The 144,179-nt window shown below is 40.4% G+C and overlaps 2 protein-coding genes across 2 annotated transcripts; one reads left to right on the forward strand and one right to left on the reverse strand.

The window, feature by feature from the left end:
- The first annotated feature begins 445 nt into the window (after nucleotides 1-445).
- On the forward strand, nucleotides 446-5,055 carry STRIT1 (small transmembrane regulator of ion transport 1). The gene is made up of 2 exons (XM_072866813.1): nucleotides 446-458; nucleotides 4,961-5,055. Exons 1-2 carry the CDS (start codon nucleotides 446-448, stop codon nucleotides 5,053-5,055), a joined length of 108 nt encoding a protein of 35 aa, XP_072722914.1.
- Nucleotides 5,056-22,244: 17,189 nt separating this feature from the next.
- Nucleotides 22,245-75,287, reverse strand: MME (membrane metalloendopeptidase). Its single transcript, XM_072867232.1, has 23 exons — nucleotides 74,683-75,287; nucleotides 71,225-71,394; nucleotides 69,759-69,794; nucleotides 62,154-62,315; nucleotides 60,446-60,526; nucleotides 59,587-59,682; nucleotides 59,363-59,481; nucleotides 58,271-58,336; nucleotides 54,738-54,872; nucleotides 52,319-52,420; nucleotides 49,090-49,226; nucleotides 48,897-48,990; nucleotides 45,661-45,789; nucleotides 44,624-44,722; nucleotides 42,641-42,721; nucleotides 41,562-41,665; nucleotides 38,981-39,039; nucleotides 33,596-33,715; nucleotides 32,780-32,913; nucleotides 30,940-31,005; nucleotides 27,418-27,513; nucleotides 26,914-26,990; nucleotides 22,245-23,624 (listed from the first exon to the last, which is right to left on the reverse strand). Exons 2-23 carry the CDS (start codon nucleotides 71,382-71,384, stop codon nucleotides 23,525-23,527), a joined length of 2,253 nt encoding a protein of 750 aa, XP_072723333.1. The 5' UTR covers nucleotides 71,385-71,394; nucleotides 74,683-75,287; the 3' UTR covers nucleotides 22,245-23,524.
- Nucleotides 75,288-144,179: the final 68,892 nt, after the last annotated feature.

Raw genomic sequence — 144,179 nt, forward strand, 5'->3', positions numbered from 1 at the left:
CTAATAGGACTTGGCTTGTTTTTTTGATAGGAGAGGGACGAGAGAATACGGGTGAGACTTAAGAATGAACTGGATCCCTGCCATGCTCTAAATATGTGGATGCACATAACTATTAGGTGAACTTATCATCTGGTGTTTCACATGGCTGTAAAGCGACCATAAAGCAGTTTTCGCCCTTGCTTCTCTCTCTCCAAAAAAAATGACCCTTTTACTCAGCTTTCTCCGAAACAGATGTGGAGTTGCAGGAATAGGAAGAGGTAACCTCGAATCCCTCGAACCCCTGCCTTTTTAGACAATTGAATGCATATAGCCAACAACTGGCACCAGTGAGCAAGGCAGCTGCAGCACGTTCCAAATATTGCTCTATTTAAAGCATCCCAAGGCTCACAAGAACAACTGCAGAGGCAAACCTGAGAACTCGCCAATAAAACCAGCAGAGGGAGGAATGGCAGAACCAGGTAAGATGCACAGTTAAATGCGAGTGTAGCAATGTATTCTTAAAATTTATAAATCTGAGCAACGTAACGTGAAAATACTCAGCTATTTGTATTCTTGTATGATATGCTATATATTTTACTTTTCAGTAAGAAAGTGTCATCGTTTTAAAAGCTAATTCTATGAACAGCAGTGAGTTTAAAGAAGCTTGGGTTCCTCCCGTATTTCTGAATCCTGCTGGTTTTGTTTTCTTCAGCTTTTTTGTGGTTGTGATTTTAAGTTGACTAACATAATAAACAGAACTGTGTAAAATGAGTTATGTTTGACAGTGTTTTAAATATACTGTCTGTGTAGCTGAAATCTGAGTGTAATGCTAGGTGAACATATAATAATTTAGATTTTAACTCCACAAAGCCCAAATGGCAGAGCAAAATGAAATTTTAATAATGACCTTTTCATTATAAGCACATTTCCACTTTCTCCAAGGAGAAAAGGTATTTTATAAAAATGCATTTTATATTCATTGTCATTTTCTATTTACTTCACTGTAAGAGGTTTGGATGGTGAAACGACTATAAGTTTAAATATGGTGTTAGCTGTGCACACAGTTATTCAGGTAGTACTTTTCCTTGCAAAAGTAACTTTTAATACAGCTATCTTCATAGCTGTATTAAAAGTTTTTAAAGACTTTTATCTCCCTTTTTTTTGCACCATTACTACTGGTATCTAAGAAGGGTAGTGGAATTCTACTAAACTCAGATACAACAGGATACTGAATGCTGTTTCTTAATTTTAGTTTTCATTGATATCCACAGAAATTAGACTGATACTGGTATTCCACCAGGAATTAGTGCTTAACCGTATTTTGCATTGGTAGGATGTGTATTGTTATTTCTGTTTAAATATATTTTTTTAAAAAGTGTTTAAACATATTTTTAAAAATTAAAAAAAAAAAGAAAAAAGACAACGTGGCCATAATCACCCCGACGGATCTGGCTGCACCAGCCCCAGCCCCTGCACGGGGTGGCAGTGGGAGTCGCAACGCCTGGGCAGCTGGGCTTGGCTGCCTCCCGCCCGGCCCCGGCACGCCCTGCGCAGGGGGACAAACGCCTGCCCGGAGACGTCCGGGAGCAGATGGGAAATGGTTGGGCACCTTGCTGAAATGGGTAACTGCAGGGTTCGCGTAATTTTTAAATATGAAGCTGGCAAATGCCATCAACACAAAAGCCTGTTCACGTCAGTTCTGTGGTTAAATTAGATTTCGGAGCACCACAGTCTCTATTGGCGGTGCATAAGGAACATGGAAAGACTTGTCGGTCGGGGCTGGCAGCTGGGAGACATGGTGGAGACACGGTCCTCTGGGCATGCCCGCACATTCCCGCCCAGCCTGCTGGGCAGTGTGGTGTTCAAACTGCCATCCCAGTGACGGGGTAGTGGTTTGGTTGTGGGTGTGCATGTGGAGCCTATATGAGATAAAAGACAAAGAAAACTTAAGTGCAATTCCGAGGCATTTTGGAGTGGGGAACATAAGACTGCGAGTTTGAGCTTGACAGGCTCGGGCAGGGAAACATTCCCTTCTTCACCTGCCAAGCCTTTGCCTGTTTTTCCACCTAGTATCTCAGGGTGCCCTTGTCAGGGCAGTCGAGCCCAGACATTTTGGGGCGAAGGCAGTTCAGTGAGGCCACAGGCATTATTTTTCTCACGGTAGCTGGTAGGAGTTTTGGCCAACTACAGACGGCAAAACCAAGCCAACTTATGGTTCTGGATAAAAGGTAAACCCCAGAAAAAAAGAAGATAGCGATCAGATGAAGTTTATCAGTGTATTTAGGCTGTATTTACCTTGGAAGCCGGTGCTGCTGTATCCTGTAGTTGAGGGATCCTCGGCTTCACTGTGGCACTTGGGCATCCTGCGGTGGACAATTCCCAGGGCTTCCGACCTGCAGGAGTGCAGAGCTTGGGAGTCTGTTGATCACATGCAGAGGAACCCAGCTGTAGCACAGCAAAATGCTGTGTGTTTGCTGCGCCAACCAGCCTCTCTCTGTTTATTTTGAGATAAATTCATGTTTGAAGTAGAGAAAAATTACTATAATGGGGAAAAAAGAAAGTAATTTGTAGCTAGAATGCCAGTTTACATACACAGGTCACAGTAAGATTCCTTTATTCTCGCTGCCATCCAGAATTGGCCTTTTGATTTCAGCAGGCTCTGGCTCAAACCCCAGAAGCCAGGGTTTGTTTCCGTGGTCTGTTTGAAAGCAATACTTGTGACTGCAATAACCCATGTCTCTCATTATTCTGCTTTCATGCACGTTCATTTAAATGGTGATTATAATGAAACCTCATGTTTTAGGGTTTTAGCTGGCCACCTGCAGGTGTCAGTAAAGATTTCCTTCTTGCCAAAACACAGTTGCTCAGAAGTATTCTGTTCCTCTGCGGCTAGTCCCTCCCCGCTCCATCTCCACCTCAGGCTGGAAAGCAGACAAGGCCGATGCTCTCCTTCTGGCTGTTGGTGCGCACAGCCTTGCTCCGTGGCGAGGGTAATACTGATTCTCAGGTTTAGACTCAGGATAGTTTTCCCTTGGACCGAGTATTGGGACCTTGGAGTTTGTCACCTTCTTCTGAGGCCTTGCGAGTGGGTTCCCTGCTTGGACGTCTCGCCCACCAAGCCCGAGCCTTGTGCATATCTCGCACTTCAGTCTCTCCTGCTCACGGTATAAAATACAGTCTTCCAAGCAGTTGCTTTACTCTAACTCAAGTCTTGGGGTATCTGTCCTGTGGCATATAGGAGATCAGAGCAAATGACCTCATGGTCATTTCTGTTCGTAAACTATGAAACACAAGTACTCCCAATGGCTCCCATGAAACTCTATCCCTCGGAGCCAGCTGCTTGCTGCCTCATGACAAATGCTGGGCACAGCATTCCCGCTGATCCATCGGGACTTGCCTGCCTCTCTTATCTTACATCACAAGACACCGTATCCAGTAGAGACAATGGCAGCTCAGCAGAGCCCTGTCAAAACTCTTCCATGTACCCCAGCAGGACCCAGCCCTTTATGTGTAATAGGACCTTTAGAAAAAATGGCAAGTAAAGAGAAATGATTCCCAACAGACGTAGCTTTACCTTACGAAGCGTCAAAGGAATAACAGTCTTTAAATGAAACAGGTAAGGAACTCCCCTGTGGCAAAAGGATGCCCAGTTTCAGAGCAGGATTTTATCTTTTTGCTGTGTGGTTGCTTATCCGTTTTACATTTTTATGGCAGGACATGCAGATTTTCCATCCATATGTTCTCTCTTTCCCCCTCGGTAGATACACCATGCAATATCATGGTGAGCCATGTTTGTGTTGTGCATAGCTTTGAAAGAGCAATGTGGAAAACGTTAAATTATTGAGCATCCCTCTAAAGTCTGTCTTATTGATCTGAACTGTGTAAGGTGTTGTGAATAGTTTTACATTATTTATTAATCCCTTCAAAAACCTGGAAATCTTTTAACTGCAGAAAGATGTGCTTTAAAATGTTGTAATATATTGGTAAGTAATATGATCTCAGAGGTTGATACGCTGCTTTCTGGCAAGCTTCTGCTATTTGCAGGAAACTGATAGAAGGGTCTTTGAAATTCTGATGCTGTACAGAAATGTATTTATGTAAAGCGCTAGTCCTGCTTTCGGTGTGCTCCCTGTAGAACCGTCGCCTGCATTGGACTCCACATCTCCATCTAATTTTCAGCTTGTTCTAGTACCAGTGGGCAATACAGGCAAGACGGCACATTTTTGTGCCTGGCCCAACTCAGCCAGGCAGGTGGTACATTCACATTGGAAATTCTTACGTTATTTTCTTACTTGAAAGCGGGGAACACCCCTGCAGTAGATAATTATCATCAACCTTTGCTACCCCGTATTGCTGTAGTGACAGGATAGGAGAGGGCTACGTCGGGCACCATGCACAGAAAGCACAGAGATGAGCTGAGACCCTGACACACAGCCGCTGGCAAACATCCCTTTGGGGTGTGGGACTCGTACAGCATCCCCTCCTTGCAGCCCCAGGCACGTTACTCTGAAACAGGTGCAATGTTAAATAATCACTGTATTTTTGATTTACTGTTGCCAACCTAATGAGACTTCCAGAAGGTGATGTACGCACCAGGGATTGAATCCTGAATCTGCTGGGACAGCTTCTATCGATAAAATCCAGTACAGATGTTCTCCTGATGACCTATGGAGACCAAGGACAGAACCGTGCTTGTCTCCTCCCTGTGCCCTGCTTCTTTTGGAAGTGCTAAGCTTTGTACCTATCTGATTGCAGAGACCATAGCGTGGAAATCTCTTTGGGCTTTTGCTATGTATTCTCATTAGTAGGCCTGCCAAGATATGGTGACTCCATACTAAAAATAGCAATCATAGATAATGTGGCCCAAGCTCACAGGTATCTTTTTGCTCTGTGATAACTGTGGTTTTCACGTGTTTAATTTCGTGAATTCAGCGTCAATGTAATGTGGCCTTTCTGAAAAAGATAATCTTTTCTCTTTCAGCCCAACTCCCGCTTTCACGTCTCGTCGTACCTATACTCCTTGGAGTTGGCTGGATAGTGGGTTGTGCGCTAATGGTTTACATTGTCTTCTCTTGATGGAAGTGAGTGACTTGTACAGTATCATATACCATCCATGCTTTCTTTGGTTTGCACTGCCACCTTTTAAAATGTAATTTTCTTTGTTTTACAGGATAGAAGAATTTACAATTATGTTGATTAGAAGAACCTGGAAGTTAAATTGAAATTTCTAATGACTACAACATGTATAAAATGAGTTATTTTTAATATCAATACTGTAAACATGGTGTACACTTTTATCCACAACAAAAGTTTGAAATATTAGAGCATTAGGAAGAATCATCAAACCAATTTCCCAGTTTTCAAATGGTTTGTAATTGAGTGAGTAGTTTTTGGAGTCCAGTGGTAGGTCGGATACCTGTTCTGCAGCCCGCTTTGTTGTCGCCACCTTGAATTTAAGCAGTTTTGGAAACAGTATTCCCACAGCTAGTGATGCAATGGTGGACAAAAAAGTGAGTTACGCTCATTTGTCAGTTGTGCCAAGCTGGAGAAGAAGTATCTCAATGTGTTTGGGAAAGTTTTAAGAGAGTTAAGACAACTTTTAAAGTTTTGTAGTAAAAAATAAATTATTAAATTTAAAATATTGTGGTGGTATGCTCTCCCTGTCCCAAGATCTGAAGTGTTAGTGTCTAAATAAATTTGCTGAAACTACATTAACTTCCTTTTTTAAAAAAGCAAACAGAGTCATACAAGCATACTAACACATAAATCAAAAAAAGTCCTTTAGAAAATGAAAGGCAGACAGGGACAGTTACCTGGAAGCAATGCATCCTAAAATGTATGACTTGGACTTTCTGAATCCTAAAACATTTGGGTTTTATTTAATAGTATGTAGATAAACACCAAATTAACTCCTGGTCTCTTCTGTTTACATGATGTTCAGGGCCCAATTTTGTATTTTTCCATTAGCAAACAATCCAGTTCTTGTCAAATTAAATGCCGCTGGACTTGGTGGGCACTGAACTGGATCGAGACCATGTGGCATTCCAGCCCGGTTTTCTGGCATGCCAGCAGCCCCCCTCTGCTGGCACCAGCCAGAGTGCAACGCAGGGAGACTGGAGAACAAAGCTAAGAATTCAAAATGAAACTCACTAACTAGTCTGGAAAAAATGCAATGCAATAGGTGAAAATTCGATTTCTACACCTTGCAGGGACTGTTAAAAAGCACAAATAGAGGACAGGGAACTGCTGGCTGGATAGCGATTTTCAGAAAAGAGCCTGGGAGTTGCCGTGTGTTACAACCTGAATTCAGGTCAGCAATGTCGTAACGGTGGTGTGAAAAGTGAAACATTGTCCTGGGACAAATACCAGAAAAATGGCCCGAGAGATGCATGAAATCATCCCCCTGCTCTACCAGCAATGGTAAGGCCTCCCCAGCCTGCTGCAGTGGGCTTGGGCACCACAGGAACCACCTGTGGGGCGATGGGCAGGAGGAGGAGAGCTCTCCGGGGAGAGCAACAAGAGGGAACTGAGGTTTGTAACTTTTAACCAGTGAGAAAATGAGCACACTGGAGTGGTTCAGCCTAGAAAGGAGCAGACTGAAAAAAATGTAAATCTTGAATATATCAGACTTTTTGAAAGAGGAAGGGAATAATCTCTCCTTGGTGATACACAGGGCAAGAAGTAATGAAGAACTAGCAAGTGAGATTCAGGCTGTCCTTATGGTAAAGGCACAGAAGTACTGGAAGAAATTTTTAGGCATAATAATCAATATTATTGTTGATTACTAGAGGCCTTTGGGAACAGATGGACAAGCATTCCTCAGGCATGCTGCAGTACAGGTGATCCTGCCCTGGTGCCTGAGGGCAACTATTTGACATCTCCTCGTGCAAATGTCTCCATGACTGTAAGTACTCCCATGACATTCTGCGGGACTGTTTGCAGAGAATAATAGAATTGTCTAGGTTGGAAAAAATGTTTAAGATCATCGAGTCCAACTGTTAACCCAGCACTGCCAAGTCCACCACTAAACCATGTCCCTCAGTGCCACATCTACACGTCTTTTAAATACCTCCAGGGATGGTGACTCCACCACTTCCCTGGGCAGCCTGTTCCAATGCTTGACAACCCTTTCAGTGAAGAAATATTTCCTAATATCCAATCTAAACCTCTCCTGGCACAACTTGAGGCCATTTCCTCTTGTCCTATTGCTTGTTACTTGGGAGAAAAGACAGAACCAACTGATGGTAACAACAGCCCAGTACTACTTCCAACATTAGGCTTTGTGGCATACAAGGAAAAAACATTTTAATGCTGGCTGCAGCATCAGGAAAACTCTGTATAACTTAGGAGATGAGCTGCAGATCATGCACGCGGTGCGTAGGTAAAGTGCAAAGAAAGGCAGCAGTGCTTAGAGCAACGAGACTGACCAGGGAGGCTAATGTTCAAATGAATGCATTGCACGTCAGTCGTCTCCATCAAACTATGTACTACATAGCAAGCAGAAAGGGCTGAGCCTTCCGTCACGTTTAATTCTTTAACTTCATATGTTCTTAAAACCTCCTAGATGTTTCCTGACTCATTAAGAGGAGGAAGAGGCAACGTTTCTTTAGTTCGATCCAAGGGGCGGGTGGGCCGATTCTCAGAATTTCCCAGTTTTCGTGCTCTACTGTCAGCGTGCTCACGTGCAGCTACCGAGGCAGTTCAGGCTCACCTATCAAACAAGGGCAGAAGCCGAGAGGATCACAGGCCTTTAGGTGAGATAGGCTGTACCACACAAGCGCTGGCGGGTACTGCGTGACATACCAAAACATAGTATACTAAACTGTTTGCCTTGCAGTCATCTGAAGATACTGTAGTGTTGCCTGAATCAGCCTTGGTACGGTACTCTTACGCGTTTCTTTAGAAACTTGGCCTTACCTGACACATTGCTGAACATCAAACTTTTTAAATAGCTGCTACCAGCTAAGGAACTTCAAACTTTTTAGAAACAGGCAAGAGTTAATTTCTCGTGAGGCCTGGGGATTTATTTTTAGCCTTCTTATGGGGAAAATTTCTTGGAATCTATTGTTATGAAACAGAAACATGTATGTCCTTCAAAAAGAAAACATTAGACTTATTTAAGGTTGAGAGGTCTGCTGTGTGGCATAGCGTGTCTAGAATTGTGGCTCAGACTCACTGTGGCCTCCTGATTATCTTGCACTAGGGGTTTTGCCTTTTTTAATTATAATTGGAGATAACTGTATTCACCCGCTAGATAACGCGCCTTGAGACCTTCCAGTGACCTGGTCATTTAAATCAGAAATTATCATCAATGATCATTTGATCAGCAATGAGCATCTGAGCCACTGCATTTTCACAGACAGCTTTGACCTTTTGAGCTCAAAGATTTTTATACCATAACGTTTCAGTGCTCAGAAGACTAAATCATTAATAATTCAGTCCCCAGTTAAAGTAGAGAACTGATTGTGGGAGGCATGTCTTAAAGATCCTAGCAAGATGTATGTTTAAGGGAATGTGAAAAAAATCTTAATAACCCTTGATGGGGTTAGATAAAGAAACTATTTTTTTTTACTCCTGCTCACGCAATTTGTATAATTTTGAGAACGTGAGGAAGGCACATCAATCAGACATCCTGTCTCCATCTGTGGTCAGTGTCTGTTACCCTTTCGGAAGGGAAAAAATGCAGAAATATATTTGGGCACAGTGCAACCATGAAAATTCCTTTGCAACTCCAGCAGCTCTTAGCAGAAGTGCTGAAGTGTGACATTCAGTTTTGGGAATTGTCCTAACACCAAGTTACTTCGCCTGTGAATGAACCCAGGGCAAAGGGGCAATCCTGTTCCATCAAATGTCCTGAAAGAGGGGATGAACCCTGGGGTCTCTTGGAGAGCTGGAGATTCCCAGTCTCTGTGGCAGCTGCTGCTTCCATGCGAGGACCTCCAGCATCACCAACTGTCTTCTAGCCACCTCCAGATGAGAACATCCATTCTAACTCACTCGTACACGTAGACTGTGCAAGCTAAGAGGCTAGTTTAAGCATATACTTAAGCAGATACCTTATCTCATTTTAAGGACCAATGCCTCATTTTCTAAGACTGAGACCATCCAGACTGGTACTAGCTCTGACTGTCCAAACTCTAGACAACAGGGAGGCTCTTGAAGACAGAGGTAGGTGCACATGTAGTTCAATTCTCTGGAGTTTTTTAAAATCTCCCAGAAAACCCTGTGCTGAGAAATTAAGTGATGGCCATTATACGAAGTCCCAGTCTATGTCTTGTCTTATGAGCTCATTCTTCCCTCTCTGAGCAGACAAAGCAAATAGGGAGTTTCTTGCCCTGCACAACTTGTCAGCTGTATCTGGTTTGCATTACGCCAGCAGCATGATACAGAGCCAGCAGCAGCTCTCCCGCAGCTGCCTCGCAGCGTTGATCTGGGCTCTGACCCGTGCAGCTGCAGCGCACCCCACGGACAGCACCGCACGGGTGGGCGTGCGAGCTGCCTGGCCACGGACACTGCCGTGACAAGGAGGCACAGGGTGACTTCATAGTGGCCACTTAGGTATTTTTACATTTCAGGTTATTTACCAGGCACTGGCAAAAATAGTTCTGAAAGATCCAGTTGACCCAAGCAGCTTTTTAAAGTGTCTAACAACATTTGGCATCAAATGTTTCAAATGAAAATGTTACAGAGCTAAGATATAAACATTACAATATGTTTTAGCCTTACCTAATTTTTGAGAGCAGAAAGATCTGATTTGGCAGAGCAAAACAAAATAACTTTCTAGGTTGGCTTCAATAGTGTCAAGCTGACTTGCTATATACAAAGGAAAAGAAGCTCCTGCCAGTTTTGTAGAGTAATAAAAAGAGGATTATTCCAAGAAAAGATGCATCCCACACGCTCTTTGAAGTCCACTGACCACTCTCCAAAGTGGCCTTTTGCAACCACCTTCAGGACAACCCACTCCGGTGTCTTTTCATAATGAAACTATACAATGCACTGCTGAAGCTTCCCACGCTTGCAGGGGTGTATCGGGTAACAAAAGGCTTGGGGTTTTTTTTTCTTCTTGAAAAATAAAACGAGTGTCTGGGTGCTAAGTTTTTTCTCTCCAAGGGAGAGATGCTAGTGATTTAGGAGAAGAAGAAAACATGCACATTCAGATTTCTTCCAAAATTCAGGTGCATTGCTATCAAAGCGTGGCAATAGCTTCTGGTTTTCTGTCACCGTGCCAGTACGTAGAGCGCATTTGCGTTATGACGCTGCAGAGGACTCTGGCTTCATTACCGTATAATGCCATTGAGGTCTGAAGAGCTGTATCACATCACCTGAGATCCAGTTCTCGAGCAAAGGTGGCCTGCATGCATTCAGGGTGGGCACCTTTTTCAAGCCCCCTTTTAATTTCCATTGTTTTCTGCCAGATAGGATGATGTTTTCTGTGAGCTAAGATGATTTTTACTGATTATTATTCATCTTTTTATTTACAAAAGCTAAGTGGGAACATTTGGGTTCCTATTGCTCCAGAGAATGGCTGCCAAGTTTGCACCACAGCCTCTGCTTGGCTTTCCCTGTTAGCCATTGAACAGCTACTTCCATAAGATGATCAGGGATGAGTCTATCCGTCTGTCCTGGGATGCTGCACGTGGCTTCCTGGTAACTGTTCCAGTCTCTTGTTTATGTTCTTTTAATGCTTGTAATCCAGTTTAAGGGTATTGGTATACACAGGAGCATAACCGTGTTCCTCTCCACTGTGTACAGTGTGGAGCCGTTGTGAGAAAGCCTGCCCATAGACCAGAGTTTATCTTAAGGAGACCTTTCCACTCCAGACCTAAACCGAAGCCAGTGGCTCCAGGGCACTTTGCCCACCTCTTGTGCCTCTTCTGCCCCGAAGGCTAACACCAGCACAGAGACCCGTTCAACCTGCTCCCCACCAGCTCCTTGCTCTTACCCCTGCTGGCTCCAGGCCTAGCTCAGCTGTACCTTTCACACCAGGGTTTAACTGCATCAGTAGCTGTGGGCCCTGGCCTAACCCCATTAGTAAAGACAGACCCCTTTCCCCAGCAGCGTTAATGGAGGCTGCTTCCTTCCTCTTCATCTTCTCTCGGTTAAAGTGGAAAGTGAAAAACACAGTTGGTCCTGCCCGCTCCTCTCCGATACGGCAATCCCGAATCCAGGATCTCCCAGGAGGCTCCCTGGGCCTGCCCAACCGCAGTCCCAGCAGGCGTGCACAGCCCTCTGGGCTCACGCTCTGAACAGCCTCCCTCCGTGCCCTGCTGCTGGGCGGGGGGACAGCCGCCTGCTCACCCCAGCGTGGCGGCTGCGCTGCTGGGGCTGGGCCGGGAGGCCCTCCCTGCCCCACAGGGAGGCAGCTGGGAGGGGACCCTCCCAGGAAAAGAGGCAGGCTGTGGCGCTGCTGCCGCTTTAAGGTGCGCTGGGGCACTCGGGAACCTTCTGGAAGGGGGTGGAGCTGTGGAGGGGCACTGAGGGGTGGGGCCGGGGAACCTTCTGGAAGGGGTGGAGCTGTGGAGGGGCACTGAGGGGTGGGGCCGGGGAACCTTCTGGAAGGGGTGGAGCTGTGGAGGGGCACTGAGGGGTGGGGCCGGGGAACCTTCTGGAAGGGGTGGAGCTGTGGAGGGGCACTGAGGGGTGGGGCCGGGGAACCTTCTGGAAGGGGTGGAGCTGTGGAGGGGCACTGAGGGGTGGGGCCGGGGAACCTTCTGGAAGGGGTGGAGCTGTGGAGGGGCACTGAGGGGTGGGGCCGGGGAACCTTCTGGAAGGGGTGGAGCTGTGGAGGGGCACTGAGGGGTGGGGCCGGGGAACCTTCTGGAAGGGGTGGAGCTGTGGAGGGGCACTGAGGGGTGGGGCCGGGGAACCTTCTGGAAGGGGGTGGAGCTGTGGAGGGGCACTGAGGGGTGGGGCCGGGGAACCTTCTGGAAGGGGGTGGAGCTGTGGAGGGGCACTGAGGGGTGGGGCTGGGGAACCTTCTGGAAGGGGGTGGAGCTGTGGAGGGGCACTGAGGGGTGGGGCCGGGGAACCTTCTGGAATGGGGTGGAGCTGTGGAGGGGCACTGAGGGGTGGGGCCGGGGAACCTTCTGGAATGGGGTGGAGCTGTGGAGGGGCACTGAGGGGTGGGGCCGGGGAACCTTCTGGAATGGGGTGGAGCTGTGGAGGGGCACTGAGGGGTGGGGCTGGGGAACCTTCTGGAAGGGGGTGGAGCTGTGGAGGGGCACTGAGGGGCGGGGCCTGGCAGGGGTGTCCAGTGGCCCTGGCGGGGCTGGCTGGGGAAGGGTTCCATGTGTGGGGCTGATGGCATGGCGGGGCTGAGGTGGGGATCATCTCCCGCCTGCCCTCCCTCTCTCCCTCCCCGGCAGCCCAGGCATCGCAGGAGCAGCCTGGGATGCAGCTGTAGCTGCAGCACCTTGCTGCAGAGCGGGAGCCCACCCAGACTTGCTTTGAAGCTGCCTCTGGGTTGTGCTTCAGCGAGGGCTGGCCCAGGTGGGTGAGGCGGTGATGTGCTGGCTCAGACCGCCTGAAGCCCTGTTTAACCCGCGGCAGAGATGGGGCCAGCACAGGTAGGAGCAGCGCTGGTGCTGTGTTAATGCCGGACGTAGCTGGCTGACTCCTTAACCCTGTCTTGCAACAGGAGTGCATCAGATCTGTGGGGTGTGAAACTCAACTACTTCTAAGTACAACTGTAATGGTATTTCTTACTGTCTGTAGAAATCCAGGCCTAACTTAGATCCTAAGAACGGTTTGCAGACCCGTTCCTGGCTCCCATCTGAGAGTGGAGTGGAGGCTTTGCAGCCTTGTTCCTTTACTAGGGGTAGTAGCATGTGATTAATTACATTTGCTTTTGAAAATACTTTTCTTGTACAAAGCTGCAGAGAATATTGGTTCCTGTGTGAAAATAGAGGGCTTACAAGTTTTTCCCTTTTTGTGAGGGGCTTGTTTCTGTTCAAAGCAAACATTCCAAGTTAGGCAGCAAGATCGCATTTGTTTGTTGCAGTTTTTGCTTACTGATATTTAAGAATCTGACCCTGGGGAATCAGTGGTCTGTTCAGGTCAATTGATTTGCAGGGCGTTATTGTCTTCACCAGCTGTAGGAGCTGGAAGTGAATCTGTCCTCGCACTGATGAGGTCAAAGGGGCTGACCACTGTGTGCAGCTGCATGGGCATATCCCAGACGGGGTGCTTCATATTGCCAGTAGGCATCAGCGGGTCAGACTTAACAGCGGTCTCCTGCTCTTAACATCCATGGGGGATCTGAGTGTGGTGAGGAAGCAGCACTTACCAGAGAGGAGGATGAAGGACCCCTCTGAGGGGTGGGGCCCATCCGTCATCTCCAACCGTCTCTCCAAAGTCCTCAGTCTGTTCCCTTTGTCTAAGAAGAGGGTTGCGGCTCCTCACTCATTTGCAGAGAGGTCGGCTTGTACCCGTTTGCAGTCACAGCACGTTAATTAATATGCATCACTGTGTAACATTTTTACAGCAGCAGTGCTATGAGACCTTCCAGATCGCAGCCTCTCGAGCCTGGTGCTACGCAAGGAAGCGTAATCAGTGACCGTTTCGGTGCTGGTGATTTATGAGTTGAGGTGTAATGACAGGCTAGAGGGCAAATAGGGCTTGCACCCATGATAGCCTTTTCTGTTGTTACTTATGAAGTTGTGATTTAATTAATGATTGTAACCCCTTGTATATCCAGGTAGCTGTGGTCATTGGACATAGTCTTAACAGGATGAAGAGTTACTCTGCCAATATTATATGCCTGAAGTTGAACTATTTAAAACTGATTTAATAGCTTATTGATTTAATAATCAAATGGTAGCTACCGTATGAGTATCTTATTCTGGGTGGTAATGAAGGGAGAAGGTCACCAGAGAAGCTCAGTACTTGGATGAGATCCCCTCCTGGAGAACAACAGTTAACTAGAAGTAGGAACGTAGGGCTGACGAAGACAGCTGCGTTTACTGAGTCCAGTCCTGAAAGCTGTCCTCAACAAAGGTAGGAAGTTTGTCTTGTAAACAGGTGAAAATGTTTTGGTGAGTCTGTAGCCTTCTGTAGTTGCATCTGGTTGAAGATGCATGGGACAACTGGTTTATTTAGGGAAGAGCCTGGGAGTTACTGCCGGCTTCCTCACTGACACAAGCTCTTCCATAACAGCAGCTGTGAGTTATGCTTTCTGCCATCCATTTTGTCTGGGTTACCATAGCTCATCGTGGTGATTAATGATTTTGCCTCACTTCATTGCCTTGTGGCTGGACTACAGGCACGTAATTCACATGGGCATGAAGCCCAGCCCATAAGAAAGTCCAGCCTAGTGTAGGAGGTCTCAACACGAGCAGGACAACTGTCTTCTGCTCCTACGTTAGCTTCTCATAGAATACCAAATCAAGTTGCTGGTGTTAGTCCTTATGTTCAAGGCTCTAACTGAAACCGTACCAGAATATCTAAACAAATCTAGATGAAAAATGTAATTGACAAACCTATTTTTGAAGCACTGTGTAACTACCAGAAGGTGACCTGTGCAGGAGGAGGATCTTTCTCAGGACCTGGTTCAACTCTGGATCAAATTCTGACTTCTAAGGTCCAACAGAAAGCATATCATATAATTTTCTGTGTGCACATGAATATATATAGTAATGCTTGTGTATAGCTAAATGAAAGTGGATGCTGTATTGCACGTCTGCTATTGTAGTGAGGAGAACAATAGCAAGCTTATTCTCGTTTAGTATTCTGCTGGTGTATCATGGTCGAGATACAAGACTTGGAATAGGTATGGGACGTTTGGTAGCAATCAAGTGGAAATAGGTCAGAGTCTTCTCAGATAATTTTAAAACTTCATCAGTAAAATCCTCATATAAGGCATGAAGCCTTAGAACAATAAAATGGTCTACTTAGTAGCCTTAAATGTGTAATCTCACAAAGGATTATTCCAAATTATTATTTTCTTGTTTTCTGTTGTTCCCATTAGTGTAATATGTAATTGCTACGTGAAGGTCTGCATGGACAGTGGAGAACATACTGAATGGCACTGTTGTTGCCATCAGTGTAAAACAGCAGCTGTGAAGGGGAAGTCTGCATAGTGTCAGCATGAGAAATTTTGTCCCAGATGTACGATTGATAGATTCTGCTATGTTCGTAAGATTTTGGATGGTACCTGAAAAGGCTCTAAGGGAGTTGCGTTGTTTGGCAGTCAGCGCACATATTCCTTTCCTGGATACAGGAAACAGTTCCTTTACCAGAGGTAATCACATTAGGTGCAAAGCATACTAAATGTTTGTCATTACATAGCAGAGTCCCAGGCAACGCAACAGCCAGCTGAGCCCGCGTGAGGGAATGAATGTAATTTCATAAAAGAGGAGGCGAGTAGTACTCCAGGGCACAGATCCAGCCTTCTGCCCGTTACTGAGTCTGAGAGGCTGCTCTCAGCTCATTAGGACTCACTTCTATTAAACACTGATTTTATGAGGAATTTTTTTTTTCTGTCTTGAGTCACCACCATCACTTCCTCCCATATTTGGTTCTGGTATCTTGATGTGTGATGTGATGAGAACAGCTTGAGTTAATGCAGACCAAAGGAGACATCGAGACGCATGGAATCTGAATAATTTGTGAAAAATCTGCCTGCTGTCAAAACTCAGTATATATATATTTTTAAATGATCATTGTTGCAACTTTCATTTGTTTTCTGAACTATATAAAGTAATTCCAAATTCTGTTATGCTCACTCAGAGTGCAACTGACTCAATATGTGCATCTTTGATTCTTCTGGAGGATAATTTTTTCCAGTGTTTCCTGATAAAATAATTTTGGACCCTTTTTCTTAGGTTAGTGGGAGGATTTAATTCTCCGGTAACTTTTGAGATACTTCATTTCATCTCCCATGAATATTACAGCTTCAGAATTTATTTTTAAAGTATCTTTTTTTGTTTTTAGTTATTTTTCTGTACTTCTTTAGTACTGTAGACACTGTAAGTGGGTTGTGTTCCTGTAGCAGTCGTCTTTGTTACCTTTCTTACAAAGTCAGTAAGACCCATAAGTGTGACAGAACAATAAAATGACCCACTGATTTTAGTGAAACACCGGTAATTAGCCACGTGCACTGAGTTCAGATGTGTGTCTGTGTGAAATACAATTGTCCGTTTCTGCGTGGATGTAAAGTAATAATGATCCGGTGTATGGAGGGGCTTCACTTGGAGAGAACACATCCCAAAGCAGCTGGAAAGATTTTTGCCTCGTTGTGGAGTAAGAATTCCTTGATGGTTTAGCTAAGAAAATGAATACCGTACTTAGTCTGTCAGCAGCTGGTCAAGTAAGAAAAGCACTGGGGCATATCCAAAGGAAAATTAACAAATACTGTGATACGTTACAGTAACATCAAAGCTTTCCCTGTGTTGAATTAAAAAGTATGAAGTCCAGGAGAAGGGGGAAGGAAGAACAACGAGTTTGGACTCTGAATAAATCCCAGACAAAGAGCTCCCCAGTGCTAGGCTTTTCCTGGGAGGGCAGTCGGGCAGTGCAAAGGTTGCTGTTGTGCTGGGAAGGCTGAAGCATCCTCTGGTCAGTAGCTGAACTATGCAGTGGGGAAAAAAGTTAATCTCGGTTCCATGATAGCCTTAGTTAGTTTAATTTCTGGACATGTGTGCCTGATAAACCTTTCATCCTATGTCCTGTGGGTTTATTTGGTTATCGTCTTGCTTTCATCTGAATTCACCATGAGTGAAGGGTGACTCTTAAGGTAACGGACTAACATCAAGACACTCCATCCCTGTGGGAACTGAAATGAGGGTATGGTAACCTTTGAATCAGAATGTGTCCTCACTTAAACTGTGAACTAGCTTAGGATGTGGTGGTGCTGGAGTCTGGGAGGAGCAAAATACTTTACTGACCACAGTTAACCAGTAATCCTCTTTGAGGAAAGGAACTAAGGTACTGGGGATGGGCTCCAACTGTGTGTTGCTGCCTTCGTGCCTTGTTTTGCATCGGAAGGAGAGCTTGGGGTGCAGGCAGGGAATGAAGCGCAGCACACAGCCGGCTCTGAAGGATCAAGGGACAGGACTGAGTGCCAGACTGTCTCCGACTTCACTTCCAACGCAGTCTGGAGGACTTCAGTTTTCCAAAGTCTGCTTTGTGATTAAGCTTTTTTCTGTGATTTTTCTGTGATTTTCTGTGATTTCTGTGATTCTGTGATTTTTCTTTGTGATTAAGCACAATGTTGGGGAAAATCCTTTCTTGGGCAGTTATTACTCATTAGCCATTTGGGTAAAAAGCTCTCCTAACAATGTTATAGAAGGTGTGTGAATCCATTATGGCTCCTCTGGATGCAGTATGTGCCATATCTTATTTCTTTCTTGCTGTATTGTGATTTTCCACTGGGCATTACAAAAGATTGAGAAAACTCAGGTCTTTTATATTTTGGAGTTAATTTAAAGGCCCATGACTTAATATCTAAAACTGATGGGTTCAAAAAGGAAAAGAAAGTAAATGTAGCATACGTAGGAAAATAAGCAACACCTGGTTAAGAAGAAGTAGTGGTTAAGGAGTCACTTGTCCAGAAGAAGTCCCTAAGGGTCATTATCAGCAGCATCTTCACCGTTGGAGCTTTTCTGTGGGCTCCAAGTCCAGCCGTTGGTCAGTGGCTCGAGGGTCGCCCAGCACCTCCCGGGTGGTGTGGTCCTGTGCACACCTCGTAGGAGATCTGCCGTTGGCGTTGGTGAGCGTGTGGCCCCGAGTCCCTGGGCAGCAGAAGTGTTTGACTGAATCACAGCATCTCTACAGCACTTAGCTGAATTATTTAGTGATGGTTGTGTGTTATGTGTGTTTGGTAGCTGTTCCGTTAATGCATTGTTGATTGATTTACCAATGTCAGTATTTACGTGTATTTTATATACTCCCTAAAGTTTTGTCAGCCTGCTGCTATGGAAAGTCAAGTCAGCTGGAACAGTCAAAAGACATCTGGAGAACTACAGTGACTGACTTAGGTTTTACAGAAGCTGACAGTGATACTGTAAGTTGTTTATAATATTTTTTAGGTAAAATTGAGTGGGTTTTTTTTTCCAGAAGTACGAACAAATGCAGCTGTTCACCCATTGGATCCTGCTGTATCTTAGTCTCACTGTTTGTTAAACTTATTTTTGAGTTTAACTCTGTCCTTTCTTGCTCTGAAGTAGATCAGAGAAAGCTGTTAAATAACAGTATTTTTTTCATACCTGTAAATGGTTGGGTTTGTTTTTTTCTGTACATTTCATTGGTGTTAACAAGGGTACTGTGATAAAGCAAAAAGCTGAACTGGTATTTCAGCCAAAATGAAAAAAAGTGAAATGTATCGTGAGAAAGAGATCATGCTCCCTCCAGCTTTTCCCTTCACGTTTTGATGCTCTCCAGAGAACTTCAGAGCTTTTAGAAGGGCAGGCAGGATTTGACAACGGCAGCTGACCAAGCTTTTGGGGAAAGGGGGCTGTAATGACTCCTTAGGCGACCTCTTCTAGCCCCAAGATCGATGAGTGCAAATCCTGCTGGACTTGCACCAGCCTTCACACAGACAAATACTGGAAATGGCTCTGCAAAGCCAGCTGGCAAGTGAAGAGCAGTTATTTTAGATAATTAATTTAGATATTTTGTTTCATCCCTTTTTTCTCTGATGGTTAGGAAGCGAAGGTGATAGATGTAACCTATATCTGGGCAGTATTAACTGTTTACGCCAGGAGTGTTTGTACCATGGGACCTTAGGTTTTGGTTGACTAGTGCTTGCTCAGACATTTGTAACTGCAGGTCAATCTGCCAGTAATAGAGAGGAGCAGATGTTCCTGCTATAGTATAACTCATAAGATGTTGGATTTAAGAGTAGACCTACACAGCAGCAGGCTCCAAAACTGCTTTTTGTACCAAAGAAAAGAGTGCCAAAATTTGTAGGAATGTATTTAAAGGAAAATACAATGGAGGGAGAAGTTGGAGCTTAAACGGGCAGGAAATGAGGAAAAACACTGCAGATGGACTATGTGATTGTGTGGTTATTTGCAAGGAATTGATTTCTCTAAGAGAACACAGAAAGAAGGTGACTTAAGTGGCTGGAAGACAAAAACCAAGAATAAAGCTATCAAAGGTGAGGGAATTAGAGGAATCTAACAAGGAGGAGATAGCCCATATTATTCCACAAATCAAGATCAGTCTAAATTCTCATCAGGTAGTAACACATTTTTCTTTCTTTTAGGTATGGAATACTCTCCTCTTCCAGAAATTCCTTGCCTTCCATTGAGGTAATACTGATGGTTTTTTGCTCTTTATTGCTTTATTTGACTCTCTCTGGTTTTGAAACACGCACTGATGCACACTTTGTAGGGCACTAGTTACTTTTTTCTTACATATTGTCACAAATTCTTCATATCTCTGGTGTTCATGCCAACTTGATTCTAAGCATCCTTTCAGTAAAACAGAAACACATTTTCTTAGGCATTGTAGCCAAGGCAGGTAAAATTTACAGAAAATGCAAACACTTTGGCAACACAGTGTTTGTGCTAGTGATACCAGGTTTACTGTTTTTATAACTTTTGGCAGTAAATCTGGCAATTTACTTAATTTACACGTGCTTCATGGCAAGCTCATGAGAATGCTAGAAAGGACCAGTGACTTTGCACACAACTTGAACTCCTGCTGTGAAATCCTGAGGGTGTTAAATGTGGAACTGAAGAAGCAGTAAAATATGAACGCTGCACTGAGTGACATGTCCTTCAGTCTTGTTTGTTGTTTTTGAGACCTTTGGTAAATGCTTTCCATGGCATGTCTATAAATACTTCCCTGACATATTAACACTCCAACAGGAAGATCCTCACTGGCACTAATTAGTTTGCAAGCTGTGATGAAAGGTATATTCTGATTGTCACTGCTTGTTTAATGTCAGATACCTCACCTCTGAACGATCAGTGCTATGTTTCTTTCATGAAGACCTGAATTTCACTTTTGCATGAGTGAGGAAATCATAATTGCCACTGGTTAAAGTTTGGTTTCCAAGGCACACATTTTACATTTTAGTTTTCTGTTAAATGCTAATATAAGGCTTTCCTGCACTCAGCTGATGTGCCAAGTGACTTGTGGAGAAGCCTAAATTGATGAGAGGTGGTGTATGATGTGCCTAGCCCCAGGATTGGTATCAGGAGACACTGGGATTCAGATCTGTACTGCAGATGATTTCTCTGTTTTCTCTTGGTTCTGGAGTGTAGTCATTTCCTACTAGGCTTTATTTCGGTAGTCACAGCTACCCATACAGTTCTGATTCAGCGGCTTTAGCCAGGAGTAAAGCCAAGCCTTCATTGATTTCCCCACCTACTCCAAAGGGGGAATAAGGACATGAGCAGCCTCATTTGCACCTACAGGCTTGAGCCTGTGGTTAGTGTAGCCTGTACAGCTGTGGGAAAGAAGGAAGGAGTGGGTCTCTCAGGGGGGGTGTTTTTGGAAGCGATACAGGTGCATGGGCATATGCCAACATGACTTTTAACAAACAGTTTGGCTATTTAGGTTCCTACATTGACCAGGTCCTTTTTCTTTAAACCTTTCTCACTCACTCGTATCAAATCAAAGAGTGCTTGTAGGTTGTCTTCTAGATTTCCATTCACTTGATTTCCTGTAATGAAAGGGGGATATTTCTGGCCCTTTGTGCAGTCAGCAGTGACTGGTGACACTTTGCCTTTCTTCTGGTCACATGCGTTATGTCTGGTTTGTATTTCACACGCTTCTTTCCAAGCTCCTAGCTCATTGTTACAGCCGGATGGTCTGTAATAAAATAGATGGGAGGGGGAAGCAGCGATGACATGGGGGTTTTGGGAAGAGAGCCTTATAATTCATGAATGTAAAAGCTGAGTTCGATGACGTGTCTAAAGCCAGCTGTCAGATGTTTTGTTTCCTTCAAGAGCATCTGTTGCTGCTCTGGCCAGAGCGTTGCTGGGTACTTTCCACAAAGGTAGCTTTACTTCTTACTGTGACAGTGAAAGAAATGACCGTATCCTTGGTAGTATATATGAATTCACCTTCCCTGTTCCACCAGGAGCTAGCGTGACTCAAGATGCAACTATTTTTATGGGTGTATAGGTTGCTCAGAAGCGAAAAACCCTTCACTGTGTAGTATGCCCCCTGTTGAAAATCACAGGGAAGAATCTGTATCTCCAACAATAAATATGCTCTTCTAGTTTTTTGTCTGTCTAGCAGGCAAACGGAACATGAGGTGTATCAGAACAGCTTGCTGATGCACTAGTGAACAGACATTACAACTGATCTGCCTGTATTGACTTACTCTTTTTTTTTTGCTATTCTATTCACTAATTATTAGTGATTCTGTATTTATTGTTACATTTAATATTATTTATTCTGTATTTAGTGATCCACTGGTTTATTTAGTTTCTGAATTTCTTTTCTATCCTTGATCAGTGTTACCATGTCTAGCTGTAAAATGGGGATAATGGTACTTCCTGTTTAATAGTTTTATGGGCCTGAACTTGTAAAGGATTGAGTTTCATGTGGATGCATCAGGTTAATGATGAAGAGTGTAGAAAGTTCTATGACAAATACATGGAGAGATGTGAAGAAAGGGGCCCAGCAGAGAGGTAAAAACCCTGTTAACCCAACCTTTTGGGTTTTCTACAGCTTTTCTCTAACTTCCACTGTTTTTCACTCTTTGCTTCCCTTTTGTGGTCAGAAGTGACTTACAGGCAGTAGTGACTACACAAAGAACGGTGTGGGTGCAAGGGCCCTGCAGGTCCTCTCTGTGCCCCGGACATTCGGAAGGGTCTGTAGGAACATGCTTTGGGGCTGCCTTGGGCCACTCGGTCTGTCTGATGCGCCACAAACAAAGATCCTTCCCCTCCTGCTTAGAAAGTGAAGGTACAGCTGCCATGCCTCCAGCAGCAATGGAGCTGTACTGGCTGCTGCTGGATGCCTTTGCTATTGCTCTTGCATTAAGCATGACTCTTCCAGCTGGGCATTCATGGAAAGGAATCTGTTTCCTGCTCTTTAACGTACTGTTGGGGAAAAGTCTTGGAAGAGGAAGTTTTCTGCAGGCAATTTTGGTGTGATTTCCTTGGATACTAAATAACCTACTGAGATCTGCTTTTAAACTAGAACAAAATGGTTTGAATTCTCCTTTTGTCAGTTGTTACAGATGTTGAAGTGTGGTGCTTGGGACGAGTATAGGAATTTATTTGCAGAGAATATTTTATTTTTTGTACTTTTGTATTTCATATAAAGAACACACATTGCATTTGGCTCATAATTTCAGTTTATTATCAAAATGTTTTTATCAGATGACAAACTCGGAAAGCTAAAAGGAATATAGGTTTTTAAATATACCTATTGTAGCAGTCATCCGAGGTATCTGGTACTTATTTTTGGAAATCTGTTTGCTTTGATATCCAAAGCAGTAAGTTCCTTTGCAATCTGCATGAGGATGTTTACTACATATCATTGCAGATTTAAAGCCTTTTACCTTCTTTCTTAAAGCTCCATCCTTGCAATCAGCTGTGCAGCTTTACTGATGTGAGGGCTGACATCAATCACAACATGTCCAAATTATGTGCAGGATAAGACCTTAAACACTGAGAAAGTCAGCCTGAAAACTTGAATATTGGTATACTCCATTGGAGAGCTCAGTTTTGTAGACTTTGTCTTATTGCCCAATACCGTGCTTTACTCAAATTTCCCAGTTCTATGCAGCCACTGATAAAATATATTACAATACTTCAAGTCAAAAGTGTAGCTCAGACTTAAATATAAAACCTATGATTTATACATTACTAGAAACTTTAAAAAAGGCCAACTTTAGAGAAAGCAAGAAAAAGCTTAGAAAACTGTGAAAGGGTCTTTGATCACAATCTGACAGATTATATGTTCAAAAATTAATAAATTACCTACAATTTCAGTTTGTCTGGAAAGCAGTAAATAAACTGTTGTAAATAGTCACTTCAGATAATACACACTGGAATAATTAGTGAGAAGTTACTTAATTACAGCAGGTCTTTGGACTCCTCTTGTATGAATGGTTTCAAGTAAAAATGAAAACGTGTGGTAGAACAGATTTATCCTAACAGCAGAGGGTACAAAGTCTGACACTTAGGATAGAAACTGTTGTCTCATTATCATGTTATGATGTATAAACCGTGCGTTACTTGGTATTTCCTTCCTCCGCTTGATCAGAAATACGCATTCACTGACCAGTGGGAGAGAACGTGTTATACTTTGACATTTAAAAAAAAATCCCCAAAGCCACCAGCCAGTGGGGAACAGGATTAACCACAAGCGAAATGTTACTGTATGCTGTCAAGTGATTTAGATTCTACAGTGGTAGGAAAAGCATCCGATCAGCGAGGGCAGCTAACTGCCGCATTGGCATTCATCCTTCGTTTGATGTTTTGATGTGTCATTTTTTTATTTTTGCCTGTTTACTAAGAATGACAGTGACTACTCTAGCAGATTTCCCTCAGTTTTATTCCCTCCTCCCCTGCTCAAAACTAGTTCAAAATTTGTATTTTTCTGGAAAGCTTCTTGAGACGCAAGGTTTCCAGTTCTGTCACCAAACTCGGCACTTCTTAGCAGGATCCATGTAGTTTGTCTTGGTGCATGAAAAGGCTTCAGAAAACTCTGGAGAGTTTTGCAATGATCCTATGACCCTTTAAAACAAAACAACAACATCTTGTCACTGGTGCTTGCCCTTGTTGAAAAGAAACAAGTTTGTAACTTCTTTTTTTGCGTCACCTCAAAATACCATGGGAAACGCCTGTATTTCTGAACTCTGACTATTGCTTCCCTTTCACCTCAAGCGGCTGTATTTGCTCTTTTCAGGCTGTATGGTCCCTGCTGCAACTCCCCAAAATATAGGACCTATCCCTTCTTCATGACTGGCTCTCACAGAACTTCCGTTTATTTCACTAGGGACAGGTTTATTGCTTGTCGTTAGTTTTCACTGAGAATTTTTTCAGCTATGTTTTGCTGGCAAGGTTCTCGGTAGACGGAAAACAAGACCCTGAGGTAGAGGACTGTGGTGTAACTTTTCAGTGAATGTTCCTTTACATTTTTACACCAATCCAGTTTTAACTAAGATCATGCTGCTTCTCTGGGCATTCTCCACAAATGTTCCAGTGAATGAGTTTCCTGAAAAAAAGACTCGTACAAAGAACAGCTTTCAAGTGAATATGAGGACATTCCAGCTAAAGCAGTTTGTATATGTGTAATTGTGAACATAACTGAATATCGCTGCTAGGAGTTGCTCATTCCTTCAGGAATGGAAATACGGCATGCGCATACCTACGCAGGAAAACAGCTTCAGCTTCAAATGTCAAATATAGGTACTGGTGCACACTGATTGTGGACCAGGAATTATTTGAAGAACTGTTTCTTTGAGTAATTTGTGATTATTCTGTGAGTAATCTTAATCATTAGATTCAACAGAACCAGGAAGTGTCCACAGAAGTTGAGGTGAAGTTCAGCAGGTGACATCTGCAACAATTTGACTGTCTCTACAAGATCAAAGGCAAGACTATTTGCTAACTGGTCTCAGGAGCCAGCAGCTGCACAGCAGATAGCGCAGAGAAGTGATCACAAAAAAAAGTCATGCATTTAAGTGATCTAGCAGCGCTTCATGCTCTTAAGGACTAGAACTGCTAAAATGGGATTTTGCTAGAAGCAGAGCAAAAAGTATTTTGGGTGTAATAAAACTCTACTTACATTTGTTATTAACAAACAGATAAACAGCGGTGGGATAAGAATCCTGCTTCATTTACTAACGTGCCCAGAACTACAGGGATCTGGTATGTAAGCAGGGCTTGACCTGTAACTTTTATTGTACTTGCTGTGGTTTCATTTTGCATGTTAATGTTCAGATACAGGTTCCCTTTCACCTGCCTTTGACAATTACCTGATCTAAGGCGTCTTCCTGTTAACTTCTTTTTCTATCAGACAAAAGATTCTACCTGCCCAGTACTCGGAGTGTTAGCCCATAAACTAAAATTGTACTATGCAATTAACAATTTTTAGGAAGAGCTGCCTGTCCTACCTGTAAGGAGAAATAGCCTGCAGTTAGTGTAGCAGGTGTTAAAACAACCAACCAACAAAAACCCCACCCCCCCAAATAAAAAAAAAAAAAGGCATGTTGGGAGCCATTGTGACATTTTAATACTATGTCATGAGGCAGTAATTTTGTGGGTATGTCTCGTGTACTGAGATGCTCTCTATTTTAGAGCTCTTAGCGGGGCTTCATCCTGAAAATTACTTCACATTCTAACAATGTTAGTATGGGTTCTCCTTAATGCTTGTGTAATTCCATATAAAGTCTATATAGCCTTTCATACTGATGTAAAAACAGCACAGTACATGATGTAATATAGCCAAGATATACACAGATACAGTTACACAAAGATGCTGAACTAGTAAACTTCAAAGGAATCGTGACTCATACAAATTAGGTATGGAAAGAGGAGGCACAGTTCTGAAGAACTGCTGCAGAGCCTCATTAGCATTGCGACCAAATTCGGCTCATTGTAGGACTTGATGCATAAACTGCCTCCGGGAGAGATCTGCAGATAGTACAAAAACCACCCACAGGGAAATGCCAGTCAAGTAGCAACTGAAGGAACAGTCACTGCTTTCACTAAATATTTGAGTATGTGGGATAAACAAAATAATTCTTTGGTGAAAAGCCGTTGAAAGAAAGAAACTGGAATTAACGTGCTGAATTGTATCAGGGGAGAAGTCAGCTATTGTGTATGTGAATCTTGGAGATAACGCAGCCTTTCAAAGCTAGCAGAGACGTTGTGGTGTCTGCCTTGCTACTTGATCTCATAGCATTTGACCAAACAGATTTATTAGAGCAAAACCATTGTTACACTACTGATGAATAGGTTGCTCTGACTTAAGTTCAAAAGAAAAGATCCTAGTCTGGCCCAAAGACTTCCACCCTGAACAGCCAAGTTTCCTGCATGACTCTGCTGAATTCAAGCCCACCTGTTCTTGGGAAGGCTGACTGAGTACACAAGGCAGAAAATACGAATTTGCTTCTTGCACCACAGCATACAGGTTTGTTACTGATTGAGGGGCACTCATCTTCCACCTAAAACTCACTTCTGTTACTGTAGCAAGAGAGAACACCTCCTGACCCTGTGTAACACCTGGGGCACTGTGGAGCCCCAGCTCTGGGCTGCAGGCATTAGGAGTAGCGCTGTTAACAGCAGAGACAGGCCAGTCCACTCTGTTGGAACAGAACATCTTTCTAGCTCTAGATGGCAAAGGCTATCGACAGAAGGTCACTTCTCTCTCATGTCAGTATTACTGTTTAAAAGAAGATTAATTCTTCTCTATGCTTGGAAGAGTAAAATCCTTGCAGTCAGGATTTTATACAGGATTGCAAGGATTTTAATCCTTGCAGTCAGTCTCCAGGTTAACTGGAGACTTTAGTGGAGGACGGAAGCCCATCCATAGCCTTTGGTCTTTATGAGAACCCTATCAGGAGCTATTGCAGGAGCCAGGGGACTTCTGGAAGAGCACTGGATTCCAGGCACAGTCACCAGGACTCTGCTGTCAGTCATGCATGTTTGGTAACAGCCAGGTGATGGTGTTTGCATCCTGCAATGACAACTGTTCAAAGCTTTTCAATAGTGTGGACAGAATTAAGTGGTATCGTCTCAAGGGTGAGGACAGCTCCCCCACAGCCTTATTCTGCCTGTGGGGCTTCCTGGGAAGGAGTGTACCTGTTTCACAGAGCTATGCTAGGGCTGGCAGGTCTAGAGGGACAGTCTGTCTTTCTCTCTCTTAGCCATCTTCAGTGCGCTATGCCTATGTATGTGTATATGCCTAAATCTACCGTGGTAAGTGCAACCTCGCCTTTTGTGTAGAGTTCTTTAAATTCTATAGATAAAAGCTGTGTGGCACCTAGGAATTGCACTGAATATTATTCTACGTGCTGACCTGAATTTGCCTGGGCTGTGCACATCAGTTTTGATGGAGTTCACAGCATATTCTGGTCTGTATGTTCCACACCACACCTACACAGGTAACAAAGAAAAGCATTTGTTAGCAATTAAGATTGTCTGGGAAGAGACCTGCTGTCACTTCACTATGAAATACTTAATGTTGTGAGAATAAATTTCACATTAGAACATAGAGAAAAAAACCCATATATTTTGTTTAAAAAAAAAAAGTATACTGTTGTCCTCAGACAAAGGCACTTGGGCACAAGAAACTGTCTACCAGACTTAACTCGTGGATGAATTAATTATTTAGAGGAGATAAAAATTACCTAACAAGGATTTATTTTCACTACTTTGTAGTGAATCTACAGGTCTTTGTAGTGAATCTACAACTCTGCCAGCTCTTAGTAAAACTGTGAAAGTCAGCCTGTTCTTTCTAACTTACTGTTAAACTGTAACTCAAAGTGATTTTCAAAGCCTTCAGTTAAGAAGTATAGAATACCTGTGCGAAGTTCAGAAAAAACAGCTGCTTATGGTTCATTTCAAGACCAGGAAGAAGTTTTTCTTTTCCATGCTTTTTCACAAAGTTTTCATAGGCCTGTAGAAGGAATTGAGTAGAAATGTGACAATTTCCAGCCCAAACAGTCAAAACAAAATGATGACAAGGAGGAACATGGGTTCTTTGACATCATTAATCATGGACTACCTTGGCCATCCATCTTACCACATGCCACCTTTAAGCAGAAGACGACAGGGCCATTTCTTAGTACTGCGATACCAGTGGCCTGACTGAATCAAGACAATTTTCTCATTGAATGGGCTTTACAGTGGTATTTTACACCAGGTTTAGTGAAGCTGCCTGACTTACCTTGGAATAAATGGTAAGAGAAACAGGCTTAAAGAAGGCAATTTATTGTAGCAAAAAGAAGCCAAGGCTAATGGAATAATTTCAGTAAGATGGGTACACCCGGATAACAAGATCTTTGCATAAGTATGCACCTTTTTACAGGGGAAGAAATTAAGAAAGCAAAGGAGGACAGTTGTGTTCTGAAATAGAGTAGCTACAGAGAGTTAGTACTATTATTCAGCAAGCTTTATAATAATTATTGTATTAAATTCCGTTGGACTGTTACATATTTACCAAATCCTTTCACAGGGTTAATTAACGACTGCATAAAGCAAGGTGGTTGTGTGTTAAAAAAGTAGAATGTGTTCTGTAATGGAGATGACTGTGAGATTCTCCGACATCAGCTGAGGGGTAGCTGTAGTGAGGCATCAGCAAGCTCTGTGCTAAACCAGCTTCCAAATCATCGGGGTTCAGAGCTGTCTGTATAAAGATGCACCTGCAGCAGCTCTGTCTCCTGCAGGTTCTGTGGGTCAGGCATTACTGTCAGTTACCCTCGATATGTACCTTGCACGGTAAAGATCCACATGGAAAAGCATGCCGCTGTGCTGCTTTCTAAGGCAGAGTGCCAAAACGAGCATACCTGAGGTGTCTCACGTGATTTGGGGATTCCCTGTGCGTGGATCCCTGGCTAAGTGACTGTGCTGGGCAACCCAGCCTGCCTCTGCTCACAGAGGCACAAATGATCTCCAAGACAATTGAGATGTGATCAGAGGGATTTGTTCCTCCCCCATTTGTTCATCTTTCCCTCTTCCCTTTCTTTCCATTAGACTAGAGAGATGTGAGGTAAAAACCTTCAGCTGTGGCAAAAATCATTCTTCTCTCTGATTCTACAGAACACATGTATTTGCTGTCCTGTTTACAGGTTTTTTTTCTCTCAAATGTTTATCACACAAATGTATTTCATATTTTTTTGCCAACTATTGGGTTAGAGTCTAAAATAACACCCTTATGGTAAGATATCCTTTCCCTTTATACAATGCAGAGTTCCAGGATCCAATTTTACTACCACAAAACTGATTCTGCAGGGAGAAGAAATCAATTTTATCGATTATCTAATGTTGCATTATGAAAAGTAGATTTTTTTAATTGTGTTTTGTTCTTTTTTTTTTTTAAACAAATTGCAAAAGACTTAAAAACCTTTCCATAGTAAGAACAGCTGCTTTCATGTTTCTTATGAAGGCCATGCGTCAAACAATGTGTTAGTATTTCCTTACTGATAGACAGACGCTGGCAAATTGGAGAAATGTTCTGACTAAAGTCAGTGCCAAGCTACTGCACAAGTAAAGCCAACCAACTGCACAAGTGCAAGTTGAGCAATGAGCGGTTAACAGGTCTACTGAAAGGGCTCCGGAAGTTTTAGTGGATCACTAGCTGAACAAGAGCCAACAGTGCCACAGTACTACAAAAAAGGCAAGCGTCGTACTGAGATGTATAAACACGAGCATCTTATGTAAGATACATGAAGTAATCCTTCTACTCTACTTGGCACTGGCCAGGTCTTAGCTGGAGCACTCTGTCCAGTTTTGGGCACTGCACTTCCGGAAAGACGTGGACCAACTGGAGAGAGCCCAGAAGAAAGCAGCAAGAATGAGCAGAGGTCTAGCAAACATGACCTATGAGGAAAGATTGAAAGAACTGGGTTTGTTTAGTCTGAAGAAGAGAAGTCTGGGCCTTTGAGTATGTAACAGTCTTCAAATACGTAAAAGGTCACAGAAAAGGAGCAGGCTGCTCTCTGTTTCCACTGTTGAAAGCAAAGACATGATGGCACTCGAACTGCAGCAAGGAGGTAGCAGAACTTCTCTTACGGTATGTTTGAATGATACAGAAATGGTTGATGCTACCTGCTAGGAGGTGGGCGGGTGGACTAGATGACCTCTCAAGATGCCTTTTGGACCTTTTTTTACTGTTTATATGATGTCATAATAATTATGAATATCTAATTCTTTTTTTCCTAATACTTCTGACCTTCTAGTTTTTCTTTGGCTACTCCCATTCCTTTCAGAAAGTGTGTCCCCTGTTGTAGGTTTGTACTGTTTTTTTTTAAATGCACAAATGTTCCAATAATTGAAGATCAGACTAATCTAATATGCTATACTGCCACCTCTTTTAGGCTTCCAAATCATTCTTTAAACTCTCATTAATAGTTGTATTTGCCCTCAAACATGTATATTTCTAGTGAAGTCAGTGTTGCTGATGGCTTTGTTTGCAGAAGCTGTGATGATGACTTTGAGAAGTGTGAGTTGGCCCATGCATCCCTGTGGGCACTTTGCTGAGGAATGACAGCCCTCCAGTTGTCACGTGTTCAATGTTTTGCCATAGAACAAGGTGTTCAGGGGAGGAGAGGGAGGATCGTGCTATTAAGGCCTGCAACCATCAGATTTGCAAGTAACAAGAAAAGTTCATAGAGAAGCTGACTTGCTTCTCGCCTCCCAACCTGCATTCACAAAGAGAAGACCTCTGCTTCTTTTACTTTCAGTCTCAAAGTTGGCCAATCTAAGGAGTTAAGTATCTATTTCAGGAAGAGAAGGAAGGAAAGCCAAAAAGCATACAAGCTTCTATGGAGGCTTAGCGCAAGGAGCCCAGATGTCACTGACATCTTTGGATACCTGTGCAGGGGACCCAAGTCACTTGCACAAGATGGTATTTTGAACAGTTTTTTGAACAGTCAATAGTGTTTCATGTAGGCAGAGACTATTTATGGGTCAGAAGAAAGTCATTCTGTCCCTCCTTTCGGGCATAAAAAAGGTGGTGAAGACAGATAGCCAGAGACAGACAGCTGCTCAGTATCATCAGTGTAGTTAGGTGATGGTCCAAGTGTGATTCATTAAATGTTTTCATTCTACAAATTCCCTATTCACAAAAGGAAAAAAAAAAAATAGAGAGAAAGAAGTCAGCTGAAAAAGAGTGCACTAGGAACAGATAATGTGTGTCCTGGAATAATTAACAGGATGAAAGAAATATAACAGCTGGTCAATAGTTTTAAACCATGCCTCGATGATGCAGTAGGTATGGTCCTGTCCCTAACACAAAAATAATGTTTCTTCTTCAAAGGCTCTGAAATTAATTTTCTGAATCTATGATGGTTTCAGCTAAAATAGAAAAATGGATACTTCTTACCTTATATGCTTGTCTAACACCCCCGTTATCAGCAATGTTTTCTCCTAGTGTGTTGACTCCACTCAGCTGTAAAATAGAAAGGAAAAGTACAGTTTTTGGAAAAGAAGAGCTTATCCAGGACCTGTAATGCCAAATTTGTGTGGTTTTCACTTCTTAAAGGTGAGAATTCCCTTAAAATCTGAAGTTTTAGCAGAAGATTATGTTAACATATCTGAAAAGTCTTTGCCTCCCTTGTCTCAAAATCCATGCGGATACTATTGTTTTCCCTAATCTGCTCCCTTCCCCTCCAGGCAGCTTTCTAGGCTCTCGTATCTCTTTTACCCAGATTTTCTGATGCTTAGTCATTGTTCATTCATTCTTCCTATTTTTCTGTGTCTTTAACCCTCAGTTTCTTACTGCTGTTCCAATTAGAGGAAGTGGGCAGAATCTGTCCATATAGTCTATGAAACAAGTAAAAATCCAGACTCCAAATAGTTGAAATTATCAGTTAACAGACATCAGCAAATCTGCTAGAAAGTCAGTATTTTCCTGTGTATTAGGCAAGTTAGGTAGTTCTTTGCTAGCAAGATACGTGGAAGATATCTATTTAGTTGCTATAGTATTCGTCAGTGGTATAGTATCACTAAAAATGATGAAGCTTTGGTAATGAAGAATCTGTAATTTTATTTTAAAAAAATTTATATTTTCAACCTTTAGCCCAAGATATTGGGCTGTGATATTCAAAGCTGCAAAACTTAGAATCATCATTAGACTGAATTTAATGTGTGAAAAAATGGCAGAAAAATATGTTGAAATATTATTCTCTGTTTTTAATGGTCTCTCTGTGAGTCCCAACAGTTTAACACACAGATTAGGAAAACCTCAGGGAAGTTTTACTTTTCCCTATTCTGTATGACAGAATATATTGTCAGCTTCTAAAAAAACCAGACAGTAGTAGTCAGCAAAATAGCTTCTTGTAAGTGTCCTCTCATTTGCCACTTAACTCTAGAAGGTCCCATCCAAGAGAAATTTTGTTCCTTACAGAAAAACAGGTGGTGCCACAGTTCAGTGCCGCATGTGGTTATCCAGTCAAGTCCAAAATAAACAAGGTGGATGTTAAAAGTAAGTGGTCTTCCACAATGCAACGCAACTGAGTGCTCCTGTAGTAAACTGCTTTCCTTTCTTTACTGGGCAGCAATGATGCAGGGGCCGCCGCTCGCTTGTCACGTCACTTGCTGTTCTTGTGAAACTAGGGCTCCCAGACACAGACGCTACCCGGAGTGCCTGATAATTTTAACTGTGCAGAATGCTATAAATGCAGTCACATTTAGATTGCCTGCCTCCCCTCAGTCTGCGTATCATCTGTTCCTCTCCTGCTGTACCCTGATTCTTCTCAGATCTCTTTGCTCTGTAGTCCAGATGTTTGTCTTGGGGAAAGAGCAAGAAACTTTTGAGTGAAGGAAAGCAGCATGCAGGATTTGTTTTGATGGGGAGATATATTATTTGTGCATTAAGATTTGGGGAAATGAGGTTCAAACTTCCACACTTTTTTTTTCTGTTACTTTGTGGAATTAAAAAAGAGCCTTTGAGGGCCCAAAAGGCTTCTAGGAATGCCACTCATTCAGAACATAAATCCTGCCTCTTTCAGAACAGTCAGTGTATGTGTGGAGTTTTTACCACTACCTTTAATTTTAAGAATCCCTTTTGCCTTTTTTTTTTTTTTTTTTTTATATGGGGGCGACAGTGTGGGCCATAAGCCAAGACAGCGTTCATGTGAATAAGGGTTTGCATGTTTAGGACATAAGATTTTGTGCTTCCTCATTAAAAATAACATTGGTAGTTACAAATAAATATGACATACATGCTGTCCACCTGCTAGGTCCCATGAAAAGTTTCCATACTGGTACACCATACACTGGGATAGCTCCTTAAAGTTGCGTGCTGATTCTTCAGTCCACCAGTCTACAAGGTCTCCATTCTCATTAAAATTTCTGCCTGTAATAATATGTTAACAGAATCACGTATACAGGAAGAGAGGTCTTTGATGCAGTAAAAGAGGCAGCAAGTAAGTGTAATCACTTATGCAAAAAAATCGCTGTAATGAGGCAGTCATACAGATTTTTTTTTTTTAAGAGGGCTGTATTTCAGCAGAGGAGGAAAACACACTAATTCAGACTGAATCAGAAGATGGGATTAAGGCTCTCTTAGGAAGCCTGGTATGGTTCTGACCTGTGACTGAATGCTGGATTGATCATAGTGCGGGTCTAGAAATGAATGATGTGGCTGGGCAGCAGGTCTGATAGCTAGACCCTTGGGTTCACACCTCTGCCAGCCTAGTGACACACCCTGTCCACAATTAGGTGTCGTTTACAATGTTCTTTGATGTAGCCTTTGGGAAAAGCAAGGGACCAGCAACTATATTAAAAGCCCTTGTGTGCCGCAGGCCCACATCCTGGGCTGTTGCTGCAGCCTAGCAGCTATAGGAGTGTCTGTGGGATTCTTTGGATAGCGCTTTGGGGAGTCATCATGGGGAACAATACTGTAAGGCCTCAGAAATCCAGATTTGGTCTTACACATGGAAACTTAATTTTATCTGCCCCCTGGAATGATTAAGCACTAAAGCATGTAAAACATTCTGTGTATTGTAAGTTTTGTAATTAGAAACTCAGTGCCTTACCGTTGTCATCAAAACCATGTGTGATTTCATGACCGATGACCATGCCTATGCCACCATAATTAAGAGATTTGGGCTGGGATGCACTGAAGAAAGGGGGCTGCAAAATGCCGGCAGGGAAGACTGCAAGAAAAACCACAACGCAATTAAGGCACTGCCTCATTATCCTATGTGCGCAGTGTGAACAGACCATTTTTATGCGCTTCAACCAAAGTCATGCTGTTCCCTCAGATTTACCAGCAACAATAAGTGAATTGACACATGGTAATGGCTGTCGGATAGTAGGAGCAGATCAGCAGGACCACTCCCCTACCCCCTCAAGCCTAGGGTAAAGCAAAATAGCTCTTCAGACGCTTGCAAAATCATGGCCAGCTTTTACTTTGTTACTATTTTACTTTGCAAAAAATCAGTTTACTTTTCCAATTTACAGCACTTGGCATTCTCAGACTCCTGTATCATTATTAAATAAACCTCACAACATCATGAAAAGTGGGAGGGTGTTCCCCTAGAAGAATAAATTATTTGATCATTGCCCCTACCACAAATAAATCTGAGAAAGAGGAATTTGTTCCTCCACTGAAAATATCGGCAACTCCCACTAGAATCAATAAAAATAGGCCAAGCTGGCAATGAAGCAACTGGAACAAAGCAGTTCTTTTCACCCGCTTCTGTGCTCATTTTTCTCGGCTTTTAAGAAATAAATTAGTAAAAAAGAAATCAAGTTGCAATTGTGATTTTTTTATAAATGAAGATTTTAAAAAAAATCTGTAAAATATTCAGGTACACTTTAAATCTCATGCAGGCCTTTTCTCTATAATTCAGCCTGTTGGAGCAATATAAAGTATTAATTCTCCCTGTCAATGAGATGTATGTAACTCTACAAAACTTGAACAAAAAAGAGGAATTGGATGACAGTTTTCACAGAACAAAAGAAAGAAAACAGATACTTCTTGCATTTCAGCATAAATCCAGTAGAGTTCTAGTAGCTTCTTTCAAGAGGAGAAAGAACCATGGGAAAACTGAAAAGTAATAAACAGGCTAGAAAATAAACTACTGCTGCTGTCCTGTGCAAACTGCTGCCTACTGTCACAGTAATTCTACAACATTGTCAGTTTGACATGGAATTAAATATCCAAATGTTTTGATGTTATTATCAGAAAGTATTGATAATAAAGAGAAGAGTGTAAATGCCATACTGTGTGATGGGCTATTCTGATGACTGGTAAACCAGTGATATCTGGAGCATACAGCATCAGAACGCTGTTCTTTACGGAGATCCCTGCTAGCAAGATGTTTACGCCGAATGATAGGCACCAGTCCTGGTGGCTTGGAATATTACAGCTGTAACTCGCTTGAGGCTCAGCCTGTCTTTTGCTTGAAACCATAGGACCATCTTCCCTCCCTGGAGGCAGACAGTTACCCATGACTTTCAGTTCAGTTTAATTAACACCCTGTCACCTCATCCATTTTTAGAGTAAAATGTCAGAATTCATAGATTATTTTTAACTCCACTCTTCTGAAAACAACTTATTCCATGACTTGTGTTACCTAATGCAGGTCTGAAGTGGACAGGCATTCCTCCCACAGTGGGATACACTCTGAGTAGAGATTTAAAGAAGAGAGAAGTGCAACTCCTTTGGGATCTCAAGGGCAGATTGTACTTCTCAGCTTTGTGAACATCTGAGGCAGGAAAAGGCATAAAGTATTTCCCTGTGCAGCCCCAGACAAAAGAAGAGAACATGTTGCTTTTCTTCTTGAACATGTTTGAGAACAGGAATGCCTTTACCAGGACTGACTCGGTTGCACAGTATCCTCCCAACAGCCAGAAGCATGGGTCAGTTCAATTTTGCATACCTGCCTGTGGGTCAGAGGTCACTGGTACCTAAAGGAACATATGGTGGGCTACCTTACTAGCAGCAGCTCAGCTGATTTTTTTTGAGGTTGAGTGGCATCCTTATGATCAGTGCTGCTGATGGAACAGTGAAGATCAGACCATATTAAAATGTAGTAATAGAGCTCTAAATTTCCTACACGTCATGCACAGAACTCCTCTTTAGAGGGATTTTTTTTTAAAGCGTAATACTAAGCTAATTCAGACATCACTGTAAAGATCAGACTGCTTGCTTTATCCTGTGGCATGCCATAGCCAAAGGATGAGGTAAGAATTTATGGCTCATATTAACTGCCAGTCGCCAGTTTGAGTCTTCCAAATCATGATTCCTTTTTCTACAAATTACTGAAAAAAACTATTTTAAACGAAGCCTTCTGAGCAGATTTTGGTGCTAAATGTTCAGTAATGAGCTAAATGCTCACTTAGCTTTACCACCTGCCAAACTGACTGCACTGTCTTGCCAGCCTTAACCAAGCAGTGCTGGTCAGTTAAGTCAACACGGTTTTGTCTCTATGAAGTCTATCTTGGATTTCACAATGCTTATTTCGTGTTTTACCTTTAGAACCCACTGCAAAGCCAGAATAGTTTGGGTTAACTGGAAAAGTTCATGAACCTTGGCAAATATCACCAAAGTTTTGACTAGGGCATGAAACCTAAAAATAGGTGAATATTGTAGCTGCTGAATTCCTATGCAAACAGCACCGCACCAGGAGTCCGTTTGTAGTGGGCTGTATTCTCTTGTCCTGTTTATGACTGCACCAATACAAGGAGTTTTCTGCATGCCTCGTCATTCTTGCCTGCATGATGTTGAGGCTGACAATGCTGCAGTCCCACTGCCCAAAACAGTACTCTCTGTGATTCTGAAAGTGCAAGCTATCACAAAGACACAGGCGACTAGTAGGAGAAGTCAGGATCATATTTGCAGAAGTCTGCTTAACAGGTCACCTGACTCAGTAAAATCAGTAAAATCTATAATCAGTAAAATCCGAAAATTCAGGACTGCAGGACTTGTTTTTATCTTCTTCAATTCTTCAGTGGGGACAGAAATAATTTAAAAGGAAAAATCCTTTTGGAAAGCTTGGGTTAGTTTGTTGATTTCTTCCATTATAAACCTGGTGCTATTCCTTTAAACCTGCACTTGCAGAATCAAGACTTAGGTGATCAGGGGTGCTAGATGAACTTTATTTTTTTGCACAGAAAATACCGACTGTGCAAATGTTAGTATGCTGTATTAAACATACTCTGTAAAAACTGGAAGAAAACTGCATCCATTTGGCGTAGTGCAGCTGTGCTTGCAGACTGAACAGCAGGGAGTGCTTTTTGCCATGTAATGAACTATGATACTCGGTCCCAAAATAAAGCTTCCGATTGCCTCTGGTGCTACTGGAAGTCCTGCTGGCAGTGGCAGTCTTGCAGATCAGTGACATTATTTTTGACATTAGTATTATAAGAGCCCAGTGGAAGAGAGTACCTGACATTTTTCACTGTGATTTAATGGTTCGTTTGATAAAAGAAGTGGGACTATATATGAAGCCATTACTGATGACTGAAAAGAAGTGGTAATTTCATCCCTGGCAATGAAAATAATGTCTCCACCAAATATTTTCTTTGGAAGCCTTCATAAATAAACAAGAAATAATATTGTTTCATTTCTGTGCAGAGCCCTGCAGGACAAGGGTTTTTCATTTTTTAGAGACTTGTTTTCAGGAGTTATACATGGATCATAGTACCTCACTAATGGCTTAGAAAGGACACTGCGATTTATGAAATGTGGATAATAACAATATTCGCAGAATGGGTATGACAGAAATATCGTGAGGCATAATTAATCTTATAAAATATTTTTTGACTCTTGAAAGACTGCACCACTGTGAAGAGAGCTGGTACAGTTGACAACATGAGAAACCTCAGTGCTCCCATGTGGTTCTAATCTGTAGCTATAATGGATTTTTTAAATTATTTCTTTAAAAGCATTTTAATGCTTTCTCTTCTATTTTAAGTTATTTTTAACCATGGGTGGTTTTGGGTAGGCTGACATTAGAAATGTTTATACTCAAAAGCATTACGAAAACTATTTAATTGTACTGAACTTTTCTTTTACTTTTTAAATTTGATTTTTTCTTGGTTTAATCTACCAGGTTTCCATTTTCATTTTTCCAACACAAAAGAAGCAGAATTACATGACAAACCAGACAGGGAACTTGAAGTCATGTGGCAGACTTTAAATCTTGAGAAGAGCAGTTAAGGATGCCTCAAGATTCCTTAAACTTTTCTTAAGCCATATGTAAAGAATGTATGTTAGGACTTTGCATTTAAGATAGCTAACAGTTAAGACTTGCAATTGAAATGGGACTACTTAAAGTAATACTAGTGTGGAGCTCTTACATACTGTGGTTCATAATTAGATCTTGAAGTGCTAGAGACAAGATAGCTGGTGAGAGATTTTCTGAGTAAACTTTGTCTTTTGGGAAATGCTGGTTTCATTAAGCCCCAAATGTTTTGTTCCAACTGTCATGATTATTTTTACGTAGAGAAGGTGGTGACAGACCCATGTCTGTCACGAGACATGTTTCTGTCTGCTTGGGACTTGAAGCAGCTCTGGAACAGTGACCATATGCTCCAGAAGCAGTGACCCTGTAAGTTCCTGGTCCCATGCAGCATGGGACAGTTGGCTCAGCACAGCTAATGTGAAGCTGATTGCTGTAGTCTGTCTTCTGAGCACTAGATCCTACAGCTGTGTATGGGAAAGTGCTGGAGATGAGGAAATAGAAAATGAGAATGAGCTGGGTTTTGCACTAGTATTCCAGCATTATTTCATCACTGAATGCAGAACATCTGTTGCCTTGATAATAGGACATTTGTTTTAGACTGGTCACGCTCTCTGTAATTACTCTTATGGAAAGCAAAGTGTACTGCTTCATGAGAAAAGGCATGGGGCTCTGTGATTCTGGCCTACCATGTGAAATGTTACCAGATTCTGAGCAGTTCAGTCAATGAACTGGTGTATTCGTTAACCAGCAGGATGAAATTTAACATCCTTCCCAAAGCCATACAAATAAGCTTGTACAAAGGGACTGTGAAGGGGCTATAAGGAATGGAAGCCATGTGTACTCTATGGCAGGAAGTTCTGTGACTTTCTTTTAGTCAGTGTTTCCTTCAGGTGAAAGTGGTACTGTGCTCCCTGTTCATCCCTTAAAAAAAAAAAGGGGCTGGGGCCACCAAGTTTACTTGGTCATTAAACTTCTAGCCACTCCACACTGCTATTGCTTTCATGGCTGAATCCCAAGCCCCTGTCCTTGCTCTGCACAAAGGCAATTTAAAACACGAGGAGATGAAAACATGATGAATGAAACCTCTGATTTTGCTGCACTGAGGCCCTTCTGCAACGCCCGTAATATTAAGATCATTTCACTCCTTGATTTTAAAAATACATATGTGCATATATAACTAATTTGGCCGTTAAATCTCTATCCAGTTAATAAGTTGGTAATCCTTACCTATCTGATTTCTACTTGCTGAATAAAAAGCATTGACAACCGCAGCTCCACTTATCCACCTAGTAACAACAGAAGAATAAATGTTAGAATTTCAGTTCTTAATGGCAGAGTTAATGGTTACTAGAACAAACCTAGACACTGAATTACAGAATCATGGAATAATTGAGGTTGGAAGGTACTTTTGGAGATGACGGTCAAGTCCAGTGCCCCAGTGTGCTCAGCCTCTCATTGTATGTCAGACACTCCAATCCCTTAATCATTTTAGTAGCCCTTTCCCTTCATTATTCAAACTGATTAACAATGATACTTAATTTTTGTTTCTATTTCCTATTTATTTTTGTTTCTCTTTGCCTGTACTGCAGCATTGTACAGACAAAATTTCCCATATAAAGAAACTGAAACACAAAATCTGAGTTATTATGGCATCTAAATATTTGGAGATAATGGAACTTTTAAAAAGACTGTTTACTTAAAAGGATTTCTGTGTCACCTATCATTGTCATATATCCAGTTATCTCAAATACCAATACATTATGAGGATCAGATTAGAGACTATTATAATTTTTTCCTTAACACAGTTTCTTGAGGAATGAAGGCACATGCAAAGATCATCATGAGCTCTTGTGGCAGAGGCACGACCTGATTCACAGTCCTATGGTTTAACTTAAATAATACCTGCTTTCCTTGATGAAGGCTCTAAGCATTACTTTTGGGTCCATCTCAACACATGGGAAATAATGAGTTTTAACTCTTTTTTTCTAGCTTACAGTTTTACTGACTTTCATCAGTGATCACCTAATGAAATTCCTAGAATCACAAGCAGGGCTAGTGTTTTGATGTGGGTCATTATTGTACACATTTAATAATATTTCAGAAAAGATGTCAGAGAAAATTAGATAACAGTTCTACAAAAGAAAATAGCTGGGCCTTACCCCACGGAAGTTGTATTTCCTGGCTCTGTGCTCTCTGAGTGAAATTAATTCCTATGACAAATGATCTATTTGATAACTGTATTGCATATGCCAATCATAAGGAATGCAAAGTATTCTAACAGTGACTATTGCTTGATTAAGTGAAAATGAATTTGCAGAATAAATTATAACTATCAGAGGATAATCAATTGTGGTTGATACTTCCAGGCTCATTTTAGGTAATCTTTGACTGCAATTAAACTTATGGTAGTTACTCCTAACTAATATACACTTGTGAGAACAAAATAGGAGTTGTGTTAAATCAAGCAGAAGCAATTGAACAAGCCAAGCCCAAACACAGCTTGAAGTTAAAATAGAGCAGAAGTGAGGTGGCTCTTAGGTGGAACATAAATTTTCAGTTAATGATATGTAAACACAGAACAGCAAAAGCCACAGTTGGAACTGTTTATCCACAATAATGAGTATAGTTCTGAAAAGCTCTGACATAGTATTTGGAAGATTCATAGTGGTCATTCCAGAGGTGTGAAGTATATACTTCATCTTCTGAAAAGGTGAGAGTTAGAAGATGCAAGATGTCTGCCTAGAAAGAGTCTGAACAGTTGCAGGTTTTGATTTTTTTTCCTTAAGAAAGAAGTCTGGAACAACACTATGAAAACGATAAAGTAATTAAAAACAGAAACACAGAATCATAGAATAATTTAGGTAAAAAGGACCTTTAGAAGTCATATGGCCCCCATGTGAAGCTAACTAGATCAGGTTGCTTAGAGGCTTGTCCATTCAAGATTGGAGTATCTCCAAGAATGGAGATATGGAGATCTCACAGCCTCTCTGGGTCTTGTTTGACCACCCACATGGCATGCTCCAGCTTGTGTCTCTTCCCACTTGTCCTATCACTGTGCACCTCCAAGAAGAGTCAGGCTTCTCTATATTGCCTCCCATTAGGTAGTTGAAGACAGCAATAAGACTTCCCCTTAGTCTTTTCTTTTTTAGGCTGTACAAAGCTAGTTCTTTTACCTTTTCCTCAACATAAATCCAGCTCTGCAGCCCTTAATCAAATGAACAGTCTTGCAAAGTTAGCATGGCCTATGGTGACCGCAGTCATTTTTCTGACTTGGTTTAGATTAATTTCCAAATGGGTCAGAGCTGAGACAGGAAGAGTAGCCAGTACAGGTAGGGAATGTGCCGTGTCAGTCTTTTGGTACATCTACATTCTACGTTAATATTCTAATTCAGAGCAGGAGTACATTTCTGAAGTAAATTCCTGCTCATCGTCATTTAATCATGCTTTCTCTTCTCTCATGCAGTCTCTGAGCAAGAGAAACGAAATTCTCAGGGATGAAATTCATCTTTCAGGTGAACTTAATTACAAAGCTGCTCTCCAGGAGTCCACTTAATCCACTCCGGGAGCTAAGGGACCAGACTAGATGTACTCCAGAATACTTAACCTTCTACACCATCTCCCAATTTCTTTGCCCTACTTGCTAATGTAGGTCCAGCCTTTGAGAAATGCGCAATGCCCTCTTAGCTGCCCTCTTCATGGAGGAAAAAGTGCAGTCAGAAGGTTATTAAATCATCACTGATTACCCTCCAAGTACCTCCTCCTGTGGAAACTGGATGAAAGACTATACACAGTATTTTTAAATACTTACTCGTCTTTGTCCACCTTTTCTCTAAGCTTTTTCAACCTTTTCTTCTGGGTAAACACTAAATTTTGAATAATGTTTTCAAAGTATTCTTCTTCTTTGTAGTTCAACTAAAAAGAAAGAGGGAGAAGTACTTAGTGGTGGTGTTACTGATTTGCAATAAAAGACACATGGATCTGTAAAAATCTAGTCTCAAGCATGATGAGCTACGCAACGCGTTTTTAAGAGTATTTTTTGATCTACAGTTAGAACTTGGTTTGCAGTGCTCTACTACATCACAGAGTTGATATTGTAGCTGGATATATGTTAGCAGCTGTATAATTTTTTCCAGAGATCTTTATTCCCTCTTTATATATATATTTTGAGTGGAGTTCAGCATTTGTTGGTTTTGATCCTAACCTCTGGGAGTTGCCCACTTGAAACCAGTAGCTACCAGCTTGGTAAGCTGCAATTCCACCTTAGAAAGAACACGAATAAGGCTCAAATGGTGTTTTAAAAAGCATACTTTGGTTATATGCCTGTATTTTTCAAAATTAAACCTTTGACTTCTAAGACATATTCTGCCTGAATGTACATATATACTAAATACATTAATGGAGTTACTCTTACAAATGAACCTACAAGGTAAAAGAATACTGAGGTCACACTGGCAGTGAAAAAACTCAGATGCAGTTTAAATTATACGGGTCATCCAATGTCATACTTCAGGGACTAATTCCAATCCATGGATAAATAGGCACAGTTACTAAGTTATGTGTACTTGCATCCACTTCAACCAGTGTTACGGCAATCTGCGGCAGATTTAGAAATACTGGACTGAAGACCATTGGCTCCATGTTTTATTCTAGCATAATTCCTCTGGAATGTATACATTCCCTTGAAATACCATCAAATACTTATCACCATTTGTACTGGATCAGGTGTACTACACTGGCTTTTAGTACGTCCTTATTTACACTTGTCCAACAGAGCACAAGAGTGAGTTCTGCGCAGATGCATATGGTTCGGCTTGGCTATGAAGGCAAAGTCACCATTTTTTCTCTTAAGACCCTTTTCTAATTACACCGCCTATTGTGGATACTTACCTCCTGGTACTCACTGTTCAGCTTATTGTTATCAGTCACGATCTCATCTGGATAACCAATCCTCTCTCGAATTGCTGTTGCCTAGGGACAAGATCATTTGATATCCATAGCAAATCCAGCCATATTTTTAAATCAATCATGAGTTAGATAGTAAATGCAATATGGAAGCAACTGCAGAAAACCCAGGATGTTAATTATAGATAGTTTTTGGTTACAGTTTTTTATTCCTTGAAAGCACTGTAAAGTTTATGGTTAATTATAACAATGGAAAATTCTAGAAAGTATGTTCTGTTCCTTTGTAAGTAAAATTACAGAAATGTGCACAAGACAGCCAAACATACTTCAACTATGCTTTTGAGTTGAAAGGCTGGTTTAAACAAATAGTAGAAATCCTGAAATATTTGACATATTTTACAGCATGCAAAATAGAAATAAAATTAATAACCGGGTGTTTTTTAACTTCAGTACATTATAGGAAAACACATTTACAAATTTCCAGAAATTTGTACAGTTTGACTCACTTTGGGTCTGTATCCATATTTATTAACTAGCTCCCACATCTACACTGGAGTGAAATAATTTATTTAAATGTTCACAGATTTTGACAATTTGAAGTCTTGAACAAAGTTTTTTAACCCAAACCTTACTCAGTTTCTTTTGATAGCCAAGTATTGATTGGTATTTGATGGCAATGTCAGGAGTAATTAAAAATACCGAACAAATTATTCTTTAGCACTTCTTTCTACTATTTCCATATAAATATGTCTCAATAAATTTAGCAGTAAAATCACATTATTTCTACAAATAGTTTTCTGATGTAGGCTATTCCCACAAACAAGTGAACATTATAAGCAATACGTGGAGTGTGTGTGGGTTTTTGATCCTAACTTTTCAGACAGTTTGCATCTCATTTTGTCAAGTAAGTTGTTCATAACAGTGGAAGTATTTCATAGACTTTGTACGTATGCTGTCTATGTCTCATCCTAGTACAGAATTTATTTAGGATTTTCAGTTTACTACCTGACTTACCCTGCCATTCCTGATCTGAAGTTACTGTGTGGTTGTAACTGATCAGTGTGTCGCTATGGAAATAACACTAGGAATGTACATAAGCACCGGTTCTTATAACTGCATCTTTACTGTCTGATCGCATCAGAATCAGTATGAGCTCACTGGATGCTGTGACTGTCTTAGCTATCGGGTGCAATCGTAGCTTTTTCCGGACTTTACCATCTGGGGTTGTTTGATAAACCACTAATATTTTGATAGTTATTTTAAATGTTTTCTTCTAAGATTTTCTAACACAAAATTCTGGAGGAAAATGCCGGGTCTCGCTCTATAATTAATAAAACCATTATATTTCCCAAGCTTTTTTAAAATTAAATTTTAATAATAAATTATAATTAAAAACACAAAATTGAAGATTTTTTATTATCTCTACAGTGTAACAAAATAGAGATGTAATAAATAGTTCTTTCAGTTGCTTTACTCCCAATTCAGGGTTCTCTACAACTGATTTCTGTTACTTACTCTAGACTTACATGAACTGTCTGAAGCTACATCTTCCCTTAAAGGAGAACTCACTGATGATGTCCAGCCCTTGGTTTGACTTTCTGTTTTTCTCCTATCGCTTCTAAGAGCTGGTGAAATCACCATAAATCATTCCTTCTCATTTTCAGTATTACTTTCTTGTAGATATTCATTATCTAGCCCCTTAATCGCCGATTTGCCTGGAATGTCTTAATCTTGTATACAGATTCCTCCTATTTTGTGCGCTTATCTCCACAGAGACCCCCTCCCATGTAATCTGGATCTGATATAGGAAGTCTGTAAGCTGCTGTGCCTACATAAACACAAATACATGTGGGTTTGTGTATATAAAATAGTGATAGATGTTACTGCTTATTTTTTGCAGGAAAAACAATTGAAATACTGATTTTTACAGAAATACACAACGTTACCAATATTTAAGACTTAACTTACTTTTTGTTCTGCTTTCTTTTTGGTTTCTGCATCCATCCAGGTAAGTTCATCCAAGGTTTTTATAAAAACATCACGAATATCTGCAATCATTTCCTCAACCTTGGAAAAAACATCAGTATGTTACAAATCCACATAAAATGATCCAATTATTTTTCCACACTCATAGCTTGTTTATTACGGACTTGTTTTTCCTGCACTAGCTGCTTGAGTGTATGCTGTTTGCAGGCCACACTCAAAATCTGGAGCTCAAGTGAAGTAGTACTTTTAACCCGTCCTGTGGGAGGAAGGGGAATGGGCATGAGCTCACAAGGCAATGCAACTTAGGTTACAAACAATCTGTCAGATATCCGTCCACTGGATGTTGGGCATCTGATCAAATTATTGTGTAGATGTCAACCACAAAAAATGGTATATCTTAAGCCTGGATTACAGTAGGAGGGATAGGAGGAGACTAAGGCTTAACTCCAGGTTAATTTTCAGCAATTTTCTGTGTGACTGAAGACAAACAGAAATAACCGATTGTCCCTGCGCCCCGTGTTGGCAGGATGTGAACTAGCGTCAGTCTCAAAGAACAAGCAGTGACTGTTCATTTCAGTAAGTGCTGTTCCTTGGGCGCGCGTACTGGCTTGCGCACGGTCCATCGCTAATGTGCCAGCGGTGCTGTAGGCTCAAGGCTGGCTCACAGATCAAGTGGAGCAGGCAGATGCCTCTTTCCCTCCAAACACGCACACGTAATCTTCATATTTCACACGTTACTTCACACTGTGGTCATTTGCTTGGAAAGCAGGCCAGCTCAAGACAAGTAATGCAGAAGTACTCGGGTGCAAAGGAACGACTCTCCTAGCACATACATTCTTGTTACTCCTCAGTGGTACACTGAGAAGCAAATCTGAAGGTTAGGTTTTTTTAGAAAGTGAACCTGCTATATGGAAAAGGTTAATAAAAAGTGTAATCAAAGCTGTGCAAAGAACTGCATGGTAAGTGACAATTAAGTGATGCTTAGATGGCACACAGGCTAAGTTTGCTAAAAGCTTTACCACATGTTTACTGTCTCCAGCAAACGCTTCCTGTACATATAATCGTCCCACTGCATTCTCCATGTTGCCATTGACATAGTTTGCGCAACGACGCCAAACAGCAGTTTCAGATGTTGTGCCGTAAAGTGCCTGTGAAACATAAACATTAGGTAAAACAGTGACATCTGGGGCCACATAAAGTGAAGCAGAATGGTGACTGGCCACACACACTGACACACACATCTGTGTGTTTCAGAGGAGCCTAGCTGACTTTAAATACATGCATCTAATTCATGTTTGTGTTTATGGCACTTAGGTGTGGCAGTATGGCAGGCAGTATAGCTCTGTAATGGGAACATCTGTGACAGGCTGAGGAAATATGAGAATCATTAGCAATATTCTTTATCCTTCCAAAACATGAAAGGTAGAGAGAAGAAAACTACTCTAAAAGCTAAGAATGGGAGAGGTTGAAGAGGAATACCCTGACACAAAACACCAAATACAGGGATCTGTATTGCAGTTCCAGCTCGGACACAGCCATTGTGATTATGCAGCAAATTAATTTCTGCAGTGGTAAGTTTGTGTTTTCCACCCAACCAGCAGCTTCTGTCAGAGCCTCCCACCTTTGGGAGCTTGCAAAGTAGAAGCTCATTTACTCTGTGTGATGTTGCTACAAGGTATGCAAGGATTTTGTCACGATAATGTATAAATATGTGATAAAGCTGAGTGGATAATATAATGGTATGACACCTGAATGCAAGGAATATGACAGACAGTGTCATTATAGGGCAACTCTCTGAAATCGTATCCTATAATGAAGTTTATACTCCATAATGAAGCAGCTCCCCTTCTCTTCGGAGGTACAGATCAATGACTTTTGGTGTTAAAAGCTCTGTAACTGCTACACCTTGAACTGAATTACTTGTATTGAAAAGGAAAATTACTAATGTTTCTTTTCATCCTAAAGCATTAGGGACACAGGAATTGTCTTTTGAAAACGGTACCAGTACAACACAGCACAGAGATATCTACTGCAGATCTCTCTGAAGAGCCTGTGATGTTGGAGCTTTTTGTCACTCATTACTGACAAATAGCTGAACAGACTAGAAAATCTGTCAGTCCTTAATCTATTTCTTTCTTAGATACTCCCTGCACACATACAGGCTGCATCAGCAGTCGTTTGCTTAAATAGCGAAAGCTTATATAGCAAAAATAAATACAAGCCCTCTCCCCCAGAACTTAAAGCAAAACCAGTATTAAACATTAGCAGTACTGAGCTTAATTAAATTAATAACTAATTCAGAGTGACCATGCAACAAACATTCTGGTAGATAACTTTGTGCTGCTCAAGCTTATCCTAGTCAATCATCGTTCACTGGTCTCAGCATGACTTGGGTAGAGAGCTACTTCAGATGTGCATGGTGGGCTTGCATCAGACCAGGATTGCCCTTCACAGGAACCCTGAGATAGACTCTTTTTAAGTAAGCCTAGTGTCACCAGAGGAGCACAAGAAAAAACAAAGTGGTGCTTTCTATGGCAACAGAAACTTACCTGCTTATTAGTAAAAATAACATGCAATTCAAATGCATTACTGTGGATTCGTACTTATACAGTGCTGATGCATCTGAAATTACACCTCCTGATCTCATGGGGCATACATTCTCAACTACAACATCGTAGGGAACGCAGATTTTTTCTCTTTAAATAAATCTTGGGGAAAAAAAGACATTGATGTGTTTCTTTGGTGGGAGTAATTGTATCCTGAGGATACAGTTCCAGTAGCAGTAAGTATTAAACTAGTGTCGTGATACTACCCTGCATACTCTTTCCCCCCCTGCATCTGGGCTTCTGGACAGTAGATGTGCTGGAAGGGCACAATTTTCAACAAACGTTACAGTGAAAACTGACAATTTGACCTTGAGATGGAGAACCAAATATAAGTGATTTAGAGTGACAGCATGGCCCCTCAGTAACACATATAGGCCCATCTACACGTGCAGTCTAGTCATCTGTTGAGATCTTTTTGCTGATTTCTTAAGGAAGTGGTTGCAGATCCAGTGATCTTTCTGCTGGGCTCTGGCACTTTCTGTAACACGTTTTAAGCACTCTGTATTTAAAGCAGATGGAGATTTGAATGAGTAAGTGACCAACTAGCCACACAACCCAGAAAACAAATGGTATGGGAGATTCATGGAATGCTAGAACTGTCCTGACATTTATGTTTGAAAGCAAACTTAACAAGACAAATGCTAGTTTATTTCCACAGCATTTAGTGTGAGAAGCTCCAGCTATACTATATCATATATCATGAATTAATTAGCAGACAATTGTGTGGTTTTATACATAGACTATGGTAAAATCTTTTTCTGTTGTTCTTTCAAACTTTTGACATTTTTCTAAATGAAACTTCCTCAGTGAGGTCCTAAGATGTAGTGGGGGATGCCATTAGTTTATAGAGTGCAAAACATAGTATTCCCTGATGATGCAGACTAAGCAAATATGAAGCTTTACATTAAAATAGTTGCATACTTTAGAGAATAGGGGAAAAAGCCAAATAATCAATGAATAAGACTGCCCTGTTCAGATATATAAAACTGACCAAACTGAACGTTCGTTGACTTCCTCCAGTAATTATTATCTTCTTCTGTAACAAGCAGAATCTCCTTAAAAAGCTGGATATGTGTGTTAAAGTATTTCTTATGTCACTAACAGATATAACAAAATGGCCTTAACCTTTTTTAATGGAGCTGAGCAAACTTACAAAGTAGAAAGTTCTACTGTGGAAATACAAAGGACTTCCATCGCCAGTCTGTTTGTGCAAGTGCTCAGCATTTCCTTAAAAGCACTAAAATAACTGCAGGATCAAATGATTGAAAAGCAAGATTGGGCCCATAATGTTTGACTTTGAATGCATCACTTTGGATGCTGAAGAGTTTGTAACAAATCAGTCAGAACTGCAGAGTAATCATTTGCAAATAAGTGGGACTGTTCTGTTATCAAAATGCAGATTCATTTGGATTCAGGAAAACATGGAGACCAAGTACCAGAACAGTGCTTTTCAAAACCACTCCAGCTGTCAAACATATATCATATAAATTATCTGTACACTCCAGCAGAAGCTTCAGCTAACACCTTTAGCTTTTGTGTGCAAAGTTCAAAATACATTAAATTTTTATATACTACAAGTACATAGAAAATTATCTTTTGTGGTTCACAAAAGTAATCTTTACAACTGAAAAAGAGATTAATTTCTGCACCTTACGAAAAGCATTCCTTGTGTCCTTGTAGTTACGGCTTAGGCTGTTGACAAGATCCATTATGAATCGCCAGATCATATAATTTTGAAGGTCTCTGTTTAACAAAACAAGAATAATAAGCTGGTAATGTTTTCAGGCTTTTTAAGTTTATTGGAAATAAAATGCAAATTACAAAAATACCTAACATACCTACCTGGGAGTGTATTTATTAAGGATAGACTTCAGCCTGATAAGGTATTCTGGATCATAAACAATGACATGTTCGGTGTTCTCAACGTTAATTTGTACAGTTGACATTATATCATTAATGAATTTTGACCAGTTGAATACCTGGAAAATCAATACACATTATTATATGGTTAAATCATACAGAAATGGTATTTAGCTGTTTTTTCCAGTTTAAATATGTTTGCATAACACAAATGCTTTGCTTTTAATTTTCCTAATACCTGCACTACTTGTAAATGGAGTCATCATAATAATGACTGATCTGAGATAATCTATATCCTCTGTGCTCTAAAATCCTGTTAAAATAGGGTGGTATTTAGCAGAAAAGGTCGAGACATTGTTTTGATTTCAGACTAACACAATTAAAAATGTTATGACCCCTTCCTTTTAGCCTGGAAAAGCAGAAATGGTACGTTAAGTAAAATTTTCAGTTGCCTTTTTGCTGTATTTGGCTAAGAACCTTTAAATCAAAGCATGACTAACAGCCTGATTTTCAGCACAGTATGTCTCTGTATCTATGGGGCAATAAGATTGGTGGTACACTTGACAATCCATTCTGAAGCATATGGTAAGGACTTGTTCTGAAGTACACTGAAGTCCATAAAAGGATTTATTTTAATAGGCTTTAAAACAGACACACTAAATCCACTATCTATAATGAATTTTCCTCTGCACGCCACAGTACCAGATACCGGAGAAGTAACTGATTTGATAGCAGGTCAGTCTGCAGCACGCCGTGACAGACAATTCTCAGATGAAGGTTAGAGTTCTTGTTCATTTTCTGCCTCTCTGGTCCTAAACCCCCATTTTCTTTATGCTGGTATTCACCTTTATGAGAGGCCCACATAACTTTGGTGACCCAGTACCTATGAGAATTGTTTTCTGTTAAGTTTTCATTCTGTAGTGTCCATCTAGTCTGAACAGAGCATTATTTCAGTGCGTGGGCACTCTCAACTGGAAACTCTTACTAGTTTGCTGGTAAGAAAAATAATTTCCCTTTGATAAGTCTTTACTTAGTAATATCATGTTCCTCAGACAGTGGATGGGTCAAAGGACTGACCGGAGAACACAGAGTCACTCTCTTGCTCACTAAGAGAACGCAGCCTGTGGTCACTGCTCAGCTGCACAGCACTGGGATCTGAGCCATGCAGCCGTGCTGTAAGTGGGCAAAGAAGCCACACTGCATGCAGCCACGTCGCTGTTCCTCCATCACATAACCCAAAGCAACAGAGCAGTATTAATGGGCGGTTATAACCTCTGCATTCCTCTACCCAGGAAGTTCACGCCTGCAGCTGATGCTAAGTATTTTCAGAAGTATTAAGTGTGTACTTGTCTGTATGATACCAGCTGAGAGAGACAGATCCTTCAGCTTGGAATACTGTAGATTGTACAGTGTTATATATTCCTCCGGTTTCTCCATTCACTTTTTTAGTAAATGACACTAATGTTACAGCTAACTCTATACACTGCTTCAAATTCTCCATAGTGGCCCAAGATTTCCTAAACCATGGCCTCTGTGGACCACCGTTTGACTGAGAAAATGATTCAGAGCAGAAGCTGAAACTCATCATCAAAACTCTAGAGCTACTCAGTGCTTTTACCATGTTGGGTAGGTACTCATTTTAGTAATGAAAAGGAAGGTGTTACATTTAAGAAAAACAAATAATCTTTGTACTTTTTTTTCATAAATTTTTTTTTGTTAATTTTTAAAATTTTTGTTATGCCTGTTACTTTGAAAAGTATTGGTGATTTTTCCCCGTCTGTATCTTTTGAGAGGAAAGTTTTATTGGAAGAGGTAACGTCTTTCATCAGACAAACTAATGTAGCTGAGGAAAGTAGATAAGCTTTCAGGAATAGAATCACTTCAGGTTTGAAAGAGAAGCATCAAACTTCAAGCTAATCTTGGGAATAATTGCTGTTCTATCCTTAGACCATTACAACGCTACCAACTCCCATCATGTGTCTTTTGAGCATTTTTGGATAAATTTAGAGCAGATGATTATTGCTGATCTGCAGCACTCCCCAGGAACTAAAAATAACCAGGGCAATACCATTCTGTGACAAGAGAAGTTAGTTTCTGACATTATGACTGCAATGGTAACTGTTCAACTAAGACCTGTGGGAGAAGGTAAATTATGAAACCAATTAAGCTAGGCAGAAGTGAACTGTCATATAATTTAAAGTTGAAGAATTTAAAGTCAATAAAAATAGCAGTGATTATGAAACTGTAGTAGGAATAATAGTATCTCATAGTACCTTACTGGCCTCAAAAGACTCAATAATGCGCTCCTGCCAGTCAGACCACAGTGCTTTCCATGTGACACGTTAGTTAACCTGCTTGCCTGTTGTGCAAGATACTGAAGTAGAAGTCATTTATGATAAAAAATATCCATGTCTAGCATGACATGATGTTACTGAGGAGGCACACCTACGTTATGAAATCTTTGGCTATTCTTTAGCCAGACTTTGTGGTGCCGTGAATTAAAGGTTGTACTGCACAAACGGCAGGTGGCTCAGGATAAAAGGCAGAGCTAAAACATCCTGAGGAGCTACAGTGGGAGGAATGGGCAGAATTTTCCTCATTCATAGTCATGACTTCCTGGGCTCCTTTCTGCTTGCTTTGGGAGCCCATCTTACAGAGGCAATGTTGGAAAAACAGGACTTTTTGTTCTGAATCTGCAGCTCTGGATAAACAGAGAGGGCCTGAAGAGTCACACTACAACATATTTGAATCAATTGGTGGCTGCAGTCTTAACTTTTGTGCTGGGCCCTCTGGAGCTGCTGTGGTAATTACAGGAAGGAATTTATTTGTATTTTAATACTCTCCTGATTTCCAGCAAGGGTTATGTATGTGCAAGTTTTGCAAGATTTACCATCCTGAACCCATGAGGGTAAGTCAAACTCATGATATTTTTTTTCCTTTGTCCTTTTCTATCTCTTTACGTGGAAGCAGAGGGGCAAGATCTGCCTTCAAGTTAGGAGAAACAGCGGGTACAGAAGCACAGTCTTTTACATACAGTTTATGTCATCAGACATTTAGGCAATATAGTGTGCATGTCAAGTATCCTGTTCGATTTCAAGCATGTGTAAGTGCAAGAAAGAAATGTCTTTAAAAGAAAAAATTGTCAAGCTTCATTATTTAATCTCATCAGTCATAAATCAGAGGTTAAAATATCAGATTATTGATCACTCACCTTATGATTGATTTCCAATGAGAAGTTGTTTTGGAGTTGTGCCAAGGTCATTTTATTGTACAGCAAAAGTGGATCATTTCTGTCTTCAGATTTTGTTGTTGCCTATCAAAGTTAATAATGAGAAAATTACTAAGTACATTGAGTCAGTTCAAAGGAATTTTGGTAAGTGGAAGTAAAAAGAAAGTAAATTAGTATTTCTGGCTTAATACATTACTTTAAGTTTGCATTAACTGTGAAGTACCTCACATGTAAATATGGACAGCATTTTATAGATAAAAAGTCTATAAAAGGACAGATTAAATGAACTAAATTTCTGATAGCAAAATGGAGCTCTACTTTTTGGATTTGTCTTGTGTTACAGCATCAACAACTCAGGCTGTGCAGGAACACTGACTGGAACGTAGACCCATACTGCTCAAAGCACCGAGTAGGCACTGTTACCGGTAGATACAAAAATCTTGGGAGAAGGGAATAAAGGAGATGTATTCATTGAGTATAGGGTGACCGGTGTGCTGTGGTAGGAATGCAGAGTGAGCATTCTGATCAGGATGCACATCCTCCATCTGATCCATTCTTTCTGGAACCACTGTATAGAAAGGGAGTCATAACGCATAAATAAGCTTTGTATTAGTCTAGGCAATGTGGTTTTGCACTAGTGTGTTAAAAACGTGCATACATTAACACCTTAATGGCATGACTGTATTAGGGCCATTTCTTACAGACAATAAAACTGGCTGACTGCCAGAGAACTGTGTCTGTGGTGGTGCTTTATGAGGCAAGTTAATCACTGGAGTCTCTAGACAGCAAATGTCAGCAGGGTGGTCTCTGGAATTAGAGTGCGGACAATGTAGACTGAGAGGAGACAAAACCAGCACCTAATTTTAACTACTCCCTTCGTCTCTGAATACTCTCTTGGGTATCTTTCTGTTCTTTTCTTCAAACACTAGCGTGTCCCTTGCTAGGATGCTTCTGCAGGCATCTGAAGTGCATTCTTGTATCCTCTTTCATACCTTTGTTCTCATGCAGACGTACCTTGTGACAGCATCAGCACTTGCTCCCCGCATACTCCACCCCCTTTTAACTTCCTTTTTTTTTTTTATGGCAAAGAGAGAAAATGCTTGTACACAAACGACTATGTGAAGGGAGTGATCTTGTGATCCATGAGAGTAATTCATGGGAGAATCTACATCACTACTGCCTGAGTACTCTTAACCGACTCAGTCAGGAGCGAGAATAGTAGCCTTTACCCATTTAAACTGTTTTGAAAAGTCAGTCGTGCCAAGTCTGATTTTCTCTCTACCCTTTTTTAAAAAAGATTTCTCTTCCGCTTCCTCTTTCCTAATCTATTGTGCATTCAGTATTTTTTTCTGCATTTTCTTTAACAAATTCCCAAGAACACAATGCCAGCTCTCTTCCAGTAACATTCAGGCTGGTGCTGAGTTTTTGATGAAAGAGGTTAAAAACCGAGGCAATAGTAGCTTACCCACCACCAACTGTACTCTCTACCAGCAGCAACTGCTGTAGAGACATTTCAGTTGTGGTTTCCTTTTGTACTCCCCTTCAAATCTTTCTCCAGTGAATTACTTTTCTTGTAATAATTTTCCATCTCTGATCTAAGCCCAGAGGTGTATTTCTCAGGAAAACGTGAAGAAAATAAAAATCAGATGGTTTTACATTATACAAACTGGGGGGGAAGGTCTTCCTCTGCCAAACACGTGCCCTCACTATCCGCGTAGCTTGAAAAATAGCTGGAGCTAGAAAATTTGTATTTGGCTTGTTTTACAATCACCCTCAGCTTCAGGTCCTTCTGAAATGTCTAATAATCATAAGCCATGTTTTTGCTCTTGAATGCTTGAATTTCCATTTGTTTTTCTCTGTGCAAGTTCAAATTCTAGCTATTTCTCCAAGCCATACTTTAATGGAGAACAGTGTTTGATTAAAAATGCACTTGGAACAATCAGCATTGTGGAGCAGCTTGTGCAGGACAAACATTACTTTGTGTTGCACGGCAGGCCAAGGGTTGGGAATCTACTGCTCTGATAACCAAACAGCCCACAGTGGGAAAAAGGACAAAGGGAGAAGAGGCCCGAAAGCATCTCCCAAAACTCACTTTCTCAAACAGACTAAACAGAAACCCAGTCTCTCTCTTGCTCTCTCTCTCTTCTCTTGCAGGGCTTCTAAAACATTTTGCTATTTGGAAAACAGCTAACTCAAATATTTTCCCTTTCTTGTTATAAGGCATGTCTGTTCTATTATGTGTTCCTCTTAGGTGTTCCAGGCCCCATACATTTTTGCTCAGCTTTTGGTCCCACAAAATAAAATTAGCAAGTAACTTAACAACTCAGCTTACAGTTAGCTTTCTTACATATTAAGAAAAAAGTCAGTTATTTAAAGGATACTTTAAAAATGTTTTTCTTACATTGGCAATCTCTTTCTCCAGGTCCATAACTCTCTTCATTTGTTCAGAAATCAAGTTCTCACTGAAGGAAATATTTCTTTCTTGTAGGATTAGTTTAGCTACAGAAATCATGAAATCAACATAGGCAGAACATGCCTGCAGGGAAAAATACAAACATTTTAAAGACAAAACTCTTCAAAGTATAGCATACCTTGATATCTTTAAGATTTCATCTTCATTTTTATGAACTACAGTTCTTCATCCCTTTCTTAAATAGGTTAATAGTAATTTATTCTGAAATACTGTTAGATCACAAATAGAAACTAACTTAGAAAATTCCCTCATGGAAAATTGCTGTATAATTTGTAGCACTGTTCAAAGCTAAACAGTCTCAACTACTGTACTGTGTTTTCATTATTTAAAATGAGACATTTGTATGTCCATATTTAAACCATCACCCGTGTTTTTTCTAGCTCACTTTAATTACAACTTCCAAAAATACCGCTTCCAAAGAGCAATGTTCCCAGAAACATAAACCGAGAGAAATGCTGATGGGCTGTGTTGAATTAGCATTGTGGAAAAATTACTCTCAGAAGCAGTGCACCTCCTCTATTGCTTCTTGGATCATTTAGAAATCCTGTTGCTGTATCCAAATTTAGTACACCAAATTTATAGATATACTATAGACAATATAGTATATATTAAATTTAACATATCAGGATTCACCAAGAATAAGAATGGAAATATGGAAGTATCTTCTCTTAAATGTTACACTGTAAATATCTACAGATACCATTATATTTTATGGAACTTAATATTGTTCTAATTCCTCTTTAGGCCACACTCATTTCTCTATCAACAGAAATGCTGTTTTCAATATGCTTTTGAAATGCAAATAAAAATACATAATATTAGATTAGCTATCTAATAAGAAATCTATTTTATGCAAAATAGAGTAATCTACTAAAACAGTGATAAAACCTAGGATTAATAAGGTGTGCGTGTCATCAACTTTATTAATAGAAATATTTTGGTATGTTCAGCTCCAAAGGCAGTAGGACGCACCCCTTTAATGAATGCTATGTTTATACAGCCATTCTGATAACCGCCTTCCTTGCCATCATCTCCTGTCAGCCTTCCCTACCTGCCAGCAATGCCGTGCTGTAACAGGCTCTGTGCGCTGGAGAACGCTGAGCAGCTCATGAAAAGTACTGACAGCAGACTTTAAAAAGACAGGTGGCTCACAGCATCTTGAAGGACTGAACTCTCAGGGTTATTTTTAATCAAGATAGATTATTTTACCAGAAAGAGAAAAGCCCATGAAACCACTGACAGCTACAAGTCACAAAAGAGAGCGCATGCCAAGCCTGTAAATGCCATTTTAAAATACCCAAATACAATTTATAAGAATACAATACAGACATTACCCCAAACCAGTAAGTCAACAGAGATCTTCAGGTACCAATCAATGGACTTTATTTTTGGCCTAAAGTGCAGATCATTGTATGCTCAGGTAGCAAAGAACTAAGTCAGCTAATTTCAGACAGACTGTATAAATACTCTCAGGTATTTTAGTGGGAACTTAGATGTCAGAATAACTCCTGTATGAACAGAAGAGTCATATATCTTACGAGAGAAGAAGATTTTTAAAATATCTTGGTCACAGATTCCACTTGTAGCTTTGTGGTGGGAAGTCCTGACACAGCCAGAGGTTAAAGCGCAGGAGGCTGATACCTTGTTTGCTACGTACAGCTCAAAGAGTAGAATGACACAGCAGGAAACAGAGCCAAGAAAGGGCAGAGTGCAGGCATTGAAAGGAGGAAAGTCTCTCGCTTGACATATTCATGCTTGTAAGAATATTATGAATCTGCCTTTCAGTGATAATCTCTGGGTTTTTTTAAAATACTTCCTCCTCTACTTTCCAGCAGTGGAAAGTAGTATGACACTTTCTGGTAGGTCAGAGATTAGAACAGGAATTGTCTTTTAGGGCTGCAGTCCATGTAATACAAGGAGGAGAGCAAATCACGATACATGAGCCAGCTCCTAGAGGCCGTAACACGTGATAATAATGTAACTGAACAGTTAATATGGTAATGATTGTCTTTACTAGCATATGATCTGTAATTAAATGTAATCACAATTAGACTATTAACTGTTAGCATGTCAGCAAAATACCTACAAAACCAAAACATTTTGTATGCTTTCTCATTGCTTCTGCATTTAATTACACAGAAGAAAACTGTCTAATTAAAGGTTACTGTGCTGACAGTTTCAGCTACCACATGGCTTCAGCAAACACATATACCTCAGCAATCAAGGACTTAAAGCACATCCAAGATTAGCAACGAGGGATGCACAGTGTCAGTGCTAACAGGTTAATGAAAATGCGTGTGAATAATAACTAAACATGAACTAAAGAAGACCCTACAAGATTTTAGGTATCTGAAGCAATTTCTAGGATATCACATACTTTAGCTGCTGCATTTTCATTCAGCAGTTGACTTTGGGGACTGTGATCTTTTCAGACCTTTCATGCAGAAAAGTGTGTCTTTGGTTCTGAATGGTTCTTCTTTTCTTTCTAAGCCTATGAGTGACACGAGTGACACGATTAGTCCGCCTGGGCTCCACTGACACCTGCAGCACTAGCCAATCGATGCCAGTCAATCATAGTGCAGAAGTGGCATCCTTTTTGTAGTGACAGAACAGGGGTGATCCGTAAGCACTCATGTGCTCTCTTAATACAACTTTGACAGTTATGAGGTACCTCTTGATGCAGCTGTGAAGCCTGGCAGAAGCTGTGTAACAAAGCTAAGTTGTGTCATGTCTATTTCCTTCCAAGAGCTCCTAGAAAGCCAAGTAGCTGTTCCTCTTCTGACTTGCATAGTCATACAGGAATTGTGTGGAAAAGCTCCTACTTTTCTTTTTTTCCACATATATGTTCAGTGATTACAAGAGGAATGGAAGAGAAGGGAAGGGGAAACAGGAGGGGAGACAGGTTGAGATGTCCGGGGTGTAGTGATGCCAGAGGAATGTGCAGTCTTCTCATCCAGTGCAGAGACAATTGGTACGTACTGGCCACTGGAGCCTAGACAAAAACCCCTTGGCTCCCAGTGCAGCCAGGGAGTGCAAACTAGGTCACTAACATTTACGGCATAGTATTGTAACGCCTCCTCTTCAGGACACTTGTTACACTCCCTCCCATTCTTAGCTAACTTGTTTCTACTTTAACCTCATTTCTCTATATCCTCTTCATTTCCCTTTTGGCTCTTTTGCCTTCTTGCACACTTACCCATGTTAGAACTTCTTTCTCCAGTCTGTCACATGTGCTATTCTCACCTGCAGATCAACCTTCTTTAAATGGTCATCATTATTACCTTTCTAATTCCAGTTTCCCCAATTCTCCCAGTGACGTTTCCCAGGGGCAGTATTGGAATCTCTTTGGGGAAGGACTGTTCCTGCTCTTTGCCTATCCCCACTCTTGAGGACATGTCTGCCTTGAAAATATAGGCTAAAACTTCTAAAATGTAGTCAGTGATCTGTCAGCTTCATCGTACCTCTTTGTATGCACCAGTGCATTCGTAGTAGTCACGAGACGGCAGGCCAAGCCCAGGCTGATCAATCTATAAATTCAAATAACAATTAAAAAGTGCTTCATGACAAAATGGTATAGCATTGTACTATTCTTTGGTCAACTGATGGTCACTGATGCTTCACTCTTGCCAAATTATCTTCTGGCCAAAGGGGAGTTTCTCTCTCCTCCTGTTGCCCTCCTTTAATTCTTTTCACTCTCCTTACACTTTTTGTCTTTCTTCTCAGTCTTTTTTTTTCTATTGCTGAACAATGCATGCTATGTGTTACCAGTGTGAAAACAGTGGATATACAGAAGATAAAACAGTCCACAGACAAGCGAGGCAGTTACTGCATCTTTGAATTTCATACATGCAATGTAGTCAAGGATCTATCCACCCATTGACAAGAAAGATTAGACCTTTGCTCTTGTAACTGTTGCATCTCAGGAGCAGCTGGTGAAGATTCACCATACGTAATACTGTCTTCCTCTGGATTTTCCATTTTCAGAGATCATTCTATATTTACGGGCAGGGCACTCTCGACATACTCCTTATGCAAATGTTCTCTGCCACTTTCATATCTGTGCCAGCTGACTGCAGGTCCCATTAGTACTTTGGCATTTGAATACCTTGTAAAAACATAATCCCCTTTGTGGGCTTTCTGCCATTTGGGACCATAGCCCAGGTTTTCAGTGACAGCTTTCTGCCTGAAGTACATGGTAAGGAAATCATGTTTACTTATTTGCTTGCATGCATATATAAGTAGATCATGTCTGTCTTCAGGCCAGTGTACACATAAATTGTCTGTATGTCTATATATGTCTCTGTTACTCTCATCTCACAGAGTAACAGTGTATGAGTGCACAGAATAAAGATGTTAACTTTGAGAATGGACAGTACACTGTGAAACTGATAATTTAAGTTTGAAAACTACATAGATTCACAAATTCATCTACAACTTACTCTGGTAAAATTCAAATCACTAGTGTTTCTCCTGGTTAACATTTATGTCTATGCTGCTAGTTATTTTGCTGCACTTTTATGATCAAGAAGGCAATGCTGCCAGGGAAGACTTACATGAATGATATGTGCTGTGGAATTTTTATCATCTGTGCCAACAAAAAAATTAATAAGGACCTTTTTCCCATATCTGGAGTTCAGCTGTGCAATAGCTGTCTCAGCTGTCCACGCAGTACCTAAGCAAATGAAAGGTATACTCAGTCTCTATTTTTGATAAGCAATGAAAAGTACAATAATTCAGAAATTTTAACTGGAAAGGAAATAAACACAGATTATCTTACCATAGGAAGCATCCCAGTTAGTTGTTGCTACAGGCCAGTCAGATACACCTGGCAATAAACTGATTAAAGGCCTTCCACCTCTGCTGTCAATGGTAGCTTTTGGAAAAATAAAGAGTTACCATGACGTTTTAAAACACACAAATGTTATACTATTATAATGAGTTCAGAATAATGAAGCTGAGAAGTATATTTTCACCATCACCACAACAGGAGCATGCTCTGATGTATGACTGTGCTTTAACATTTAATTTTAAAAACGTAATGACTGCAAACAGCATTTGTATGACTGCAAACAGCATATACAAATCCTTGTGACCATGACATAGAAGAACTATAGTATTTTCACTCCGCAGATAGCTTGAAATAATAGTTTTGAGAAGTATTAGTAACATTATAGAAACTATAAAAACGTGATTTAGGAAGCACTGCTAACTGTTTTACTGCTCCTCATTCTAGTGGCAGCATCTAGCTCAAATTCTTGAAATAAATTATCTCCCTGTCTTTCTAGAAGCCTCGTATGCCAGTTATTTTCCACCTCATCCCTGATACTTTCTACAAAAGAAGTTAACTCACATTTAACTGAAAGGATTTGAGATTAAATATCTGCAGCAAACTGGTATCTGAAGAGTAATGTAATCTCACCTAAAATATCAAAGCAAGTAAAACAGGAGAAACAGTACTAACTTTACTATTTACATTCTTATTTGACTATAGAATGGATACATTTTAGTTTTCACAAAGAATTTCTGAAAAATTATGCACAGAAACTAGGAGAATATAGGTATAGCTGACTGTGAAGATGGGATTCTTTGGGTTATATTTATATATCCTATATGCAATAAATTGCAGAGACACTTACTTTCATTTATGCACGATCTGTACAGAGTTTTTGCCTTCTGCACTGCTGTTATATCGCTACTGCTTGGCGTGTCGAGGACATCTGAAACACACAGACAGCAAATATATCTTAATGTCTGATCTTTATTGGAAAGATACTGAAGGAACCATAGAGGATACCATCCTGAGGGTGGACAATAAGTGCTGCCTGTCCATCTCGAATTCCAGGGAAGCTTTGCCTTTCGAAAGCTGAGGGGAAAAAGCTCTGGAGATCATATGGCTTGCAATTACCTCAGTCTGTGTTAATATATTGAGCATAAAGGAGTCAGGTAGGTATTCTGTCACTCATCCTTGGCGAAAAACAAATGCTCTGACTTTTCAGGGACAGTTTTTAGGGACCAAGCTATTTGTGAAGAGGACTGCTGTCAGGGCCCCAAGTCTGCCAGCAGGCTCTAACTGCATGGGCCAGGCTGTAACCATCTTTTCCTGTAATTCTAATCTGCAGTCTCTTCACTGCACCCAGGAGTTTGGCTGTTTGTGTTCAAGGTCTGCTTTGGTATGGTGCAGCTGTGTGACCGTGGATCATACTTCGGTGAAAACAGCTAGATTGTAAGAAAGAGCCATGAGAAGCCTCATCTGGTGCCTCCACTTGTGCACCCTATGCCTGTTGGCTCAGGAGCAGCAGTCCAGGTCAGCCCCTTGCCCATGGTCCTTGCCCACGCTCTTGTAGGTATGCTGGACCTGGCCTTGTACCTTGCTGAGCCTGACCTTGCCCGGCTGACTTGCCTGCAGAGCTGCTGCATGACTACGGACTTGTCTGGTGACCATAGGGCTGTTGGCTGAACCTGGTCACTGTCACCAGACCTGCTCGGCTCTTCTGGTTTGGGTCCTGTGGGACTGAGCCCCTTGTCTGTGAGGCCTCTGTCCCTGCCTGCCTTGAGTCACAGTCAGCTCCCGGCTCTCCTTCCCTTGTGGGGCAGCCCACTCTTGCCACTACTTTACAATTACTCCAATTACTACTTTCCAATTGCTTTGCTCCCCAGAAACTGAAGCCTAAGGAGCACCGTGGCAACCCTAAACTGCATACCTGGCAAAACCAGAAGATATGCAAAGTAAAAAAAAAAAGGATAGTCAGTCTGGAGAGAGTGGTTTGGAGAATGTTCCATGAGTATAAACTGACTTCTTTGACTCTGTTATTTTCGTCTGAAAAGAGGGAATATGAACAATTGGACACTATTACATTTTGTGGAAAAAGGAATATTTTAAGTTTATGATGTGACCAGTTAGAAAATTGCTTGCCTGCTCTTTGGGATTTAGCTGATGGAATACAGATATGCAGGACATAGGGCTGCCAGAGAGCAACTTCCAGCATTTCAGCTAACTTGGACATAGCCAGACTTCTTTCTTCTTCACCTAGCTTGGCTGCTATTGTTAGTGCATGAGGGTAATGATATGGATTTCAGTTGTTGTAATATGCAGATGAGCACACAGAGTCCAGATACCAGAAAGGTCAGGTCTGCTCAGCTCTGCTCCTGTGTCGGACACAACAGCATAACTTCCACAGCATTCTCCAAGGAAACAGTCTGTGGTAGATTTGTCCTGAACCGAACACAAAGAAACTGAAATATTTGGTAGTATTTTAAGCTTTGCTAGACAACCACATCTTATTAGGATAACATGTAAGCCAAAGAAGAAACTTTATATAGTCCACAAACATAAACCCCACTGACCTTTTAAAACAACTTCCAGTTCGTCTCTTAAAATGTCGAAGTTACTATAACGGGAGCTGGTTTCTGGAATGACGTTCCTCTTAAGCCATCCTCCACAGGCATATTGGTAAAAATCATTACAAGGCTCTGCAGTGGTGTCCATGTTCTCAAGGATTCGGGCTGCTGTAATAACAGACAAACCAAGGCATAAAGAATCTTTAGAGAAAATAAATGAATACATTTGCTTGCTCTGAAGAGGGAATAAATACATTTCCTTTAGTTTAGAATAGGCTCAAGCCTACTTGAATGTTCTAGACCAAACAAAGTACTAGCCAGTGAACAATGAATTACTATTCCTTTACTGCCCATAACTTATATGCTTTTCTGTTGCCCGTGTTTACTGATGGGTAAACTTACTAATGTTCCTACTCCCTGTGAGTGGTTGCTCAGTTTTAAATAAAATGTAAGATATTTCATTTACTGCTTTACACTTCTTTGTGTTGAAACATGGTGAAGAGACATTAAAAGCACAAGACATATCAGAGGTTAAGTATCCACTGTAATGTAATTTAAGTAATTAAGTATGATGTAGGCTCAGCTGAATCCGATCTTGTTCAATAAAAAGACTCTGTTGTACTGTTTAAGTTCTTGTCAAGAAAGTCTTCCTATTAATGCTTTCCTGAATCTACACTGATCTTTTAGACCTATTCCACATTTTATTCTAGAACTGATACTGCTTCTTGCTGTCCCTGTTCACCCTCTTGAAGTGGCTCATCACTGACTGATCATGACATGGGATTCCCTAATGAAATCTGATTCCTTGTTGACAGTTTCGCAGCTGCTGTTCATAAACCTTCTGTGCTTTTTCTTTTTTGTATTCCTCTTGCACTTAGACTGCTTTCACCACTAGTATGCTAGCACAAAGTCTCTCACAGAAAGGAGAGATGCTAGGAGTCAAGCAAGAGCTAGTGATACCTCTGAATTTCCCAGGATACTGAATATCCTTCCCATTTTGCAGACATTATTTTTAGTAAATGGTGAGGCTTGTGATTTCAAGTGTTCATTCCTCCCACATGGGTGAGTCAAATATTTATAGTTATTTCTCCCATACTTTCAATATTTTCCATGTCTGTTATGCTGGTGGAAATGAGAGGTGGATAGACAGGCTATAGCATTTATGTTGACTTGCCTTTCCTGGCCCTGTCCCCCCCTCCCCCCATTTTTCTTGGGATCTTTAGTTGGCTTAAAAGTCTTATATTTTAGGCCAACATCTGATGGTTTTACAATGTTCCAGTGCTTGGAAGATGGAAAAAGCCATGAACATAGGCATTTTCAATTTTAGACTGGGTCTGCTTTAGCTTAGGTAGCATAAAAACCACTGTGGAAATAAGTACAATGCCTAGCACCTGATTCTTTTCCTTCTGAAGTCAATGGCAGGCTGACTTTGATTTGAAAGAATACAGGATCATGCCAACAGCCAGAGACTGGGAAATTCACTCATGTTTTTACCAAGTTTGACACTTGCTTTTTACCCATTCTTGAGAAAGCCAAGCATCCAGTACGACTGTCCAGTCTATTAGAGCAAGGAATTTCCCCTCTGCCTGTACACTTGGACAAGAGGCAATGGACATATACAGAAATAAGAAAAAAAAAAAAATCCTTTTGAACTTAAGAAAAAACTTCTTACTATAAGGGTGGTCAAACACTGGAATGGGTTGCCAGGGAAGTTGCGAAGTCTCCATCTGGGAAATAATCAAAACCTGACTGGACAAGATCCTGAGCAACTTTCTTTAGTTGACCCTGCTTTAAGCAGGGCTGTTGGACTATGTGATCTCCAGAGGACACTTCCAACTCCAACTATTCGGTAACTGTGCAAACTCTGGTACTTGTTTCTGTCTAGTTTGTCCTGTTTCATTTAGGGGAAGGGGAATGTTTCAATGATGCACTTCATTCCAGTCCTAGGTCCATCTATTTGCTGTAAAGAGAAAGATTGCTAATTATTACTAAAACCTCCTGTTTTAAGGGTATCCTTATGGATCTCTCTGCTAGGCTGGAACAGCATCTGAAGGGCAACACTGTCCCTTGGATTATCTTGGTATGTGTTAGTCCAGCAACAAAGACTTTAATAGCCAGGACCGGACATCACAGCTGGCTCGTTCAGAGCAGCGTGCCAGCCCTGCCGTAAAGTAATGGTAGGATAGAGAAATCTTCTGACACCAAGAAGAGATGGTGTCTTAGCCACTGTCTTGTCACTTTAAAAAAAAAAAAAAAAAAACACAACAAAAACCCACCACCAAACCCAAAAACAAACACCCCCCCCCGCAATGAGAAATCCATGTCTTGCGTAAATCTGAGAAATTATTAACAGTCTATGTAATATCAAACCTTGCTTTAACTGTGGAATCAGGTTGCTCTATTTGTAGTCAGCATATGTTTAATCTTCCTTGCCTACTACTGTCACAGAAAAATAATCATCTATCATAATGTTTCTGCTGTAAAGTCCAGACTAGCCAGTATTAGCTAATCAACTTTTATCAAAACTTGAAGTTTAAATACTGCAAACGTAACAGAGCTCAGTCACGGAACGGCAGTCTTTCACTTAGGGCTTCATGCAGAATACATGTATTAAGTATTCTCCTCAAGAATACTCTCCTCAAGAGTGTAATTTGCACATCTGAACCCCAAGATAACCATTCAGTATTTGGCTGATACCATGGATATACTAAAATCCATGAAATGTGATTTTATTATCAACCCAGCCCAGAAGCATAATGACACATGAATTGCCCCTTCAAAGTCAGTGGGACCAATTAGGCTGGACAGAATCCTAAACATGCTCCAAGTTATTTATAAATTGATACTTGGGGCCAAAGAAGCTTTATGGTAAGTTGATGGCTGTACACACCGAGACATTTTTGCTCTGGAAATAGTAAGTGTGAGACTGATGAATATTTTGTTATTTTAATTCTAATAGAGGTTAATTCATACACATAGAAATACAGATAATACATAGTATACTTTTCATTAGTCCTCAGTATTGCTTTGATGAACCAGTTTGAGTGTGAATACACAAGTGAGAATAGGAACAATTTCCTGTCACTGAAGAATGTAGAGCCTTATCTCAATTACTTTTAAAGATTAATTTTATTGTATTACTCCTGATTGCCAGTTGTTGCATTAATAGCTTACAAATAAAGTAATATAAGCTGAAATAACAACCAGTGACCTGGGGAGGATATAGGAGAAACACAATATACTTACCTAGGTGAAACTGATATGACAGAGATCAAAATTCCCTATTCTCATCAGTCTGTGCTATCTGAGCTCAGGAAAATTAGCAGAGAGTACGTCAGCTTATTCAAAAATTGCTCAAATGTACAAATTACATGGTATCTTCCTGTGCTACACTGCAATGGATTTCACAAACCTTGATACCATTATCATGCAGTTACTGATACTTTGCCCTGTGTATAACCAACTGAATTTTCATTACATTTTTTCTTCTGGTCGTTTATTTGAAGCTCCTCTATTAAATGTACTATAAATTCTGTTAGTATCTTCACTTTATTCTTTTTCAGTGGCTTGTACCTATTGCAAAATTTTGAAATTCACTGCAAAAAACTGTCACAGTATTGGTCAGTTCTGGTGTAAGGCATTACCATTTCACTTAATGTCTATTCCTAATTATATTTCTTGAAAGACCACAATTTTCCAAAGTTAATACTGCTTGCTTTCTATCTGTATCTATCTGTCTAACTTTTCCTGTATGTTATCCTACATGGTCTGGAAGAAGCAGCCAAATTAAAGATGAACCGTTACAAAATCCTGATTTGAAGTAATATTAGACTTGTAGATTCATCCCAGTAAGATTATTATTAAAGAGTAATAATACAGTTTATTTCTCTGGTTTAAACACTTTACATTGCATTTTAAAAATATTAATTTATTTTATTATTAAATTATATAATTCTGACAAACTCTTTAAACTATTTTTGAAGCTCTTTGAGCACTGAAGGCCTTAGCAGATGCCAGCTATGGGCTCCATTGTAATTGGAGCCCATAGTAACCATTGTAACCATTGTAACCATTCTGGGCTCCTGATTCACAGTGTTCTGCTTCTGGAGCCGAGAACTCACTCACTCTAGTGACTACCAAATGGAACAAGTCTTCTAGGTGATTACGTCCTTACCAACACTTGCCTCCCCTTTTTGTAATCTGACTATATTTCATGTAATGGCCATGTAAGTGTGGAGAAGGCCCTGCACTTCTATGGCAATTTCTACTTTAAATGCACTATACCATGGTGGGACATAGAAATCCTGTCTCAGTTAATAAAGAACAATTTTAAATTCAAACTGGTCATTCCCAACTTTGCTTAGAGCTATCCATTCTAAATCATTTACAGACAGATGCAGTATTTGGCACTGTCAGTTCTGTAATGGCTAGCACATCTGAACTTTATGGGTGGGCTCCCTGATCCTAACTGCTTCCTGCATTGTAAGATTTCATTGCTACAGCAGTCTAATAGACCATGCAGATTTTTAGCCGCTTCTGGTAATGGACCCTTGCTAGGCAGAACACATACTAATGCTACAGATCATAACATGGTCAGAAGTTAAGTGTTCCAGTTTGACATCATTGCTTTTGCATCTGTTTAGATCTTATTTGAGGTATAGCCCCACAGCTAAAACTTAATTATAAAGATTATAATTTAATCCGATACACTGGTTGCCTCCCAGGACTCTTACAGTATGGTATGTAAAATACCAAGTATTAACACCTGGTAAAATACAAAATCTATCTTTCGCCCGGTTGTAAATTTTATGTGTTCCAGGCTGGAGCGTGCAGTTCTTCCACACGTAGTAGTAGTTACGCACAAGAGTAGTTCCCCTTTCTGCAGTGGATCAGTTTTAATGTCCTATATAGGGACAGCAGAATGTGGATTACAGAAAAGCTCTATGATGTCAATTAGCTCATTTTCCTGTCAGTAGAAAACACTTTCATAGAATACATTTATAGCAGTACCCTGGCATTTTACATGTTTTGAGACTGAATTCTCGCCATTTCTGTAAGACTTATTCTTTCAATGTTTGAACTAGACAATTTGTAGAATACGGGGCAGATGATATTGATTAAATGAGATAAATGTGTGAATAAAATAAAGCTGCATTTAATGAAAAATGAAAAGAGATTATGACATTAGAACCAGACTTTACATTTCTATTTTCGGGATGATTTAGTCTGTCTACCTTTTTTCCTCATTTTCTATTTCATGATTATCTCTGTTGAATTGAGGCAATTTATATTTTTTAAAAATCCTCCTTCTTCACCCCATTATGTAATTTTGTAAGCCTGCCATTTTTCCCCATCAGTGTCCTTACCGTAATCCTTTCACAATTTTACTTCTGTATTGAGAATCTAACATTCAGTAAGAATGTTTATTTGTTCCCTTAAGTATTTGCATGCCATTAAATCTTTTAATGGAAGCATAAAAGAGTAAAACTATTCTGCTTAATTCATTTAGCCACTTCTTGCTAGATCTTCAGTTTACATTATGCCTTATTCCTCCAAACCTTCTACTGCTTTTCCTTTGTGAGTTCATTCATCATTACGTAGTCTATCCGAACTTCTTTTTAACGGATACGTGTATTTAGCTGAAAATGAGCATCTTCAGAGATTAAAAAAAAATGAAGTAGATAACTAATTTGATCATTTTTCAAACCACTGCATGAGCTTTCATGGTGGAAGACAAACACCTTGGAAGTGTAACTAAAAGACTGTGATGACCACCTGAAATAAACCCTACAAGATACTTAGACTGTGCTGATGACAACAGGCAGTTATTGAGACAATGGACCGCACTGGGGCTTCACCAGTGGATGACTCCAGCAGGACTGAGGTGTGCTATTTGGCTGCTATCTAAAACAAGTAGTCCCACATAAGTAAGAAAACGAATAGAATGACCCTTCTACACTGTTTCTGGTATGTCTGCAAGTCTAAATGGGGGCTACGAATCAAAACCTTTTGGAAGCCTCCCATGGGGTGCTCTGCACCTCAGATTCTTTAACAACTGTACTTAAATTACATATACTTTTGCTTGCAAGCACGTAAATTTTTCTTGCATGTTGACTGTCAAATCCTTTATGACTCCTCCCCATCTTTCCTGTGTCTCCTATTGACATACTGGCTCTCTGGCTTCTCCTAGGGCTGTCTTTTCCCTTAACTTCCAGAGGGGCCAGTTCTGATGTACAGAATCTGCATAGAAGTCAGGAGTTCCACTTGACGTGAAGATAACACATAGCTATTAGAATGTTTATGATGCTTTTCAATGGGAGGTTACCAAAGCTGAACAAAATGCAAGATGTTTGCGTGGTAAGCTGAAAGGTCACAGTGTGGGTGCTGGGAAATGATCCATGTTCTGAGCTTCCATTTTAGATTTCTTGCCCCTCTGTGACTGGGCCACAGCCTTTGCGAACTGTGTGGCCAAGTTATTCTACAGGGGTGGAGAAAGCAAAAGAAGAATGCCTGCCAGAAAGTAACACCAAAAGAGTGATTTCAGGGGTCCCATCTTCAGAAGCTTCCCAGAAAAACACACAATCAAAAGAGACCTGTTACAGGGGTATACAGATATAACAAGGTGATTATACATTGGCAATGTAGGGCGCTCCTCCTGACTTGGAGAAGACTGCTGCAAGGGCATGAAGAACTGTCAACTGTTTGACCATGGAAAATGGCATGAAAGGAGAAAGCAGGGCAGAGCTGGAATAGAGCCCCTTTGAAATATATGTTGGCACAGCCAGCTAAATGCACCTTTCTTCTGAGGAATGAGAGAGAGAGGCTACTGCCGAGCCTAGGATCCGTCTGTATAAATTAGGTGGAGGAAGTGTAATAAAGAGAATGGGGACATTTAGAAGTACATTAGGCAAAAAAAAAGGAAACCAGCATTAATTGATCTGGAGGAGAAAACAGAAAGGATAACAGAATTACAGGTGAGAGGAAAGGGAGACCATGGATAACTACCACTTTACTTACTACTAGAGGATATGTAGTATGGAACTCAGCATTTCTCTGATGCATTTTAGTAGCCTTCTAGCAGAGTTCAGACCAGGATGTAAACTAAGGATTTTTTATGCAGGTGTTACTGAAGGATGAAGTTAGCTTGTCAGACTATAAAATCTGGAATTTTTTCTGGACATGAAGATTAATATTGCATCTCCTCAAACAGTAGCATGGCATCTTTAATGGCTATCAATGATCAGGACTTTCTTTTAATGTACCTTCTTTAGAGACATAGCCTCTGCTTTGAATTCTGACTTGGAGGTGGGTGTGGGGAAGAGCCATCTTCTGACTCACTTAAACCATCTCCTGGAGCTGGAGGCATTCTTTGGAGAGTCTGTTTCTAAGGTTTAAACTAGCCAGACCCTGATGACTTTGTGAGCTCTTGACAAGATCACATCACAAGATTTTACATTTGTAGAAGAACTTTGCTAAGAAAATTATTTAGGTTAGCAGACCCTATGCCTCAATGTGCCATACTTGTCTGCACTTAGATGGGAACATTACATGGTGGTAATTTTGTTTAAAAATATATACATTAATTTAAAAGGTATATATTTTCATTCTTACCTGATTTTATACAGTCTGATGTTTTGCAAACCCCATCTAAAAGAGAATACAATAATATTCTTAATTCTTTACTGAATGTCAATATAATAAAACCTACTGTAAATATTATTTTCATTGACAGTCACTTTAGAATTGCATTGAATTGCACTGTACAGTAAGATAAAGATGAATGGACACCTTCCACTCAGTAAGTGAATATTTATAGGATCAGACTCTGAAAATACCATCATCTTCATACCTTTAGGGTCATTCAGTGCTAGTCACTACTCATGTGGAATTTTTGTAGTCATCAGAGGAAAATGTCCTATCAATCAATTGGTGGGCAAAATATTATTTTTATAACAAAGAAGAAATTTAGAGAAAAATAGCACATGGACTGAAGACAGTTGCAAAGTCAGATTGAATTTAGCAATACCTTACAATGACAAGAAGATTTTGGAGGAATTATATGAGAATTCTGAGACATTCACTCCGAAGTCTTCTAAACAAAATACAAGGTTCAGGAACATGAAAATGTTTTCTTTTGAGACTTCAGAAATAAAACATGTTTTTATTTTTCATTTCAGAATGGCATTTTTCCATTCCATAATTGAACTAGACTATAATAAAAAGTTTAAACAAAATTATTAAGTACTTTAAAATGAAACAAAGCATTTCATTTCCAATATAAGGAAACATTCTAGTTTGACCCCAAATGGAAATTTTAGCTTCTCTGTATTATCTTTTCCAAAAATTATCAGGGTACCCCTGAATGGAATTATTTTAAAATATTTTGGTATGGCTGCTGAATCACAAAACCTCTTAGTATGACTACACTCACTAAGAGTCCTGGCTGCAACAGCATGTAAAAGGAAAAAATAGGATTTTCATACATATACAGGAATATGGAGGGAGCACTGTAGTTTGGTTTTCTTCAGCAGTGTTGTATTTTGTAGAGTTTTTTGCTTACTGAAGCATTAATTACAAACAGAAGTATTGCTAAGTCAGAACAAGCAGATGTTTTTTGTTTACCACAGCTTTGCATGAACAAATGAATTTATAGTGTCCGTGTTGGAAAAAAGCAGTTTTGTGTCAGTCCAGTAACAATAACTGTGGATGCAGCTTTACATTTCAGACACTCGTGTCATACTGTCTAGTGACATACATATGAAATATCATTATGATGTAGCAGCTATTAATCATCTCATTTTATACAATGAGTAAGGTACAATTTTCTATTACTGGGCAAATAATTCTGAGCTGGCCTCATTATTTTATTTTCTTACTGTTTTATGTAGTGCAGGTATATATACCATGCCAACACAGTCTTTTCTAATACAACATTTTAGTATCATGCAACTTCCATTTTTTTTTTACTGTATACTAACAACTGGATTCTATGTATTACAGCATTTTTTTGTAATTTCATAAAATACTTTTATATTCATATGTATTTGTACATTCAAAGACAGTTTAAGTGTACTCACCATCATATGTTGCATACAGAACTATCATTGTGATCGCTACAATAGCTAGCAGAATCACTACAACAGCTAGCCCTATTTCCAGGCCACTCCATCGCAGTTTCTTCTTTGGCTTTGGAGTATTCATTTCAGTTATATCCATCTGGCTTTCTGACTTGGCCATAACCCAGCGTCTGAAAAGGAAAAGGGAAAATTCACTGGAGGACTTGCACTGAGCCATAGGTCTTGAAACTGGCTTCTCAACTGCACGGTAACAAAGATGTTTTCTGGGTGAGTCTTCAAATTATTTGTAACACTACTAGAATGTCAGTCATGAAATTAAAAATTCTCTCCTCTTCTCACGCACTGACATGCGCGCGCACGCACACACACACACAGAGGTACGTACCATGCGCTATTTGTCGTTTAGGGAGAACAGAAGCGTGGTCTTCCTTCACATGAAGAGGCCACCAAACAGAAAAGAAAGGCCAACAAATCAAAACCTGTTTTTAAAACGTACCTGTGTGGTTTAACCTTGTATGATGGTACAGGAGTTCACAAGCAAGCAAAAAGCAAGTCTCCCTGCTTGAATAAAAATTAACTTAATCTGCCAATTACTTATCTAATGCCAAAGGTCAAAATATGCCATTGTGCTTTGCTCTCATTTCTTAAAACATTATGTAAGCAATTCTTGACTACAGCTTTACAGCTGTCTCTAAAAATAGAAAAGAGCATCAGTCTCTGCTGGGAGCCTGTCAAATTCACACTGAAGATAGTGAGTCTTCACAGTAATTTTTAAAGAAGTGCAACCAAGTCCTCTCTTTTGAGGTTAGAACACTGTAAATTAGGAGTGACTACAACACATACATGCAAAACTGGTGGGAGTGTGAGTGGACTCGCTCCCTCATGGAATGTGTATGCAATAGCAGATTTTAAGATTGTATTTCTGTCGCTCTTTAGAGGTAACTTGGCCACCTTTTGCAGTACTGCTGCTCTACAATTCTGTGCTCTCTCTTCATCTGCTCCCATTTACTTAGGGCCAGACTTTCCTCTGCTGACAGAGATTCAAATTCCTATACATACAGCAATGTGTTTCTCAGCATTTCACAATGAAAACTCAACAGTTTCTATTCACAGCATTTCCTGGGGATCTTTACATCCACAGACAGAGTACACACCCTTTCCATTCAATGGGGAAGAATATAAGAGTTCCACTGGGATAAATAATGGAAACACCTACATTCACCAGACCCCTCACGAGAATGCCAGCCGGTGGTGCAGGTCAGGGCATTCAGGTCCTCCTGTATTCCTCACACCCTTTTTTCCCCACTCTCTGTAAGTCGTTGTAACAGCAGTAAGGGAACCCTTCTCCGTTTCTGCATCCATTCAAGTCTAAGACTTGAATGTAATTATTTTAAACTGGTTTAACTGTATTGCTGGCTTGTATTCATCTTTGTCTCCTCAAGCTGCTGCAATCTTTCAGATATCCAGTCTTTGCTTCTCCTCTGGACCTTCTGTTTCTGCCTGATTCGTGTTCCTTAGTTTCCAATAACGTCTTCCTCTCTTTGATGTCCACCTCACCTAGAAGGCTAGCTCCTCCACTGCAAAAACATGTCATTAAAGTGTGTACGTTCATTAATAATATAAAGATGTCGAATAACTCAGTATTATGGACCTAAGTAAACAGAGATTGTATGTTCCACGTGTTTACACAATGCCTGTCTCAGCGGATCCTTGGACGCTATCACACTAACACTGTTTCTCCACATGAATGAGAGAACATTTTATTTCAGTGTGTCTCTTCTCCCCTTTTGTCACTACTCCCTGGACACCAAGATGCATGAAGTGACTAGCAGTACCAGAATCACAGGTCTTCTATAGCTGAGGAGGCTGGAATCCCGCAAGGTCTGCCCAGCCTCTGTCTTTCCAAACCCATGGGGACCATTACAACTGCTTTCATTTTCCTCATGAGCCACTATCTTTCTCTGAAGAGTAGGGTTTTGGTCAAATCAGCAAGGGGTTTCTGAGATACAGGACTGAAATCCCACAGAACTATGTAAAAGAAAGAGCTATGTAGAGAAATTTGCCCTGTGTCAACTGTGAGCTATAAATTCATAGAGAACATAAAAGCAAATTAACCGTTATACCCTTCTCGCTTCCAATCACATTAAGCAGCAAAGAATGTTATTTATATCGACTAAATACTGACCAGTCCCCAGAATCCTCTGAATACTTGGAGCCTAATTTAAGAAATGATGCTTATCTTCTGACTCTGACAGTGTCTTCAGAGCACTGAAAACAGTTCATTATAGCAACAAGAAACACTGTACCTTTCATGTGCAAATATGTTCCTTACAGTCAGCTAAGTTTTTCCAAGTGAGCTAATCTTTCTGTTCCTGCAGGAGCGTTCCTCATGTTTAAAGGCATCGCACTGACTGATTTTTACTTCTAGTTATTTAGAGAACTTATCTGCATTAATGGATACCAGGTAAAAGCTTCTTCATGTGCTAACTGCAAGCAAAGCAAAAGTATAAGAATAATTTAAGCAGATATAAGCCTAGGTATTATGGTTTTCTTACATTCCTCTTAGTGCTTCTGTGATCCCCTCTACTCTGCCTACTAAAGCTTAGATGCAACAGAAGGCTGAAGTTGTGTTGACTGATCCTGGTCCAGGTGGCACAGGGAGTTAATGCATTAGCTTTTCTTTTTGGGATGCGTGTGTTAAAAATCGCCTCGTGGCTTACTCGGTTCTCAGCATAGCCTCTACAGAAAACGTAGCACGTCACAAGAATACTTTCTGGGGGTTTTTTAGCAACCGTACTGTGCAGATGAGCTACCCCCAGGCACGGTAAAAGCAAGCCGCACCGGTGAGGACGACGACGAAGCGCCACGGGGCATCACGCCAGTCAGCCCCCCGCGTGGGCCGACCTCCCCCGCCGCACCGGCCACGGCGGGGGACGGCGCCCAGGCTGCCGGGCGCTCGGCGGCACAGGCTGGCTACGCCCGCAGCCGGCCCCCGCGCCGCTGGGTGGCGCCGCGGGCCAGGCGGGCCGGGGCCGCCCTGCGCGGGGAGGGGCGGAGGGGCCGCGGGCTGCAGCCGGCCGGGCCGCGCGGGGAGGGCGCTCGGCTCCCGCCACAGCCGCAGAGCGCCGGGCGGGCCAGCCCCGCCGTGCCGGCGCGGGCTGCCGAGGCGTCCCGCGGGCTCCCCGCGGGCTCGGGGCGCTGCGCGAGGAGGCGCGACCCCGCGGCCGAGCCCGGCCCGGCCCGCAGCCCTGCCCGGCCCGCAGCCCGCCCCGACGGCACGCCGCCCCGAGACCCAGCCTCCCGGTGCCCGGAGCACGCACGCCGGGGAGGCTGCTAACTTAGGGAGGGTCAGAACTCCCCGCAGGACGGCTGGGGCAGGGAAGCCGCGCGGGGACCCGTCCGTCCGCCCCGCCGCCGTGCCCGCCCCGCTCCCGCCGGCCCCCCGTCCCCGTACTCACCGGCTGGCGCTCGGAGGGGTCCGGCCCCGGGGTCGCCACACACATCCCCGAGCAGCGCCGGGCGGAGGCGGCGCGGGGCGCCCCGAGCCGGCGGGGCAGCGCCCGCGGGTCCCGGGGGAAGGCGGCGCGCAGGCTAGGCTGGCGGGGCGCCGGGCGGCCGCCGGCGGGGCTCAGCGCCCGGCCCGCCCGCGGGCAGCGGCAGGGGCGCGGGGCGCCGGCATCGCCGGGACATCAAAGCCCGGGGCGCTCCCTGCTCCCCGCGCCGGCTGCTCGCCGCTGCCGCCGCGGAGCAAAGCTGCTGGCAGTCAAAGGAGCCCTTGTCTGCGGGCTGCCGGACGAGCAGTTCTCCGGGTGACCTGAAGGCTTCTTCCTCTTTGCGATCATAAAAATGTGATGGGGCAGGAAACAAACAAACAAGCCCCCCCCGCTCCGACAGCGACAAGCCGCGCTCTTCACCTCGCAAAGCTTCCCCGAGCACTGAGGTAGAGGAGGGAGAAGGAGCTGCCGCCTGAGACGGGCGGTGCAGATGAGCCTTACGTCCGACGGAGCTGCCCCGTTCCCGACTCGGGGCCGCAGGCGCGGGAGGCCACCTCTGCCTGCCGCGCTCGGCGGAGGAGGGCTGGAAGGCACCGCGGCCGCACGCACAGTGACAGCTGAGCCGGGGTGCGAGAGCAGCCTGCGCCTTCCCTCTTTCTCCGGCTTTTCATTTCTTTCCAGTCCGTCCAGAGAAGGAAGGAGATGATGCACAGGGAGGGCTAGCGGCTGCACGTCTGCAATGCTTGGTGCCTGTTTCCATGCAGACTCATTGCCTTTGCCAGATTAACGCAGTCACATACCCTCTGCAAGATCCTGTATCCTCATCCACCGAGTGATTTCTTCTCAGGAGGGAGGCAGCTGTGAGTTCTTGCACAGAGAGGCAGCTCCGAGCTCTGTCATAAGATTTCCCAGCCAACCAAATATCCAAAGACACTTGTTTCATTCTCACTAAGTTTCATTTTCATTAAGTTCCATTTTTACTAAAAAATTGGCAAACATCAGAAGAAGCAATATGAGTTGCCGTCATTCCTCTCGCTGAAATCAGATCTCACACTCGCTTCTGTTGCCTTCCTAAAAGCACCTTTATTACGTCTGAGGCAGCAATAGCAGCTGAAATTTCTGAAATCTTTTATTACCAGCTACACACACTAAACTGTCTGCTGCTTGAGAGAGGCAACCTTCCTCCTCTCTAAGAAAGGTGGAAACTGAATACTGACTTCTTTATGGAACTGCACAGCAAATGATCTGCAGAGCAGATGCAGTGAAGAGGGGAGGCTGATGGCTGATAAGGTATTAACTGAGTGTTAGCTGTAAAAATGAAGCACTTTTGCCAAATGAGCATCTGAAGAAATAACAAGAACAAACAAGGTTTTATTCACCAAAGAGAAAAGGCAATGGAAATACCAAAAATAGGCAAGAAAAACATTTCAAAAAGTCTAGAGAACAAAAATACTGCATTTTCTTACAGGCAGAAGGACAATGCTGATTATATCCTTTCCAGAATCAGTATTCAAATTAATATAAATATCTCACTTTCAACCTTGCCTGCATTGATTCTTGCACCGTTCCATTCCAGTTCCTAGAACAAGCCATCTGCTCCTGCGGGTCAGTCCTGGCGTTACCTGGTGCTTTAAAGTCACCCCGACACAAGTAACAGAAAATCTCACCAAGCAACATAAGAATAGAGGAGTTGTTAAAAATACAGGTGATTTTGTAACTAGATGCCCATTGTACAGCCTTAACTACAAGAAAGACTGAAAAGTAGAGGGCGATGTGTGTGAACAGACTGAACTCAAATGGCAAAAAAGGACTTGTTTCGAAAATTTTAGGTGAACCAAAAAAGTATAACAGCCTAATTCACCACAAAGAGAGAGAAAAGGGAGAGACTTGACTGGAAATCTGTAAATAGTCCAAAGAAGACTAATGTGCCTGACGGGCAGTGTGAGAATTTCCACCCTTGTAGAACCTTGTGCTTGGAAAGAGGGATTAGACATTTGTATACACGCGGGCTACAGGAGGTGTGATCTGTGAGTCAGATGCCGCAATTCCTGTTTGGGCCTTACTTAGGGAAAACTCCTGTCAAGTCCATAGTGTAATATCTTGCCTAAGAATAAGCAAAGACCTGTTACTGACGCTCCCATGGACAATCAGAAAAGCAAGGTTTGTAGCAGGAGACAATACATCGTATTAGGCCTATGCTATAGCCGAAACACCCTTCAGTGAGCACAGCCCCGCTGCTGCCGCAGGACAGCTCTCCTGCTGCCCACCACTCACAGCTCTCTGCCAGTGCGGGCTGCTTCCTCAGCCTACGGGAAAGGGTGTGAGGGAGGCACGCTGCTGTCCTCCTGCCACCCACCCCAGCGTGCCTCAGCCGAACAGGAGCCTTTCAGTAGGTGACATGCACATCAAGTTCCTTGTTTCACTGACTTTCTAGCTCTGTGTATGAACAACTTCTGCAAATGCCTAGCTGAGATCAATAGTGTATTTGCTCTATGCCCTATAATGCCCTTTTATGCCCTTTTTTTTTCCCTTTTATGCCCTTTTATTTGCTCTATGCCCTTTTATGCCCTATAATTTTAGGGATAATAAGAGCTATAGCTGCATTCTTTTAATGGAGATACCCTACACATTGCTAAGGTGTACACCCAATGCCAAGATGAACCAAAAAGCAAATTACAGCTTGTACTGATTCCTCTCAAACGCTAAGTATTTGCTTTCCTCTTACGCAACTTCATCTTTCTAGTACGGTAGTTTCACAAAGCTGAGATAAGAAACAAAAAAGCAAGCCAACAACAGAAAGTTCACCCCAGAACTGAAAAAATAATGAAGCCCTCACATTTAGAGATTAGAATAAGTAGTTTGTCCTTATAACCTTCCTGAGTTGTCTTATGCTCAAGTAATCTTACTGCTTTCAGTGAAAAAGACAGCAGGAATAAGAGTTTGCAGGTTCACCCTTTAGGGGCAAGTTTAACGGGACCTGGCCCTACAGCTGACAATTCTCTGGACTTCTGACAGACAACCACCAGGTTGAAACAAATACATGGTAAATTTATAGAACAAAATAAAACTCAGCATACGATTTAGGGAGTCAGATAATGAAAAAAAAAAAGTTAATGAAAGAGCACACTGTCATTAAATCAGTGTCCTTGAAAAATAATGGTTTCTGCTCAACACTAATTTGAGAGGAGATAGTAGTACTGTTTCTTAAAAATCAGTGGCTAGGGAAGTATGCTTCTCCAAAAACTATGCCCGCAGGTAGTTCAGAACAACATACAAAAATGGATGCACTGTCCAGCCTTCAGAAAAACAAACTGCGTCACAACAGCGCAACTTGAATTCTTCATCAAGTGAAGAACAGCCAATAACCCATTCAATATTGTTTTCTCCAGTTGGTCCAAACTGACAACAGTAAGACCTTATTCTCAATATGACCTCTGGATGACATTTAGGAAATTAGGACTCATTTACATTGCTATGAAACAACGCTGATGATACTTGTTGTAATTCCTTTTGGGAAAGCTCACTTTTCCAAAGTAACAAAGTCAACGTTCAAGAAACAAACAGCTGCCAACATTAATGCTGCCTGTGTGATTTTGACCACCCATCTTAGCCCTGCTGAGCTCTTCTCCCTGTCAAGCCTATGTCATAGGCAGAAGAAGAAAATGGAAAATCTGCCTTCCCTCCTTGGCCCTGTGGCATGTTCAATGGAGTTGACCTGTGACAGAACTTAGATGCTAAAGTCTAACACCCTGAGTGTTTACTCATTTGGTGGTTTGTTTTTTTTTTTTCCTCAGTAGGTTTATAATGAATCCAAGTCTGGGTAATTTCTCATTCAGGAAAGTAAACAGCCTACGTCTCAAAATATTTGCTTCAGTGCCTAAATTATTCAGGTCTAATTGTATTGTATTACAAAGCTTTGTCTTTGTTAGTCAACAGGCTTTGTAGTGGAACTGATTTGCAGGTGTTTGCAAGCCTGATAAAATGCTTGGCTGAAAAGCTGCCCTTTTTTTTTTCCTGTCTTTGAGCTTGCCTAAGAGCCACACACAATGCTTCAGTTAAGGCAGGCTAACAGGCTTTTTGGGGTCCTGAATTTCTCTGCAGCCATACTGGCAATAATAGCTGTAAGCGTTACTGGGAAAATAACAGGTGGAAGAAACAGGTAAAAATTGAAGTGAGGTAAAACTGCATGTCACATATGTAGACAGCATAGAAGTTGTTAATAATGTAAACACAGAAGCAAAAGGCAAGAGATGGAATTTGGATGAATTAATTACAAGGTTTCTTGCACAGTGCAAATATGACTATGCAAAGCTTAGTCACACTTTTCCAGTTAACTTTAAAACCACAGCATTGCAAAAAAATGAGCATAAGTACAGAGAGGCCTTTACTCCAGCAACAACTGGAGCAGAAACTACTAGGGACATGCAAAATGTAAGGAGTCAACACCCCACCATGTTTCCAAGCAGCTGTCTGCACTTGGGCTCCGAAGCAGGGCTGCCCTGCAGGTGAAGCTCCCCACGGCCTCGCCCCAGGCGGCCTTTGGCCCTCTCTCACCCACTTGCATGCCATCACAAGGAGCGGTTCTCGCACCGGTGCTAGGGGCTCAGCCTCGTAGGTGGGGAACCGTGTAATTCTGCTGTCCAGCTGTCTGTCCAGCTGCGTGTTCAGTGAGAATAAGCGGACTGTGGCTCTGCAGCCCTGAGGAGATGCCACCACCCACCTCAGCTCCCGCTGCGCCCGGAACCTTCTGGAAGGCGCGGGACAGGGTGGGGCCGCCAGGGGGCGCCCGTCGCGGGGAGGGCGTGCGCGGCCGCTGAGGTGGCGGCTGAGGCTGAGGCGGGCTTTGTGCAGCCGGGGAGCGGGCCGGGCGCCCGCAGCCAACGCGGTAATTGTTGTGCCTGTTGTGAATTCTACCGCTTTGGAGGAGTGCCCCTGTTCCGGTGTGACTTGAGGCTCCGGTGAGGGGGCGGGGGCCTGCGGCCCATCCCTCAGCAGACCGGCGGCCCGGCGGGGGCCCGGACCGGCGCGGGTGCAGCCGGAGCCCTGCGCTGCCTCAGGGAGCTCTTTGCGTGAGCTCCTGTAGGGCTGTGGTGGATGGTGCCTCACTAGTCATCGATAGTCGTTGCAGCGTTGCTACTGTGAGCAAGACCGTCAACTGTACTTCTCCATTTGTGCTTTTTCCTGACAACGTAGTTCGTGTTTAAGTGTATGTATTTATCTTTCGGAGAAGTTAGATGCGTATATCATCTTGAAAGCCTAAACTTTGCTTGTGTTTTATTAGCATTGTCATCATCTTTATTATTCTTAGGCCTCAGGGCTAGTAATTTCCTATTTGCTTTTATTGCAGAGCTTGACATTGCCCAAGAGCCTTGTGTTTGGGGAAGTGGAGCGATGTGCCAGGAAAGGGGCCTGTGCAGTGGCAGTCAGATGATAATATGGGATGTGTTTTGGGGTTGCTTTTTTACAGGAAATGCCAGAGAGTCAGTAGCAGTTACTGACCAAAGAGTGAACCGTGGGCAGGGAGATACGTGGGGACCATGAATGTGGAGAATATTTTGAATTAGGAACTTGTAAAGCATGTGCTTGCTCTGTGTTTCTCCAGGCTAAATGATAGCAGTTGGATCCTATTAAATAATGAGATTAAGGCTAAGAATACGTTGGACTGCGGCACTGTTTGAAGCTGAATCATAATACCTGGTGTGCCTGTACAAGATAATTAAAGTTACCGAGAAATAAAGGAGCACAGGTTTTTGGATCCATTCGGTAGTTTACAGATGACTCGGCTATCCAGGAATTATTTGACCAGCTTTACTCAGCTCTGTGGAGGACTTAAGACTGGAAGCCATGGAGTGAGCTTATGAAAGGGGCTATCCTGTTGTTGACAGAGGGTACGTGAATTCGAGCAGATTTGTGGAAATAGTTACTTTTACTGAAATACAAAACAGAGGGCTATTTTGGATTCCTCCAAGGTTTAAACTGAGTGTGTTGTATAGTCCCCAGAGGCACTGGTGTCAGTAGAAACACTAATGCAAGGAGTAAAACTGGATCCGTGTCCCTCAGAGTGCTTGTCCTGTCTCTCTTTTATTTTGTGTTTCTGACTTCTGTGTCACGTGAGCAAGGGTACAATAGGTATTGTGGTAACGCGATAACCAGTCATTGCAAATTTCAATTCTTAGTATTAATAGTTCAGAAATTGGAGATAGAAGCTAGATGTTCTCTGGAGGTCATGGTAGCATTAATCAAGTGTAGAGTAAAAGTCATGCCTTGCTGAACTTCTCTGGAAAAAAGAGTCTCTGAGATGATCCATTAAAGAGCACCCAGAGACTTAGCTAGGAATGGAATGGAGAAAGAGATGACAAAAGTCAAGCAGCTATGTACTATCACCTGACTTGTCAAATGCTTTGCCTCCTAGCCCCAGATCTGGAGCAGCCTCTAGATGCCCCAGGCAACTTGCTCTAGGAAAAATATGCCTCGCTTTCCCTGGACAGTGAGACAGGCTTCAGCCATGGTGCCAGGAAGGTGGCATGACTTGCATGAAAGTTCTGGAGGTATTGCTGTCCATCCAAAGTCCTCTCTCCAAGCCCTGATACCACTTCATAAAGGTGTATGCCTGCTGAAATGTCCCTGTTGTGATAACTGTCGTCACAGAGTTATCACAAGTACTGGCTTGGCACTGGCTGAAACTGTTCTGTCTCAGAACCAAGGTATAAAGCTGTGGCTAAATGTGCTGATGGGTGAAGAAAACTTACCCATGGTACTTAAGAAAGATGGATTAATTTTTTCCATAGTAACAGAACAGGTTCTGAGAGTGGGCTGAAATTACTGGGCAATAATTAGCCTTGCTAATTTATTTCTAACACTTGGTGTTAGAAATTTCGAGTGATACTGTGTGAAGTCTTATGTGAGCTCTTCTGATGTTGAATGCTTGAATATAGCATGCCTGAGAAGCTGATGACTGTTGCACCGTACCGTGTAAACGCTCTTTCAGAACTGAGTGTGCCAACTTGCACTCAGAAGAGCTCTTGTATGAGTTGCCTCTTCAAGGTCCACTTTTCTTCTAGTGTGATAGTTAACCAGATGTGTTTGGAAACCAAATAGTAGACTTGCAGCTGTTGCTGAGTTCATAGAGCCACAATACCTTTGAAAGAACACGGGCCTCACTGCTTACTCTGGAGGCTCATAATGAATGTCTTCAATACTTAACCAAAGATATGGTGAATATCTCCTCCTAGGTCTCTTAGTGTGAAAATTAAAAGTACAGCAAAGAAGCAAGAGAAGAAATATTAACTATTTCAGTGGATTAAAGTGATTAGACTTCTTTTGCATTTATATGCCTGCCTTCCTTATCTTTACCTCACGTACACAAATCTAAGCATCCTGTCCAACAAGACTTTGGATTATTGTTCAGAATAGCAAACAAATTATTTATTAACTAAATACAAATAGTAGGGTATAGCAGCGCTGTGTGGGAGTTATGTATAAGGTACATTCTGCCGAAATACTGCATACCTGCATTGTCTATTGACCACATTAGATTGTTGATAGATGAGGAGACCTTTATCAGGAGAGACAAACTCTTTGAAAAACAGATCCTAAAGTATGTTTTCTCAATAGGCTGGAAAAATGTCAAGACTGGTACAGCCACTAATCAGGTTATACCGTGCTGAAGGGTGTGATTCTTTTCATTATCATATTCTGTTAAAACAACGAGCCATTGACGTACTGCAAGCCTAATAAACATGCTAAACACTGAAGGCCATGTTTGCTGTGAGTGTTGAGTACAGTTACAATCAAGAAGATTATTAAGGCTGGAAGATATTCAAAATGAGAGGAAAGATACAGCTAAATTTAGGATGACAGATTAAAAATATTCCTAAGTAATGTCTAGGTCACTGGAAAACAATCAGCCACAACTTAACAGTAAGTAATACCACCTTGCCTGACATAGTGGCAAATCAATAGTCACATTTTCCTATTCTTTCTTGCTGCTTGCACCCTAGATCAGAGTTTCTTTTCGCTATCCAAATGACATAAGCAAATAGTCTGCAAGAAAAATAAGTTCTGTTTCTGTGTCACAGATTAGCTGGCTCCATGTCCCTGGACAATGAGATAATTTGAACAAAGTCCATGAGTTAAATGTCTCTTTTTGGTCTTTTCTTAATCCTGAATGGCAAAGTACAAGACTTGCATAACGTGAGTACTGTATAGAAAATGCAGAGAAAAAAAGCCCTGACTCTGGACTGTCAGAACACACTATTCCAAACCATCCTTCTTAGGTTTCATCAAATAGTAGATCTGGGAGAGAAAAATAATAGTTTTTGCTCATATTTTATATTAGTTTACCTTAACATATGCAAGGGCAAAGCTGCTGCATGTGTGAATCTGAAAATGGGAAAATATATCTCTCTTGATTGTCTCAGTAAGGACTTGTCCTGCCTTCACTTGAGCCTGTGGCAAAGCTTTTAGTAACTTTAACAATGAGAGCAAGACCTAGGATGTCTTTCTGCCCTGAGAAATTGGGCCATTTGGTTAGGTGCTTGTGCATGGTATTTAGCTGCATAAAGCACAGCTGCAGATGTCTGAGCATATGTAAAATTAAGCACGTGTAATAAAAGCAAATACCCGCTCTACATTCAGCTTAAAAGGCATCATCACACCTCTGCCAGGCGGAGTTCTACGGTGATACCTACTCAGTTGCAGGGACTGGCTGTGGCCCCTGCTTGAACAGCAGAGACAGGGCTGGTCCCATACCTTTGTTACCTAGAGAGGTGGCATGCCATCAACATCTTTTCTTAGTTTACTTACACTTGGCTAAGGCATAGCTTATACAATGCAAGCAGTATTCTTCTTTCCCCTTTAGCTGAAAGTCTTCTCCTTTATCTCAGTGTTCTTTCTCTTACTGCTTAGTCTTTTTCGATTGCCACTTACTTTTCTCATGTTTTTAGTTTGCCTACTGTCTGACCCTGTTTTCACTTTATTTTCCTATTGGCTTTGCCTTTTTTTACTCTTCTCTGTTTCACTGAAGCTATTAGTTTAAGGCGGATCAAATAATTTCAGGGTTAAAGCAGACCCTTGAACTCAGTGTTTAATGGATTTGTAATTAGGCCATGTATCCCTGTGAGAACGGGCAGTCTGGGAATTTGCCAGGATTTATAGGGGGATTTAGTAGCCTACTAAGAGTTTCCAGACCTATTAAATTCCTTAAGAAGTTTTAAAGACACAACCTATTTAGGCAGGGAAAGATTTTGAACTAGGGTGTCTCTACACATAAAACTGAGAGACGAGAAGTAGAGAAATGCTTATTTTGCAGAGAACAAGGAAAAGTTTCAAAGATTTTATAGTTTCAAGTGCAGAAATAGATTTTCAAAATTACCTTGGTAACACGTGGCTGGCTTAAACCATATGATGTGTGCTTTCTCTGAGAATTTATATTTGCATGTTTCATGAGACATGAATTTTAATAAAATACACATTAACGAGGCACTATATATGCATTGTCCTGTAGGTATATATGACTACTGCTACTTTCTGATCTTTGACTACATAATTGTATTTAAAAAAATCATGAAGTATTTGCTTTCCTCCATCCTACCTCTTTGCCATTTATAAGGTTCAACGGCATTAAATCTTTCTGTATCTTTTGGGGAGATCAGATAGTGTCTGTCAAATGCCAGGTTATTTTATTATGAAGTCCTAGTTTATTCTTACTCGTAACGGAGAACAAGTATGAACTTCTGTTGTTGTTCACTTTCCAGAGAGGTAGGGCAAAATACATATAACCTAAAAATACTTCCTTCCCCCTACTCCACATCTCAGTGCTTTGGATTAAGCTTTTATCTTGGACAGGGTGGAGGGTAAGGGAAAGGAAAGGCAGAAAACAAATGGTCAGTTTTCTCATAGTAGCACAAACCTGCTAGTTTTTCTTCCAGGTTAAAGATACCCAAAACATAATTAGCTGCCTTCTCTTTGTTCAATGACTACCCTGTAAGAAGACCACACAGCAATAAGAATGAGTCAGCTTACCTGTACAGCAAAGTGAGTGTAGAACTTTCTTTAAATTTGACCTGTTCAGACCTATTTTTGGATTAGCAATGGGTTTGACTTGTGAAATGTGGCTCTTGGCTCAAATTTCTTTTAACTGTAATGTATATCGGCATCTCTCAGACTAGTTTGGGTCCATACCCCTATCTCCTGACTGCAGCAATTGGAATGCACTTGATGTTAAGTCGGTTCATTCCTGTGGAATGTTCAGGTCTTGCAGCTACAGTGAGTTTAAGTCTTGTTTAAATACAAGACTATAAATTCAGCTGTTTCTGTAACTACTATCTCTATTACATCCCCTGTTACTCGACTAATGGCATCCTCAGTACTAAAAACACCTGTTTCTAAAAATGCTGACTGTTGTGAGTAGTGGGATAAACAGAAAAATGCTGGAATCTGCCTTGTGCCTAATAGCTTGGGTTTTATCTATATAAAGAGGTACAATGAACTTTTATTCTCTTACTTACACAACCTCAGAGTAGCTCTGTCACCTGTGGGTAAAGTAATTCCATTGCGGTCTTTGGCATTACACTGGATTTATACCACTGATCATCCAACTTAACAGCATAGAGTTTGGCCTTCTTTAAACGATAGCAGCAGGAGTTGAGAGTTCATTGTGTCATGCTGTGAGTTCTTAAAATATAACCAAAACTATCAATCTGAAGAGTTTCTGGAAAACAAATTTGCAGTTTAAACATCAAGCACAAACTGTCCCTTCCTCTTTCTTCCCTGAATTAGCTTTTGAAAGGCCAAGAGCTGCTGCAGAGATAACAAGGACTGAAGAATTTACAGCAGGTGGTACCAACTGTGCAAGTACAACTCCCAGCCAAAATAATCTGACACCCAGCTGTGGAGAAGCCTGGGGGACCAGAGAGTGACTCAGGCGGAAGTGAGAAGAGAGAATCTGGCTGAAGCACCAAGGCCGTTCCAGAAGCGTGTTATTATTCTCTCTCATTCAGTGAGATAACCTCAGGGAATGCCATGTTAAAATGAAAAAAGACTGCTGGTTTGTTGACCAGTTGAATATATTCCCTTGCTATCCAAAAAGAAATGTCGAACAGCAAATACGAAGTGCTGTATCTGATGATGAAGGATGCCTGGTATAGCATGAGCGAAACTAGTGGGTTGATAATGGAAGCATGGCTCTCAGTGCTGCACCATGACAAGGCCCTGGTAACTCCAGTGAGACTTGTAACTGTATTGAAGGAGTTCAGGGGAAGTCTTGAGTTCAGTTCTGCCACAGCCCCTGCTTTGCAGTTGCAGTGTGAGGTTGGTAAATGGAATCACTCCAAGCCAGGAGATGCACGCACACAGAAAGTTGTGCAAATGCTTTTGCATTATTTTGGGGGCTGCCACAGGCTGACAGTGCAGACATGGAGAAATAGCTGGTTTAGGTCTGTTTCTTCACTGATGGTGGTGATGATGGTAGACACTGTATCTGCCTTTACCAAGCAGAGGTCCTGTGGATAGAGAAAACTAAACATGAATAAGAGCAAATTCTGACAGTTATTTTTATAGGGGATAATAGTACTTACCTAGTTTGGGTGCATGGCAATTCTTGCTTCCTTCTCACCGTGCGTGAAGATCTAGAAAATACACTTGTTTAAATTTCTTTGTGTGAAAATTGTGACATCCATTCTTCATCTCTGAGGACTGGAAATTGTAGTATTTATTTTGTGAAAATTCTTATGAATTATAATAATGTGTTGATGTAATTTCCGCATGTTTTCATAGGCCTTTAAGTTTTTCTTGTTTTAGACTATTGTTATAATTGTGATTTGACCTTCACTCCAGCAAGACTTCCTCTGAAAAATATTCAGAAGTGCTCAGAACTAACATAATTCTTTTCCTTATTTTCATACTTTAAAGAAGTATTTCTGTCAAAGCTGTTCTTGATTTATGTGAGTGCATGGTGCAAAGTAATGGTTATAAAATAATGCAGGTCCTCACTAAGTGCATAGCTAGCTTGTTTTGCTTTGTTTCTCCTTATTCTGTGTGCATGGCTTTACAGCATTCTGAATGCTTCTACAGTTTGAAAAAGTTTTCTCTAGCTAGTCTTCCCTCCTTTTATTTGATAGAGGGATGGTGTATCTCTCCAGCAGTCCATTCTTTCTGTAGGTGATACCAGCCAAGCACAAAAGTTGAAAGGCTCTCCTGGTAGAAATCCACATTTGCCCTTTGGGAAGGTCCTATGCAACCTCTCCCAGGCAGCAAAGGAAGGATAGCTCATTTATGAATTTGTTCACAATGGAACTTACAGCATTGCTAGTGGTAATAAAACCAGGGGGAAGACTGCAGTGGGTAAGAGCCGTGTTAGTCTTCCAACATAGGCAGTACACTTGTCTGCTGCTTATTTGGTTTTTTTGGTACCCAGTACTGTAAAATGCATCTTTCACTTGAACAACATAGTTCAGGCTTGTTTAACAGAGCAGTACCTGTGAGTTGTTACGCTCCTGTTTCTGTCTCAACTTGTCAGGCTATGTATTGTACTTAAGGTGTGTTTAGCTTAGTGAGAGAACAAAAATTAATTTACAGCATCTCTGTGTTCATCTGACCTTGACCATCCTCAGAACCTAGTGCAGTGTGTTCCTGGTGGGTTTTTACACTGAGTTAGCCTTGCCCTATGCATTTTTGAATTTCAAATGTAGCATGAATAAACTTCTTTTTACATTGCGAGATTTCAGCTGTTTCCATTTACAGTTTATTTCTTCATAGAGAGGTTTCTTCTACCTTATATTTTATTCAAGCTTTTCTTGACAGTTTTAGGTAAATATTGTATTTGCTTATGCATCATTTACAGCTGGTACTTTATGTTTGGGAAGATCAGTACAAACTATGCGATATGCTGTGTGACATTATTCATGATTTTTCACTGACTGGATGCTCTGATGTTTATAAGTTACATTTGTTTCCACCTGAGACAAAAATTATTTGTCCTCAGCATACATTATTGCCCTGATTATTAACTTTTGGTTACAGCTAGGAATTTGCTTTTACTATGTAAATAATACTCTCCTCTGATAAAGATGGCTGAGCAAAATTAAAATTTACAAGAATGTAAATATTTATTCCCACTTTTTCCCAGGTTTTATCTGCCATATGCTCTGAAATGCTACTGAAACACTCTACTATATCTTGGATAGCTTGATGTTAGATATCTTGGATGATCATCTTAGTTGGTATGAGATGGTAGTGATAAAGAAAAGGTATTTTGCCTTTTATCTTATGTGTGGGTTTTGTGGGTTTTTTTTAGGCTTTGTCTGATGTGAGTATTGGTTTCTTAAGAAGCTGACTGTTAAAGATAGTTGATCCTGCTGGGATGATAAATGAAAACGTACTATATCTTTTATAAGATCAACTAGGTAGAATGAGATTAAAATTTGAAGTGTGTGTAAGACAAGATTTAAATGTGTGCTAATGTGATCTATTTTGTTTGGTTTCGTTTGTGGGTTTTTTTGGTTTTGTTTTTTTTTTTCTGATGAGCTTGTACTTTCTGGACAAACCTTGCTAGCATTCAGATAAATGTTAAAACATTCTATAATGGTGACATTGGCTACAGCTTCTCTATTGCCAGCATATTTAAAGCTGGGAAGACTCATGATTTTTGACAGGTGTAGCAAAATCATTGCTGATACAGTCATCTTAATATTTCAGTTATGTGGAGATTAAAGGATAAGATTTCTCAGATGTTTTTGCTAATAATTATTAAAACAAAATAGTTTTTCATTCTTTCATATGATTTAATGGCAATTAGAGGGAATAATCCAAGTTTGGGATTTAAAAGTTGACCATTTCTGCTTGCAGCATTTTAGGAGATTAGAAGTTTGAATCAGCTGCTATCCAGTTAAGATTTTCATAGCTTTTTTAAGATGAATTCTGAGTTTCCAGCTTTCATTATTTTAAAGGTATTGACAGGGGATACTTTTTGGTTTTAATTTTCTTCTCATCCTGTGGTGGAGGAGCACAGTAGGATTTTCCAGCATAATCATAGAACCATAGAATGGTTTGGGCTGGAAGGGACCTTAAAGATCAGCCATGGGCAGGGATACCTTCCACTAGATCAGGAATAATAATAATGATAATAATAACAACGATTAGTCTTCTGTAGCAGGCTCTAATAAAAGAAAAATGCACTCGGAGTTCATTTGTTTGAGCTGAGATATACAGAAAGCTTAGAAAGCAATGAAAACAGGGGAATATAGATATGGGGGTATGCAGTATTTCTCTAATGTTGGGAAAGGCTCAGGGACAGGTATGGTTTGGTGTTGTTATTCCTCTTCTTTGAGCTGTGTTTGTCCCATGCACAATTGCAGCTGAGAGTCAAAAGATTTAGAAGTTCTGAAGTTTTAAAAGTTTACCTTGCTGGACCATTTGCTAAATTTAAATAATTCAGTTGCTGGTGTAAGAACAACAGCTTGATTAAAAAAAGAAACATCTGAGGAGATGACATCACTGGCTTTCTATGAATGGGTTTTGCTAAAAGCAAATTAATATGTTTATTGGATTTATTGCAGCTGAAAAAATTCACATAGAAAATGTCAGTCATCATATATGCTTTAGTTACAAAGGTAATTATACTATTCATTTGGTTAAGCTGTGACCTGCTTTATTTGTATGTATCTGCTGTAATGGCAAACTGCATTAATACCCTGCTGTGAAATCATGACTTCCCTGGGGCTAATGAGATCATAGAATCATAGAATGGTTTGGGTTGGAAGGGACCCTAAAGATCATCCAGTTCCAACCCCCTGCCATGGGCAGGGACACCTTCCACTAGATCAGGTTGCTCAAAGTCCCATCCAGCCTGGCCTTGAACACTTCCAGGGATGGGGCAGCCACACCTTCTCCAGGCAACCTGTTCCAGTGCCTCACCACCCTCAGAGTGAAGAATTTCTTCCTTAGATCTAATCTAAATCTACCCTCTTTCAGTTTAAAGCCATGAGCCCATGTCGTATCACTCTATGCCCTTGTAAAAAGTCCCTCTCCAACTTCCTTGTAGGCCCCTTCAGGTACTGGCAGGCTGCTATAAGGTCTCCCTGGAGCCTTCTCTTCTCCAGGCTGAACAATGCCAACTCTCTCAGCCTGTCTTCATAGGAGAGGTGCTCCAGCCCTCTGATCATCTTGGTGGCCCTTCTCTGGACTCTCTCCAACAGGTCCATGTCCTTCTTACATTGAGGGGGGGCCCAGAGCTGAATGCAGAACTCCAGATGGAGTCTCAGGAGAGCAGAGTAGAGGGGGAGAATCACCTCCCTTGACTGCTCGTCATGCTTCTTTTGATGCAGCCCAGGAGACGGTTGGCTTTCTGGGCTGTAAGCGCACATTGCCGGGTCATGTTGAGCTTCTCATCAACCAACACCCTCGAGTCCTTCTCCTCAGGGCTGCTCTCGATCTGTTCTCCACCCAGCCTGTATTTGTACAGGACCTTGCACTTGGCCTTGTTGAACTTCATGAGGTTCACACGGGCCCACCTCTCAAGCCTGTCAAGGTCCCTCTGGATGGCATCCCTTCCCTCCAGCGTGTCAACCTCACCAGGCAGCTTGGTGTCATTGGCAAACTTGCTGAGGGTGCACTCGATCCCCCTGTCCACGTCGCCGACAAAGATGTGAAACAGCGCTGGTCCCATTACTGACCCCTGAGGAATGCCACTCGGCACTGGTCTCCACTTGGACATTGAGCTGTTGACCACAACTCTTTGAGTGCGACCATCCAGCCAATTCCTTATCCACCAAGTGGTCCGTTGCTCAAATCCATGTCCCTCCAAATTAGAGACAAGAATGTTGTGCAGGACAGCGTCAAACGCTTTGCACAACTCCAGGTAGATGATCTCTCAGGAATAAGTTAATAACACTGTGTTAAAAGGAGCTCCTGGCACATTTCCCTTTTTAAATACTAGTAGCCTTCCCGATTGATAGCCAAAATAAGATGCAAGATGGAAGCAAATGGAAGCTTGTACATTTTTGGAAATACAGCCATTGTTATAATTTGTTTTGAAATGCTAATGTTTTACTCTTTCCAGAAGAAGCCTTTCTCCATACACTGCAAGGGCACTGTATAATAAATACAGGGAACAGAAAGACAAGCTAAGTTGCCAGACATCTAAATAAGTGGTAGGTGGGCAGAGGTATCCTTGAAATCACTGGAAGCTGAGTGCCCAGGAGTACTGAAAACAGAATTTCTAAGTTTGAAAATATTGGTCACAGTGGGTTTCAATGTATTTCCTTCATATTCAGCATGACACAGGTCTGAAAACCTGTCTTTGATTCTCTCTCTGCATGTGAGCATTTCCGCAATACTGCTGCATTTTTCCAAGTTACTCTCACTTGGGCTGTTTGCTTTTTTACAGTAAAAAGAAGCAGTGCAAGAATTTTTGAAATCTTACAGAAGTTTCTAAGATAGCATATACTGCTACCATTTGTTTCTGGGTGCTATTTAAGATGATGCAATTTTAACATGCTAGAATTAGCCTCTGCCAAAAAACTTCAGCGTTTCTGGATTTTGTATTTTCTAAAGAAGAATTTTGGTCTGGTTACCTGACAGGGTATGTTCAATGAACATTTCTATTTTCTAGAGCTGGAGCCGTTTATAGTACAAGTCCCACCTGCTTTCCATTAGAACTTGAATTCATAAATTATTTACATGCTTTTGGAAAAAATCTAGTCTATCTTATAAATTCTTTCCTCCCACTTAACGCACCAGAAAATGGGTTTAATTAGGGCCCTATGAATATACTGGTTCATTATCAATCATCTGCCATTCTTACTAGGGATTTTTATTTAGTTCACCATTTCCCATGTGACCTGCTGAAATGATATATTGTAACTTAATGTGAGTTGACCATATATGAGTGAAATGTCGTTGTCTGAATATAAATAGAAGATATCTGAAACTGTCCAAGAGCAATGCTTGTGATTAAACGGATGCTCTGAAACATGGAGCACTGCCATGATAATATGACTGTCTGTTAAAGGACATCCTGGTGTGGTAAAATTCTAAGTCACTCAGTATTAGAAGAATGAAGACTGGGAAGCAGCCCCAAGCCCATTAATGGCGTATCTTCAAAGCATGTCTGGCATAGTTGGATTCAAAATGTGAGAATTTGATCTCAGAATAAAATTCTAATAGATTTTTAAGCAGGAAGAGTGGTTTGGGACAGGAGGTGTGTCATGCAGCTCCCCAGCTGAAAGAAGTCCAAAACTTAAAAAGCCAAGTCTTAAGTCAGGTAATACAAACTGAGGAATTAGCTCTTATTTGTATGAAGTCCGTTGATGAATTAGTGAGATGGAGTTTTAGAGATTTTTCTGCATGCTCTGGACACGACTGTTAAAATGCTTACTGTCTTGAGTCTTTCCTTGCAGTATGATGGTGAAGTAGATTTGTTCTGTTACCTGCAAAAAAGCAGACAGTTTGAGAACCCTTACAGGGCAGGACCAGCACACAAACAGTTTTCCTTCTCTCCAGTGCTTTGCACTGTTGTTCTGCTCAGCATTAAAGAGATGCTGGTGTCTGCAGCTCTCGCTGAGCTGGACAGAATGCAGGGTCCTTCCACTTCTGAAAACCAGTGGCTTTCTCTGTCCTGTAGTCATGCTTGGTCGTTCATCAGAGATCCTATGTGCACAGGATCACTCCCACCTGTCTCTCTTGATTCTGGGCTTTGGATCTGCTTAATCACTTCTTACCTGATGTTCATTTATGCACATTTTCCTATGTGCATTTCATTTGATTCAGGAAACAAGCTGTACTGTTGTTTTAAAAAACCAAAAAAGCAAGGTTTACATGGGGAAAAAGGGTCAGAAAGTATGACTCTAGTCTGGCAGGTTACAGCCTTCCGCAGTCAGGTGGACAGAGTCCTGGGAACTGCTCTTCTGTTTCACATATTTTAAAATAAATATGTAAACTGTGATTTCTGTATTGCAGCTTCCACCAGATGAAGAGAATACTTTTCAAAGTATTTGAAAATACTTTCACGTTAAGAAACCGAAGAAAGCAAAACAATGGCTGATTTGGAAATCTAACTTGAGTGTTTCCATTCTTTCTCCTTCTAAGGTTATACTACATATGTTTGAATACCATCCAGTGTTTCAGTACTATCTCACATAGGTGATAAGTAATACTTTTTCTTCAGTTTTTGCTATGTGCATAATATGGACCACTTTAACAGTACTGATAAATTGAGATTTTGAATAGATAAAATAACTTCAAATCTCATTCTCTGCAGTACCCACTCAAGCATTTGGTACTTTTGATGTACTTAGCAAAGAAAACGGCATACTTCTGGAACTGCTTTTGTAGAAATGTAGGCTGCAGCTGGACACTGCCATGCAGATAAAGCAGCAAATGTAGAATGATGATGTCCTGATGTAGCTACACTAATAACTTTTAAAGGCAATTCACTGCTTAATTTCTCCTACAAAGAAGAAATGTGATGGGGGATAGGCCAGTTCGTTATAGTAAGGGAAGTTTTCTCAGCTGTGCTGTCCTAGTGATGACTGTAAAAGTAATCCCACTGAGCAGCACAGCAGCAGGAGGTTTTGGAGAGTTGAGAATGTCAGCTGTGCCTCCTGAGATGAAACAGGTACATCTGAACGTAGTTAAACTTCAGTCTTTATAAAAAGAGAGAAAGCTGGTGTGCTCACAAGGGGGAGAGTTGGGTTGTCTGATGAGCTAGATCAGGGAATGCTGGAAGATAACATCTGTCCAGTTAAATGTGATTTGCTTTGATCTGAGTTTTTGGGGGAGTTTACAGAGATTATGAGGGGAATATGTCTAGGAGACTTTCCCTTTAGGTTCTGTCAGTTGAGTAAAACCTTTAAAACAGGAAAATCTGACAAGGCTGTGTTTCGGAGTGGGTTTTTTTAGCACTTTCAGTTCTAGCTTGACCACGTTAGGGCAGGTGGGTGGGAAAGCAAACTGAACTTTAGGGAAACAATACATCAGGTAGTTATTGCACTCAGGATAAGAATGAATAAGAGTTTCCTAATGAAAAGATCTTTTGCAAGTAGTTTAACTTAACAGACTGACTGGTTTGTCTCAAGTATTTTGTATTAGTCTGTTGATGTATTGGCATCTGTCTCTCACTGATCCATACTCTGTAAGTGAATTGTATTCTCCAGATTGCAAATAAAAAGCTAGTCATATTTTCTCATAGCTATAGGCCCACTTGCCAAGCTACTTTTATTATCAGGTGTTACTCTGTTGCAGTTTCAAGCACAGTTCCTGGCCTCCTCTCCAGGAGATGTGAGTAATTTTGTGAAGATTAGGATGGAAAGTGGGCCCTGTGGAACATGAGGTAAGGTGTATCTATAGGAGAGATGCATATACAGTTGAGAAGCTGTTTAAGATTTTCTGTACATAAACTTTGAGAGAAAACAAGGTACAATCTTGTGTTGCTCATGATCAAGTTTGAGGAATATAAAGAAATACTAAACTTCATAATCTATCCACATCTCTGCCATTCCTAATGAGCCCACTCTCCTAAATTAAAGGTGCTGTGTATGTAATTTGAATATGTCTTATTAAAATAGAATCTTCTCTTTGCTGTTCTTAGGTTTAGAAACTGTAATTTAGATTTCATGTTTCCATCTGAAGTTAATTGTTATTCCTCACAGTTCAAGAGAAGTTGCCAATGGATGCCTAATCAACAGAACTCAAACTGAATTATGCTTCATGTCAGTTAATCTTAAATTTTGTGCCAGTGTTCTGAAGAGATCCATCCCATCCCATAAACAAGAACAACATTATTTCTTTGGGGAAATTACTGTGTATATGAAATAAGATTTTTGGAGTGAAAATGTCTTCTGGCCAAAAGCCACAATACTTTGCTTTTGCTCTTACTATTTTAAAATTGTGCACTTTTGGCAACCATTTCAATACATCTTCCCAAGATAATAATTTTCCATACACATTTTTCCCCAGAATGACAGTTGGGGATTGGGAATAAAAAGTGTTATTTTAGGACATGGTGGGGGAAAGAAAGAAATACTTAATTATACAGAAGTTAAGCAAAATACTAGTGCACACAGAAAACATATCCAAAGTGTGACAGCCAGTATTGGCACCCATCAAAGAATTCCGAACCCCCTTTATAAATGAGCAGGACTATGTTTGCTCTGATAACAGGCTTCAAGCCACGCAGAAAATAAAAAGCTATCAGGCATCCACAGCACTCAGGCAAACATCTCCTGAAGAAAGCAAAATGCTTCTGTTTTCCTGTGGTACGTTCTCAGTCACCTTTGTTACAGCATATGTGTCGGCTCCGGTATCTGTAGGAATACAAATGAGCAATCACAAATTCATGTCGGGGAGTGGGGATGTGTTTAAAAATGTAGGAGTTCCAAATTGTATTCAAGGATTAAATATAAACCATGTTGACAGGAGAGTAAATAATAACAAACCTCAAATAATGAGATCTTCTGGCCATTATTACCCTGAACTGATTTTTACCAGCTCCTAAAGTGGATTTGAAACTTTTTCATGTCAATCTTAATGAAAGTTCAGAGCATTGATCCTTTTCATTGTCACAATGGCTTAACATGGCAAGTGTGTGAAAATCTTAGTGAACTATTGAGCATCAGAGTTCAGAAGCCTGAGGAAGTCAGAGTAAAAACCACTGTGTGTATACTCCAGCTGCGTCCTCTTAACTGCACTGTTTCTCCTGTAGTTCTCACAGCTCTGGTTAGTGGTTCTCAGCCGTTTGAGTCGCACTGTAATTACTCAGGCTTTCATTGCTGGAGGTTCAGCACTTCAGCCCATGTCCTGTTATTAATACAACGGGCAACCCAATACCATGGACCAGAATTCCAGCTGCGTGAGTGTATAACTCTTACTAACCAGGAGTTTATCTTGGTGAGATTATAAAGTCTGAGCAAGACAATTGCAGATCTCATTTCTGCAGCTTGGGGTGGGGGTTCTTTCTCTAGCCAGTGCTAAATTACCATGCATCAGGCTCATGTGGTTTAGTGACCAGACTATGTTTAGAGTCTTGGTGTGCTTGAGTGCTATGTATCAATCTTATAAGCCATAATCTGTTCGGATAGTCCTATTTCACCGCTATGTGAGACACCGTGGTTTTGGTTATGCACTCTGTCTGTGAGGTGATGGCCTTGGGATGTGAATTGACACCTATATTCAACAAGGCATTTCAGCAATTCAACTGGAGGTTCTGTTATGAAAGCTAAAGCCCAGTTAGCATGTGTACAGTTACTTGAAGTGTGATTTTTAAAAGAAAAAAAACAACAACCCAGTCTGTTAGTAAGCAGTTCTGTCTGGTTGCCAGTTCACTGTAATGTTCAGAAGGGGCTGGCTTTGAGCTGGTTCCATTTGTGTCCTTTTGTCTGGTGGCACTGGATACCATTGTCATCTTCAGAAATAAAGTTCTTCCCTTCTTACCTTTTCTTGATGATTGGTTGTTACGTCACCACAACAATCTTGCCAAAAGAGCTATTCTACACATACCTTTGTCATTTCTTTTTCTAGTAAATCTTCCTTGATTTTCATGCTTGAGGCTTCGTAAATGGCTCACCTGCCCCATTTACTGAATTGTACTAATGTATTAGCCATTTTGTTAATGCTCACACAAGAAAGACATTTGCACATTGCACAAAAAAACTGTGAATAAACTTCTACCTAAAGTTATACATCATTAATAGTATTTGTGATTTCTGTGTGTGCATAGCAGGTAGCAATACTTTTGTGGCAGGTCATATGAGGTAATTAATTAAATTTGTCAGGCACTTTGGATCAGTGTGCATGCAAAATTAATAATAAACCATTCAGGCAGCTGGTAGTATTTTTTGAAGATGTTATATTCCTTTTTCCCCAATATATGTAGATTTTCCTTCCAGATTATATATTTATTTGAAGCCTCACAGAAGCAATATTAAATGCTGGACCACTTGTATGTTTTGATTGCATATCGTCTGATCTTTGAGTCAGGAAACATGGTACTTCTAATGATGTTATTTTAAAGTCTTTAATTTCTTTTTATATTTCTCAGTGATCCTTAGAACTCTAAAAATTCAAATATAACATGGTTGTAATTGTTCATGGAACTCACCTCCGCAAGATACACTCATAGCTCTCATGTAGTTGTCACGATCAGTGTTAAGTATAATCAGCTTTAGTACAGACCATCCGTCAGTCTTCAACCAGCCAGTTAGTGGAACCGTGGGTTAAGATCAATGCTCTAGTCTTCCATCTGTCCTTCTGTAAGTTCCTGGGCTGTTCAGTTTACTGGGACTGTTAGCAGATTGGCTCACTGGAAGACTGAGAATTATATATGCCTGATGCAAGTGGTAGAGGGTACACTGTGAAAAAGTTTGCAACTGAGAAACTTCCCCACTAGTTGCCTCTGATCGTGGACATGGTGATGTTTGGCAAGATAAATGTTCCCACAGCTGTCACCTCAGCTCCTTACAGCACTGAAGGTGGAAGTTAGTGTCTTAAATTGCATCCTGTCAGTCGCTGCTCTTTGCAAGGAATGTTCTGTTTTGTGTGTCCTCAGATTAAAAAACAACATATTTTATTGTATGCCACTTTCATTTTTGAGTTGGTCCAGGGATTTAGATTATTGTGGAGAATAAAACCGTTTTGAGAAGACAAATCTCAGCACAAGCAGTGGTTGCAGCAGAATAGATAGATGTACGCAGGTGAAAAGCTCTGTGATACAACTTGGGCAGCAGATGCCACATGTCTGGATTGTTAAGAGCAAGCTTGTTGGGGAGTTACTGGGTAGTGGACTGTGCTTTCTAAATAAAATGACAATGTAAAGTCAAGATGGCCATCATGTGCATGTTCTGTGAAAAGGATGTGTAAACTCGGCTTTTGTGAGGAAAACCAAGGAAACTTTCAAGAGTTGAAAGAAATCGGAAGAGAGTATAACTGAGTCATTCAGTTTTCCAAAATACAGCTGAAACTGTACCATATGCTATGTATCCTGACTCAAGTTCTAATTATTTCAGTCAAATTCAGGATTAGTGCAAGGTGGACGTGCATTCATTGACGCTGACAGACTTGCATTCATTCCCACACAATTGCGTTTAATCCAGCTACTCAAATGATTGTAGATCTTTTATGGAATTGGTAACAGTAAGTCATAAATCTAGATTAAGAGCCCTGGGGTTGCTTGTGCAAATTTTGTTTATGGCAGTGATGAAATGGCTCTGCCAATGCCTTTGTAAGAGAATTCTTTTAAGGCTAACCTAACTTCCTTGTTGAAGTTATTTTCTAATTTCACATGCCGTAGAAAAAGATTAATTGAGTTGGAGTAGCTCTTAACAAATCTCAGTGATATCAGTTTAACTGGCTGTGGCTTCTTGCTGTGAAGAAAATCTCAGCTGCTCTGTTTTAATACAGCTGGCTAGTACTCATGCACCTGTGTAGGCCATTGTGCTACAACTAACGACTGCTGCTCCAAGGTTGCACTGAGATGTGTTGGAAGGATTGTTCATTGCATCAGCTCTTCTACCTCACCCATGCATCTTACGTGTTTTAAGGAAAGACATGTTTGGTGTCACTGCCATGGAAGAGCTTGACTGGAATTTCAAAAGCGGAAGGACATGATGACCTGCAGTGTAACTGCTATTCCAACCGTTTTACAGGAAAGAATAGCTTAAGATATAGATTCACTTCTGTGCTTACTCTCTATTGCCATAACTGAAGAAAATGTGTTAGTATAACTAAGACCTTGAGAAGGCAATGCTGAAATTTTTTCTTTAGATCTTCTGGCATCATAAGTAAACTGGTAATTATAGCTGGCTACTCTTGTTAGGTATAGGGCACAACACTGCTCTTTTGAAATTCTTCTGTTAGTTTTTCAGCTGATAAGATAGCTTCAACCTAAACAGAACAAGTCACATGAAGTCTTACTTCTTAAAATACATATCTAGATTATGTTATCTAAGATCATAAATAAATAAAATATACTACTTCAAATAGAACCAAGGGGCAAATCTCACTAGTCAGGTAAAAGGAAGCAAGTCAGAACTGGCATGAGAAGTATGAAAGAAAAAGCAAAACTGAATATAGTGTCTGAATTCCCCCACAATACGTTCTGCAATCTATTTGCTAATGCAGAATTGCCCTAATATTGAGCTAAATGGATTGCTTTTTGTTACTCAGTTATTCAGACATGCTATACAATGTGTGAAGAATGCTAAAATGCAATGTTGAAGCAGAGTTCCTAGTAAATTTTCATTGGTTACCTAGTTGTGGTTGGTATCTGACAACATAAATATGAATCACAAAATACGATTCTTTTGCATGTGTGTCTGAATAAATGCAGGTGTTTGGCAGCAGGAGTATCACAGACCCCAAACATACAGTCACAACAGAACATCTTTTGTTGAGCAATAAATGAAATCTTATTCCTTCCATTTGCACCAGACAGAACAGCTGCAGCTGGTGTCAAAGTGTTGCTAACCAGGGCGATCATTCAGAAAAAGGAAGCAAATGGTTTGCCCTTTTTCTAGGTGCTTCAGAATGTATATAGCCATGAATGGGCAGCTCTGCTTTGTAAGTGCATGCTTAGTGCAGAGCTCAGAACAGTAAGAGGGCTGGATGCTCCATAAATGAGAGGAAAAGTGTTGAGTTTATACAGCACACATACTTTACACTTGTTTGCCCTGATCGGTAGCCAGATAGTGCTTCAAACACTCAGAGTATTACAATTCTGAAAGGCTTCTCGTAGCATTTCCCACTTCTGGCATTTTAAGAAAGTTTGCATTGAAATATAGGTTCACTGTGGTATTTTTGTGCTTTTAATATTTGAAACCCAAGTCTTTATCAGGTCTTCTGTTGCTTCTCTGTTAAAACATTCAAGAAGGCTTAGCATGTCCTCTTTGTTCATGTGTCAATATCAAACTGCTTCAGCAGCGCAGCCTCTCAGTTATTGTTTAGAGCAGTGGTGTCCACCCTTGGTTCTGGGGTGGGCGAGGTTCATTAAGAATGCCCAGCAGGGTGTGGGTCACGCCTGGCCCCTCTCATGTGGCTGGATTTGCTTTTATGACCTGACCACGAGCACAGGGGGATGTAACTGATGTCCGTCTGTGCACTGCACAGCAGTACATGTCCTGTCATGACCTGTGAGGGACTTGGGAAATGGTTCCGTGTGGATGAGACCAATGGCTGAATGTCCTGTTCTGAGCTGCAGTGGCCAGCAAACCACTCGTGAGGCAGTACCATCTTACAGCTGGACTAATGAACGTGTGATGGATCATTTTAGCAAAGTTTCATCTTCAATGAATGTGTTCACAGCTGTAACAGATACAAGTATACATTTCCCTGCCCTGAACTATCACCAAAGACAGGTTTTATACCCTTCTAACAAAGCATCGACAACTTTTTATTGTGTCCGGCTGACAGAATTATATTTCAGTGAAACAATATTATATCACAATTTATGTATTTCACTGAGTATCTTCAGTAACTGCAAGAAGCTTACTACTGATTCAATATTACTGTTTCACCCTGCTCTAATTTATAGATTTGTCTTTAACATTAGTGTTTGATTTGAATCTCACTGACATTATTGTTTGTCAGGAACTAATTCTGATGATCTTTGGATTCATCTGTTCTTTGTGGTTTGGTCTCAGTGAAGACCATCATAGTAAGAATAAAGGTTTGATCCCTGCAGTATACTTATACAATGATATACATCTGTGTTACAAGCAGGATGCATTTCAGTTAATATGTGGTGCAGGCTGCATTCTGTAATGCCACTGTCTGAATTAGTAAACCAGATATTTTCTTAAACCTTATTATACGTTAAAATTGAAAAGAAGACTCGTGAGTGAGGTATAAAATAGAATCAGCAACAGCTATCTAGATGGAACATTTTTACAGAAGTGTTTGTTTTGATAAATGCTTCATACATAAAATGAACAGTGCACTGATGGGATCTGTGAGTTGAACCTCTTCAGGGTTTACAGTTCTGAATGTGTTCAGTATTGGCATAACCTGGCTCCCATCAGTCAGTGATAACACTTTTGAATCAGAAGAGGTAGCAGAATGAACCATGACCCAAATGCTTCAAAAATCCTGCTGGTTGCAGGATTTAGTCCTCCCACTCCTTCAGTTCAGACAGTTTTATCACTCCTTCTTAAAAGAGCAGTTGTTTGTTTGATAGAACCAATATTCCCACAAATTAAGGCCCTGAGGCACAACTGCAGGAAGTTACAGTGACTGACCCCTAAGGAAAAAGACTTTCCTAGAGTCTCATTATTAGAAATCTTGTTACACCAGAAAATTTATTTTGTTCATTTAATGAAGCAGACTACTAATAGGTCTTTTGGATTGAATTCAGCCCAGGAGTGATGTTGTATATGGATTGCTATTCATACTCATTTTAGTCTGAAAAGTAGAACCCTGTTTGGATTATTAACTTTTGCTTGGTGACTTGGTGATTAATTTGTACATCAATATAAGAGATTCTTCCATTGTCTTTTTCCTTTTTTCTGATGAAAAGATGGTTATATTAATAAAATGGATATGAACACCACAGTGCTAGTTTTTTTAAAAAAATAGGTAATCCATTTTTTCAGCTAGTATGGGACAGTCATATTTATTCAATTTGTGCAATGTAGTTGATGGTGGGTTTTTTGTTTTTCAAAGAAAAAATAGATTTTAATATATTAGGGTGGATTTCCATAAAGTCAGAAGCCCAAGGCTGCACAGAAATATGCTGGATTTTCATGTGCTCACCACATTTCCACGCACAAATCAAATTAATGGTGTGCATGTTTTTGCTTGGGGCCTTGTGCTTCTGTTTTAAAAGGAGGGAGTCTTTTGTTTTATCTTAAAACAGCCTTTCTTAGGAATGCCTACAGATCAGTTTGACTCTCTGCAGCTCATGTTTGCTGTGGGGTAGTAGTAGAGACAGTGGGAAAGTTAGGAATTAGGCTGTATTTATGCTCTCGGACCGTAACAAAGCCCAAATGTGCAGTACAGACTTGGTTCCACAAGTCCATAGTGCCTTTATAGCCAGACTGAACTCAAGCTGCAAACAAATCCCACCAGATCATCTTGGACCCCTTCTAAGAAAAAATAGGGAGAGAAAACTGCAGCAGGGGCAGATGAGATGCATTGAAACAGCGATGCTGTTCCTGTAACCAAACACATTTTATTTGAGAATGTAACCAAACATTTCTAATGTACAGAGTGGTCCCAGGGATTTTCACTCTGGTGTTTGGAGGGCATAGGTATGTGTGGTTTCTTGGCTTTTCTTAAAATACAGGCATAGTCTGTCCTAACTCGCATCTCAGAGCATGGCCAGAAAGGCTAATATAATAGACAAAGTGTTCAAGGTTGAGGTAGTTAATTTTGCAAATGTAGAAATGGGAGCATAGGAATTGATAGGCTGTTTTGGACTGAGTTCAGCATAGAACATAGCCATGAATGGAAGGACGGATCTTGGTATTTTTTAGTTGGTATTGCAAATTGAGTTGTAATATATCAGGCATATAAGAGGAATCTGAAAGAGCTATGTGAGAAAAAAAGAACATGAACTACAGACACATCTCAGTGAGACTTACCTGGGAGAAAAGGAAAGCCAAAGAGACATAGATCTATCTGGGCTGGGGGTCACATCATCTCTGGGGGTGTCCTACACTGTAATTATATGATTGAAACTGGGCCATTTCTTTTTGCTCTCAACTTTATTATTGTTATTACTATTATAGTTACCATCATCCAATGCACTTTGCCAAGCTAAACTGCAGCATTTTTGGTAACAGAATTCAGCATGTTCAGACTTCTTTCTACTCACCCATCAGGTGAATCCTAGCGCACACTCAAGGTATCTGCGCTTTGGCCTTTTCGTGCTGCCCTTGACCAGCATGGAAATGACTCTGGTGGGACTTGGTTGCTGAATAGTAGGAGTTTTGAGAAGAAAGGAGTTAGTGTAGATCTACTAATCCTATTTTTCCTGCTAGTATATGCCGCTGAGAAATAATGGTGTGGCCGAATTGATTGTAGAGTATGTTAATATTTAATCACCCTTGTTGTTCACTGTGGAGCAGTGTTTTTCAGTGTTGGCAGACAAAGGTGGCTCATGTGTGGGCCATGGAATTAATAATTTAATGCAAACAGTCCGCTGCTCTGCCTTGCCAGTAGGTGAGTGTGGTCTGAGTACTGCATCGTGGAAAGCAGCGCATATTGTCAAAGTGTGTGTTGTGTTCCTAATTATCCTGAAAGTTGAAGTTGGCAGGCAACTTTATGAAATAACTAAAGGAAGGTAGAGGCCTATAAAATGATGCTGACATGTGGACTGTGTTTCAGCAGGCTCCCTTGGAGAGGGACATTCAGTTCCCAAGCTTTTGAGACATTGTGGAGAAGGAAAACACACACAACTGACTTCTAAGCCTCCAGCTACATGCACCAATTACAGCAGTACTTGAATATAAATGCCAGATCTAAAATCAAGGACAGGAACAATCCTGAAATTATGCCTGCACAAGCTGATATAATCAGTGTATTTGGTCTGACAGGAAAGAATTTCATGCAGATTGCTAAAATAAACCTGACTTTTCCAAAGCTCCAAGAAACTGTTCCTTCACAGTGTCACTGCAGCTGGAAAGCTCTGAGTCCCAGAGCCTTCCAGTTTGGGTAGCTATGAAATAGTCTCAATCTTGCTATTTGGTCAGGAGATTACTAAGAGAACCGTTGGTATTGTAAATAAGGTTCTACAGTGAATAGTGCTCTTTCCTTTAGTGAGAGAATAGTGTTCTTTCCAGCATTGGAACAGGCTGCCCAGGGAAGTGGTTGAGTCGCCATCCCTGGAAGTATTTAAAAGATGTTTGGATGAGGTGCTTAGGGACATGGTGTAGTGGTGGGCTTGGTAGTGTTAGGTTTATGGTTGGACTTGGTGATCTTAAAGGTTTTTTCCAACCTAAACGATTCTGTGATTCCAGCTGTGCAGGGCTGTGCTTTGTGGGACAATGTTAACGACTAAGCAACCTGACAGACTGGCATACCTGCGGTTACACTGCGACACCTGATGCATAAAGACATGTGTTGGCTGTGTGTCAGGATAATACTGTTGTTTAGGAAACAATAGTTCTGTGTGACAAAACTGCAGAGAGAAAAGATTCAATTTGTGCTCATTATTGAACAACTCAATATGGAATTTGGATCTGATTTTTCAAGGTGCACTGATCAGTTAGAAGTAGTTGTGTGTGATTGACACCACTGGAAATTGGGCTTAGTACTTGGGTATAAGGCTAAAGGATTTCCATCCCTGGGTTGTCTTTGCATCTCGCATAGGTGGAGAGAGTGGAACCTACCTCACTGGTGTTACCTAGAACAGTACGTAACACTTGCACTGGGACTCCATCTCAGTGATAGGTGGGGAAGCTCATCATGTTCGTTTCCTAAGCCTTGTGATTACTTAATTTTTATGTTTATTCTTTACCTGAATCTGGTTACTTTAATTACTGGATATTATTGCCAGTGCAAACCTAGTAGCCACATTAGCTGGAGGAAGGAACACTCGTGCCAGTTTCCTTTGACAGTTCATCTTCTAGTTGCCATCTGGTTGCTGGTATCAGGAGAAAACATGTTTTCCGTCAGGAATAATTGTTTCCTGTAACAAACTACAGTATCTTCCTTATGTGCTGCTGATTTATCGAGTGAGAGGTAAGACCTGTAGGATTCTTGGTTCTTTTTTTTTTTTTTTTGTATTATATATTTTCATTAGGAATGGCCAGTTGCCTGTTTAGCTAGTTGTACAAGAGTAAGAAATAGTTTGCGTGCCACGTGCATATATGTTACATTTGGTTTTAGTATTAACCCTGACTCTGCTGTTCATAGAAAGTTCATTGATGTGCCTGCTAAAATCTGCAATACATTGAAAAGTCGCTTACACCTAGTATCCACTGTTGGCTGGCACGATGCCTGTATGCATCTTACAGAAAAAGTATATAGTCAGAAATGGAAGAATTTAATCAGGATTCAGGAATGGCACTTTGAGAGAGAGAATTGTGTTTAAATAGTGTAGTAATTGATTTGGGAAGACTTCAGAGTAATCACTATAACTTTTTTCTTGGATTGGAAAATTTAAATTCCTCTCTCAGTTACACAGATGATGCTAAATTATACACCCCTCTCTCTTCCCACTCCCATTATCTTCAGTGGCTCCAGTGGGTTTTTTTCATTATCTTACTTTATCTGGCTGAGGGGAATGAACTCCCTCTCTCCCTCCCTCCTGCCCTTCCCCCAGTGCTCTCTGGCTTCAGAGAATTTGTTTGTTAATTCTCATTATTAGCTCTCCTGTGTATTCTATTCCTGCAGCCTTCCTCTTTTAGCCTCCTTTATTGCTACATTTCCTCTTGCCTTTGCTGTCTCTTTCTATCCATTTACATATTCTGAAAAAGTTCCCCAACCCTGCTGTTTTTCATGTTTATACAAGCTGGTTCACGTGAAGGAAATTAAGATGTTGTTTAGCCAAACTGTCTCACTGCACATTTTAATTTTCTAGATTTATGATAGAGCAGCTGTGGCTGAATCCCGTTCGAAAAATTTTTGGGATTTTTTTCTGTAAGTGTGAAACGATATAAACCCTTGGAAGGGGAGAAAGATTTTATCTAAAGCAATAACAGTAAAACCTGTTTATGTTCAGGCTGTTTGTAATACAAGACTGCTGCATTCTTTCACCTGGGAATTTTTACCTAGAAGAATTGACATTCTGATCAGAATTAAATCTGTAGCTTTGTGTTTTAATACATGTAGATGGGCCATATTTTGCAGTAAAACAAGCTTAGCAATGTCATACTGCTTCTTCCCTCTCTGCCACATTTAATCTGGGAAGAACAGTGAAGTGGTGTGGACACAGGGAAAAGTGATACAGAGTTAATTCCCAATTTATTATTTTTAATGGGATTGAAAATAGCACTTCGAGGTGTTTTCAGCAGCAGTCATGGCCTAGCTTGCTATCTAGGAATGCTTTTTTTAACATAAAAATACATACTAACCTGAGCTTCAATTCAACAGTACAGGAAATGGAAATGGGTGTTCCTAAAAGGAAACACTTCTGGCTTCAGAAACATTGTAGGTCTGTATTGAAACAAGCAAAGAATATGCTAAAGAACCAGAGAATATAACATCAGCTTGAAATGAACAGAAACAATAAATTCTAAATAGAATTGATGATAAATGAAGTAAAACTATTCCACCTCCTCATGTCTTTTAACAACTTCAGCAGCCATCCAACTCTTCTATTTGCCGTCAGTCATTGCAAGCATGCAATATGTTTCTTATAATAAACGTACATCTTTATTGCATCTTTTTGGTAGTTTTTAGCATTGCCCCAGAATTTGAGGGAGGTCAGTCTTCAGCCTTGGGAGGAAAGATTGTGTAGTCTGAGACATCGCTGCCTAACCTGGTAGTAGTGATTTTAGCTTTTATGTTACCGTGAAAGGGCAAAGTCTTTCTAAAAGGTCATAAAGGTCTGTTATTTTTTTTGTAACTTTGGAAAAAGAGAAATTGCTTCTACTTTTCTTTTCTATTTCTTATTTAAATGGAAAAGAATCAGTGGCGTGAATGATGCTTGACACAAGGTAAGTGTCAACAAATATTTTTACTGTTTGATTCTGCTTCCCAGCTGGTTGAGCAATTTCTGCTGACTCCCCAAGAGGACAACTGGAGGGAGTATTGGTGGACGGACAGCTTGTACAAATGTAACTGTTCTAGTTGTGCTTTCACTGTTCACATTCCTGTGTTGGCAATGAGGGCTGTTCTCTAATCTAGAGCACAAAGCTCACACAGTGGGGTTTTCTGCTTTCTTATGTGCTGTTATTTTCTAACCTGCCATTTCTGCTTCTAAAAAGAATCAAATAAACAAAGGCAATAAAACCCCACTTCTTGGCACAGTGAAGTCTTAATTATCATCACTGGTGGTGGAGAATAAGAAAGCAATACAAATGTATGATGAAAAGCAGATAAATTTCCCTTAGGATCAGCCATCTACCTACTCTACTTGCAAGTGCCAGTTTGTTTCTTAAACCATTTGTCTGTTTGCTTAAAGATACTGGAAACATCCCAAAATCTTTTGGTTGCTGACAATCCCAGGAAAATCTTGGGAAGTTAACTTTAGAGATCAGGGTGCTGGGCCAGTTTCCAGCAAATAATTTTGACCCCAGCTACTATAAGGATTTGCGTCTCCCTAAAAAGCCCCCAAACTGCTGTTCTTCACCAGAAATTATACCTGATTATTTTAGAATTGACTGAAAGAGGGAGGTCACATGCAGTTCTAGCTAGCATACCAAGCAGACCTGGGTGTTTGTGAATCCTTTGTACATGTGCACGGATTGCTCACAAGCTTGGTACAGAAGCCAGGTGTCACAGTCACCATCTGATCAAAAATGGTCAGCACTGGATTCTGCCCTCAATTAGTTGAAGGAAATTCCCTTGGAAAAAGTTCAGGTGTGGACAGTACAGGAGGATTTGATGTAAAGGATGGTTTGGGTTTGTGTAGTCTTCCTCTGCCTAGTCAAGTATCCTGTTGACATCCAAAGCAATTCAGGTACCATAAGAGGCCTGTTCTCAAGAAGAAGAGACCTTACAGGCTCTACAACTCTGAAGGCTCAACAGAATGTGGGGATATGGCCGTTCTAAGTCGTGACCATCTGTGGCATGAAGAAATGGACATAGAAAGATAACCTTTTATGCAAAAAAAAAGAAAAAAAATGTGAGAGGATGCTGGAACAGTTTTTCTGATTTCTCAGCATTCATAGTACTACATAAGATGGTAATAGAAATGTCCAGCTGATAAATTAATGGAATAACAGCAACTGGAAACAGAATGCGGCTCCTGGTCATGTGAGAACATTGTGGACCTTGTCAGGTAAGCTCCCATGTTACTACTGTTCAAATTCAGAAACTGAAAAGTTTTCTTCAAAGCTGAGTGTAACAATTGTCATTTGAATGACGTTGTCACGTGCTCTGGTACTATTAGAGCTGTAGTTTGCATTGGTTTTGTACTTCAGGAGGAGAACTATCAGTTTTATTATACTGCATCCTTTGGTTCCAAGTATGAGTTTTAGCTGTGTAGTGGCTTTCTTTTGTTGTTGTTGTTGTTGTTTCTGATATAAGTGTGTGTGTTTTCTGAGTGTGTGTGTGAAGGAAGGCAGGACTTGGCCAGAAATCCTCTGAAGAGGTTTAAAAGCTAGGCACTGCAGCCTCTGTCCTTGTGAGATGGAGGGAGTGACAGAGGAATTAAAGAACTTGGGGAAGAAGAAAATAAGACTGGTGTCTGGCTGGAGAAGGGATGCTGACAGCGTTCTAAGTGAGATTGAGTAGAAAAATGAAAATAAATTCACAGATTATCTGGAGAGGTTTGTGGGGAAAAGGAGGACCAAATGTTGTAACACTGTGAACCTTAGTTTATTAAGTGGACCAAGGAAGGGCTGAGCTGTGTTGGGAAAAGCTTTGCACTCACTCTTTTGTGCTCTTTCTCACATACATAGATGCGTACACACACACATACACACGCAGTTACCTGGGGCCTGCCCCAGTTGCCGCTCCAGTGAGTGCATACACAGACACACAGGCAGGAGCGGTGCCAGGTTATCATTCTAACATTGTGGCCAGCGTATCATCTTTGCACTGGCAAAAAGGTTCCATTATTTACCTAAACACTCAATCCCTGGTGAAGGTATGCAAATAGTGTTTCCCACTTTTTCCTTTTAATCTCTGTCCTCTTTTTTGTGGCTTAGTGAGGAGCTGGGAGGGTAGGTTAGTGTGAGTGGGAATTCAAAGAGTACTGACTAGTAATGGAAGCAAACCCAAGCCAAACTGACGCAACAAGTGGGGTAAAAGTGGTTGCTGACAGGAACTTTGTTTTAGGGTGTTTCTGCTTGGAAATTTGGGGTTGTGGAGGCTACAAGCGGGAACAGATAAAGATATTTTCTTTTTTACTATTAAGGGTCATAAGTAGAGATGGACGATAATATCTTTCAGTTCTCATTTATTTATAATTTTATCTTAAGTCATGACCCCAAATAATAAATCCCTACCTTATGCAGTAAAGGAATCTGAAGTGCAAAGAAGATCGTTTGAGCAAAGTCCTGGAACGTGGGGAGTCAAACACTTCTGAACTTTTTAATCACAGTCTAATGCCTTAAGCCCAGGCCATTCTTCACCTTTCTCTTTGAGAGGAGGAAGAGCTGGACTTAATATCATACTTTCCTGGGCAAAAGAGACCATATTAATGTCAGCCTTAGCATGAGAAATGCTTTCAGAGCAGCTTGCCAGGAGACACACTGAGTCTGATTAGTGTTGTCTTTGGACAAGTCAGCTGAGATCACCTTATTAGAGTAAGATGTCTGAGACATGCCGGGCTTGAGCAAGGACTAGATGGACTAGAGGAGAAGGAGACAACACAAACCAGGTAAGTATCGATGGGTTGGGGAAGCCAAAAGAGGCTTGCCTACATAGTTGTCCTAACAAAGCAGCCAGGCCCCTTGTCTGCTATAGAGAAAGGAGACTCTAAGTTACATTCAAGCGAACTCTGCGAGAAGATATTGTTATAATTGGTGCTATCATTGATAAAAATAAAAATTGTACTGTTTGTGGTGTATGAAGGGGGGATGTCAGGCCTAATCAGGTTCTTTGCCTCTTCCCACACCTGAAGAAATCAGCATGATTATAGAAAGATGCTGGAGGTTACGCTGAGCTCCATCGTGTTTTGGCAATGCTTCTAGAACACGTGACTTTTTTCCTGCATTTCTTTTTCCATAATCATTACACTATGTCTGTGTATTCCTGACAGTTTTTGGGCAGTGTTTGGTGTCACAATTTAAAACCACTGAGGTCACCCAAATGGAATTCCTCCTTATGCCCAGGTTCTGTGGTCAAACTCAAAGTCCCTTTACACCACAGATGTAATGCTGCTAGCAGACTAAGTTACAACACAGTTGCCTCCCAATTAATTCGAAATACAGTTGCAATTTGTAGTGAAGGAAAATAGCCAGACAGATCTGTAGTGAAAGAGTAACATAGTCAAAGCACTACATCACAGTGGGACATGAAATGTCATTTTGAGAAGTTTTTCAAAAGAAATGAGGGTTCATCAGATGTCTGAAAATACTACGTGATCCTTTAAACATCTTTTGACCTTAAGAAAACACTTGAGTTCCTCAGTGAGACTGGTAAAGCATTACTTTGTTATCTTCGTGTACCAGATACAAAATCCATGTGACCTTGTACTCTTAGGTGAGGACAGGCAATTTATCACTGAGGAAGATCACAATTTAAGTTTTTCTTCTAGGTTGTACTTTGCTGCTTGTCACTGTGGGGACTGAAAACACAGGGATTGAAAATGGTGCCACTGATTTTTATCATTGACATAAATGAATACTGTGTGCAAACAGCTTTTCAAAATGGTATTGATTTCTTTAGCAAAACCTTGCTATTTTACTGGAGAGACTGTTATCTGCGCTTCCATTACTTCAGTCTTTAGAAAGTGGTGTTTCAAGAGCAAAGCCACCTCTAACAATATCTGCTTGCGTATATTGACAATTACATATTGAAATGAAAGGCCCTGTGAATAGCCTTACATATATTCTGACACTCTGGATGGGATTCACAATTTACCATCTCAGTGATCCGTAGTTAAAAATAAACTGAGAACTGGCTGACTGAGATTTAAATGAAAGGTTACTGCAACATAGCTAAATTAGTCCAATTTAGTTTAGCATAAACTAAAAAGTTTAACATAAACTAAGAAGACGACAGCCCAGCTTGCCTTGGAGCAACTTGTCATGTCTCGCGGTCTGTGGAGTTGCACCGCCCTTGGTGAGATTGAGGGGGTGCAGCCTGGCAAGAAATGTCAAAATATCATCAACTCTGACATAAGGCAAATGCAAATAAAAAGGTAGAAGAGTGTTGTCATTTTTGTTAGCAGGAGGCAGCAAAACCAGTGTCACTTTCCATCTACAGCTCAGAGAAACACAAGGAGGAAACTCGTTTTCAGTCACTCCTGTGAGTCAGTGGAAGCTCTTCCTTTGCTGCTGATGGATCTGGGTAGGATAGCCTCATCTTTGAAGGCCACATAGGCAACACGAATTCAGAAATCTTGTGTTAGTGTCTTAACAAGGCAGACATGTTGTCAGGGCATCAGGAAGTACCACAGCAGAGTGCCAGATTCCTAGCAAAGCTCATCTCCTATGCAGCACATGGTTACCTGTGAGACATCTTTTAGTTCAAGTTTTTAGCTGTGTAGAAAGACGCATGAACAGGTAGCGACTTAGATGTCTTAAGCTGGATCCTCAGTCAGGGTCCTCCTCTAATGCTTTCAATAAGCAGGAGGACAAAAAGCTATTTTTCCTTTCCTCTTTCCTTGCACCCTGCAATGAAAGTAGGGAAAGAAAAGGAAAAAGATTGTGTACAAATTAAGTGTAAAGGAAGCGTGAAAATGAAACAAATACATTTTACATGGCTTCTCCAATGTGATTTTGCAGAAATGTTTTCCCAGTGAATTAGCATTTGATGTACTTCTTTCTACATAATAAAATGTTAAAAAAATAGAAGCTTTAAATAATAAAAGAGGAAGACATTTCTACTGGGGATGAGCAGAGTAGTCCCCAATTTAACTAATGTAACTGTACATTCATTCTGGACCTTTGTCAACACACATTAAAAGTACTTCATCAGTTTAACCCATTTACTTTTCTAAGAGGATCCTGGGAGATCATTGCTGCTAAATGAATTAAGAGACACAGCCAGTCTAGAAAAGGAACCTTTGAATGTTTAATTTTTCTGTTGCATAATGCACTATGTGACACACGTGTTGTCTCAGAAGACATCTTACAAAGCAATAGCACAGTGACAGCTGAAATGGAGTGTTTTGTATGCTTGTGTCGTTTTTGTTGTGGCCATATAGGTTTGGACTGAGTCCTGCAAATGCTACTACCTGTACAGGGACTGCTCAGTGGACAAAGTATTTATAGCATCTGTGCATGCCTTATTCTTCTGTGGTTTGTTATTTTGTTTGTTTGTGGGGGTTTTTTTGGCGTCTGATCTGAACCCCATTAAAGACTGGAAGCAGTTTCAGGCACCTTTGAATCAGCCCTTTGATAAGGGCAGTGTGGATGAATCGTCAAATTTTGTTCCTAATCCTCTGGTAGTTACACATATTACCGACTTTTCAGCTTGTGAAGGAGCTGGACTTCAGCTCTTTTGTGTTGCAGAGGGAAAGCTCTTACGAACTCCTCAAAGTAAAGTGAGGCAAAGACCGTAATTTTGTTACCGCCAGAGTCTATTTTAAAATACTTAAATAAATGTTTCATATACTGGTAAAGCAAAATTATTTTTATACCCAAGGACTTAAAGGGAATATATGCACTTGCATGAACTGGACATTTAAGAATTTTCTTCATACATATTTGAAATTTGACAAACAGCAGTGTTTCACTGTGGGTTTTAAGGATAATTTTGCTTAAAAATGTTACACCTAGAAAGGAAAGAAAAAAATTTGTCAGGCAGTTTTCACAGCTTATAGTTCTTGGCCATTTTCAAAGGGTAGAAGTGGTTAGCTGCATCATACTACACTTACAAACCATCATAGAGGTGAGCACAATTATCTTAGAATATTGTTTTCCTTAGTTTCTTCATTTGAATGTTTTTCTGTACAGAGCTGCACACCATACAGGAAAAAGGTATGAGGTGTTCAGCTTAAGAGAGAATGGGAGATTTTCTGGGTAATAAACAGTGTGTTTGCCATTTCTGTCAGCTCCTATGTAAGACCTACTTCAAAAAGCTTGACTTTCTGGGAGTGCTGTGGGCTGTTTTATTTTGACCAACAGTTTGCAGCATTTCTGCTTTAGTTCAGGTACAAAGAAATACTCTCCTGAGTCTATTTGGGGTGTGAAGGAGAAAAATTAAACTGCGGACTGACTGACGATCTACCCAGCTGTTTTGGGTAATTGTTGATGTCATTGGCAGGCAGTTCAGGAGGCATCACATTATGCTTGCTTCTACTTTATTTGAACTATAAATAGAGAACTTGAGCTCTTATGAGTGAAATACTCCCCTTCACTGCCATTAAATAACAGGTTTGCAGCTTCCCTCTGCCACACATGTCTATCATTAAGCGGCGTGTTTGTCCTCATGGATGTCTGGACCTATTGCAGACCTTTTTCCAAAAGCTGAAGGAAATGGCTCAGCAGGTATTACATTGTCATTCTTCTTAAAGTTAATCCAGTGCCGCCTTCTTTCCTTTTTCCCCCTTTTTAAAAATTCTAACTTTGGGCTATCACTAGCCCTCTTCTACTGAAATCGGTAGTAGTTTTGTACTTGGAAACGTGAAATATCAGATCCTGAATTTTCTTGAGGAAAAAGTCCCAAAATAAACTTGCCATAGAAGTCAGAATGTATGACGTCCCGACCTCTATTGTCCTGCAAAACATTTTTGAGTCTCATAGTTAGTACCCAGACACAGTGACCTGAGGAGACACTTTCGGTCATTCTTGATATTTTACTCCATTTGACTGCTTAAGTAGAATGGGGAGAGAAAAAAGTTTTCTGTTTGATGCTTCAGCACAGTGCCGCTAACTTCACCACTGCATTTGAGGTTAGGATCAATAGGTGTGGGAGGAACATTCTCTGTCCTGTCCCTCACTTCCATCGTAATGTTTTCTTACGTCTTCTATCTGTAGGTATAAAACTATCTTTTGATTCTTCCAAATAAAAACTGCATCATAAATATTCATTTTGCATTAAGATTATTTTTATAAGGTTTACCTTTTTGGTTTCAAAAAGGAACAGGTGGCCTGAGTTCCCTGTATAGAACATCAAGGTGAGTTACAAGTGTGGAAGGGAAATTTTCCCTTATACAGAGAGTAATATAAAATGTCCTTAATTAGTCTGTGCATTTGCATTGTTTGGCCAGTCAGTTCACATCCAAACTTCACTTGTGTTGGGAGTTCAGGGCCTAAAGCTGGGCCCTACCTAGTGTTAAATTTTCTCCACAAATCCGAGAAAAGTTGAATATTGAAGGATTCTTATTACACTGTTACTAAAAATCAGAATAATTTAATAATGGTTTCCACTTTCACTCTTTATTGTTTTTCTTTTAACTGGATGTGCATGGCTCCTATAGAAATGAAAGATTTATGGAAATAGCTAATTGCAATATAGAGAGCTGTGTAAAAACTTTCTCAGAAAATTCTGTTAAAGCATTTAAATCCTGGAGATCTGAGTAGCGTCCAGCTTTCTAAATCCTGTGGAATAATAGCTCAGACTTTCCAAAGTGTGCATAGTAGGACTTGAAGTCATATTCCACTGACTTATTTTCAGACTTCATAAAAAACTCAATGTTTAGCTCATACTTGATAAAAGTGTTGTGAAGCTTCATAAATCTTTTCTGTTCTTGAGCTCAACCTTAAGTGGGCTCCAATGAAGGGTTTTATAAATCAGTATTACTGTGCAACCAAACTGAGATTTTTCACAGAAGTGATGTGATTTTTAGATTGAGTAATTGACTGAATATAGCTTTTGGCTGAATTTGGATCTAAAGCTCAGAGTGGATGAAATGAGATGCATCTTTGCATTCCACCACCAAAAAAAGCCTCTGAAGTGTATTACAGTCTAATGACAGAACGCTCTTCTTACTCCTGTAATACAGCAACCCAGTTAGAAACATTTGGTTTAAAAATGTTGGGAGTTTTAGATATGCTGCATGAGAATCACTCATGTTAAAACGCATTAAATCTCTATCAAAACCTGATAGATGTTGCATGACAATAAGAAATGGGATTTTTTACTTTGATAGCAGTTTAGATTTTCCTCAGATGCCATCTCCAGGTTTCACATCTGTACCTGCATAAGCAGAAAGTAAAGTTAAATCTGGGCAGGTTTTCTTTTTTGATTGTTTGCTAGATATATGATGGAATTCTTTCAGATTAAATAGTTCCCTGGCAGTCTGCTTTGGGAGGTTCCCCCTGCACATCAGAAAAGTGATCTTTCTCTGAAAGGCTCAGATACGATCTACTACAGAAGTGCATTTATTAAACCAGATGTTTTATGTATATTAGAATGATGCACAGCATACAACACAGAACTAGATTCTGGAATATGATCTCATGGCAATCGGATGACAATAAATGGTGTATAAATTGTTATCACATACCTATAGAAGTCCAGACAGGACATTTGCTCCTCTGCCATTGCCAAGAAAATTAATCTTGATTTGCGTAATGCTTCCAACTTCCATTTTATTGAATTGTAGCTGATGAAGCTGATGCATTTGATGTACCCCTGAACAAAGAAAAAAAAAAGTAAAATAAGAATATTTTTTGTATCGTGCAATAAAACCCCATATTTCCACTAGTTTATATCACTGCAATGGGATATTTTAAGAGAATAAATTGGTTTGATGGGCCTTAGTTATCTCATATTTTTATTATGAAGAATGGATTTTGATGAAATAATTCTTAATTTTTGTAAATCAAGCATTGTAGCAGTGGTCATGTAATGCAACACTGTCCCATATACTTTCCAATAATCAAAATTCTTAATTTAGATTTATTTTCATTGCGCTAAAATTAAGTTTGATTCCCTTATTACCTTTATTTTACAGTTAGCAGGGTCCGCTAACATGAATGGATTTGCTTCTAGTTTTAGGTCAAGGAGAGAGGTATGCACGTCCACTGTATATTGGGTAGTTTGAGAGCTGAAGCAAACATTTGATTTGATTTGATTTGATCTGATTTGATTTTTTTCCATGAAGGCTTGATTCTTGATTAACTCACTGAAATTTCAGAATATAATATCAGATGTAAACAAGTGAAGTCAGAAATCCTAGGAGGGGTGAGAATGGAACAACAGGAAAAGGGATGGTGATTGTGGAAGCCCCAAAAGAAGCAGTTGATAAGAAAGGTTGTGATTAATTTGAGGCACTGCTATTGTTATTATGACTGACAGCCTGAACCTGAAGAAAGTACATAGGAATGATGTGTTCACAAAAATATGCATAAGATTAAGGAGAAACCTGTGCCTTCTCCTGTGAATTTGACCCCAGGTAGCATAATGTTCCTTTAAGATGTTCAGCACTTCACAGCACTGCATATTTCCCGTGCAGTGGGGTGACTGGCAGAGGTGTAGAAGCCTCAGTTGGCATTTGCCCTGTTATGCCTGCCAGAGGTGTCAGTGTAGAGTACTCTGTTAAGGGCAACCTTCTGGCCAAACACCAACAGCCCTTTGCTTAGAAGTAATGAAGATCTGGTCATTGTAAACAAAGGAAATTACTTAGGATGCCTTGAATAGTTACGTGTGGGGAGGTTCAAATACTTCCCACAAGGAACCAGCTGAGCTAGTAGCTCCTCCCAGGAGGAAGTTCAGTCTTCTGCCAGGATATGTAAGCTGCCCCAGACTAAATCCATGGATCCTTGGGGTGGAGGCTCTTGACGAGGAGTGCCAAGGGAGCAGTTTTCTTGGTTTTCCTTGTCTTGTGCATCTGCATATGATCCAGCGGTACTTGTACTGTGACTTCATGAAATGTGGGTGTAGCTGAGCTAGCTTAGGTATTGGTGACAGCAAGATTGGATTGGAAGTTGTGTGGCCTCTCTGCGAACATGTATGCACTTTTGAAGTGAACCCACTAAACCAATCCTCTACACGACAGTACATTTTAAAATCAGAGATGTGTTCACAAAACTGTGAAGGTGAACTGTGTTCCTTGCGAGTGCCTACCAGCAATAGTCTTATGATCGAAAGTAACACTTGTGAATGCTCCTTAATGAGAGTACTACTGGCCCTGCCAAGCACAGCAGATTCAGCGAACAGCACAGTGGGCTCAAGGGTCTTGGCTGTGACATAACTGCCATGCCAGTTAGCCCAGAATTGCAATTAACCACTGTCTGCGTTCTTCTGCAGCACAGATGTTACTTAAATTTTTTATTTGAGGTCTTAACTTACTTAGTGTTGGATTCCTGTGAGGCCTTGCACTTGCATTATCATGTTTTTAAGCACTGCTTTATGTAGAGGACAGTCTGCATTTCTGCTTTCTAGACAAACAGCAACCTACATGCAAATACTTAATTCTGACATTCCTTTCTCCTGATGGGTTTTCTTTGCTGACTTCCTATTCTTGTAAGATACCTTGGTGGCACTTTTGAAGTACAGATAGTTTGGCAGAGAGAAGCAAATTACCTATCAATGAAGTACAGTAATCACTCTTACTATTTTCACAATTATTTGTTAACTCTTTTACGGATGTACCCTGAAGAGAGGACTCCTTTCAGAGGGACATTAAAAAATACAGGCATGTCTGAAAGAAGTGGTTAATGAGGAGAGCAAAAAGGAAATTTCAGGGCATGGTAAAAGATGTGAGTAAAACTACAGTGCTGTAACTAAGCTTGTATGAACGTAATTTCCCCAGTATGCACTTTTGCTTAGTGAGGTGTTGCACTCTTACTGAAAATGGTAGTCCAAGATTGTGGAAAGTTTTAATTTCATGCCGTTTCTTTTAAAAGAGTTTGAGACAGTATGATTTCCATGAATTTTAGGGGAAGTTATGATACAATTATGGTACTGACTGTTGAATTTGATAGATTGTCACACAAGGATCAAATCAAGCTGAAAGAAATTGTAAGTTGTAGCTGCTATGTGGACTATGACACCTCTAACTGCAGAGAGGGATGATCCAAATGGTTTGGCTTCAAACCCTTTCATCTTCCTGCTCACTTGAATCTATTCAGACAATCTCAGGTCATCTTCTCTGCTTACCTTCCACAGTTAGCTGTCACAGGCATTTTGGAGTGAATTTTACAGAGGGAGCAACATTCCCACTGCCAGAATATTCTAGTGTTGTTCCAGAGTATTGCAAAAGGGATGTGGAGGAATCCCTGGAGAAAAGATCTGTTGTCCCCATGGCATTTCTTTATGAAAAGTTTCAACTTGTTCATTTAACAAGATTTTAACAAAGGTGTATATTTTTGCAGCATTTGTATCATAAATAAAGCAAGCATTTACACGCAAAATGTCATGATGCTCTTGTTGGTAGCCATAAGCAGACATTGCTGGTTCAGTTTTGCAAATATATTTATCTGTCTGCATAGCATTCTGCAAATCTTTGAGAAAAAGAGAAAAATGAAAAATTAGTGCTTGATTTGGGTTTTAACATAATATAAATTCTTTCTAGCTTTCTCCAGAAAAATCTTTAAGTAAATAGATGCAAATATTGAAAAGCTACTGTATAGCACAACAAAGATTTACAACTCTTTCTAATTCTATGGTTAAATGTTTAATATTTAGAAAAAATTGCTTGCATGTATTCTCACAAAAAGTATTAAACAGGGAAGAAATCTTACTATTAAATATGGAAAATGATATGGGCTGAGATGTTGCACTGGAGTTGAAACATTGTATGAAAAAATCAGTTCAGCTGAAAGTTTACAAAGAGCTGAAATGCTGAAAGTGGATGATAAATGTTCCCTCCAGAAGATACTACAAATCACAGAACAGACTGTAGCTGCTGTTTTAAATGAAGTATATATCACCAAATTTCATATGTGTACAGTTATAGGCAAAATATCCACCGGTCTATAATGAAAATAAACATGGCTAGCAGCAACTTGGCAAAATAACTATACTATAGGTAAAGTAAATTTTCCCTAAATAGAAACAAGATGATTCCAGAAATCAAAATTCTGGGACATTACTTGGAAGCAATACAGAAGTGAAAGGCATCAGTACTATTTCTGTGATCCAGTAACCCGATTAGGATTGACATATAAAAATGACCTATTTGTGCTGAAGACTATTACTCAGTTCTCTTTCTTTTGAATGCTGTATTACTGCATCCATAATATTCTGTGTTTATGGGCCAGTATATGGCAAGATTAACTATAGAAGAAAACATACAGAATGTGTACTGACATCCTTGTGAAATAATGATAGCAGAGATGCAGGTTCTATCATCAAGCACGTAATTGAAATGGACAGTTCCATGAACTTGAGTCTTGAGATGTCTTGGAAAATCTTGGGAGATTTTGCTTTCTTCCCAAATCATTCCATTCTTTTGAAAGGGTCAGCTGAAGAGGACAGGAGTAGTATGGAAGAGTGAACAGAACTTTTGCAAGGAACCATGTTCATATCTAATAGCAAAAGAGATTGTCACAGAATGGTCAAAGGCACATTTCTGCCTGATTTTCATGTTATTAGTGAAACTAAAATAATTGTTCTAGTTATATTTCTAATAATCATTGTAAGGAATGGGCTAGATTCCTGTTATGAGGCTATTTTTATACCTCTCCAAATGGAGCTCTAAGTGGGTGCAATTTACCTCTGTAACTTAACAGATGTGAGTATATGCATACCATTATTAAAAACATTTAGAAGGAGGATTGATGGAGAAGCACTTGCACTAGCAGAGCTCACTGCAAATGTATTATTTCCAAACTTTTACTTTTTTCCCCCCTTCTAGAAAACAGTGGAGAGAATTTGATGCTAATGAAAGGCTGATTTCACACTGATTTTCACAGCACTGGAGACTAGAATTCTGTTTTCACAGTGAACAGCTTCGGTGAGTATTTCTCTCACAATTCAGTCAACATGCCTCTGTTTGAATTGTGAATCTGCATGGAATCTCTATTCATAGCCCTTAAGTCCTTATTTAGCTTTTACTCAAAACTTCCTCAAACAGGCTAAGATCAAAATCAGCTGAAATTCTTTTTTTTTCATATTTGAGTGAAAAATTCAGTAGCCTTTACTTCCACACACAAGACTTTTGAGCATCCACTGTAGCTGCCAGTGAGGGTCATGCCTGTAACATTGGCAGTCAGCATTGTCAACATTGGCTGCTTGAAATTGCCAGCTCTTTTTTATCTGGACTCTGAAATAGCTGTTAAGGGGCACTGATTTCTGGCAAGTTGTGATGAGCTGGAATTAAAAGTAAAGTCAAGCCATCCTGTTTTCATGTCCGTGTACATTCTCCTACACTGCAACTCCCACATATGTACACATTCTTGAAGAAATGTCTGTTTGAAGTAGAAATAGTTTGCAGCAGCATGGAATATTTAATCAAAGTCAGTGGGTCAAATTGCAGCTTGAGGTGCCTTCTCCTAACTCTGACCCTTGTGCAGAGACATTCTCGGTATGGATAGCTGCTGCTAGAGCTGTCTGCACTAGTTCCTTGGCTCTCATTCCTGCAAAGCTGCCAGGTGCAGAAAGAAGTACATGGTGTAACTCTGACCTTGTCTGTGTAACAGTGAGCCAGAGGGTTTCCTTTTAAGTCACTGTCTGCTCAGAAGGGGAATCAAAAGGGCATGTTAGAGTGTAAGTTTGCACATATTTGTAGGTGGGCTAGACCTTGGTGTACTTAGCTGGAATCCCACCAAAAAATAGCTGTGAGATATGATCTCTCTGCAGGGTAGTCTAGGGTGCAGCTAAGGTCATCTAGGCTCATGTCTGTCCCCATCTGAAGCTGATCAGAATATGAGAGAACCGAAAATACCACACAATTGTCATCAGCATTTTTCCTGTCTTTGTAAATTGGTGACTCAAAATGCAGCAACGATGACTAGCATGGCTCTTATTCCCTGTTGTAAAATACCCTTATGTAGCCAAAATGTTCATGGGTCAGTGAACACAGAAGAGGTTTCTAATAATTCTTTCTTGTCTTCCCTATCACCTGTATAGAAGTGCACATCTAGCTGTCCCAAATGGGACTACTCCCCCTTAGAGATTTTGGATGGTAATGGCAGTGGGGCATTACTGAAGAATAGCTACAGTACTTTAGAAGTATTGCATCCAGTCCTTGCTTGCAAGCTTACGGTTTCTGTTTGCACTCTGCTGTGCTGACCTCATCATCATTCTGAGAAGCAGTTTCCCGATGTATTCATGAGGATTGTAAAGCTTTCTCTTCCTTACAGACAGGAATGAATTCATGTCTGGAAGTTTTGATATCCAGTGGTGGGAAAGATACAGAACCATAGATCTTCATTAATGTTGCTGCAAATGGAAGTTGCGTATTTGAACTTGTAACATACTAATTGGCATGCCTGTAGAGTTACAGGGGAGTGGCAATCAGAGTAAATTCTCTTCTATGACAGATGACTAGAACCTGAAGACATTTTCTCAGATGAGCTGGTGTTACAAACAGTCTTAAAAGACAGAGTTCTGGAAATCCAGAGATTCTTTGTAGCATGTTGCCAGGGCTGTTGTTTTCAAATAGATTTTCCAGAGCTATCAAATATGAGATTAAAACTCATGTAATTGAGAATATTCCTTGAATATTGAGTGATTCCAACTAATTTAAACATACATGGATACAGTGTAGACCTTGGTATGGCTAGTAGAGATAATTGCAGTGAACTGGGCAGGCTGTCTGGGACTCAGGTGATTTTGCAATTCACACTGAATTTGACGATGCTGCACTTAAAGGGCTAATAGTACTGCTTCAAAGTCAGAGGAACAGTCTCTACGTAGGCCCCAGTCATCACAGGTTTTCTAGTTTGGATACTGGAAGATGAGAAGACCTACTCGAGTGAGTCAGTCGCATAAACTTCCACTGAAAACTTTAATGTTTAATTTTAGATTTTTTTGAACTCCAGAAGTGAACTCAGGGATGCTACTTCTGCATTTTAAGTCTCCAGTGAACCAGGTTCTGAGGTTTTGATTCAGTCCTTATTCATGTCTGATTCAGTCAGACTCCCACAGAATTCAGTGAGAAAAACCGAGTGATAATCTGTCATAAAAATTACTCAGGATACAATGTGTGCATGCACCACAGTTAAAGATGTGTTCTGTTTAAACCCAACTACACAAGTCCATGTAACTCTTGAGACACTGTGAAACAGTATGAAGGTATTTCAGGGAATACTGACCACTCAGCTTACATTACTTTTATTCCTCACACACTAGGGCTTGAAACTAAGATGAAAGACAGGTAGAATCTGGCTTTGGAGAGGTCAAAAAGAGAATTAAATCTTCCTTTCTTGCTGGTACAGCAAATGTCTATGGGATAGAGGGATTATAATTATGTCACCTACTCATTAGGACCTCCTGCAAGTACCCATAAGGGCTGTGGGAATTAATGGAAGGAAGTGAATGAGACTGTCCACCTGGAGCATCAAAGAGCCCCCAGCAGCAACGGTGGACATGTTACCATCCGCTAGCAAAGATGCACAGATCAGCAGCCATCTCTGCTTCCTATATGGTCGCTCAACAATGGTAGGATTTCATTGTGGAGGGTACCACAGATCATAACATAAGGTGTCTGCTATAACTCATGACATTTGGCGATGGGATGTTACTTTTGTCCCTTTACTAGTTACATGTTGCAGCCACCTCTTACCTCCTCTCTTGCCACCCATCTGTTAACTGTCTGTTTTTCTTCTCCTCCATTTCCCATGATAGTCTCTCCAGCAGTGTCACTCATCTGTGTTCATCTTTCTCCCACCTCCTGACTCCCACATGCTTGGTCCTTCTTACTCCATTGTCCTTTTCCATTTACATGGTGCCTTTACATGCCATTATAGATCTCCGCATAAATACAGAGGTAAATACACTTTCAATAGCGTGTAACCCTGTTTGCTCTTTCTCTCTGCTTGTTTTATCTCCTTTCACCTTTGGAAGGTTGTGGACAATTTGAAGGATGTGTTTGTGCAGTCCAGGAGTAACTGGGACTGTTGGAGAGAATGAGAGGTTTGTCCTTACCCCTCTGACAGGCTAAGTGTTTTTATCTTTTTTTTTGAGGCAGTTGGCAGCAGTGATCTTTGTGTGGATTAAGTGTTGGAAAATGCATAAGGGGTGTCACTGTTTGAACTAGCGTTATAGTTAAAAGTCATTCTTACCAGACTTGCTTTATGTTTGAATTTCACGATAATGTAATTCAGTGTAGCAGCTTTGAAAATTGCTTACACTTTTGTTTTCTGCTGTGTTCAGCAGAGGTGAGTGTATGTATACCTGCGGAGCCCCCAAGTGCACACTGAGGAAAGAGCAGGGATATATTTATTGTACATTGTGAGGTGAAGAAGGAAGTGGGAAGCAGCCACACTTCTGGACATGTCCATCTTATGTCTGAATCGATTTCCACATGGCAATTCACCTGAGATTTCTTTTTTGCAAGATTGCCCCTCTAGGGAAAATTCACTACAATGCTATGACCATGCTAATCATAAGCTATCTGCAACCTTTATACTACAGTCCCTCCTATTCTGACAAGAATGGGAAAGGGGTTTGGGTACATATTTCTCTCCTTAAGTGGCACTTTCCTGCTTTTTTTCTTTTCCCCTTTTTGGTGGCACTATAGTGTTAAGTTGCAATGGATCATGACCTTAAAGAGAAGGAGTAAAATAAGCTGGCTCCCGCCTGAAATTATGGGCATGCAGCATTCTCTCCCACACGTTCTGTCTGTGCTATTTATTTCTTCTGTCAGGATTTATGCTTATTAGCACTGAGTCCTCCTGTTGCTGTTTTCAGCTCCAGCTGCTCCCATCTGTGCATAGTGGTACTCTTCTGTGCAATGCTACTTCTCCTGCAACAGCAAATTTTACTGTAATTAAATTCCCAGGTGAGAAATACACAAGAGAGGAGGACTTGGAGCAGATAAGCAGGGAGATCTTAAGTGCTCCAAAAAACTCCTGAGAGCTCTTAGAGATTGCCTTTTTTACAGCAAACACTGACTGAAGACTGACACAGACCCCCTGGAAGTGCCTGTGAACCACTGATGGTCTACGAAGAATTTAGATAACTTTACTGAGTGTTTATTGATTACTGCAGGTGAGGAAGAATTGTTAAGTTAGAATCTGGGTGAATTTTATTTATTTCTGATAGAACACAGTTTTAGGAGTTTAGGAGTTCTAAAAGTTCTTGGAGATGTTTTTCATATATATTAACCTTGATCCAATTAAAGCATTTCATATATTTGGCATTTAAGTTAGACTTAATTTAATAACATGGCTTAGAATATAATTTGAGATCAAAGATGCAGAGTCTTTGAATCTTTTATCATCCTTTTAAACCTCTTCAAGTCCTTGTCAGTGCTTTAGCATTCTTTTATGGCTAGGTTAAAGCACATGCAGAAATTTCCAAGGTTTTATTAGAAAAAATTGCTTGTTTCCATAACAAAGTGTAAAAAAAGTAACACGGTGGCCTAAAAGTAGATGAGAGACCGTAAGATTCCTTGTTAAAAATAATAAACACACTGAATTATTAAGAAAGCCTATGTAAGCTCATAAAGTTGAGATTAGACAAGAAAAATGCTGACTGAATCACAGTGGCAGGTACTTCATGGCATGGAGGTGTTGGGTTGATGGTTGGACTAGATGATCCTAGAAGTCTTTTCCAACATTAATGATTCTATGATTCATCTCTCCAGAGATCAGGGTATATTTTAAAAAGAAGACTGTTTTTTCTTCCTTATTAAGACCATTGTCTCTGTGTTGCTGCTTATGCTGAGTCCTTTCTGACAGCATTCAGTTCCTTCCATGCAACAAGAAACTACTATATGTTACGGAATGTAGGGCCTCATAGAGGTTATCAGTCTTTACCTGCATGACTGATAAAGTGTAAGAATATCCAGATTTCTTCCCATATGAAAAAGTATTCAGTTAATATTCACCTGTGTCAAAAAATTCTCTCAGTGTTGGTGGTCACATGGAAATCTCCTCAGGTACAAAGACACCAGCCTGTTCAGCAGACTTATGTATGATGAGTAGCATGAACTGCAGCTGGTGTTCAGTAATGAACTTGAAGACATAAGCAGGATTATCAGTAATTACCTGCGTAATCACAGAAGAGGCAGGAAAAGCTCTACTCTCTTCAAGGTGGTGTTGAGAGGCAAGACATTTGATCTGCCTTTAACTTTCATGTTGCAGTTGTGTCTTTTAACTTCTGCAATTTGCAGCTGATGTTTTAATTAGGAAGAATGTTGATGTGACAGCATGTCCTCTTTTGGTGAGGAAAAAGTGACGTGAGGCAAACAGCTGTTAAAAATATTTTGGTAGAGATCGGGTCAGTAGATTTAACCTGCCAGACAAGACTTAATCTCTGAATGAAAGCTTGAGGGCATCCAAGCCAAAAACCTTCAGCTTTTAGGCACCATTTCCTTGCTATTACAATTTTATGCTTAACATTATTATCTGCTGCCATCAGCAACTTGCCAACCTAAAAAAATTTAAGCTTCTAAGAGCAAGAATTGTGACCCCAGGTCCAACCTGGATCCAAGCATTTTATGTATCCCATGTGTTAATCCCACCACACAGAGAGGTTTCTTTATAGTACCGTGAGAGGAGGTGGGAGCAGCGATGTCCAGAGTGTGGTGTTTATTCCTCCTTGGGACTCAGAAGAGCACAAAGGCAGCTAGAGGAAGCTCTGTGAGACAGCTGAGAGCCTTAAGGCTGGGAAGTGTGCAAATTCAGGTTTAAAAGCTATAATTCTCTGTTCTTCTTCCCATTCTCACAAGAGGTTCAGCTCAGGCTTAAGGTTTATGCCAATGCAGTGAAAAAAGTGAATAATATTCAATATCGTGCCAAAAGGTAGAAGAGACTCCCATCAGACAAAGATCAGTGTGTTGCTGAAAAAAGGCCCAGAAAATTACCTTTCTCATCTGCTTATCCAGAAGAATGAAAACACACCAAGAGAAACAAACAAAAAATAACACAGAAAATATTTTGATTTTAAACAAATTTCTTGTACTGTCCAAGCTTATTTCAGTTCTTGTTTATACTCGATTTTGCCACAAAACACCCCCTGTGTTCTGGGTTCCCAGGAGGAGGGAGTCCATCTAGAAGTTCTGGCAGTTGTACTTTGCTTTAGGAACTGAAACACATAAGAGGTCTCACAGACATCTCTGGGACACCTTGATTTGAGATATACATCCCCTGGGCATCTCTGGTCTCTTGCTGAGCCCCAAAGGCGATGAGAAGCTGCTTTCCCTTGTCAGAGCCTTTGGGGATGGGGAGGGAAGAAGAGATCCTTATTGACATTGTTCTCTTGAAACAAAAGGGAGTGCGTTTAAAACAAATACTTTTTTATATTGCTAAACTCCTCCAACTGCCTTCAGAACTTGCACAATACAGGCATCTCTGATTTGACAGAATTATTTTTTTAAGAACTGACTTCACAAATTGGTTTTGTTTTGCTCTTGCTATGGGGTGAGCAGTATGAATGCCACAATGAAACAAAAGAAAACATGCCTTCGGCCAAATTCTCCTCTCACAGCCCTGCAACCCACGCAAGCCAACTCAGTAGCAGTGGCAGAACTGAGAAAAAATGTTTTAACTCCACAGATTGCTGAAGTATTTATACGTACTGTTGGCAGGATTAAGGAGACAGAAAGTGGTTCACTGATCTCAGCATAGAGGGGCCAAGCACCAGACTGAGTCTTGCTACGCTTCTAGAAGTTAATGTGTTGCGATGCAAACAAAACCTCAGTTGATAGGTTCCCCAGCAATTTACCGCCATGTTATGCAGCCGTAGGCAGAGCTAGTCTGCTGGTCTGTTTGGTAAATAAGGTAAAAGAAAACATCATGTGATCCATTACTCACGATAACCTGCAATCTAAGTAAATATGTCACAATAAGTGTATCATAATATCACCTCTAAGATGTAGGGGATAGGAAGCAACTCAGCCTTTCCTGTTATTTCCTTGGGTGAGGTGGAACCTGAATAATTGATCTGCTTATCTGTGGATGCAGAAAACATGTTGAGTGTCACATTTTTACTGGGAAAGTAACTGAAAGGGAAGGTATAGGCATTGCATCTTCCAGTTACTCATCCTTGTTATAATGAGATGAAAAAATGGCTAGGGGTAGACTCCTGAGCATCCAAAAAAAGCATTATGTGTGGTCCCTAATCTTCCCATTCCATGTTGAGTGATTTTCCCTGCTACCTACCTTTGTATAAGGAGGCTCTGAGGAATTAGATCAGTTGTTCACCCTAAACGAACCTTGTATAAGCTTGATTTTTGTTGCTTTGAAAATTCAAGTACAGGAGTGAGAGTTGGGGGTAAGGTTCAGTGATTGTCTGAATGTCATCAGCGTATCGATGAAGACACTGCGTGTGCACAATGTGGAGTAAACCCCATATGGTGAGCCTGTGGTGCCTATGGTGAGCCTTGGTGAGACAAACTGAGCCTCACCTCAGGGGAAATCCACATCAGAACAGCTGGAGCCAGGCCTTAGGCTACAGGTTGAGAAATAAGTAGAGAAGTTATTTCTTTTGACACTCATCTTAATTATGTGTTTGGAGGTCAGAGAAGCATATTACTGGGCAAAGAAACTACAACCTGCTAAAGCACCTTTAATAAAGCAGCAGCTGACAGCCTTGCTGAATTTAACTTGTGTATTTGTTTTGCTGCTTGTCCTGTGTGCTGTGATGGAAACCACCCATGCATTTCATTATTGCCTGTCGAAAAACAATGATTCACCCTTAGCTGCTTTGACTTCTTGCAGCAATAGAGATGGAGGGGGATCTGAGTTTAAGCATGGTTTTTGTGTACAATAGGGAAGGGAGAACTCTGACCCAGAAGCGTGAGCTACAGAAAATTAGAAGAATTAGGACAAAGTAGTTTTATATGTTTAGCAATAAATAACTGGCCAATTTCTTTACGTTTTGTCATTATATGCTGTCCCCTGTGGTATCTGGGCACAGCACACATAAGAATAATCTGTAACATGTAAGGATGGTACAATAATCTGTAACACGTAAGCCGTGGTACATTGCTCACTGCTGAACTAAACTAAACAGGAAAGACATGAGAGACAAAAAAAAAACAACCCACAGTTTTTACCTTCCTCAAGCCTCTTTTCAAAGTCAGTGAACATAAGCTTTATCCTTGGACCTGCGAGTTAACCCCAGCTCTGGTGGACCGTGTGAAGCAGACAGTGTGACTTGCAATTTGTGCAAAGATCATCCAATTTTTTCCATCAAGTGTTTGCATTTGGCTATTAGTGTATTAATATGGGAAAGTAGCTCCCTCTAGTGATAAGAAACATTCATAATTTCCATCTATCCCACACAAATGCAATTGAGTAACAAAAAGTTTGGAAGTTGTGACATTGATTCCACAAATGTACCTGTAGCTCATTCAAAGATATGTTGCCCTTATGTAGGGTGCTTTCATGAGCTTGCTTACATGACTTGCTGAACTGGAACCCAAGGGTTCACACTCTTCATTGTTAATTAGTACGCTACTACAGTGCTTATGGAATTTTAAAAATAACTTAAAATGGAATTTTAATTGTATTAACATTAAGATAAAAATCTTTAATGCTTTTTGTACTTTCTATTTTCTTCTGTTTTCATGAACTCACTTCCCTAGTTTTACTCCCTCATACTGCAGAAGTAACCAGTAAAGTTTTGCTCGTTTGCTCACTCAGTGTGTTGCTGAGGTTAAAATTGCCTATAATTACCATTCTGCCTTTTCCACGGAGCACAGAGCCTAATCTGTACTCTCAGCAGAACTGTAAAACCTTTGAGGACTGCATGCTGAAAGGTACTGGGCATTCTGCTTGGTTCCAGCAAAGCAGCTAGATGCTGCTTGATTTTGTCATGTGCTTGACTTTAAGCACATAAAGAATCTGGATGTGATTAATAATAATAATCATAGACAGAGTGGGGATCTTTTTTCCAGGATCATTTTCCCCTTGTGCAGAAAATCCTAGTTATTCTTAAAATGCCCCTTAATGTTGATGTTTAGGGGCATTTATTTAAACCTCTCTGAGGTTTCAAAAATAATTTGCACAGTAAGTTTCACCCTTGAACATTTTAAGCTCAAGTCAATACCACTTGTAAGGAATATGTAAGTTTATGCATTAAACTTTTTGGTTTTATTGTAGCCGTTTTTTTCTATTTGCTTGTGGTTTTTTGCTCTAAGTCATAGTATGAACTTGGTTTTTTATAGAAATTCACTCTACATTAAATTTTAAATGTCTCTTTCACATGCATAGATTTAAATGATGGTATGATTTTGTGAGAAATACTTATATACTCTTTCTCTATGATGAAGATGATACTTTTTGTCTTGCTTTTATCACTAGCATAACAAGAATTATGACTGTTGGTGGTACATGAGAAAAAATATTCTGCTGTCAGGCCCTTTCTCTGTGTCCTGTCATGAATACTAGTGGCATTATATCTGAAAAAAGTGGCTGTCTGAAACCCACAGGAACTGATCAATACTTAGCCTAGTTTCTTCTAATTCAAAGCCGTTTTTTCATACTGTGTATATTTATTAGCAGTCCTTTAAAGCATCATTAGTCTTTGCTGTGATTGCTGCTCTACTTTTGTGGCATGCCAGTTGATTATTCACTGTTGAACAGCAGGAAAATCTGCAGGAAAAACGTGATCAAACACCCACTCTGGAAAATACACAGAGGAAATACTTAAGTTGAGTGAACACTGAGAAAGAAAGCATTTTACCTCATACTGTGTCAAAATGTCATTTTTATTTCATTATATAAAGCCAAAGATAAGACAAGAAGTATGTGGCAAGATCACTCAAACCACTTGACATTAGCCATACTGATAACTAGTACTAATTCCAGAGGAAGCACTTAAGTAATTCCATTGAATTTAACAGGATGAAAATTAACTGTGATTGTAGTTTAGTCTAAAAATGAGTATACCTGATTGATTACAGTAATGCGATTTGTTAAGCAATAAGAGGAAAAATCTAGTTGCTATGTCAACCTAATGAATGTATTAACTTAGTTTATTAGTTACTGAACTAAGCTGGAGAGAGGGCATGCCTGTGGCTCTACTGACATAACTTTCACCATTTCTCCAGCCAACTTTTACTAATCCATCGTATGTGCTACTTTTTACACTGCTGCCAAGAGAGGGAATTTCTGTATTTTCCCATCAACAACTTACACAGTGCAATGCGAAAGTTGCTTTTATCCACATCCCTTTATTTGTTTGTGTGGAAATAGCAATGTGTTTAGGCCAACTAGTTGATCTGAGCAGCTTTTTTAGCTTGATTGCTACTTGTCATTTTTCAACGTTGTTCCTACCCTCCAGCCCTTTGAAGTAAAGCTTCTTTATTAAATATACATCTAGGCTTTGTGGCATTCACATGACTTCACAGACAGTTGTTCCATTTGTCTTGGCTGTATCACGTGAAAGGATTTTTTAACTGGAGAGAGATTAAACTGCATTCAGGATGTCAGATGACCATGGTCAACTGGAAGTCTGCACTTGGAAAATTAGCATGTCTCAATTAAGAACTTTTTGTTAACATGACTATTAGCAGTGTGTTTGTTTTCCAAGGTAGTTACCAGCTTCAGACCTCAGTTGTGACTGGAGGATTTCGTTTAAGAAAAAGCTGTCTCTAGTGAAGAAATGGACCTCACTCTCACTCTTCCCTTACTTACTCAGCCAGATCTGTTCAGCCCAATTTTACCATTTAATCATGAAAATGAATGCGAACTCCATTGTATCCAGTGGTGGTATAAGACCTTAGCTGGGGTTTCTGTCACCCCTGTGAAGGGGTGACTAAGAGTAGAACTTGGCTTTTTTAGCACAGGGCATGTGAGCAAGATCTGTTTTGTGAGTCATATCTATTTATTTTTCCATGTACATGCAGTTTTCTAACATACTTCTGGTGCTAGGCTTTCTGCTGTAAACAGCTAAGTCGGAACTCAGAGACATTTAGAGTGGAAAAGTTATATCAGCAGTATAAATTCACAGGTAATTAAGAGAGATGAAAAAAAACCAGAAAAGCAAATTGGAAAATGAGCCCATATTCTGTGCCGGTAGTCCTGGCAATGCGTAAAGAAAAGGGCAAACGTTGCAGTAACCTGATGCTCACCAGCTACCAAACTAGGAAAGAAATCCAAACAAATTGAAAAATGGCCTGTTGTTCATTTCCTCACACCTCAGCCGCTATCCTGAATGTACACCGTTCACCTGTGTCCCTTCTCCCTGTGCTGGAAAAGAGATAGCTCTGCAGTGCCAAAACTTGTAGACAAGTAATAGCTTAATAGCAAATCCAGAGTAGTTCAAAGTTACACTTCGTAAAGGAAAATCCTTCGGTATTCCTAATGACAACTTTGCCAAATGCTTCCCTCTGTCCTTAATTTTTGCCTCTTTTTTTATTTCCTAAGTAAATTCAGTAAATTTAAGGAGTAAGGATTTCCCTATTTTGAAAAATCTCATTGCCTTTTCCAAATATTGTTACAATTCTTTCAAGACTATCTCAAACTGTTTCCTGAGAGGAAACCTTTCTTTGGCTTCAGGCATCTTGGCTCCAGTTCCCTGAAATCTTTTAACGGCATTATATCTCTTGACAGGATACAGGTTTCTAATTGATTGCTTCGTGCCTTAGTATTGCAAGATAGCAAGTCTAAAAGCCATTTTCTGGCATTAGTGCTTGTACTGTGGAGCTTTTTACAAAGATGGGGTTCCTTGATTCCAATGGCTGAACTTTGGCTACAAAAGTTGTTTTGATGTTCTCACTCTGCTTTTAGGGACATTATCCTATGTTTGAGAAAATAAAAATAGAACAAAACTGCTCAGTATTGTCAAGAAAAACTAAACTCGATATATCATGACAGAACAAAGCAGAAGTAAAATATGCTTATATCTCACTAACCCTCATATGATCTCCAGCTTTTTGGCACAGAGGTACCTGTATGTGATGAAGATTAATGTTTCTTTGATCTCTCTGTTTTAACCTTTGCTTAGAAATATACTGGGCTTTCTTTTCAGAATATGAAATCAACCTTGCTGTCTGAAGTCAGTGAAATTTTACACAAGTGAAAATGAGAAGAGAGCTATGAACTATACATCCCTGAACCAGTTATAAAAAGCAACAAATAAGGTGCATATGAGCAGAATGAAAGTTAAAATTCTTAAATGGCGTCATGAGAGACATTGTAAAGCTTTCATTTTCTTCCTTTTATCATACCAGAATCTCCTCTCACACACAGTAGATTCTTCTCTACTTTTGTCTGAACAACCACATTTGAAATCCCAACAAAATACAGATGTTCAGACAGATTTGAGAATGAGTAATGAAAATCCATTCATGTTGTGCTATTGTAGAACAGTCAGCTTATTCTGAGCACTAGTTTCAGTTCTGAGGATTTCTAAATGAGTTACGTTATAGGAAAAGACCACAAAAACTCTTTTCATGTGCTATGTCCTTGTCATTAATAGGGGCAAGGTTTCATGCTTGTTAAGGTGCTGTCTCTTCTGAATTCAGCAGAAAGGTGTGACTTGTCAGAGGCAAGAGAAAGTGTTTAATGCTTATCATTCAGTGAACTGAGCCTGAAATGTTTACTTTTGATCTCAGTTTCCTTTGATAAGGGATTCTTTACAGAAACTGTGGCTTTAGTCACCCACTGTCTGTATTGTCTGTGTCTATATTTTCCTTGGTAGTAGTGCCTACATGTGCACATGGCAGCTCTACCATTTGTTGTCTTCATTCTGAGTGGCACTAGAACATGCCATTCTCTGTCCTTGCCATCCCAAGCCTTGTTTTCCCTCTGAAGCCAATGCTGTCTGTTACAAGACAGTAAGAATGGTCTACCCTCAGTTTGAGACTGCTGCTTGAGCTGCTGTGGCTGTTCTGCACCTTGTTTTTGCTTTCCTGAACACTGGGGGACAGTGCTTGCTTGCCTCTTCCTAGCTGCACTATTGAACGCACAAGGCATATTGTTTCTCTTAAACTCAAGGACCTGAATTCATGTTTTATTCCTCCAGATGGTCCACAACTTCTAAAACTGGATTCAAAGGAGACACAATTCTGCACAGTATGATTTTAGTTTATTCTTATTAATAAAAGTAATGGGTCAAAGATAGGATTAAATAGTGTTGCAGTGATGCTGATGAGAAGCTAGCACTTAGTTTCCTGTAGGAAACACTATTGGAATAACTGAATTTAGCAGCCATATACTTAAAAGCTAGTGATAAACCCAGATACAGGGTGTGAGAGTAAGCTGCATTTGTCACCTGTATGTATATAGTTAACCAGCTGTACCATACCTGGCGCGTAAGGCACAAGAGCTTTCTGCATAGTAGAGCAGGAGACCTTGTATTCTCAGTCCTTTTTGTTTTCAAACCAGACCATGCAGCTGGAGATAGCAGTCCTGTTTCTTTCAAAGGACCTTAAGGTTCTACCTTGAAGTGCAGAGCAGCTGTGAAATACAAAAGAGAGGAAAAGATAAGGGCTTGTGATAGTCTTGAATATGTTTTGGAATGTTAACAGTATTTAAATTACTAACCAAATGCATTGGAACCAATTGTGTCCAAAACCCCAGACCTTTTATGTGTAGGTTTGGCTCTTCTTTTCACCTCAGCTCACTTAAACCATTCATGCCACTACCAACTTTTTACTATAGTTGAATTGTGTATCCGCAATACACAAATAGCCAAAACCAAAGTTGCAGGGAAGGAGATTATATATGTGTATATAAAATAGTGTAAGTCTCAGTGGCTGATGAATCTCCCTAATTTGCAACAGATTACGGCTTGATTTTATAAGAAAAAGAAAGGACACTTCTACTTACCCTTACGTAGTCTGCATAAAAGCAGACTGTCAGGAACAACAGGGATTTCACCCTGCAAGAAGTGGATAGTGAATATACAGTCTCTCCCTTGTAAGACCTAACTAGAAGACAAAAGGTACTCAAGAAACTGTGAGTTAAACTGAGAAATACACCTAGGACTGCAGCTAGTACTGTCATGTTACCAGGGCTGTCTACCTGTGTGTCTGTATGGTTACTGAAGGTCCAAGATTTGAGGGTTTGGGAAGGTTCCTTCGCTTCAGGTCCTACACAATTTTTTATTAGATCACTCCTGCCAGCATATAATTTTTATTCAGACAGAAACTGAAAAATATGGGCTTGCATGTAAATAAGCAGCTGGATTCCTACATTTTATTCAAGATAAAAGCTATTTTTAGATCCATGGTGAGTCATTGCCCATGGCATTTGAGGGAAGCAAGGGAGTGGGTAATAGCATGGCCTTTATTGATACATGCTCTACTTAGTACTAAAAAGTGGAATGTTTTCTCATTTGATCAGCAAACTGTGCATAATGTAAATTATATTTCTTAGATTTCTTCTCTGGAGTAAATGGCTTGTGGGAGAAATGTCAAAAATTAATGCATGGAAACTGTTATCTCTGTGGTATATATAGGTCCACATTGACTTCTATTGTTCAAACATCATGGTGGATAAAAACTCAAATGGGACAAAGACATAAATAGGAAACCATGGGGGATGCTTCTGATTATTCAGCATAAAAAATCAGACCTCTCACTTTCTTCTCAGTTGCTACCCTTCTTGCAGTTTGCATGGCAATCCCCACCCATTCAATAAAGCAAGCAGTAGATTCGTGGATTCTATAACCACTTTTTTGGAAGCTTCTCAAATTGTTATGTTTCATTCCAGAATGAAGAAACCGAGATGTAAAATTGACTAATAAGAATTCTGTAGAGGAGCAGCTGTTAACACTCAGCTGATGTAGGAATAGATACCTTTTGTCTCCTTGTCACAAAATTAATACAAACTCTGCAACTGTGTTTTGCCCACCCTGCAGAAGAGCACTGTGATGCTAACACAGACTGGCATCACTTGCGTTGTCTAGTAGGAGGTCATACTCCTGCAGCCTTAAGTCTAAATCCAGTTTAAATCTTTGCAGCTGTGTTTTCCCAAGTGAGGATAAGAATTGCCTGCTTTCAAAAGATGGCTTTTGGGAATGAACAGCTGTTTTTTCTCTTAATGCTTTTAAAGATTATGTTCAGAACAAGCTGATGAACTTCACATAATTTTATTAAACTCTACCGGCTGAAAACTAAGTGATTATTAATAGATGGAGGCTGCTGAGCTTAGTTTTGATTGCAGAAGATCTGAAGAGCGTGCTTCTCAAAAAAAAGTGCTGTGATTCTTTGAAGACTAACCTCAGAACAGTTCTAAGCACCAGCTACTGAACACAGCAGTAAAACCCCTGCTGGGAGGTACATTTCTAACTGAAGACATGATACTCTAAGCGCTCCCTTCACTGAAAGCAGTGAAGATGTCTTACAGCATGTAGAACGAAGCGTATCTCAGGACTGTGTGCAGATGCTATGCAGGACCTGAAGGGGTGTCTTAGCATTTCAGCCTCTCCCTGTCAGATGATCTGGAACACACATCACATTTAGCAGTTGTTAGAGGTCTGCTCTGCTCTACTCTGCAGTTCCCTCTCCTCTCACACATCAGGTTATTTGCAGAAAATTTCCAGGACAGACTCCCTTTGGCAGAAAGGTGACAGTGTAAGTAGCCTTCTTACAGTAGAACCACAAAGCACCTGTAGTAATTTTTTTCCTAGCAATGCAAAGTCAAAAACAGCAAAGTGCTATTCTTTTGGGTTTTTTTCCCAAAGACAACTTAGCATAAACTGCAAATTAAGGGATTTAATTAAAATAAATGTTTATTAGTGTAAATAATGGTTAGTGTCAACCAGTAGCCAGCACTATGCAAAGCCAGGTACTGCAAAACCCCGGAGACATCTTTCTAGTTGTACTTTTCTGAATGGAATTACTGTGTTAGTAAATGGGAGTATTTGTGCTCAGGAGCACACCAAAACAAATAAAGGAGTTTAGGAGGCCATATACCTGCTTTTCACTTAGATACAAGAAGTGTATGTGTGTTGAGCTCCTTTTAGGAGACATGCTTTACTAAGCATAATGTTAATTCGACTTTTGCAATTATTTGTCTGCCAAGTGGGTGGAAGCTCTGGAATTCAGGAATATCTTAGTGGCCTATTACTTACAAAACAGGCAAGAAAAAATGAGACAGTATGGGAAAAGTCAGTGGGGACAAAGTTAAATAGAAGTAAAAATGTCCCCCCATATTACGCTTACCCTAATATAAGCCCTGCTTAGTGTGTTTGTGGTGAATTAGGGAGAGACTATGCAATTTGCTCCCATACAGCTTGTGAACTGATTGGGAAAGGAAAAAATATCCATTATAATTACTTCAGTGTTTCCTATCCACCATATAAGGATACTAAGTTTATTCTTGGGTTTGGAGAATGCAGTTTTATAAAGGCAGTTGTTTTTTTTCTAGGAAGACAGTAAATAAGTGAAGCATCGTTCTTCCAATTTTTCTTAGTATGTTGGGGAAAATTTAATTTTTCTGATTTACATTTTTCTGGGTAGTGAGATGGAAGGGTACAGGCTGTAAGGATGGGAAGCATGACTGTGCAGCAGTTTCCTCACAATGTGCAGATCTTAAGACAGCTGCTATCAAGGGAATAGTGTGAATTTCTCATTGATGTCAATCCTTTACGCATGTACATCATGCTGACGCATATGCCTTTCATTAAATAGAGAAAATGGATCATTACTCTTCTAGCAGGCGAAGAGTTTTCTTTAAGCCCTGAGGTTGAAGACGAGCGTTTGTTCATTTTCACTGTAGATGTTCCTTCTGTTTTTTTAACTGTAACTTGTTTTGCAACTTCCAGTTGCTTTGGGAAAACATCTGCCGTTTTCTCTGACTTTGAAAAGACACTAGCTTTTATTCTTTCAGATTATGATATAATTGGTACTGGAATTTGTATTAGTTCTTTTGTTTCTTTTTTGCTACTTGAATGTCTTTTTTCTCTTAAATGTCTTTATCACATTTATGTGGACCAATATTTATTGTCTCCTTGTGACTGCGTAACTGCACTTGTATTAAATAGCTGACATACACCACAGTAATTTGCTGCTCTAATCATAGAATTAAGCCAAATCTCTCACCAGTATTGCAGTAAAACTTGCCCTTTTTTCATATTGACAGACTTGTTTTAGGGTAGTACAAGCTTATTATTGATGAAATAAATGCACTTTTTTGACCCACAAAGCTTCTGAAATGATAATAGGTAAATCTGTTTTGGCTACTCTGAAAATTCTATTTCTTCCCATTGTAGGCAGGGAAAGAAGGAGGGCACAGAATAATCTTACCCCAAAACTAGCTGGGAAAAACTTGCAGTAATCGGAAAATATAAAGGATCACATCCTAACACATTTTTTCTGACCTTCATATTCTTCCTGGTTTTCTTTGCAAAACAATGGCAAATAATTACTCTCGGTGAAAGTTTCTGGTTTTGGAGTTAATGTGCTGTCTTTGAAATAACAAAAATTCAATTGAATCAACCATTTTTGATACATCTGTATAGAGCCAAAAGTTCAAGTCTTTTGCATGCTTTCTTGATGACACATTTTCATTGTATGTAAAATGGGAGAGTTTCCTTGTGTGTTTGGACAGAATCTTTGTACATGTAGATTGTATGAAAGTGTGTCTCTGAAACTGCCTCATCTTTCCTGGCTCCCCATTCATTCTAACTGCCTGTTAAATCTTACTCTTATTTTAGGCTGTCTTTCTCTGTCTGCACAGCATTTATTCCATACAAATGAAAATAATAACCTTCCCTATTATTATTATTATTCTCTTCTAGAAGGATAATTACTGCCTCAGATCTTTTCAAGAATGGTATTAAAAGAAAAGCCACTTTGACCTGCTTAAAACTGTATAGTAATTCCGTTTGAACGATGTAAGACCGTTAAGAACGATATAAATACACAGTTACCATGGGATTGACTGCACGTCACCTGTACTTCACCTCTCCCCATGAGACAATTCTCTTCTAATTTCCTGCCTATTCTTTCCAGAACACGGGACAGCAGAGGCTGTAATGATGATCTTACAGCTGTTGTTGCCAGGGAGGGACAGCTTTCCAGGCGCTGCGTGTGCATATAAACACTTGCTAGTATGAGCTTTGGGGTGTTCAGTATATTCAAAGCTATTGATCAAAAAAAGAAGAGAACAAGTCTGGAAATTATACAAGAAAAGTTTCAAAGGTGCCTGTGATTTTGCAGGATTTATTTTGTGTATATAAAAACAACAAACAAACTGGAACAGTATGTCCTCTGATGTCTTTTTCCCAGCAGATACTTTGCAGCATAGTACACTCCTATCAAAAATATTGAAGAATTGCATTAATGACAGACATGATTCTGTGCCTTGTATGGTGGTACAGAATGAGCCCTAATTATCTCTTGCTTCTCCTGTAGTAAGAGATATACCATCTTACCCTAATACCTTCGACCTGCTAATATACTTTTTCTATATATTTAGGCATCACATCACCTGTACCAATACTATGTGTGAACGGCCTATATTTTTGAAGGCTTTATTGCAGTGTTTAAATCCTTCACCTCTCACACAGCGCCACAGCCCATCTTCATTATTTCTTCACCGACTTCACTGAAAGGAATATGAAAATCTTTCAGCAGCTCTCAAATACATAAAGCTGTTAGGTCTTCTTATTGCCAAGTAACACTTGGCTTAGCGTTAGACCTGAAAGGTACTGAGGAGTGTCTGCAAAGTGCTAAGCGTTCGGGGAGAGGCAGGGGGCAGAATCTCTGGAGAGTACTCTCTGAAGGAGTTCTTAATACTTTCCTATTGCTGACAGATCGCACTTCAGATACACTGTTGTATGTTGTTTTATAGGGATGGCATGCAAATAGCTAATTCCCAGGGATATTGCTACCATCACTAATAGCTAGGGATAAAGTATTTTCTATCAGTGACTGTTGAAGCCCAAACTGCAGCCCAGTACTTTCGCTGACTGACTGTATTAGTGCAGCACAGAGCACAGCGTTATTTTGACCTGTTTGACGTTGAATTGCTACCTAAATACAAGTATTAAGTAATAAAAGTGGAGTACCTGTTAAAACAGAATGTATGATTTTGGTACCAGGAATGTGTTTGATATTTTCAGTTTGATATTTTCAGAGAATAATTTCAGTGAAATTTGAGTGAGACACTAATGTGTGCATGGGCACTAAGTTGTGCCTTGCTCAGGCTTGAATAGTGCACAGCTTCTCAGCACTGAGATCAAAAGGAAGTAACAGATAAAAGAATGCCAGTTAATTTGAGTTGGGAAAGGCCCTTCATCACCCAATCAGACGCTATCAGCATCTACTTCAGGACTCCACTCTCTTATGAATATGTTTACTGTGAATTTTTACATTAGAAATTAAACTGTGCTTCTTAGGGATGTAATTATGTTGAGTAATCTGTGGGCACCATAAACTCCAGTGGCAGGACTTGAGCTACTGTCATCCATTAATTTTGTACTTCATTAGATTGTTCTGCCGAGGAAGGAACCAGACATTTTACATAGATGGCTGAATGCTGAATTTATACTCCATTGCACTGCAGATGGGCCAGAATGTAGTTGTATTTTGCCGTGAGGTAATTCTGAAATAACTCCAACAAGTTCTCTGTAGTTATTCTTGGTATGTGCTTAAGGTAGAATCTAACCCTGTATTCTGCTTGATTCTGAGGAGGCTTCTCGGAGGCTATTCTCAGAAGGCTGTAGAAGTTATTGAGCCATTGATGAAAATTTAATTTAATCCTGAGTTCGTTTGAGGTCTTCAGTCTAACTAAAGACCCCAGAATTAGTCCCAACTTGCAGAGCTGCAACACTGTGCATGAACTGTGCTCTCTCTGTGTTCTTTTATTAAAGAATTGGTTTTGTGAAGAAAAAAGGTAGTAGATGAAACAAAGCAGATACCTGTGGGTATTGTGCGATGTTATATCCTTCTTGTGTCCTGCAGCTTTCTTAGCTCATAGATTTGAAAATAATACTGGTACACCCTAAAAACAATTTTAGCCACCATTCTGTGTTTCCATCTCTTCCTCTTTCACATAGATAACTTCCTTGCTAAAACACAGCTTGGTGTGCAATGAAGAGCACAGAATCTGTTTGGCAGGCATGTAAGCAAACATTCAAATGCCTGCACCCAACCACACATACACAGTGGGACAGATCCTTTGCTGATTTTAATCACTGCTGACTCCTGTGGATCTTTGCAGATTGGTCAGACAGTTTCTTACCTTAGTTTAAATAAACCTAGCACACTTTCTTATGAGTAAAAATCTGTCACTTGGTATGGCTTTCCTATACTGATGTAAAAGCTAAGTAGCATTATTCTAGTGTCTGTTCTATTCTTAGTTCAACACTTCTGTAACATACAAATTTCCTTGGATTTTTTTATGCTAAATGAAACATCGCTCTTCCTTTTGATTGAAAATTTGTATGTACCTGTGTTAGAGCTCCTCTTGAAGTTCTGTTAAAAAGCTACTTAGCAGTTTTTAAGTTGGCTGAAAAAATGATATGGCGGATGTTCATAAAAAATGGGGAATAGTTGTTCGGAAAGCCTCTTACTAAAGTCCACTGTAACGGATAGAAAAGATTTGTGTTAGCTTTAAGAAGATTTATGTTGTAAGGTTTCAACTGGCTTTTCTTGTAAGAGGAAATTTATTATAATTTTCACACATAGGAGCAGGTGAGTTTAAGGAAAAGCTGTTATGAAAAGAGAAGGCTTGCTTTATCTTAGAATTTCTGTTACTAACATTTCCTGCTGTACATCTGCTTCTTCTGCTCTTCCATGTGTAAGATGAACTTACAGCGTAGAGGAGTCTGCATTTGAGAGAAGGCAGGAAATTCAGAATGAAAGTCATAACCAGAGGGAATATTATCTTCCCCGGATTTACTGCAACAGCCATGGTGGATCCAGGCAAAATATTTGGCTTTCCCTGTAAAAGTCTCCAATATTGGCCATCTTTGAATAAATTCACCCCCAAATTAGTGATGAGGTGTGATTTGCTGGAATGATCTTTGCACCTATAGCCTTAGTCTGACACAGATCTAGGGGACTTCTGGCCTGGTCTAAGGATGCATGGGGGGCCACCTTCTGTTGTCGTTCCTGGCTGAGCTATTTTCACTGAAAATGTCACCATAATTGACTGGCATTTTCTTACTGGACACACTTAGTCCTATTGCTGATGTCAGTGAACAGATCTTCAATTCAAAGCACTACCCTATCTTCACTTATTTTACTCTGCACTGTGAGAAGATTCGGGGATTAATTTCTCTTGACATGAATTTTTTTGACCCCACCACTATCACTTCCACATGACTCATTTTTCCAGACATCTCTTTGCCTAGGAGGGCCCGTGAGACTGCATATGTAACTGGACTTTTGAAATGCTGAGCACATAGAAATTCCCAGATATTGCCCATTCTTCTTCTCCTGTAAGTTACTGCTGGAGAAACAGAAATACTGAATTAAGCCAGGAGTGTTTCAGGATTGCATTTACTTTCTCATCTTTTATTTAATCATGATTTATGTCCCCAAATAATGAAGCTATTTTGCTTTTTGCTGCAGCTGTTTTAATCTTTAAATTAAAAGTTCATGGCATCATTTTTTACAGTTAGGTTCCACCCAGGCTAGGCTGTATGAGAAAGGTCAGAAGCAAGCTTGTTTTAGTAGACGGGTAAATAACTTCAAAAATGCTGTCTGGTTGGAAATTGATTTCTAAGAGTTCTTTTCATGCTGGCACTGAATTTGGGTCAGTGCTTTTCAGATAATATTCCATTTGATTCAAAAATAATTCCCAAATTGCATACCTTTTTCATTAAACAATTTTCTAAAGTTTCTCAAAAAGCTTTCTCTGGGGAAAAAGAGGGCCAAGCCTATCTTTGTAACCAGATTATTTTTACAGTTTGCTTGTAAAATGAACATAAACCATTTCAAGCTATCAATATTTCCCTTGCTTTCCCCCCAAAAAACCCACACAGAAAATTTTCTGCCCCTTGTGCATCAGAATTGAAAGTCTAATGTTAGTTCTTCCGGTCTTCCGTTAATCATTTATTGCTGATCATCTGATGAACTCACACGAGAGGCATCTTGAGCCCAAAGATGTTCTTTGCTAGAATACTTCTTGTATGACTTCAGATGCTGTGAACTTTCATTGTGTTAATCCATCTCTTCCAAAATCACACATTAATGTAGTGTCTCTGGGGGGAGGAAGTAGATGTTACTGTGACAGTGATCTATCAAGAAGGGTTGTTTGTCTTTCTTGATGACTATATTAGCTGTAGTAAATATTCTTCTGTGTGGACGCTGTTCATACAATGGGAAGTTTCTAATGTGCTTTTGCTTATCAGAATAAACATGCCTATAACTTGGAAATCAGAACAGATCTAGTGTAATACCTGTTAGGTTCATAGTTGTAAGAGCATCAATTACAGCTGAATATTTATTTTTGTTTTGCAAGGCTCAGTGCTATGTATGCAAATACATGCAACTCCAGAACACATTTAATTTGAGTTTTTAATGAATAAATGTAATTAACCACAATTGCCCAGTGAATAGGATTGTATTTTTAATAAACTTATAAAATTATATCTGATACTGTCCTACTGGACCTTTTATTTGTACAAGCATATCTCCTTTACCTACTGCCTACTGAACTTTCAGGCAGATGTGTATTCTCTCTAAGCTGTTATGTTCCATAAAGCAGAAGAGTTAATAAGAGTTTTCTGTGATTTGTTTTTTGTTGTAATAAAATTAATGTTTTGATAAAGGAAATAATTACATTTAATAGTGAAATGTGAATAAAAACAAGATGAAAAACAGCCACCTGGTCCTTTGGCCACTGAAATCAGTAAGAAAGGGAACACTGAATGTTGTAGTAGTTAAGTTAAGGCTTTCAAAATAATCTGATTTGTGATCAGATGGAAGAAAAGTCCCTTTTCCCAAATGAAATCAGGATTTTTCCATCACAGGCTTTTTTTAGGACATTGGAAAGCTAACTGAGGACTTCCTATTCTGCCAGGTAAGAGAAGTGGAACTGTCTTGAAGCCCCTTAGATTAATAAAAGATGCAAGATCGGGCCAACTGATGGCTTTAGCATACAAAGCACAGTCCACTGTCTGCTCAGGTGCAGAGTATGATATGTTTTCTTAACACCTTTTTCATAGGGTTCTGGTGGAATTAAGAGAGTAGTGCCATCTAGTCCTTGCAGTTCATGGGTATTGTAATGAATGGAGAACATGCAGCTTCTACAGGTTACATGGCAATGCCTCACAGGAGCTCAGATGTGGGTCAGTACTCTGCTTTTACAGGCACCCTGCCATAGCTTTCACAAACGTACCCAGCTTTGTCTCAAAATCTGCAAAGCTTTTTTGATTCCTGTATTTTCTCATAGTGAATGGAAGACTGTTGTAGAGCTTCCAAGAACTCTAGAGGCTGTCCTGTTGTCGTAAGGATTACAAACCTTCTAAATTCTGACACAAATTTATACACAGTTTAATTCACTCTGTCCATGTGCTTCCATGTTTTTTATCTTACATAGAAGTATTCAGCATCATGTTCCTCTCATGCATTTTAGCAATCATATGTCCTTTCAGCCTTAATCTCGGTAGGCTTAGTAAGCCAAGCTTCTCTAGCTGTCATTCATAAGGTAGGCTTCCCATGCACCTGACCATCCTATTAGCCCTTCTGCGCGTGTTCCCGTGGGAGTTAGTTGTTCTTGAGTGTGGGTGATCAGAGCACTGCAGAGAGACAGTTGCCCTATTGCAGCAAAACCTCTTTTCCCATCCATCCTGTAAGTTACTTTGATTTAACCTGACTCTGATAATAATTTGTCATTTCTTGACAGTATATCACAGCGTTAACATGGAGAGTAACCCTATCGCCTCTCACCTGTCTTTGTCTCTGGTGAAGGATTCACATCCTTCTGTGTCTTTGCTGAATTGCCACTGTAGTTCATGCTGTTTCTCTTATCCCTGCAGTACTCGTTTCAGAACTTGCCACAAATCCAGTTGTTACTTGTTCAGTTCTTAGCATTCTCCTTGTTATTACTGATGCTCTATGGATATTGAGTACCTGGCTAGATATGTTTTTGCATTCTCTGACAGAGGAATTCAGTCAACTTTTTTGCACATTCTCAGAGGTGAATCATAGATTTGATATTTGGTCAGAATTCTCATTTGTCTCAAAGTGGTATTCGTTCAGGATTAAGTCTTTAGAGCAAGGTGTTGCTAAATTTGTCATATGGGGTGTCTCTGTCAGTGTCTGAAGTACGTGCTGAACTGCAGTACCCCAGTCAGTGAGCGGGACAGTTCCCCATGAAAAGTCAGCACATAAAAGTTTTTTAAATACTGGAGCCCATATGTGTTTTGTTTTGGAAACTCAGTCAATGACAGCTGGGACAAACCCTTTTTTCTTGGGAGTTTTTGTCTCAAGATGATCTCTGCTCATCTGACAGAATATGTTTATTTATGAAGCGTTAATTAGGCTCTCTTCCTAATGAGATTCAAATATGCTGACAAATAGGGCATGTTAATGTGAATATACAGTGTCACAGTGCAAGAATTACGAAATTAGTAGCTGTCCGTTTTTGTCGGTAATAACCCTATTCTTACACATCTCTCAGCCTGATTAAAAGGATACCTTGCTGCTCATTCTAGACAATAAACTATTGTTTGTTTATTTTTAATATAAATAATAAATTTGAATAAAGTTAAAACAATTCTTTAAGAAGTTTCTCCGCAATTCCCAAAATATTGAAAGGGTGATGTTTTCCTGAACAATTCAGGTAATTTGAGGGATCCTAGAATACCCTTGCAAATTACAGAAAACCCTATATAAGTCACAGTTA

Source organism: Ciconia boyciana, chromosome 7 (assembly GCF_034638445.1).
Source record: "Ciconia boyciana chromosome 7, ASM3463844v1, whole genome shotgun sequence".
Lineage (NCBI taxonomy): Eukaryota > Metazoa > Chordata > Aves > Ciconiiformes > Ciconiidae > Ciconia > Ciconia boyciana.

Coding starts and splice junctions, on each gene's coding strand:
- MME (XM_072867232.1), bottom strand. CDS start 71,384: ATGGCCAAGTCAGAAAGCCAGATGGATATAACTGAAATGAATACTCCA. Junction 69,795..71,224: donor TCTGTATGCAACATATGATG/GTGAGTACACTT, acceptor ATTCTCTTTTAG/ATGGGGTTTGCAAAACATCA. Junction 41,666..42,640: donor TGAACAGTGAGTACCAGGAG/GTAAGTATCCAC, acceptor CTTTCTTTTTAG/TTGAACTACAAAGAAGAAGA.